The following is a 123,666-nucleotide window of genomic DNA, read 5'->3' as shown; positions in this document are numbered from 1 at the left end:
CTTTTAGCGGCCTCTAGTGGTGATGTTTCAGATTGCAACCAAATTTTACAAGAGCGCTCGTGCTCGAACTCATAGACAATACCGTCTATTACGCAAATATCTCGGCAAATACTAGACGGATTCGGCGAGCACCGAGCTCGTTGGGACCATCTAGTCGAGCTGAAAAGAACCATATAAGTTCCATAGTTTTTGGTGGTGTTTTCGCGGAGATATTAGCAGAAAACCATCGGGCGCGCTGCAAAATTGCGGACGCCGGTGACGTCACGATCTCAGAAGAAAATCGCTCGTATCTCTGGAACGCAAAGACCCAGAGAGCTCAAATTCGGGGGAGGAGGTCCCAGGGGAACCCTTGCCCGAACACTAGAGTGGCGGGCCTCGGGGATGCCCCCTACCGGATCGCCGTTCGCTGGGACCCCCGATTTTGAACGGCTATAACTCGGGGAGCCGGGCGAGTTGGACCTCAGGGGTGGGCTCGTTCGAAAGGCCCCGTCCAGCACTACGAACGATTAGAGTCTTGGGAATATTGATCAAAGATTGACTGAGATATAAGCCGAAAAACGTGCGCCTTTAACCGGACGTAACTCCCTGACCGTCTACTAGGGGTGGAGCCGAACCCGAATACGGTATTCGGAAAGGTACAAATAACGTGTTTTTTACGAATAGTTATTTCGAACAAATACTTAAAAAAATATTTGTATTCGGGAACAAGAAAAACTTTATATCAAAAAGCTGCGTTTCCTCACGAGACCGCAGTGCATGCACGGATGAGTGAGTTAGAGTGTGTGAGTGAGTGAGTGACGTTCAGGAAGAGGTGACTGACACACGCTGCTCCACACAGCAACAGAGAGGGCTCGGCTGAGCGAAAAAACACTTAACTGCATCACTATTTTTGTTGAATAGATTTTTGTACCTTAACTGGGTCCCGGAGGCAGGTTATAACTTTCGGGAAGCGGAGTTTGATCGGGAGATCAATTACGCTGCATTATTGACGTCTGCAGTCGGATGCTGTCATGTTCGCTCTGTTTACGTAGCTCTGTTAGCTCGGTAATTTAGACAGAGTAACGTTAACGTTCGGTTAAAAAATGCTTGTGTAGTTGTGTCGAATTGTATGCACTTGTGGGAGTTATATGGCACGCAGATCTTTATTGATAGCGGCTCCCTGAAATTATTTCAAATCTCCCGGAATCTAACGCACATGCGAGACAGAACATACTGTGCTCCAAACTGTTAGCGCGCGCACGGAAGAGAGCGAGAGACCTTGCGTGTGTGCGTTATGAAAGCTAGTCAACCCCCCCCGTCTCACCAATCCAGTCAACTCCAAACTAGATTTTTAGGCCTATTTTAAATTTTTTCTCGAATACGAATACTTTTCCCCCCTCAACAAATACAGATACAAATACCGGCTGCTTTGCACACCCCTACCGTCTACAATAGACTGTATATAAGGAGAGAGGCTCGGGAGCGCGCATGCACGTCACATCCGTTGGATTTCGCGGTAAATCCGACCCGGAGACTTCACATAGAAATAGGAATACTGGCCTTCAGAGGTAATAGCAAAACTCGACAAGTGGATCATTTTAATGTGTGATTACAACCCCTTCACACACAGGCAATAAAAAAAGGATTCATTTTAGTAGAAAAGTTACATAGAGCAACTTTAAAGCAGCACTAAGTAGGAATTCCGTTTTTGTCAAACAGCGACCCCTAGAGTCGCTGTGGAGTACTTGTACTGTCGTGAATAGCACTCACGCAGAGATGGCTCGCACTCACGGCCGGATCCCCTCCCCCTGTACACCGGTACCTGTTCAGTAGGATGGAAGCTGTAACGAGTGGAAATAAGGTATGGCCCCTTTAGGAGCTGCGCGCGCCCTGTTTAACTGTCGGCAGTCTGTATTGTATGTGTGCCTCGAACACCACATGTATACGGCGCCGGGTTATTTCTGTTTGATGCTCATTTTATCCGAATTTTATCAGATCTGTTTTTTGCCATAAAGCAATTCGTTACCTCGCGAGACCTGATATCACACGATACTTCCTAACACTGAGGCCGGCGGGCCGCCGGCTCAAAGTTGCAAGGGTGGTTTTGCGGCTCACAGGCACCAGGGGGGTGCGAGACGACCACCATTCAACACGAAATCAGTAATATAAACATTACAATGACTCCAAAGCTGTTCGGTTAAGGTAAAAAAGTTACTTAGTTCACCTTTAAATAGGCCTACATGTTGCTTATTATTAAAGGGTAGTTGCGTAACACTAATAAAAATGTTATCAAAATACTTGTCAATTTTACATTATACAAAACAAAAGTGAGTTTATATATATATAGGGTTGCCATAAAATGAAATGGTTAAATAAACCATTGCAAAATGTATATTTTATTAATGCTGTGAACCATCCTAGTTGCCTGTAAAATAAACTGTACAAGCACATGTAATATAGAGAGCATGCATGGCCTGTACATGCATCACACACATAAGAGGTGGTATTCTGTGAATTTGTTAGTTGCTTCCCTAATGGATTGTTGTGAAATGTTTGTATACTTGCACATCACTATGTTACCTATACAGGATGTACAGAACTAACTTTTTCTAAAACATCAAACAGCATTCACTGTGTTAATGTCAGTGAAAAACTGACAACACAGCAGGAACATATGTTGAAAATTCATGGCATTTTAAATAAACGTGAAAAAGACGCTACTATGTTTATGATGCACCATTGACTGGCTCCTGAGTTCTGAATGTAAAAAACAGGGTTTTGTCTCTATTTCCATTTCAATTCAGACTAGACAACTGTTATAAACAAGAACGCTTTTGACGGTTTTCGTCAAACAAACCCTCGCATCATGTCAAGACAGAACAGCATCAAGCATTAAAGGTATGTTTATAATTTAGAACTTGACAATGTTTCTTAAATACATAGACCTTTTAGACCTCCAGATATAGTTGAGATCTTAGTTTTCACATCTTCAAATGTTATTGCATTCAAACGCATGAAGGTACAACACAAATGCTTACAGAAACAGTCGAACGCCAATGCTTCGATACGCCTGTGATGATGCTCTTCATTCGTTTTGTTTTGCACTATTCACTTTATAATTGAATCGGTATCATTTCAAAACTGTGCGAGTTAAAGACAGATATACAGTATGTTAGTGTAAACCTGGATCCAGTTAATGCCACTAGACTAACAAATATTTTATTTTTATATTTTAAAGATATGCTAATGAACTAACGAGTCCAAGATGAATATGCATGTATGATCCGGAATGAAACTTCTGTTAGATTCAGTAAAATTACAGACTTTGGCATGTAATTTCTTAACTAAATAAAAAAAACACTTAAAGGTACAGTAAGCGATTTCTGAGAATTTGTTGGAAGTGGATCAGACTGAGCACCAAAACACTATTAGCCAATCAGCAGTAGGGGGCGTGTCCATTCATTAGGGGGGAGGTGCCTGTGTTGCATAGCATGTTGGTGAATTTGGGGGCGGAGCTATCAAGATGGGGTGTGTTTGTTTTGGTGATTTTTAAATATCAACAGCATTTCTCAGAAATCGCTTACTGCACCTTCAAATGCACTTTCATTGCAACCGAGTCTAAAATGACTTTCCACTTCAATCCACTTATCCAACATATATTCACATAAAATCTAGGTGTCATTCATTTTTCAAATAAAAATATTGTGGTCATGCATGAATCCTTAATGTAAAAGATTAGGATACTTCTACATTTGTCATGCATAATGTTGATTATCAATATTTGAGCATCATCGTTACTAAATTATAACACCGCCGTGTACCTCATAATGCATTTTTGCACTGTATTACAAGTGGTCAATAATTTTTAATGATATTTCATTCACTTTATTTTACAAAAAATGCAAAATGTCCACAGAAAATAGAAATTTGAAGTGTGCATATCATGGCACATTTAAAGTTCCTTTTACAGACAAAACGCAGATTAAATATGAACTTTTTGTTCATAACACTAACAAGTTGTGTAACCACATAAAAAAAACAAAAAAACAATTCAACTTGATTGTCGAACCCAAGTGAGATTGTAGTGCTACTTTATGGAAAAAGGAAGCTCTGAATACTCTTTCCATTGAGAAACTGAAGGCTACTAACAAAAATAAAACTAGGATCGTGTGGTGTTGCCGCCATCATCGTAATCGTCGTCGTCAGACTGCTGGTCTGGAGGTATGGCGCGGGTTTGGCTGGCTCGTACGCTGGTCAGGTGAGGGCAGGCGGAGATCAGGTTGGCAATGCCAACGAGAGTCACACCTGTGCCGTCCAGGTTCACTTGACTCAACTGCATACGACACAGGAACTTCAGACCTGAGATATTAAACACATGATGTTAGAGATGTTTCTTTATACTAGAACAGGATTTTGGAGGGGATACCAATATGCAACGTACCGTGATCAGTGATTCTGGTTCTGCTGAGGTTGAGTTTCAGCAGCTGCGGACAGTATACTAGACCTTGTCTGATCACTGTATCGCCAACCTGTGTACTGGCCAAACCCATCACCTACAAAAACAACATGGAAGTTGAATTTCTAAATACATAACAAAATATTATAAATGTTGATCATTTTCTTTACTGTCACTTTTGATAAAAAAGTAAAAAGGAAGATTTTTTTATATTTAAATCCTGTACCTGCAGATGTGGCAAGTGTGTGATCAAGGCTGAAACGCCCCTGCTAGTGACGGCAGTCCGGTCGAGACACAGTTCCTGGAGTTCTTTTAGACTGATCAGTCCTTGCAGCCCACTGTCACTCACTTGAGTGTTGCTAAGAGACAGCTTCTTCAGCCTATCAGGTAAAAAGGGGCGTGGTTTTCATTACCATCTTTGAAATAGCGACATTAGTTGCAAATAAAAGGTCTATTTATACCAACTGCGAAATTAAATGCACTAGTCATTGTTTTACTACAGGATACAATCTGTTGGACGATACAAATTTCACTTGCTTTAATGCAGAGGCATAGCAATATATTGTTGTATAATCACTTGTTTTTGCTCAGAATGCCGAAAAAAATTGTATTGGTCTGAGTTTTATCTTCAAACACAAAGGTAAAATATATATATATATTTGCTGTCAGACAAAAATGAATACATAGTGTGAATAGGTTCTTAAGAATGGATTGTTTGTAGTTGTAATTGTTTTGTGGGACATATTTGCTCTTGGTTTGAATAGATTGTTACACATAAATCAGGGTTTCCACAATTTCTGAACAAAGAATTTCCATGATTTTCCATGCCTTTTCCAGCTGTTTTTTAAAAAATGAACAAAGGATTTTTTAAAATTCTAGTAAATTCTAGCTGAAGAAAGAGCCAATCACATTTAGATTTGATTTATTTCCATGACTTTTCCATGCCTGGAAATAACACTTTTGAAATTTTCTAATATTTCCAGGACTTTCAGGACCCTTATGAAATGGACTACAACCAGGGCCTAAAACTAACTTTTTGCCACACCTACCGATGGCTGGTGACTTAGGGATAAGTTCACCCAAAAATGATTTACTCAACCTCAAGTTGTTCCAAACCTGTATGAGTTTGTTTTTTCTGTCGAACATAAAAGAAGATATTTTCAAGAATGTTAGTAATCAAACATTTGATGGTAGCTACTGACTTCCCCATAGTAGGATAAAAAATGCTTTGGAAGTCAATGGGGTCCAACAACTCTCTGGTTAGTTACCAACATTCTTCAAAATATATTTTGTGTTCAACAGAAGAAAGAAACTCATACAGGTTTGGAACAACATGTGGGTAAGTGATGACAGAATTACATTTTTTGGCTGAACCATTCCCTTTAAAGTCCCCGTGTGGTGAAAATCAAGATTTTAATGTTGTTTATATGTCTTTGTGGTGTTTTTAATATGCTTTAAGACAAACCAAGTACAAATTCAGAAGTCAACACCATTGCTGAGTATTTTCTCCTTAAGACTGCGGTGAACCAAAGACAGTCTCAAAAACGCGGTTTGAAATCGCTGGCGTTTCTGACGTCACAAACTACCTTGTAACCAATCACGTCAACGAGTGGCTCTCTGAGCTGGTGTGAGTGAGTGGAGGCGGGGCTAATTTGCACATTAATTTCAGCATTACCAGATTTGCAAGTTTGCATTACACCAAATTAAACCAGAACAAGGGCTGCTTTGGTCTTTTGATCTCCTACTTAGACATATTTAGACTCATGGCTTTGCTTAAAGCTCTACCTGTTCATGTTGGCAAGCTGCGTAATGCCGTGGTCGGTGAGCTGAGTGTAGTCGGTCAGGTCGAGCTCTAAGAGCAAAGTCTGTCTGGACAGAAATGACAATCCAGCGTCTGTCACACAGTGTCTGCCAGGAAGGGTGAGCTGGGTGAGCCTCAGGCCTGCACGGAGGAATCAAACAATGTAGACACTAAAGCCCCATACAGGACTAAACAACTTGCATTCTGGACTGAAATTAAAATTCCATGTGTCTGCACCTGAAATGATCTCCAGCGCGTGGTTTCCATCTGTGACGGGTATGCCAGCCAGGCTGAGAGCTGATAGGCTAGGGTGGGATGCTAGGCACTGGAGAGAATTTTCCCGTACACCTGTGCCGTCCAGGTGAAGCGTCTGCAGGTTTCGGAGCTCTGCGAGTGCAGACACATCACTCACCTGAAGGCAAAAAGAGACAAACGCTAAATATAGGGTAAACATATAGTGAGGTCCAAAATAAACCCTAAAAACAAACCCTGTAACAGCTTAATGACTTTGAGATTGTGCAAGCTGATTTAGGCTTGTTTGGAGAAACAAAAACAGTATATATATTTAGACTATAGGTCAAATGTTTAGGGTCAGTAAAAAAATATTTCCTTAAGAAATGTATACTTTTATTTAGTAAGCATGCATTAAATTGATCAAAAGTGAAAGTTTAACAGTTACAAAAAATCTCAAATAAATGCTGTTCTTTTAAACGTTCTATTCATCAAAGAACCCTAACAAATGTATTAAGGTTCCCACAAAAATATTAATCAGCTCAACTGTTTTCAACATTGATGATAATAATAAAACATGTTTCATGAGCAGCAAATCAGGATATTAGAATGATTTCTGAAGGATCATGTGACACTGAAGATGCTGAAAATTCACAGGAATAAATTACACTTTAACATATTTAAAGTTATTTTAAATTGTAGTATTATCTCACAATATTACTGTTTTTACTGTATTTTTGATCAAATAAATGTAGCCTTGGTGAGCATAAGAGACTTCTTTCCAAAAATTGTAAAAAAATCTTACCGACCCCAAACTTGTAAAGGTAGTGTGCATGTAAATAAAATATCCATTGACATCAAAAGTTTATTTATGTGAAAGGGATGGTATATATTTTAGCAGATTATTAACAGATCAGATAAATATGAAAAATAATCTATACTTTTGGATAGACAGAAATTCATAAATCCTAGTATATACACATTAGGTACTATTCTTTTCTTTTTTTGCATACTTTTCACAGAGACTGCGGCAGCATTATTTGGATTAAGTCTATTATTGTGAGATATAGTCTATTTTAGATATTCCCATCCATAAATGGCATGTAAAACAAACTCTGAGATTAAACCTGAGATTAAAAAAAAGATCTATAAACATGTTTATAAATTAAACAATCTGTGTAGATTACCTTGGTGTGTTTAATACTGAGCATTCGCAGTTGTGGCACGCACGAGGGCAGCGCTCTCAGTGTGCTCTCCGTGATGGCCGTCTGATTCAGGCTGAGCTGACACAGCGCAGAGGAACCTGACTGCAGATACATCAGCAGACCTGCATCGCTTACTTTGGTCTGGTCCAGAGCCAGGAACGTCAGACTGCGGAGTCCTGAGATCAGACAGAACGAGAGCACGCATTTCTACATGATAATCTCTTATAGATGCTACACTTCATGTGCACTTGCGGTCTTGTGGACTTACAATGGCCGCCGTATGCGTGTGTCTGATAAGTCCACAAGACAGTAGGGTGTCCCATTTGTCATTTTAGGTTTCAGGAGGGTGCTCAGTCAAAGCGGCATTACGTCACTAAAGCATGGAATAACGCGAGGGGTTTATGTGGTTCCCGACGCACCGTCTCACCTGTGATATGCTGCATGCAGCTGTCTGTTAGTTTGCTACAGGACGACAGGTTGAGATGCTGCAGTTTTGAGAGGTTGGACAAAACAGAAAGACCGGCATCTGGAAAATGAAAAAGGAAAAGAGGATCTCACAGCTTTACAAATAATTTTACAAGCAATTCAATACACTGAAATGTGTCATATAGAACTTTTCTAAGAAGGAAATGCCATATTTGGTCATATTTCACCCCTCAATTTTGTTTTTATTATGGTTCTGACAATTAAGCACATTAACCCCTAAATTCTCATTACCAAAATGCAAAAAAATCTCATGACTTTGTTACAGAAAGTCACCATATGTTTATAGTACTGAATATCATCTTGTTCAGACATTTCTTTACAACAAATATGATGACTGTAGTACAATTTAATATTAATTGTGCTTTATTCATATTACAAGTAAATAAAAATAATTATTATTTACCAATAACAACATGGTAAATTAGTAAAAATGTTTTATTAGAATAGTATATTTGTATTAGATTAGCATTAGAATTATTATTAGTATTATTATTAATAAATATTTATTCACATTAATGTCGTTTTTATTATTTTATAAAGATATTTTAATGATATATTTTGATAATCTATCTTTAAAAATTATATAAATATTTGTGTGTATATATACACACACACACAACCATTCAACATAATGTAACAATTCTTAATGAAATAAAAATAGCAAAACAATAATAATAAACATAATTTTTCTTTCAATAGATTTTTAGGGTCTGGCCATTTCTTTTTAGTGAGATTCTCACACACCTGTGATAAGTGGAGAGTTGACGAAGCTGAGATGCTTGAGACAGGAAAACGCCCTCAGTTGCCGCAGAAGCTCGTTGGTGGTGTACGGGTAGCAGTTTAGGACAAACCTTTGCAGCGGGCAGCCAAAGAACAGCTCCAGTGTACGTGGTCGGAGTGAACGCTCACGTGCCATGTGAGCCAACAAGAGCTCGGCCAGCTCTGGGGTCAGACACGCCAGGCTACTGCTGTACTGCATGCTGGGAGCTGAGAGAGCAAGATTAATGGCTTGTCTTAAGAACTCATGTGATTAGTAAACAACACTAGTTGGTGTCTTTCTGACCTGTCATGAGGGAAACGGTGGCCCTGGTGGCCATCGAGCAGAGAGAGGGCACACGGGGGGTCTTGAAGGCTTTTTTGGGGGGTGAGGGCTGCCCGTGTGGTGAATGCTGCTCGTCGTGATGGGCGGCTCTCTGTAAACGCTCTACCGCCGCTTGACCCGCAGCTCCACGCAACGCACGGGCTTCCTCAGGGTCTGCTGGGACTTCAGGCTCCGCCTCCCTTCAACACACAACCAATTACACTGAGTCACAACCTCATCTATTTTAAGGACAAAGCACACTGCTCAAGTTTTCCAAATGCTAAAGCAAATGTACAGTATATAACATTTTGGCTGAGAAACAAATCGAGCATAGCAACTGACAGTCGTAATGATGAAAGAGAGAGACATATTGACATGTAGAATTGCAAAAAGATTTTCTTTCTTATATTTTTTTTGCATACTGAATTGTGGTCTTTTTATGAAGCTCTTATTTATCACATGTCCTACCTGAGTCTGTTGCCCTGCTCCGGCCAGTGATGCCTCGGCTCCAGTCCTCCTCTTGCCCTGTTCTCCAGGAAGAAGGGCAACTGTGGCATTCCTGCCAGAGCGAGGAGAACATTTACAATTTGTATCAAGTATTTTGAGTTTTATACATTTATTTTGATTTAGCTTATGGTTAAAACCCCACAAAAGCTTTAAGTTTGAATAGCATTTTTTCCCTATTAGAACAAGAAAACAGGTTTCCCAAACCTTTTCCACGACTTCTTCAATCTTTCATGATTAATGGATAAGAATTTTGAAAATATTTTTTTTATAAAAGAGCAGTTTCTAGCATATATTTTTTAGATATAATATATCAGATATACAAATATTTTGGAGCTGAACATAACAGAATATCAAGTAGCAGTAAATACTTTTAAATTGTTAAAAAATATATATATCAAATTAATGCAGTTCTTTTGAACTTTCTATTCATCCAAAAGTACTGGATTTTTTTTTATCAGGGTTGCCACAAAAATATAAATTATAGAATAAGAAATTATAATAATAATAAATGCTTCTTGAGCATCAAATTCATTTCTGAAGGATCATGAAGATATACAGTACCTGTATACTATAATATATATAGTATAATACAAATGTTTGTTATATATGAACAAACATGTACATATCTTTTTAAGATTACATAAATGATATTTAAAAAAAGGATTGAATTCATTTCAATAACTATTCCAAGCCTGGAAATCACAATTAAAACAAACAAACAAACTATTAGTTCCATGTTTTTCATGACTATGTTGATGTATCTTTAAAAAACTATTTACAATTACTTACTTGTACGACCCAAGTACATCAAGTAAACAAATTAAATTCAAATTGCACCTTGTTACTACCAAATTAAGCAAGCTTTCAATTACACAGCCTCAATATCACAAGAGTTGCACTGGAAGGAACCGCATATTAAGCTAATTACCGTATATTAGCATGTTCACAGGCCGGCCCGCTAAACCAATCCAGCTGGAATTAATTCCTGTGTGTCTCTAGTGTACAAATTAACATATGATCTCCTGTCGACTTCACCGCATCTCAAAACGATGTCCAAAGCTGCTTTCTCTCCCAGCGTGTCTGAAATCCCCCACATTAAACTTCCAGTGAAAAGAGCGATATGTCAGAGAATAAGCAGTTCTAACACACGAGAACTGGCTTGCTTAATTGTTGCGTTTTTCATCATTTGAACGAGGTGAATGGGTTTTTACTTATAAATGGGTCTAAACTAGGACAAGGGCGGGCATTCACCTCTTACCCAATATGGACTTCCCAGTGTTTCTCACACTTTGGTCACTGACTAAAACCCCAACGCAGGGTTACTGAACAAAGATCTGAGATTCAGCAGTCCAAATGCAGCAATACTGTGATTGTTTCAGATCAATAATACACATTATATGATCTGTTACATCCCAGCAAACACAGAACACTCTCCTAACGTAAGAATTAATATTCAAGGAATGTTCTTTTTAGGTTTTGTATTTAAACAACCAAAAACTAACATTCTCGGAACGTTCTGGGAAGCAAAGCTGGACTGAGAGCGTATCTATATGATAAAAAAAAAACAGCTAAACTAGTATTTTTAGTCAGGCATCTACTTCCATTTATTTGATCAACTAAGCTTTTGCAGAATCATGAACGATGACCTTCAATGAGAGCTGATAAAGCCAGTTCTTTGGATGTTTTGGAGGAGTCCAATCATTACCATTCCTGTCCTCCTTCTGTTTCTGTTGAGAGATTATGGCCTTTTCTGATTCATTGGAGCCCAAAAAGCAGCGTACATGGCCGTTCACATCAACATCTTTGGTTTAGGGCCTCTAAAGGAATTCCCTTTGATTGAGGCTTAAAGTGCTTGTTTTATCTTTGATGGTTTGTGGAGTTTCATCCAAAGCAGAGTTGACTGTAATCAAGCCGATGCTAATTGTAATGACTCAATTATTTGGAAACGACTTTTCACATGTTTTATTAGCTACTCATAATGCAAGCGTCACTATTATTATTAATTCTCATACTTGAACAAACCCCAAACCATAAGTATTTAACTTCGGCACCTAACTCATCCTGCAACGTGCTACAAACATAAATAGAACCTCAAAATGACTTTTCCAAGCGATCAAACAATATATAAGTTGGAAACATCTCATAGATTTACAGGGAAACTCAAACCATATCTAAAGACCAGTATGTCATAGAGACCTGGGAGAAACCATCAAGAAACCACCCAGAACAACCATTATGTACCGTTGAGATGAAATGGAGGTACAACTTCTTCTTCTGGTTGCTGATCATTTTCTAAATGTTCCTCATCTGCTGCATCACCTTGCACCAGTTTCTGGCCTCGTCCTGTCGAATGAAAATGTCTAATTACAGAATATTTGTGTAGAGCAGGGTTATTATTATCAACTAAAACTATTCAAATGCAAAAAATAATTTTAGTAGGTTCGAGCTAATTAACTGGGAGAGAGCAGTGAGTGCTTTGCTTGGAAAACTAAAACTATTAAAAAGATTTTTGTTGATTTCTGTTAATAAATTATAAAAAATAAATTAAAAAATAATAATAAAAATGACAAAAACACATAAAATTACTAAATATTAAACTAAAATATTTCAATCAGAATTTTAATAGTATATAAATAACACTGCATGGTGCATTCACAAATGAGTTTGAGTAAAGTAAATCTTACCCCAGAAGTGAGAGGGTCCTGACAGTGGAGGTTCGACCCCAGGAATCCCAGCATACCCCACTGCTTCCTCCCACAGCTGATGGGGCAGTGGTGGGGGCACATCCAGTTCCTCTAGAGCTTCGGCCTCCACTTGGGGTGGCTCATTGAGCGGTGCCACCGGCTCTTCCTGTGGCTCCACCTCCGGCTGTCCTACAACAGCCAATACGGACACTGGACTGGGCGGGTCCTGAGGCGTCTCAGGTGGCGTGGTCTGTATGCAAAGTGCAGCGTTGGGGGTCAGTCCCAGAGACCGGAGGGAGCAGGTTAGCTCAGTTTCACCGAAGCGCTTGCGAGGGAACCCTTGCAGGAGGGAGAAGGCGGGTAGTGATGGGTGGCGACCGGTAATGAACTCGACGACGTGACTTAAGAGAGTGTCTGCAGGGAAACGCTCACGCATTGATTCCCCAGAAGGGAGACGGATCTATAACACAAAACAAGTACAAACATTTCAGACAAATTAAAAATAAATAAATCATACTAAATACTAAATTGTTAGAAAGCAGAGGGAAAACACAAGTAATCTCGCACCATGAGGATGCAGTGGTTGTCCACGCTCGTCTCCACACGTCCACCCAGTCTCTGTCCCTGTCCACTGGATGGAGAGGTCTCAGCTGTGGCTTCAGTTTGTGCCTTTTCCTGCTGACTGCGCCGGTCCTCTGCTATCCTCTTCAATACCAACTCACGCTCCTGAACAGGACAAACTGTTACTGCACTGGGAACCAAAAATGACCTTCCTATGGTGACCTCTTTATGGTATTATATCTATATTTGATATATTAAAACATATATATAATTATTTATATACATTTTTGGGTGAACTAACCCTTGTTTATGGAGCTTTATTGTAAAAATATGAAACCTTTCACTGATTCACCTGCTTCTTTTGTCTCTTCTCTAGCTGTGCCTCTTGAGCCACTCGTTGCCTCTGCTGCTCGTGGAAATTACTCTTATCCTGCTTGATCCGTGTTTCCAGGGGTGGATGCTCTTTTGCTCCGGGACTGTTTGCGGAAGGAGGTGCCAAGACTAAAGAAGGACCTAAAAGCAGAAAAAAAGCTGTTAATGCATTCCTCTGCATTGCATAACATATCAGAAACCTGCATTAACGTCTGCTAATGATCTGCAGTGCACTATGCACAAAATCACATGACCTGTGAGTCACAGATTATTTACACAGTAAATCAAATTTTCCTTCCCAGCAGAATGTTAACCCTCTTGTGAAAGAAGTCTGTTTGTCATATAAATGAGTAAATGAACAAACTGCTGTTTTTTTACCTGTTGCTTCAGACTGTGAGTTGTTGTTGTTGTAGCAAAGAGCATCTTTGGGAGCGTTGAACGCAGAAAACGCTGTTTCTAGAGGACCTGAAGGCTGCTTGACTAGTTTATGCCGTGGACTCCCACCTTGCAAAAGCCTTCAGAGCAAATGTGAGAATAAATGAGAGGGCTGGAGAAGCTTTTGCTTAATAACCAAACACAATGCTGTCTAATAACACTTTGAATATTCCTTAAAGCCACTGAATTTAACCAGACAGGTGAGTATTCAACCTATGACTACTATTACATATTAAAAGAAAGCTATTATATAACTAACACATTATTTTCTTGGGATACAATAACCAATTAAACCTATTTCACTATTCAGGAATATAAAATAACATCCTGAAAAACATTTACCATTCAGCCGCTTCTGGTACAGAGAAGAATCCTGCCTGCATCGCTGCCTGTATCTGGTCCTCACTGAAGCCCATCTCAGTGAGAGTGCTGATGAACCCCCCTATGGTCTAGATAACAAGAAAACATTATGAACTCCATTGCAAAGGTATTATTTATTAAGGTATAACTTCATATTCTCATAGCATTTATCATGCACACGGTACTAATGCTGTCACCACAGATATCACAGTGGACTTTCCCTCTTATAGTTTGATATCATGACACAGTTTGAGGCAACGTAAAATGCTATTTTTATACGATTGATTTATTAAGCTGTATTCTGAAAGCAAGAAGCTTTCTTCATAACTAAATATTATTACACTACGCAACGCTTAACAGAATAGTTATTGTGCATTCAAATAGTCGATTGTGTGTGTCGACTTAGTTTTAGCTAGGCCTACTTGAAGAACACTTAAAAATGAGAAGTGTTTATATTATTTGATTACATTTGTCATTAATCTAGCAGTATATATTTGAGAAGGCCATGCACAATGCCCGATATTGTTTTCAATAAAGGTCTCAAGAGGCTTTCCTCGCAGACCTAGGCCTACTTTTCATTTCCTTGTAATCTTATAGAGTTACAGTAACAATGACTGCATGACTGAAAGCTTAACGAGACTATAATAAAAGGTTGTACTTGATGCTGTTCTATTGAAACTAATGTACTTATCACAGTTTATCATGTTTTATACATGTCGGACAAGCTAATATACCAATGCAATAAGCTTTGCAAAAACATTGCCGATTCTCATTAACCATAGTTTCTGCTTACCGATGTGTCCATAATTGTATTCAATATGCTCAAAAATACTCGATATTGCGGTTTGTTGTCACTTTGCAGACGGTGTTTACTGATTGTCCGCACAGTAGAATGGTGACCGCTTACGTCACGGGGTTTTTTCCGTCCTGACTGTACGCTCGACGCTGATTGGATGACTGACATTCGGAAACGCCTCTTAAGGACCGCCCCCACTGTTAGTTGAACCTGTCAATCACAGCTCGTCTGAATGTGTTAAAGGAGCAGGCGCGTCTTTACCCAGAGTGGAGTTCACAAACATTTACCATTCACACGCTCAGTTAACGAAACACAGTTATCTTTTGTCTACTAAAGCAACTAATTTCCATTTTGTTACGAGGTTTATTTTATTTCTGACATGCAATAAGTATTAGTGTCCGGCAGATGTCATATTTGGTCAACAAGGCCATGTTGGGAACAAAATGATACAATTCTAAAATGATAAGTAAATAACAATATAACATAATATAATATAAAAAGTCATTTTATTTAATTTTTGAACAGATGGTCAGTCAAAGGATCGATGTGCTTTAAATTTAGAAAATGTTAACTGTCAAACTTGAGCCAGGGCCATTTTATTGTTCCATTCATTTCTATTGGGTTTGCAACAATTGTACTAAAATGTGGGTTACGCCAAAATACAATTTTGTATGATTCTGCACCAACATTTTATGTTGGTTTTAAGTTTTTGAAACACATTAATATTAAATTCCCATAAATTGAAGAAAAATGGTTGTTTGTTCAATTTATTTTACAATAGCTTGGGACATGCATTTATTTCACATGCAGTAATATTTAAGCATCATCCGTCTTATTAATTTTTGTCATTATCAATTTAGTAATTTACCAGATATAAGGTTGGTTGCATGAGTAAAAGGTAGGCTTTAGGAATTTCAAATAAATTGTGTATCTATCATTTGACGTGTGCAGGCATGCATAAAATATAAATAAAAGCCTGTTGGAGGTGTTTGGTTTTTTTTTTTTGTGAAAAGGGAAGGAGATCCCCAGTCGAAATATGTAACCTACGGCACGCAGGCGCGCGCGCGCATCAGATGAGATGTGGTTCATCCGTGAACGCTAAGGGGAGATCGGTTGAGGTAAGACACAATTCAGACATGTTTAGTGTTTTATACACTTATATATGAGCAGACTGTGAGTAACATTAGGGATTCCGCTCACATTTCCCACGTTTAAAGTGTCCGGGCGCATGAAAAGTGAGTTTCTGACCTGTTCGCGTGCATGCGAGTCGGTGCGGGTGAACAGTTAGCTTGCGCTAGCTCTCAATTGAAATAACTTTAAACCGGGAAATCTTAAATGAACATGGGCTGAGAAAACGGTGTCCTGTAATGACCAAACCGTCTGCTTCCGTATCGTGTGCTCGTTTCTGTGAGTCGTGGTCGCTGGACTGCTGTCAAACGCGAGTGAACAGACATACGCATGAAAACCGAAAACCCACACTGCCACGTGATATTCACGGGGAAAATATTCAGTTATTGAAACACCGCTGAAAAGGAAACTAGGGAAGTCGTCCAGTGACTTTACATTTAAATATAGTAGTTGAGTACAGACACAGTTTATATATAGTCTGGAAATGTATATTTATATCTAGCTATATTTCGCTGTAAAACAAAACAAGTTTGACTCTATCTATCTATCTATCTATCTATCTATCTATCTATCTATCTATCTATCTATCTATCTATCTATCTATCTATCTATCTATCTATCTATCTATCTATCTATCTGTCTGTCTGTCTGTCTGTCTGTCTGTCTGTCTGTCTGTCTGTCTGTCTGTCTGTCTGTCTGTCTGTCTGTCTGTCTAATCTATCTGTCTAGCTATCCATATCTCTCTGTCTCTATGAAATAATCTCATATTTTCAAAATATATAAAAAATATGACAAAGTTGAACCATAGACAGACAGATGGTTCAACTTTGTCATATTTTTTTTATATACAATACAGTATTATATTAGATATAGGCTACTGTTTTGATATGTGTTATATTCTGTTTTGACACTCGTATAAAATAAATTCATGAACAAATTAATTTAGGCAATAGGTAGAAAATTTGTAGTCAGAAGAATGGCACAATCATTTGTTTATAAACCTTGAAGCTTTAAGCTGCTGTGGTTGGTTTGTGCTTGTTACCGTGGGTCAGCTGGATTTATCTCAGATCAGTGTTGTAAAGCCATCAAGGAGTCAGATTTCTTAGAGGAACAAAGCAATGACTTGGTCGAACCAGTATTTGCAAGCTTTAAATGTGCAACTTTGCCTTTGTTTTTGCAGTGTGATTAAGGCATAATAATGCCAGATGCCAGTAAATCGGTGCAGATTACAGCAGCGTAGAGCGAAGAAAGAAATATCTTTATATAGGGGTGGCCCAAATTTTAATTCATGATATCGTGAAAATCTCCAACGATAGACATTTTACATCGTGGTGGAAACGACATTGTCCTACCGCCAAGCCCTATCTTTGTACTACTTTCTTTATCTGTGCTTACCAGACAATATTTCAAAATCCGTAGTGCAGTAAGGATGGAATGTCATCTGTACATTTTGAACCGCTTATTTGTTTGTTTGTTCATTTTCTTTTCTTTAAACAGGTAAACATTATGAGAGGAAGATGCAATTGTTTCTTTATTATTCTTTCTTTATTTTCATCTGAAATGCTGGTTGGTTTTACAAACTCTAGACTAGAAAAATACTAGTAATGATAAAATGAAATGAGCTTTATTCCTGCTAGCATTCCAGAGCAGATCAGCTGTAAACTAGTTTCTTTAGCCCTTCTGGATTACGTTTGAAAAAACACACTTCGTAGGCTGCTATTTCTCTGCAGGGTCAAGTTCTGCATTGCGTTTTTGTAATTGTGTGCCCAGCTGGCGACGCTAATCACCTGAAAAATATTTTTAAGACCGTTGTTCTCACGTATACCAAATCTGACATGGCTCTTTTGCGAATAGGCCCTCCTCAGGTAGCGTGACCTAACACTTGACCAGGAACTCCTATATGGTTTTTACAATACTGTGTTTCCCAGGATATGTGTTATTGTACTCACATTGTCGTGAGCTGGTTCGATATTTCATTGTGATTGTTGGTTTTGGTGTGACTGAAGGTATGAATGACAGTGTTCTTCTGGTCAGAACTTGCTTTGTTGGGTTTGTTCAGTGCTGTCATATTACAAAGATGTGATTGTTTGCTCCAAGTTAAACACAAAGAGTGTGAGAAACTCAGACGGAGCTTTTGTGTGTTGGTAACCCAAGTCTGTGAAACCCCTGCTGATGGTCTGCAGAGAAAACACCTTTACCATTTAAACAGTTGTCCCAGGGCTGTTTAGTCTTGAAGTGATAATTAAATGAGCTTAGCGCACTGCTGTTTGAATTTCACCTGTGCTCCTGTAGTTTCTGTCTTGCACATCAGGAATCATTCGTAAACACTTTTTTTTTTTGTAGCGCAGCACTTCCATCTGTTTTATGAAGCTGTAAAATCTTGTAGGGCTGAAAGTAAGGTCACACTTTAGTTTAGGGTCCAATTCTCACTATTAACTAACTATTTACTATGACTTTTGCTTCAATAAACTCTTTTATTTTACTTCAATAAAATAAGGTAGTTGTTAAGTTTAGGTATTGGGTAGGATTAAGTGATGTGGTCATACAGAATAAGGCATTAATATGGGCTTTAATAAACAGCCAATATCCTAGTAAAATGCATGGTAATAAGGAACTACTTAATAGTGAGAATTGGACCCTAAACTAAAGTGTTACCCAAAGTAATAATCGATTATTAACTCTTTAACTCTTGTTATATGAATATATGAATATCTGAACATATGATATATCAGAATAAAGAACAGAGCCTCTACTTTAAAAAAAATTTGAGCTTCATGCAGTCTTTTTTTTTCAATACTTGAATGTAGGTAAGTGTCATTAAAAAAAAAAAGCAACAATGATCATTTTTGATCATTTTCACAAAATTTTCATGGCCCCCAAAATATTTTGTTATATGATTATCTGAACATACGATATGATAAATCAAAATAAAGAACAGTCTTTTTTTTAAACTTGAATGTAGGTAAGTTTTATTTAAAAAAACAACAAAAAAACAACAGAGACTGTGTGTGGATCGGATTCAGAACGATAATCGAAACACAGATGGAGTAGATTGCGTCCCATCCATCAAAGCTTCACAGTCCTATAGCTCGTCATGGGTCGACATTTCAGACAGAGATGGTCTTATTGTTGGGAGATACGAGGATCCGTGGCTCATTGGGAAAAGCGTAATGGCTAACTTGGATCACATGTGCATTGATAACTAGATCATTTAATCTTGTTGAGTTGTGTGACAGTCAATCACTGTTTGCAGATGCCATAGAAATGAATGAGAAGTGCTGTAAACTTTCATATCTGTCACCCAATTGTCTGTGACTTCTATTTTTAAAAATTCTGTTTTATAAGAGATCAATCCAAAATGAATATTTAAGAGCAAACATGTTAGCTGATGTGCTGTCAATTCATTGAGTAAACTTTCCTCACAAAAGCAGTTTATTCAGTGTAGTGATAAGTCTCTCCTCCATTGACATCCATTAAAAAAACGGCATCTTGTCTCTTTTCCTGCGTACTGCAGCATTAGCGGGCGTTACGCTTTTTTCGGCTCAGGTTGCAGGCTTTCCTTCAAGTGGCTTTGGTTTAGATTTAGGGTGTGTTCACACTTGTAGGTCGGTTCGCTTGGTTTGTTTGGTCCGGAACAAAAAAAAGTCCGCTTAGCCTTCACAGTGGAATTTTAACACCGAACCTAAAGGCATAGGGATATGTTCACAACCTGATTGGTCGGCTTTTATTACGTACACTGTTAAAAATTACCTGTAAATTTTACAGTAAAATACTGGCAGCAGGGTTGCCAGCCAGTTACTGTATTTTTTACAGTAGCGTTTCTGTAATTTCATTTACAGAATTTTACTGTATTCTCTGATTACATTAAATAACAGTATTTTTAAATTGTTGTATTTTTTTACAGTAAGTTACATGAATCTTTGTATTTGCTATATCTAGAGGAAGTATGTAAAAGGCAGTATTTACAATATACACTCACCGGCCACTTTATTAGGTACCCCATGCTAGTAACGGGTTGGGCCCCCTTTTGCCTTCAGAACTGCCTCAATTCTTCGTGGCATAGATTCAACAAGGTGCTGGAAGCATTCCTCAGGGAGTTTGGTCCATATTGACATGATGGCATCACACAGTTGCCGCAGATTTGTCGGCTGCACATCCATGATGCGAATCTCCCGTTCCACCACATCCCAAAGATGCTCTATTGGGTTGAGATCTGGTGACTGTGGAGGCCATTTTAGTACAGTGAACTCATTGTCATGTTCAAGAAACCAATTTGAAATGATTAGAGCTTTGTGACATGGTGGAAGTAGCCATCAGAGGATGGGTACATGGTGGCCATAAAGGGATGGACATGGTCAGAAACAATGCTCAGGTAGGCCGTGGCATTTAAACGATGCCCAATTGGCACTAAGGGGCCTAAAGTGTGCCAGGAAAACATCCCCCACACCATTACACCACCACCACCAGCCTGCACAGTGGTAACAAGGCATGATGGTTCCATGTTCTCATTCTGTTTACGCCAAATTCTGACTTAACATCTGAATGTCTCAACAGAAATCGAGACTCATCAGACCAGGCAACATTTTTCCAGTCTTCAACTGTTCAATTTTGGTGAGCTCTTGCAAATTGTAGCCTCTTTTTCCTATTTGTAGTGGAGATGAGTGGTACCCGGTGGAGTCTTCTGCTGTTGTAGCCCATCCGCCTCAAGGTTGTGCGTGTTGTGGCTTCACAAATGCTTTGCTGCATACCTCGGTTGTAACGAGTGGTTATTTCAGTCACTGTTGCCCTTCTATCAGCTCGAACCAGTCTGGCCATTCTCCTCTGACCTCTGGCATCAACAAGGCATTTCCGCCCACAGAACTGCCGCTCACTGGATGTTTTTTCTTTTTCGGACCATTCTCTGTAAACCCTAGAGATGGTTGTGCGTGAAAATCCCAGTAGATTAGCAGTTTCTGAAATACTCAGACCAGCCCTTCTGGCACCAACAATCATGCCACGTTCAAAGTCACTCAAATCAACTTTCTTCCCCATACTGATGCTCGGTTTGAACTGCAGGAGATTGTCTTGACCATGTCTACATGCCCAAATGCATTGAGTTGCCGCCATGTGATTGGCTGCTTAGAAATTAAGTGTTAACGAGCAGTTGGACAGGTGTACCTAATAAAGTGGCCGGTGAGTGTATTTTCCTGCTTTCTGAATATTAATGACTGGCAGTATAACTGTGATGGGCAACATCGCGACTATGACGAGACAAATCAGGTATGCTTGAGCATTCTGTCCTTTTTAGGGTCGCGTCTTGTGACATCATGACCGCACCAGGGTTCAGATGGCAGCGTTCACACTTATTCAAATGAACCGCACTAACAGAGCAATCACACCTGGGTTCGTAAAACGAACCAAACTTGCCAAGTGTGAACACACCCTTATTTGCGGTTTAATGTCTGAGAAGATGCATAATAGCGCCTGTGAAAACATGGATTGCTGGAAATTTCCGTCAATGGCGGGGAAGCGTTGTGTCATAAATGGTGGAAAATTCCATCAATGGCGGGGAAAAAGTCTGTTGCCAAACTCTGAACTGTGCTAAAGGAATTGTTCACCTAAAAATACCTAAGTAAATTTTGTCATCCTTTACTCACCCTCATGTTTTTTTTCTTCCATGAAACACAAAAGAAGAACATGTGTTGACTGATTTCCATGCTGTTTTGTATTAAATTACAATGAATGGGCACTGACGCCTACAAGATTAAAAAATGAAATCAAAGCATCATGAAAATATAGCTTTTTTGGGATGAACAGGCAAAACATAAGTCATTTTCATTGATAGTCTTTTCTTCCGGCAAGGTGTTAGCCTCTTCAACTGGGTTGAGTTAGTAAGTTGAACCAGATCAGTCGGATTCATGAACAAATGATTCAGATTGTTTTTTTTTTTACTGGATCAACCAATCACTGATTTACTAATTCACTGATTTAGATAAGAGTAAAAAATTATTTGTTCATAAAGATGTCGCTTCAGACACTTCAGACTTCGCTACTTCTCTGTTGTGTTTTTGTCATTTGCAGGGCTCACACAATGTCCAAATCCCTGATAGCCCTTCAGGCATTCTTTAGATTTTGGTAGCCTCAAATGAATTTAACTAAAACACTATTTTTTAGAAAATTGGATAGGAGTTGAAAAACATTATCAAAACACAAATATCAACCATCGTATATAAAATAATCAAATTACAATCATCAATACAATATGCATTTGGTTCTAACTGAAATTTCTATGAACTTGTATGAACAATGGAACAAATTACTAGTTCTGTTCCAGTGACTAAAGCACTCATCGAGTGAGAAATTGTGGGGAATTGACGACACACCTAACAGAATATTGTCGTTTACCTCATCATGTTCCAGCCACGGAAATTCCTTTGTCCATGAAACCAATAAGCGGCACTTTATTTTCGCCTCATAGTCAGATTTTACTAACTCTTTCTCTTTGTGGCTGTCTGACATTTTTACACCCGCACACACACACACAAGTTTCAATGATTTTCTGCTATCTCTATCACTTAGCAGCAGTAAGTTAAGTGAGAAAGACACTCCTTTACAGGGGGGCACAGACTAGAAAACATACCGAACCTATTTGAATTCTGCACAGAATGCTATATTTGAAAGCGACACGAGATTAGGAGGAGAAACGGTTGGAGATTAGGAGGAAACTGCGGCTTTACCGAGCTCAACGGCTCTGGCCGAGCTGTGATAGAAACGAAACGATATTGGCTATTTTTAAAAAGGGGAGGAGCTGTTTGATATGTCCCGCCCCATCTTCCTGTTACAGTGGCAATTACGTCAACACATTGAATAAGGCTGCGTGTTTGTACTTTGGTGGGCCTTTAAACTAATGATAAGGCTAATTTTGAGGAATTACACAATTTAAATCTCATGTTCCATGCAATTGAAAACTGAACCCTCAGGAAACCGCTTGGGAAACGTAACTACTCACAGAACATCTTACCCAGATGTTTGTAAGGCTTTGATTATGGCTGGGTCACGATCCGCCACGCGCTGTAAAATCTGTTGAAAGTTTACAAAGTGTTTGTGCCAAAACAGTGGCTTCAAGTCGTTGTTTTTGCTATAGCTCATTGAGCGTGAATCTATTTGCTATCTCAAGTAACGAAACCCAGCTGAATTCATGCATTTTCCATAATCTCTTTGTTTGTTACATTTTTAATCCACTTTCCCAGTGTTAGTGGTTTGTCGGTTTGTGGCTATGGAGATGTTTCTCAAACATTCCCAATGTAGAACTTTACACTGTTGTGCCAAAGACAAGTCTAGCCAAGTACCAGGTCGCTGTGAAATCTGGTTACGGAGCACTGCGAACCGTGACTGGCATTGGACTGTAGTGTAGGAGGGAACTCACTTGATTTGTTTTAATATATTGTTTAATAACCACTATTGAGAAATGCAGTAATATTCTTCCGTTATCTGGAGTTTTGGATGTTGTCGTCACTCTTCGTACAATCGATATTCGAGAGTCATCTGCATTTTGATGTGATCATGTTTTGCCGCTGCAATCTTGCATTATGCATGCCGCTGCCTGGTTAGGCAATAGCTTCTCTTCATTTCCCAATGTTTTGAGACTCTCCTGCATTTGCTTTGCTTACTTACTTCCCTGTTTATCATGACCAGAGCAGTTGCTGACAATGAAAAGTTAATGTGACAGGAAAGCCATGAAGGATGTGCTGTTTTCAGCAGGTTTTTACTCACTTTTTCTTGCTGAATCGTGGGCTTGTTGTTAATACCAGAGCTTTAAATGTGTCGACTAAAGATTGATGTGTCAATGGTAGATTGTTGTTCGGAAATTATGTAACGTGCAGCCCAGACATGCAAGTCAAGACCAAACTTGAAAATCTAAAGAAGTCATAAAATGACCGTTTGGCATCATAGATGTCTATCCCAACCATGTTTTCTTAAAGTGTCTCAAGCAGAATTAGCCTAAGTATCCAATGCATGTGATGGAATTAGCATATTTAAATACTAAAGCCCTGAATATATCATATATAACACTTGCTTTCTTTTTATATTGTCCCATTCATCAGTATTTTTTACAGTAACCACAAACCTCACAAACTTTGGCACATCAGTGGCTAGTAATTGCTCGGAGGTGCTAATTGTAGCGGCCTGGGAACTTGTAAACAGACTCCCTGTGGACCGATAAAATCCTGGAAAGTACTTAGCAGCCATCCAATCAGATTGCCACTGCTGGTTTTTCAGTGGTCTGTCTGAGATTAGGCATGCCTTGCCTGATTGAAAATTGTTGATTTTATTTGAATTAAAATAAAGTAATTATTTTGACAAATATTTGGCATAGCCAGAATTTTTATATCAGTGTATCCCTAGTTTTTTTTTGTTCAAAAGTTAACGGCTACTTACTGGCTCATAATAATTAGGGCTGTAGCATCTAACATAAAAGTCAGTGTTTACATAATATGTGTGTGTGTGTGTGTGTGTGTGTGTGTGTATACACAGCATCTCACAAAAGTAAGTACACCCCTCACATTTCAGCAAACATTTTAGTGTATCTTCTCAAGGGACAATACTATAGAAATGAAACTTGGATATATTTAGAGTGGTCAATGTGCTGCTTGTATAGCAGTATATATTTACTGTCCTCTAAAAAAATAACCCAACATACAGCCATTATTGTCAAAATAGCTGGCAACAAAAGTGAGTACACCCTAAGTGAACATGTCAAAACTGTCCAAAGTGTCAATATTTAGTGTGAGCACCATTGTTATCTAGCTCTGCCTTAATCCTGCTAGGCATGGCGTTCACCAGAGCTGCACAGGTTGTTGCTGGGATCCTCCTCCACTCCTTCATAATGACATCACAGAGCTGCTGGATGTTAGACACATGGCGCTTCTCCAACTCAATTGTCTTCTTGACGGTGTGTTTGGGGTCGTTATCATGCCGTTCGGCCCAGTTTCTGAAGGGAGGGCATCATGTTCTGCTTCAGAATGTCACAGTACATGTTGGAATCCATGTTTCCCTCAATGAAGCGCAGCTCCCCAGTACCAGCGGCACTCATGCAGCCCCAGACCATGATGCTACCACCACCATGCTAGACTGTAGGCAAGACACAATTTTCTTGGTACTCCTCACCAGTGCGTCGCCACACAAGCTGGACACCATCTGAGCCAAACAAGTTTATCTTAGTCTCATCAGACCACAGGACATGCTTCCAGTAATTCATGCTCTTGGACAGGTTGCTTTCAGCAAACCGTTTGCGGGCTTTCTTGTGAGCCAGCTTCAGAAGAGGCTTCCTTCTGGGACGACGACGGCCATGCAAACCGACTTGTTGCAGTGTGCGGCGTATGTTCTGAGCACTGACAAGCTGACCTTCCACTTCTGCAATCTCTAAAGCAATGCTGGCACTCATGCATCTGTTTTTTGAAGACAGCTTCTGCACCTGACGCACAGCACAAGGTCTCAACTCCTTTGATTGACCCTTGCGAGGCCTGTTACGAGTGAAACTCATCTTGGAAAACCTCTTTATGACCCTGGCCTGTACTGTAAGTTTCAGGGTGTTACCAATCTTCTTATAGCCTAGGTCAACTTTGTGGAGAGCAACCATTCTAATTCTCAAATCCTTGGAGAGTTATTTGCCATGAGGTGCCATGTTGAACATCCAGTGGTCAGTATGAGAGAATTGTACTCAAAGCACAAATTTGAACTGCTCTAAGATACACACATTTGTATGGTCCTGTCAAGCAGACAAAAACATGAACATGATGAATAGGACATGTGGCTTTGCATGGTTAAACGACGTACAGCTATTATCATTTAGGGTGTACTCACTTTTGTTGCCAGCTATTTTGACAATAACGTTGAGTTATTTTCAGAGGACAGTAAATATATACTACTATACAAGCAGCACATTGACCACTCTAAAATATATCCAAGTTTCATTCCTATAGTATTGTCCCTTGAGAAGATATACTAAAATATATAATATATATTATATATATATATATATATATATACACTCACCGGCCACTTTATTAGGTACACCTGTCCAACTGCTCGTTAACACTTAATTTCTAAGCAGCCAATCACATGGCGGCAACTCAGTGCATTTAGGCATGTAGACATGGTCAAGACAATCTCCTGCAGTTCAAACCGAGCATCAGTATGGGGAAGAAAGTTGATTTGAGTGACTTTGAACGTGGCATGATTGTTGGTGCCAGAAGGGCTGGTCTGAGTATTTCAGAAACTGCTAATCTACTGGAATTTTCACGCACAACCATCTCTAGGGTTTACAGAGAATGGTCCGAAAAAGAAAAAACATCCAGTGAGCGGCAGTTCTGTGGGCGGAAATGCCTTGTTGATGCCAGAGGTCAGAGGAGAATGGCCAGACTGGTTCGAGCTGATAGAAGGGCAACAGTGACTGAAATAACCACTTGTTACAACCGAGGTATGCAGCAAAGCATTTGTGAAGCCACAACACGCACAACCTTGAGGCGGATGGGCTACAACAGCAGAAGACTCCACCGGGTACCACTCATCTCCACTACAAATAGGAAAAAGAGGCTACAATTTGCAAGAGCTCACCAAAATTGAACAGTTGAAGACTGGAAAAATGTTGCCTGGTCTGATGAGTCTCGATTTCTGTTGAGACATTCAGATGTTAGAGTCAGAATTTGGCGTAAACAGAATGAGAACATGGAACCATCATGCCTTGTTACCACTGTGCAGGCTGGTGGTGGTGGTGTAATGGTGTGGGGGATGTTTTCCTGGCACACTTTAGGCCCCTTAGTGCCAATTGGGCATCGTTTAAATGCCACGGCCTACCTGAGCATTGTTTCTGACCATGTCCATCCCTTTATGGCCACCATGTACCCATCCTCTGATGGCTACTTCCACCATGTCACAAAGCTCTAATCATTTCAAATTGGTTTCTTGAACATGACAATGAGTTCACTGTACTAAAATGGCCTCCACAGTCACCAGATCTCAACCCAATAGAGCATCTTTGGGATGTGGTGGAACGGGAGATTCGCATCATGGATGTGCAGCCGACAAATCTGCGGCAACTGTGTGATGCCATCATGTCAATATGGACCAAACTCCCTGAGGAATGCTTCCAGCACCTTGTTGAATCTATGCCACGAAGAATTGAGGCAGTTCTGAAGGCAAAAGGGGGTCCAACCCGTTACTAGCATGGGGTACCTAATAAAGTGGCCGGTGAGTGTATTTCTGTCTGTGTGTATATAACTGTATACACAAACTCTAATTTTATATATGTATATATATACGCACACATATTATAGAAACTTTTATGTTAGATGCGATTAATCGTGATAAATCGATTTTACAGCCATAATAATTTATAAATAAATAGATAAAAACAACAGTAACAATAATAAAAAACTATAATTGTTGTTATTTACATTATTATTATTATTATTATTATAAATAATAATATATAAATTTTTTTTGTAGTCTAATGATCATTTAGTTATTAATTTGTCAAAGTTTAAATAAAACAAAATCACTTCTGCATATCTGTTATCAGATTTGATTGTACAAATCATTACATTTTATAATTGTTTTTTAGATAATTAACTTTTTACTTTTTGATTAAGTGACCGTTAGATGATGGCAAAGATAAAGTGAATAAAAAACCCACTAATTAAATAACAATGTTAATCTAAATATCCATTTTTCATACTCTGCAATAGTGTTGTGATGCCTAAATTGAAATGATTGATTTTATTTTTTATTTATTTCAACAAAGCAGTGTAGAATTGAATGTGAGCCATTTATCGGTTAATGGCCACAGCATGGAAATAATTATTGGCTATCAGACATTTTAATATTGGCGCATCCCCAGGTTTTTAGTTGTATGTTCGTACCATTTAAAAGTCCCTGTAGAATGTCTAGTAGGGTTATACTACAGTAGTCAACATTTGAAGTGGATCAGAACCTTTCATCAAAGTTATACATACATTTTGAACAATACCCGTTCTTGTCTTAGGACAACTTTGATTAATTTTTTTGATCCACTTCAAATGTTGACTGTAGTAGAGATTAGTCAGATGGACTGTTGACCATTAGTTGTTAGATTCCTCTGTATCTAGCCTCACCCTATATCGTGGGAGTTACAGCGTGTTGTGAATGGAGACCCTTCTGTTTGTCATTCTTGTGACAAACCTATTATAAATGACCTAACCTTTATGATGACAGCGTTTTGAAACCCTTTGTTAGCAGACTATTTCAATTATGAGGGAGTCACATCCATCAGAATCAGTGAGGAATTCTCATCTTTGTATGGTCTTGTCTTGTGCGCACTTGTAAAATTGTCCGGACAGACATTGGCGTTTTGGATTTGAAACGTACACTCCATAAAGGTCACTTAGTAATCCAAGTTCTTCTATTCCTGAAGCTTTTTTGAGGATTGAGGAAAACCCAAGCTTTGAAGCAGACTAAAGTTTTAATTCTCAGTGGCCTTTGGGCTGATCCAAGACCATGTGACTCCCACTGACACATACTCATGCTGGTACACTCAGACACACACACACACACACACACTTGGCTGTTGGTTAAAACAAATACTTGCAGACATATATGGCAACTTCAGTGCTTGACTAAAGTTTTAGAGCAAGTTCAATGTTTTGTACACACGTGCCCATGAATCCACTGATAGCCTATTTAATTGTACAGTTGCACAGTTTATTAAAGGAGATGTAAAAACGGCTTTATAGGAGGGCCTGGGACACTTTTTTCTCCATTTATTTTTGGGTGATTCTTAGGTGGTTACTTACTGGCTCAATATTTATTTTTAATATTCTGGTGGTCCATAGATTTGGCTTTGAGTCTGTGGGATTTTTTAAAAACTTTAAATAAATTTTAAAATTTAAAATAAATGTAATTGTTTTTTATTCACAAAACAAATGTGCATAAATAACACTATTATTGTATTATTTATATTTATTTTTATATTAATAATTAAATGAACATATTGTTATTAATTATAATTTGTTATTTTTAATAATAATAAATCCGAATCATAATGTAAACATAATGCATATGTTTATAATCGTTATGTAATGACCATTAGTCATTATTGTGTTAAAAAGCAGAAACAAAACAGTTAAAAATCATAATTTTTTTGGTCATCATGCTTAAGAGTAAAAATAAATCCTTAATGCCTTATCGATAATAATGTCACTCAGGTTAAGATTCAATTAAATTGTATTCATGAATATCAAATAAAGGCACTTTTTTGATTCAACACCATCTTTTTGTGAAACCAACCAATTGGTAAATACTAAATAAATGATTTTTTTTGGTCATATTATAGTGTTGTTTAATTCCTAAGGCGATGAAAAGATAGAGTGGTGTCTAACAAGTGTCCTTGAACGTTTCCTTACATGAGAGATTTACTGTTGAAACGTCTTTATTAATCATTTAAAACACAGATAGGTATGAGGTGTGTGAGTGTGTGCTGTATATGTGAGGATATGGGTGGGTGTGTGTGTGTGTGTGTGTCACAGTTGACTCACTGTTGAGCAGTGGTCACATGGCCGGCTGTCAGAGGTTTAGGGGTGGAAACCTAATCCAGCAGAGGAAACGTTTGACCCATCAGTACTGGAGTTTGAGTGTGTGAAGGCAACGCTGCGTGCTTTATAAGCTCTCTCTCTCTCTCTCTCTCTCTCTCTAGTGTTCTGTACACAGTGGCTGTTGGCTTTACACTAAGATGTCAGCGGCGGCTTCTCTGCAGTAAGCACTTTGAGGTATGTTTGAGTTTCAGTGGGTTCGCATCATGCTTCTTTAAAGTCAGTACTGACTATTTTTGTGTAGTTAACTAAAGTTGCTATTTTAACAGTTGGTGATAATTCTATAATAATTGATCAAACAGAATTTTGTTTTAGATGTTTTTGCATGTGTTTTCTAAGAATATCTCAAAATGGATGTGGTTTGGTAAATACTAATTTACCTTCAAATTGTATTACTTTTTATCACTTTAAATGGTAAGTACATATACTTAATGTTTGAAGCCTTTTTATTTATTTATTTTTTATTAATAAAACTTTTCCAAATTAACTGTTTAGATTTAACATACCAGATGATTAATTTATAACTTTGCACCTAGAAGTGAAATTCAAAAGTCAGCATATCACGACGGATCACAAGACATTGCAAAGTCAACAGTGAAAAGTCCAGTTTTGCTGATATTGCCTTGTCATCATATAGTGTGTACTTTTATTTTTCCACTTAAGTAACTTTTGAATCTAATTGGTTAATGATCTAGAGAAGTGGTCTGTGTGCTTACAGCCCAGAGGCTGTGTGGCGTGAGTTTGATAAAGTCATTAAACATGACAGCAATGATCATCTCTAGTGTTCAGCACCATAGTGTGTTTAATACGTTTCGTTATACAAAATGAAAAAGAGCTTTTATGATTGTTGTCCAAAAGTATGGTTTTGTAGATGATAGTACTTAATTGATATTTGATCTGTATTATCAAGTTGCTTGTGTAAAATACTAATTGTAAATCATTGTGTTGGGTCACAAATGGTCGAATTGACTAGTCATCCAACAGTTGAATAGTTGTTATTAGAGCTGCACGATTAATCGTTAAAAGATCGCAATCTCAATTCAAACACCTACACGACCTCATTCCTAAATGACAATGATCTATTAAACCTTGGACAAAATCACAACGGACCATTCATATCTGTGTTGGCGCTGCCGTTGATCCAGAGAGAGCAGTTTGTCATGTATGAAGCAGCTTCACAAGCTTTTTTTCCACAATATCGTTTTTTTCCGTCTTACAAATATTCTAATTATATTCAAGTATTGAGATAAGTTTATAGTTTGGACACTGATGTCTATGGAAGTGTTCAAAATAGAGCAAATCACCTTTTGAAAGTAACTTGACCCTTCAAATAGCGATCAATTTCATCGTTACACCAGTAGGTGGCGACAAGTGACTGTTAAAAATGGATTAGCGAAAAATAAATTTATGAGAGAGTCATTGAATTACTCATTCAATCCGATTTTGTTTATTCAAATTAATTACACATTTTAAATAGACTGCAGCAATTAAAATGTTGTCAGAACCGCTAGTAAATTCTGTATTTTTGTTTAGTTTGTCTGTTCAGAATCGTGGGAGAATCGTGATTCTCGGTTTGAAAAATAAAAATCATGATTGTCAATTTATCCAGAATCATGCAGCTCTAGTTGTTATTGATGTTTACATTCAGATATTCAGATGAACGTCTTTGGCCAAATAACATTGCACCATGTCAGAATCTGCTGCGTCACGCTAAAAAATTGTTCAACTTTTAAAAACACTTCAGCATTTTTCCAATTGGCTGCGTTCCGTTTAGCTGTTTTTGAACGCAACAAATCGTCTTTATTAAACATCCCCTAAAAAATATGCCTCATAATGTAGTTTTGAACATGCCTTGTAAATTAATGAATGAAAAAGATTAAAAAATTGCAAATCAGTACACAATTCGAAACATCTGATTGGCTATTAATATAAACTTGTGACTTATGGAGTTAATCATTTATGCTTGTACTTTGGTAAAACAATTACAAATCCATAAAACAGTCCCATAGACTTGTATTATAAGTGCATCTTATTCACATTTTCTTTTGTTTGTTTTATTGTTGTGATACATTTTTTACAATTTTGGAAATTAGTTATAGGCTTGCTTGATTGATTATCCAATATTTTTCCCAGATGTGTTTTTTGATACTATTACAGGGACTTGTTTGGAGTAATTTGAGATTTAGTTTTGGGTAGCTCATGGGTCAAAGCTTTGAACCTGCAACCTTTCAGTTGCCAGCCCAGATCTTTAAGGCTGCACCATATAATTCTTGATCCAAACCAATTTTTCAACATTTTTCTGTATGAGGTTTAAATTCAACTCACAAACATGTCTTTCATGTGGACGAGCCGTTGGTCACTAGTAAACTAGAAATTCTATATTTGCTGAACTTCACAGTCATTGAGCATTTTATATTTGTACAGTGAGGTTTCCACATTGTGATTGAAAGTCTATTTGCAGAATGGCATCTTTATTGGCCGTCTTTGCTTTGTCTGAAATTATATTTTATGGACATGCTTGAAAATAATCCAGTAAGCCTGTTTGACTTTCACAAAAGCAAAAGGATTTTCCAAACTGGGAATGATGTATGATCCTACGGTCTCTGTTTAGAACCGTACAGGGATTCTAGTTGAAGTTAGTGGGATGACTTTAAGTTAGATTAGAAAACCTACAAGTTACTCGTACAGTGGATTGAATAAAATCCTGTTTTGGGTTCACATTCAAGGTACATGGTTAAAAGTGTAGTAGACGATAACATAATTTGGCGTCGCTAAGCAAAATATGCACACCAGTTAAAGTGGATAAGACATTTATGGTTATCTGCTTCTCAATTGTTGAAGTGGTTACAAAGTTGACCTTCGGAAGAAATTGAGTGGGAAATAGAATCAACAAACAACATGATTCCTTTACTCAGTCATTAACTAGTTTTTTAGTTGTAGAAAATATACATCCATGTAATTTTCAATGCAAACGTGGTATGTCCACACCATTTAATAAACTATGTGCAGATGCACACCTGGTTGAACCAACTTGAGTAGAATGGATAGAATGGATTCTCTTATCATCTTTCATTATGTAATCGTAGATACTTCCTGGTTTAAAAACATTTCCTTTTTGGAACAAAGAAACCTTAGTGCAATTTTCAAAATGTTAAAATACTTTGTTCAGGAAACCAGTTTGAAAACAGTCATTAATAGTGTCACTAGAAGCCAAAAAATCGACATACTTCACTGTTAACTTTTTTTTCTTCAGATTTATTTAGAATAAGATGAAGTTTCTGATCTCAAATGTGTAAACTCCATCTTTTAATATCAAATGTGCTTAAATGATTATTAGGCTGTTTGCTATTAGGATACTTAGAGACACTTGCAAGCTCGCATAATTTGTGACATTTTTGTCACTGTTATTGTTACAGTTTTCCTCACTATTATAAACCAGTTTACATTGCTGATTTAGCATTATCATTTTTTTTTACCTCTAGCTACTTGAAAATAGGCACTTTGTTCTAAAACAACACTGTAAAAAAAAAAAGTTGCTACATTTTAAGTACAATCAACTTGGATGTTTAAGTCATTTCAACTTAAATTACATTAATCTGACTTATCAAAATAAGTTAAGCAATTTTCAACTTTTTTTATACAAGATTCGACTCATTTTTTTAGTTAAAGCAATGTAAAAACATGTCATAACTTATCATATAATTTTTTTTTTTACAGTGCAGTGACCTTGCTTATGAATCAAAGGACAATCTTTTTTCAGTAAATCAGTTTTCTTTGTAAAATATAAATATCAAAGGCCCGGTTTCACAGACCGGGCTTAGATTAAGCCAAGATTAGGCCTTAGTTCAATTAGGGCCCTTAAGTAGCTTAGAAAAATAACATTACAGACAAAACAATGGCACTGATATATTTTAAGATATGTCAGTGGAAGTTTTTTTTTCCAGTTAAAACAGCTCAAACATGCATTTTAGTCTGAGACTATCTTAAGCCTTGTCTGTGAAACCGGGGGTAAGTTTCATAACTTTGCTCAGTTTGTATCACACATTTTGATTAATGTGCCAGTCACAGAACAGTTGAATCATGCAGTTTATATGAATTCGACTGGTCCGGAAAAGCTTTGCTGGAAATGTTGAACTTGCAACAAAGTTGATGTAACTGTATGAGGAACAGCCTATATCTAAATTTAGCATCTAATGAGACATTGCAACATTACAATATAGTGCTCTCTATATTTAGGTGACTCTTAAAGATATTACAGTCAAGTTTCTTAGAACTGTGTTGCAAGAAGAATATAAGATAATGCAGAGAACATATTTATATGCAAGAACGATTTTTTTATATATATATAAGGGTGCATTGAACTCGGTGTTTAAAGCTTGAGTAACTGGGCACGGCCCACAATTTAACACAAATGTGACTATTGTCAACTGCATTAACTTTACCATAGTTTTGGTCCTTCTCTAGGTCATGTGTCTCTTTAAACAAGGTCAAGTTATTTGAGGTTGCATTGCCTTATTCTCTGATTACTTTCTTAATCTTTTTCAATCTTTTTTTGATCAGATTATGTTTCTGAAATTTGAAAATTTTCTCATGATAAAAATGTGTATTTTTTTATTATTTTTTTGGAATATACATTGTCTTTTAAAACCATGTGGAAGGATTTCTTATGGTCTGATAAGATTGTCGGTGAACTTTTACATGTTTGATGCAAGACCACAACTTCAGCATCATGCTGTTAGGATGTTTCTTAACAGGAACTGAATCAGGACAGATAAAGGTTAAACTGCTCCACATATCAAGAAGTTTTGCCACAAAACCTCCTTTTGCCAGAGAGCATGGATTAAAAACACAATTATTGCTTTCAGTGAAAGGAGGTAATGAAACGTAAATGAATCAACAAAGGCAAGACTTGAAAAACGAGTGCTGACGACCTTGAAGTTCCAGTTAGTGGTCAAACCTCAACTCAATTGAACAATTGTATTTTTGCGCAGACTTCTGCATCAAACCAAAGGATACTTCCACACAGGACTAATTAAAAGGTGTCCACGTTAGCAATTAAAAAGAATGCTTTTAAAATTCTTTCTATTGAAAATCGATGATTAATTGGAAGTAGTAAAGGTAATATTTTTTTGTTGGTTACAATTTACAGGTCTTTAACATTAGTTAATACATTAGCTAACAGAGCGAAATACATTTCTTGTTAATTTTAGTAGACCATTGTTCATTAGTTGCTGTTAATAGAAACTGTGTTAAAGATAACTTCAAATGTCAAAAATATATTTGTAAATGTTGAAATTAAGATTAATAAATGCTGCTTTACAGTATTGTTCATGTTAACTACCAGTGCCGGTCCTCCCCATATGCAAAGTACATAAGTTGTGTAGGGCCCCTGAACCACCAGGAGGTCCCCTAGCTCTCAAAGATGATTTATTGACTATGAATGCGATTTTAATATAATTTTATTTTTGATTTTGGCTTCCAATGATTATGAAAACATGCCCCGTTCCTTTCCTTTAAAGTGGCGTGCTGTCACCCTTCCTACGTAACATCCAAATCAGTCAAATCATGTAACATGACTGTCATAATATACAGTCTCCTACCGGACGTGCTCGATATTAAAAAAAAAGAGTTAAAAGCGCATTGAGCTGTGAAAGAGGAGCGCTTCCCCGGCCGGCTTTCTGTGCTACTTTGTTTTAGTGAAAACTCGCCAAGACGGACATTTTTACATATGTTTGCGTGTATTTGCCCAAAGTTGCTTATGTCTTAAGTAAACATAAACAGTTGGGAAAGTAATCAAATTATTGTCAGTATATTAGATCTGTGCATTTGGTCTTAAAGTGACAGCAGCCTAATAAACCTGCTGCTGTCTGTCATTCAGTGTTAACTAAACAACAAAAGAAAACCAGAGAATAATTCACTGCTCTTCTCTGAATATCTTCAGTCACTTGAATAATAATCATTTTATATTTAATTCATACAGTAAAAACTATACTGATTTTTACATTTGATTATTCAATTTCTGTATTATTAGTAGGCTAAATTGACTATTAGAGAATTCCTATTCTTTGTAATTGTATCATATTATGGTATTACTGACCATTTCTACTCACTGTTGTTTGTTGACAGTAAACTCCTCTGAAAGAACAGATTAAGGGTTTGGTTTTATCAGTGTAATGTAGTTAGCTAAAGGTGACTTCATTGTAAAGTGTGTTTTTTTTTTTTTTTTTTTTTTTTTTTGGGGGGGATTTCAGCCTGAAGTGCTCCTTATTAGGTCAAGCTGTTGTAATCTTTGTATGGTGTTCAGTGAAATGAATGTAATAGTAGATGAAGATTTGTTCAACCATCAATCACATCCAATATTTTATGGTAATTTATTTCAAGCATGAGTCTCTTATCTGTGTGTCCTTACAGTAGCAATCTTTTTAATCTGGTTGTTATCAGTCCTTGGATATGAAGGGGACTGTTATGTTATGCCATAAAGGGAGGAGCATACTATTGTTTAAACACACTGCAAACTTTTCTACCAGTTTGATCATTGTAACATAAATATGATAATTTGCAACTAACAAGTTATTTAACATTTCAAACTGTTCACAGGTTATGCTGCCTATAAACTCCTGTTTGAGTCTCAGTGAGAAAGAGAAAGGCTAAAGCCTCTACAGATTTGAGTGTTGTCCAGCGTCTCCTGTGCTGCTCCACCCCAGTCTCCTGACGTCCACCATGAGTGACCCCGTGACTTCAGATGAACTCACCAAAGCTGTGGCGTCAGTCGTTCACAACGTAAGTCAAGTGCTTCATTGGTTCCAAGCCCGGTTTCACAGATAGGGCTTAGATTAAGCCGGGATTATGCTATAGTTAAATAAGGACATTTAAGTAGCTTTTGTAAACATAAATTAGAATAAAACATTGCTGGTGTGCATCTTGAGACAAAACAATGACAACAATGATTTTATTCTTTGTCTTTGAAACCGGGCAAAAGAGTTGTACAGGATTTTTGAAAGACCCTTTTTATGCTACAGTAAAAACAGGAATATTGTTAAATATTATCACAATTAAAAATAACTGTTTTCTATTTGAATATATTAAAATATATATGTATATTTATATTCCTGTGATCAAAGCTGAATTTTCAGCATCATTACTCCAGTCTTCAGTGTCACATGATCCTTCAGAAATCATTCTAATATGCAGATTTTCTGCTCAAGAAACACTTCTTATCATTATCAAAGTTGAAAACATAAGTTAAACAGTTGTGCTGCTTAATATGCTTGTGGACACCACAATACTACATGATCTATATTCTATTAGCAAAAGTAAAAAAAAAAAATTTATTGCAAACTTTTGACTGGTAGTGTATAAAAACATTTATATACAGTACATATATTGCATATATATATATATATATATATATATATATATATATATATATATACTGTATATACTTTTTTTTTTCATGCAACATATTGAATAATTACCATGGGATTTACATGATTCTCCCATAGTAACTGATCAAAAAGGCTTTTTTTAAAATGGCTGATAAGAGATTTACATATGATATAGGTTAATAATACAAATACTTATAGCAATTGATATATACACATGCTGAGATGTAACAATTTAAACTGTAAACTAAGCATTTTATTTGCACAATACTAAAGTATGAACATTTTAGGACTGCAGTAAGGATAAAGGAAGCTAATACTTTATAAACAGGTGCCAATAAATATTGAGAAATGCGTTGGTATTTAATGGTATAACCATAGTACCATGTCCAAAAAAATCTTGGTTCTCTTTTGTAAGGTATATGTACACATTTGTTAATACTATTTTCCTAGATTTCTGTAGTGGCCTCATTCATTCACTTACTTTTTGTGTTCATCTTTTACAAGAGAAAGATCTCATGTTTTTTATTCTTTGAAAGAGTGCAGCGTTTAAGATCCAGGCAGACTTCCTAAACAAACATCTGCACTGTAATTATCTGTGCGGTCTGTCTTTAATGGCTCAGTATCACTAACAGATACTATAAAACTCACTCAGGCAACTCAAAGACCTTCTCAACCGCAAAATTGACCTTTTTTTTTTCCTCCTGCAGCTGTTTGCAGTGATATGCAGCAACTTTGTGCGACTTGATTTGCATCCTCTCCAAACCCCCACACTCTGCTGAGTCAGCGTTCCCAGGGTTTTGCTGTTAAAGAGCCAGCTCCCTTCCGACACAAATCTAGTCTCCTCAGTCTAGTTCTGCTTCACTATGTTGGGCCTGCAGTTCAAATAGTTGTCGGTGTGCTTGATCCTTCCCATAACCATTTTTATTGACACATAAGCATAAATTTTATATCATTTATCTTCAAAACCAATTTGCAACCAAATATTGTTAAAAAACAGATATTTTAAAACTCAAGGGGCCAGATTTACTAAACTGGGCAAATCAGCATGAGAGCGCAATCCCATAAAAGCGCAGATGGAAATGAAAAGTTCTGCGCGTGATCTACTGACGACATACAAAGAACACAGACAAAGCCAGATAATTTCTAGCGCAATTTAGCATCTGGTTTAAGACATGCTTTTTTTTTGGCCGGTGAATGGTGCAAATATCAGTAAATTTACTAGCACAAACCTAAGTAAATCACCTTGCATAATTCATTTAAATACTCTCCTCCCATAAATGCTGCGTCTAAAAGGGAAACTCCTACAAATGCATATGCAATAAGGCCAGCTGCAAAAATAACCCTGTCCACACCTTTAGTGAATTCTGACAGTATTTTTTTTTTTTAACGCCAGAAGATGGTTTGCCTTGGCGCAAGCTGTTAGTAAATTTGGCGTAAGGTATGTTTTAGCTGTAGAAATGTGAAGTTTGTGGCTGTTATTATTAGGGCCGAAATAAAAATTGTAGGCCAAAACTGAAAACCGAAACCGAAAATGCTTTTTAGAAATATTTTAGTGAAATTAAATTATATTAATGATACTGATTTTAAAAAACACAAGTCAATAAAGTAAAATAACCACAATTTGATCGAAAGTAACACACTAAAATTGGACCGAAAAAATATTTTTATTAAACATCAATATGTTATTCTTTATTCAGTTCTTTGCAACAGAATCAGATTAACAGACTGATTTTTTTTTTTTTTGACCAATTATCTAAATAATGTATAGTCCTACAAAGCCATTATTATCAGAGCATGTGATCCGAGCGTAGCGGATCAGTGAACAGTAGATGATTTTCGGCGGCTGAAATTTCGGTGCATCCCTATATTTTATGTCCCAATTGGTATGAATTTCTCATTGCTAGTTAGTGTAATTCAATAGAAGTACAGAGCATAACTGGTTAACTGACATCGGCTGGCCTCTTGATGGCAGGCAACTGTTGACCCATAAGGTTAATGATCAACCCAACGACACGACTGCTGGTTTTGGGTGTGTGGATGTGGCGGTGTGTTTGGGGGAAGACTAAACTATCAGCGATTGGAGTTCGAACGAGACCTGGTATTGCGAAAGTGGGTTATTCCATATCCTCTTCCTGCTGCGGTCACGTGACGACAGGTTGCGGAGGAGCGTACAGCTTCTGTTTGCTCATCTTTTAGATTTGCTTTGAAAAATAGATTCTTTTTCTCGCTCTGTGGGACACCCTCGTGTTTACACTTGATAGATGACCAATGGACTTCCTGTACACGTTTACGGTCAGTCATTTATTGAGTTAAAGACTTCCTAAATTAGCTATAGTATTAAATGCATTACCTGTTGAGGATGACCATACATCCCCGTAGTGGTATGTTGCATAATAGTCTATGGCCCTCTGATATGAGCCGTTATTGATGTATTTTTTGCAATATTTCGCGGTCAGTTCTTGTAAATCAATACTTGGCAAACAAAGTTGAGAGAAGGGTAATTTTTGAAGGCTGGTGGATCTTGCCTCATCGTTTTGAGTACATATTAAAAGGAGGTTTTTCTACAAGTTATCAAGGCTCACGGATGTAATCAAAGAATAATATTGCTATCTTAAGTGTTTAGCTTATTTTATACAGTATTGCATTTTGTTAAAGGTCAGCATATAGGGCTTCATAATAGTACTCTTAACATTATTAAATGCATGTAAAAACAAGATGTGCAGCTCTGTAAGGACATCCACAGCTCTCCATAACGCTCCCTCCTGTGTTGCACGCGTGTCTTGCTGAGTCAGTGGGATTTCAGACACCTCACAGATCTGTGCGGCTAATCTCTCGCTGCTTTAGCCACTGGCTCTTTGTGTGAACTGACTCTAATGCTGCATGGGAGACGCTGTGCGCCACTGCTTGTCCTCAAAGAGTTCTGCTGGTTTGGAGTGGGCTTGTGGGACGGTAAATGGTTTACTTTGGGTTCAGCTCGCTGTCTTGTTGGCCTGAGCATTGTGGGTCTGTGAGCATTGAATCACGTCGTATTTGTGCGTCCATTACTGGGCGACGAGCCAAACCTCAGTGTGATTTCACTGGAGAGAAAATGTATTTCTTGTGGGTTGATATTGACCACAAGTCTTTTGTGGAAAACTTTGATTTGTCACTTTTCGTCTACTAACAAGTTTAGGAGTTCTAACAGTGGAGTTCTAACAGGATAATATGAGTTTTGTTTTAGTATCATTGAGACACTATTATAGTTTTGTTTTAGTATCATTGAGACACTATTATAGTTTTTATTAATATTTTATATTTGTTTTTATTTTATATTTTGTTTCCATTTTAATTGTATTTTTTTTTGTAATTTTGTTGTGTGTTTGTCTTTTTTATAATGTCTAAATAATTATTAATTTTATTTTAGAAAAATGATTTAGTTTTTAGTATCATTGAGACTGTGATTTTATTTTATATTTAATTTAGTAAAATGTTTAGTGCTTTTGTTCTGTGTTTGTCATTTTATTAGTTTTTTCTTTTAAATCTCTATATACCGGTAATTATTAATTATATTTTAGTGCTGTATATCAAGTTAAACTAAATGAAAATGATAAATGTTATCTTGGCAACTAGCTGAGATAAAATAAATTAAGGTTGTTTAGATTTTATTTTATTTCAAATAACAAATGTTTTATTTTTAGGATTCTTATTGCATAATCAGCATTGAGAGTACAGGCAGTCCAGAGTTAGTGGTACATAAACATGTAAAAAAAAAAAAAAAACCAATCATAATAATGTAAATACAGTAGTATTTAAGGATACATAGTAAACATGTAAGCGATGTTATTTTAAGGGATTTACCCACAATATTTGAAATGAGTCAGATTTGTTTTTTTGTGGTTTAAGTTAACTATAGTACCGGTAACCCTGCTTCATAAGTTGAGCCAAAGACTATTAATGGGACTTTGTGTATAATCTTTGTCCTGATGTTACGCCTTGGTGCAATCGGGGAAAGTCATATAACTGTATAAAACCAAATGTAACTGGTTTTACTCAGAAGATTGGGTTGAGACTGGTCAACCTGTTGTTCCCACATGCCAATAACAGCATTTAAGGCGCCCGCGTAAAGTCTCAGAACGAATTAAAGCAGATTTGAAGCAGCAGCGCAAGGTAACCATAAGATGACGGATGTTTTCTGGAGAGTGTCGATGTTTGCCTGTGGAAAATGTTGAAGTGTGGCTGAGGAGATTATATTGTTCTGAACAATCGAAACCATGCGCCTTTCTTCCAAATCGTGTTTGTTTTGAATCACCCTGCGGAGAAAGACTGCCAGCCCTCCGATGACAGCGAGAACACAATGAGTTTTCTCTCTCTGTGTTGTTCTTGAGGACACACGGGAAGAGTTCTGCACAGCTTTGTGAGCACTGACTGATTCTTTCGCCAGCTTTAGCAACCATGGTAAGCTTTACACCGGTGGACTCTAGTTAGCATGTGCAGACTCTTATGTTCTCTTTTGTTTTGTTTAATTGAAAAAAAAAAATTTATTTGGGTCATTGCTGTTATCCAGCACCATTTGATCAACCACTTGTCAGACCAGCACTGCAGTATTTATTAAACTAATACCAAAGTCACATGACTTAGTTTATTTATTTTATTAGATTATAATGTAATTTGTATTTAATTAAATGTTATTCTATTTTTTTATTCTACTCTACTCTACTCTACTCTACTCTACTCTACTCTACTCTACTCTACTCTACTCTCTTAAGGGCCCCCAGTGGTTAAATATAACATTATTCCCATCATTAAATATTAGTATTGTTAATTTACAGTTGCAATGTAAAATATTTTTTTTTTTAAATATTTTTCTTAAATACTTTTTTTAAATTTACAGTAAAATAGTAATATTGTATGATCCATTAAAGTATAATTATGATTATTATTATTAGTAGTAGTAGTAGTAGCAGTAGTAGTATTGGTAGTATTATTTTTTTATATATATTTTAGTATTTATATATATATACTAGTTGATATATATATATATATATATATATATATATATATATATATATATATATATATATATATATATATATATATATATATATATATATATATATATATATATATATATATATATATATATTCAAGTTGATATATAATCCCAAAATATTGGCCAAATTGTGCAGCCCTACAAACAAGCACAGCAAACTTGTAAGTACAATTAGGAATTTTCTGAAGATGACTTGAATAGTTAAATTTGGAGGAAATTTTGATGGTGGAATGCATCTGCACAGAAAATTAAAAAAAAAACAAAAAAAAAAAACATCTCTTTCCAGCTCATGATACTGTTTCAGCATCTCACTCATGATACTGTTTCAGCATCTCCCTCTCACTCAGCACATATATTTATTAAATCGCTGCTTATGCGTTTTGGCTATCGTTTTACGCCATATATCGTGATATTGATTTTTATTTCTATATAACATGCCGCCCTACACCAGACCCAGATGATGTCCTACAGAAAATTGATGCTGGCACGGTAATTTAGTCCAGAACAACTGATGACAAGTTACTTTAGTCACTGAAGGATATACACCACAAACAAAACAGTCTTTGTGCACTGTGGAATGCATGCATACGTCACATAAATGCATTATCTAGCACGACTGAATGGGAGAAATTCTCCTTGTGTAATGTACCGTGTGAGCGGGCACATGAGCAGGAAGAGGACGCGTTGTGGACGTGCAAGAATGGGATTAGATGAGATGATAGTCAAATTTGTTTTGATTTTGCAAGGAATTTTGAATGGAAAAGGTTTGTTGTGTCAGATATTTTTGGTCATTTTATTGCATGTAGGAAACCGATTTTGTGGATTTGCAAAATGAAAGATATTGCAGGTAATGATTTACAGTGAATGGATTTTATTCCCGTCTCTTTCCATGTGTTTGTTTGGGTGATTATTGAGCAAATGAGAACGCTCCATTGAGGTGTAGCTAATAAGATAGTTTGTTTTTGACTTGAGGATATTTGCTCATGTTATTGCAATAAGCGCACCAATGAGCTGTAAAGCCTCTAGTGTTTGCATTTGTTTTACATAATATCATGATTCCCATTTAATTTAGAAAGAGATTTACCACTGAATCTGGATCACTAGGAACTCTGACAGGGTTCATTTAACTCGGCGTGGTGTTCTGTGACGGTTAATGCTTTGACCATGACTCCCTCTAGTGATCGCTGTTAGCAGTGCAGTGATTTATCACTTCTTAATAGCAGGATTCATACTGTTACTGCACCAGCGGGAACAGTTGGCCATCAGAAAAACATACTATAAATATACTTTTATTTTATTTTACTTTGCTTTTTTATTTTTTTACTTGTTTTGAATTGATTTTTCCTGACTGACCTTATCCTGTGTGGTCCTCCAGCCCGAGTCTTCGACCTCATCTGTCCGAGTGCCACAGAGGGAAGAAGAGGAGGATGGTGACCTGAACAAGGCATTAGGTGTTCAGCGCTTCCAGCAGATTCTGAGCCCCACTCCCAGAGTTCCCGGCGAGCAGCACCGCACCTACAATGAGAAAGATTTTGAGTGTAAGTTCACCCTTTCGCATCCTTATTTTATTTTATTTTATTTGAAAAATATGCTTTATTTTTTCGATCTTTTTGAGTGTTGCTCTATCTATCTATCTATCTATCTATCTATCTATCTATCTATCTATCTATCTATCTATCTATCTTATCTATCTTATCTATCTTATCTATCTTATCTATCTTATCTATCTATCTATCTATCTATCTATCTATCTATCTATCTATCTATCTATCTATCTATCTATCTATCTATCTATCTATCTATCTATCTATCTATCTATCTATCTATCTATCTATCTATCTATCTATCTATCTATCTATCTATCTATCTATCTATCTATCTATCTATCTATCTATCTATCTATCTATCTATCTATCTATCTATCTATCTATCTATCTATCTATCTATCTATCTATCTAGGCTCCACCATAAATGTATTTATTTAATAATAAATAAAAAAAAACATGTGTATAATTTTTTTTTTATTACATATATACATTTATACATATCATTTTTTTTTTATGGTGGAGCCAGCAAAAAGGAAGCCATTAAAAAAAGTGAAAATGCAGAAGTGAAACTCGGCTGTAATCATTCTCAGATCACCGTCACTCCTCCCATCACATCCACCATCCTCTGTCCAAACTCCCGGGAGATGGCAGGAGGAAGAAGAGTGGGAGGAAGAGGAGGAGGAGCAGCAGTAAAGAGCACAGAGCGTGTTCAAGCCCCAGCGGTGCTTTGGCCATCGAGGAGGGTGAAGATGAGGAGGAGGAGGAAGAGGAAGAATCTACAGAAGGCCAGAGCGCCACCCCAACTCCCACAACAGACGCTGAGAGGAAAGACAGTGTTCAGGTAACCAGATTTATATCCTATATTTATGATTTAATTGAATGTCTTATTAATTTAGTGAAAATCTAATGAACTTTATCAAGACAATAAATAATAATGTAACCAACATACTGAAACACTGGCAAAAAAGTAAGGCAGCGCCTATTTGCACCAAGTGCAAATAATGACAGATTCTATTTACACTATGTAAAAATAGCAGTATTTTCTTTCCAATAAGTGCGAGTAGTCGCCTAGTTAGATACTATTTGCACCTCATTGTTTTAGTACATTATAAAACAGCATGCAGTAATAGCATAAATGAATAATAACATACGTGTAAATGAAATAAATGCTGTCCTTCCTAAACCTAACCCTACCCGATAAACACTTTAAATATCCTTTAGGCACTTTAATTCCCCTTTTCACATATTTTCTGGCCCAACCAGACAGATGTGGGCGGAGTTAGTGTAAATAGCCTCTGCCAACAAGACGGGCTATTTGCACTTAGTGTAAATAGATACTCTGAAAACATAAAGGGATTATTCACTCAAAAATGAAAATCATTTACTCGCCTTCATGTCGTTCCAAACCCATTAGACTTTCTTTCATTTTCAGATCACAAACTCATATTCAGGATAATTACTCAATATAATAGATTTATCATTATTCCTATAATTTTTATCTCTTGTCCAGTTCTTCGTGTCCGATGATGACCCTCATGTGTCCACCCCTGAGACTTCAGATCCTCTCCCTGCCCGAGGAATCCTGATCGTCCCCTCGTCTGCGGTGTGTTCGGAGCCCCAGGACAGCACATCCACTGAGTGAGTCCGCCTGCTTTAGCTTTACATATAAAAACGTTTAGTGAAAACATGCTGATAAATTCGGTCATCATTTAAACTAAACCTGAACACAAACAAAGCTATTTTAAAGAATATGGGTAACCAAACAGTTGATGGACCCCATTGACTTCAATAGTATTTTTTTTCCCCATACTATACAAGTCAATAGGGAACATCAACTGTTTGGTTTCCAACATTTTTCAAAATATCTTTGTTTGTGTTCAGCAGAAGAAAGAAATTCATACAGGTTTGGAACAATGGGTCTCATTCATGAAACATTCGTAAATATACGAGTGATTTGCGCGTAAAGAGACCTTCCCGAAAACTCTTCTCCTGATTCACAAATACTTCGTAAACGTCAGATGTGATAGTGAAATGTGTGTGTGTGTTAATGAATTCCAATCAGTCGTAAATGGGATGCGTGTGCACGTTCATTCTCAATTACCATAAATCCCGCCCATTAAATCCGACTGACAACTATATATGGGCATCATATTATGACATGAATGCGAAAAAAAAAATTCTCAGATGCAGAAATTGAAGTTTTGTTATCAGAAGTTCATTCAAAACGCCACATTTATTTTCAAGCGTACATAGTGGCGTATCGGGTCCTTAAAAAAAAGGAAGCTTGGCAGCATATTACAGATGCAGTTAATGGAGTTTCATCTGTTAATCGAACATTCCCAGAAGTGAGAAGAAAATGGTTCGACATTAAGCTTGAGAGCAAAAAACGAATTAGTTCACTTCGGAAAAATAGTATTCAAACTGGAGAAGGACCACCATCGCAGATGCTATTACTGGCTCTCATAATAAGAAAAACCGTATGTAATTACTATATATAATATTTTTTCAAAATGCTGTGCAAATATGTACCCGATTAAGGTGAATTAAAATGCAGCCTAATTAATGACCAAAACGTTCGGGTGTTAAGCGCACTATTTACGCGTGGCTGGGAGCAGGTGTAGATTTCTTGTGTACCAACTAACATTTGGAAAATACGAACATTTTAATGAATCCGAAAATTTACGCCAGAACCACTTTACACACGATTTACACAAAAATTCGTTCTGCTCGTGTTTCATGAATGAGACCCAATGTGCGTAAATGACAGAATTTTCATCTTTGGGTGAGCATGAAAATAATGAGAAAATAATGCAATTTTGTTTCATTCACTCTGTTGTGAAATGTGATCTGGAAACGTTTTTGTGTAATTGTGGGATTTTGGTGGAAAGTATGTCACCATTTTTTGAAGGGAAGTTGTCAGTGTCTTGAGTTTTGTTATTTGCTCAGCTGAAGTGGTGGACATTGCAGGTTGCGTAGCACAAGCTATAAAGCGTGCACTTTCAGCTTGTGTCCGCCTCTCTGTTCTTGGTTTACTGTAAATTGAATCATTAGATGCCAGTGCACAGCACACCCTGTTCGTTACCTAGGACGAGATATTTCAGAGACCAGCAGGGTATCAGTCTCTCTCCAGACCTCCATCACCGCTGTCTACATCATTCACCCGTTGCTACTAGCAACCGCACTTTGCTTTTATAAAGCGCTCTCCACCTTTCCTTTCTGCTTTCTCGTCTTTTAAACGCAGGAGTGTCTTTACACACAACAGGATTCATTGTCAATGTCATTTCAGCAGGTTGTTTTCTTCTGTTCTTTAATCTTTAGTAACATTAACAATGACAGGGATTTTGTCCGTGATGTTTTTGGTCTAATAAGCTTTTAAAAACGATTCATTTTAAACGAAAGGTAAGTGCTTAAGAAGATTTTGTATATGTTGCAAAATTGAGTGCAAGATACTTATCAATTAATCTGTAGAGATTTTATGTCATAAGAAAATGTGTGCATACTCTAGTCTATAGTGAGCTACTGAAGTTATGATTGAGTATTCATGGCTAAGTTATATTGTGTTTCTTCAAGAAATTTAGTGACCTGCATCTTATTTTTGTTGTGGACAGACAAAATTCAATATTTTGTCTGCATGTTATTGAGTTAATTAAGTAATAAAAAGCTACCAAAAGATATTTATCATAGTAAAACACTAGCACTTTTTTACCAATTGTGAGCACAAAGCCGTTTTTTACTCCTTTTGTGGACTTTTCAAAACGATTTGCATGTTTATAATCAGGGTTATTATCGTTAACTAAAACTATTAAAACATTTATGTTAATGGAAACAAAGCTCAAATAAAATATAAATATTAGCTGGAAAACTTAAACTAAACAAAAATTGTAATTAAAACTAAAATTGAAGTTGAAGCTGAAGCACTAAAATAATTCATTATTTAAACTAAAAACAGATAACTTTTTATGTGTTTTGGCCATTCATTTACAAGACAATGGCATTTTGGAAATGCAAACTTACAAAACAAAACGGGTTTCAAAGTGGTAGTTTTTTAAAACGATACTATTATCGTCTCATTGTAAACCACAAAAACGTGAATTTGTGAGAACTGTGATGTCATGTGCATGGGTATCATAGCATGCGTATTACGTGGGACTGAACAATAAGCACGTAGTGTTTCTTTACAAAGTGACATTGCCAACTAGTGGCCTGGCCACTAGTCAAAAAACTAAACTTTTCCATTTTTAGTACATCATTTTTGTATAAAAGTACCTCAAAAGTGAAATAAAAAATTGCACCTAAATAGCAATATTTAAAAAGTAAAATAAAACGTGAAAAACAATGAAGTGACTGAAAATTTTACTAAAATTAACTAAAAATATAAAAATAAAAGCCAATTTAAAATATTAATAAAACAAAAAAAAACTGTCTGTGTTAATGGTTTGATGAAAACAGTCTCATTTTGTCTCTTGTAGAACGCCTGAACCTGGTCCTCCGACCCCTAGCGCCACTGAGCCCAGCTCTCTGCCCCGTGTGTCGAGTCGCAGCTACGACCTTCAGGAGAGACGTCGCACGGGCAACATGACGGGGACCGAGCAGGCCAAATACCAGCGGATCCCCACTGATGAGTTTGAGGCTCGGACCCTGGCCTCGGCTGACCTGGATGGCATTAAAAGTGAGTTTTTAATACACATCTCCACCTTGTTTTGCAGGTTTGGTGAATAACTGCTCAGTTGTATTAGGAAATCTTGAGGTAATGTACAAGCCCAAACTAACAATAAATGCATAAAGAATGATTTCTATTTCACTTTAAAGGTAGGGTAGGCAATTTTCAGAGAGGCTAGCAATAGCTCGCTAGCTTTTTTTTAAGATCCCACCCTCACTTCAGAGCGTCTCCAAAGCCACGCCTCCTCCAAAACACACGAACACACAGAGCAGGGAGCAAACACAAGTGTCACAAGGGTCGACATTAAACTACCTCATGTCTCAAAGCACATATTATTACAATAATAATGAACATAAACAACTTAAAGAGCCCTGACCTGTACCACCTGACTGCTGCAGATTCATTTAGCTGTTGATAGTGTTGCCATTGAAACGCATTAATTTGAGTCACAAACCGTTCATCACGGGTTTCCATCTCTTCCAGATTACAGTAGTTATGGCGTGAATGTAGCATAAGCTCGTTGTTTTAGTTCAGGAGAGACTGTAAAAGGCGGCTGCTGTTTCGGTTGTGGTGCTCGGTGACTGATGGAACGGAACAAGGGCAATGATTGGACGGACATTTTATGGTCCTACACCTTCCACAGACGATATATTATATACATATAAATACATGTAGACCACTTAACTTATTGATTGCTATCAGGATGTAAAGAGACTTTAAACCAGCATAACAAAAAATGCTTCTGCAACAAATCACCTACTCTGCCTTTAATAGATTCCAAACATGCTAGTTTCCTGAAACGAATCAGAGGGAAATAATGCTGTTATCCCTTTGGCTTCTTTATCCTGTTCTAACTTTCCATGAAGACCTGGCCACCAGCTAATGGGATTTCATGTGAAGAATCTGGGTCTGAAATCTCTGAAACTCAATGCATTTTAAAATGAAGCTGTCTAAGCTGCCATCTTTCAATACTATTGTTCACCAGTAATATAAACAATGACTTTGCATTCATGCATTTTGTGGATGATTGACTTTTAAAATCCTTTTGACATTCCTTTGCATAAAAAGCTAATGCTAAATATAATGCTGGAATATAGAGTACAGTTCTGTTTAAAAGATTGGGGTCAGTAAGAATTTTTATTTAAAATAAATTAATACTTTTATTCAGCAAGGATGCATTCAATTGGTCAAAAGTGGCAGTAAAGACACTTATAAACTAAAATCCATGATCTGGTCTTCTGTGAGATAGTTTTCACTGGTTTCATGGTCTCTCAAATGATTTGTACCATGCATCCTGCTATGCTTCACGGCAAGAGTCTTTTGTGCCCCAGAGAGACAAACTTTTCTCAGACGTCAGTTGTATATCAGCGGTTCTTGTAATATACTCCATCAGCTCTCTCCGTCTTCCTATGCAGGCCACTAATTTGTCTGGGAAAAGGCCCATCTGCTGCATATGCTCAACGACAGGACTTACACGGTTGCTTTCTACCATTTAGTTTACCCTGTTCAATTTTGGCACATCAGTTCATAGGCAAATACATGTCTGACATAGCCTGGGTTTCCCCATACTGCCTTTGCACTGATTTTATTCACACTGCTAGCCAGTCTGGATACCATGGACCAAATTTTTGCCTCAGCGAGGGGACCAATCACAGAACGGGGAGGGAGCAGGAAGACGATGACGACGTCTATGCGACACACCGAAGCAGTTTGTTTATACCTATGGATCAAACATGGCAGCAGACGCGAAGTTACCTTTCCATGCAGCCTTAGATATTGTTCTAAATAGTTTAGAACGCAAATAAATCTCTGACCCATCGTCTTCTTCCTCGTCTAATTTCTTTCGCTCTACATACGTCATCTGGTATAATTGAAACGGTTGGCTATGTGCTACGTACAGGCGCATTTGATAGACATTCGTAGCACCCAATAGACGGCTCTGGGCATTCGTAAACCACGCCTCAAATACGAAAAAATGAACATGTGGTTCCCAGACCACGTCTCAATCTCAATGAGACGTGGTCTGACATTATCCAGGCTATGTCTGACAGCAGTTAACAGACAATAATATGTTAAACTCTGCTTGACTTTGTTGCATCATCAGCGGTTTTAGTCGCTGTCAGCTCTCATCTGTTGTTGCAAATCACTGTCGGTGTGAACGCTTTTGTAGACGTTTTCTTAATGTTAGTGAATTTCAACTTGCGGCTCAAAGTAGCTGTGTGGGAAAAGGCTTTGGCCTCTTTTCTTGATTGGAGTTTGTTCCCACAATCACCCAATTAGTCAAATCCCCTTCAGGTCCCGCCATGACCTTTTTACCGTGAATGTCTTTGGCGACTGGCCCATCCTGTAATTTCACCCTGATGAGCTTGTTAGGAACAAAGACGATGACCTGCTTCTCAACTCTGTCAAGAAGATTTTACCTAGTGAGAGTGGTCATTTGACAGATTTGAGGAATACATGCACTTTGGGGAAGTCTTAAACCATGGAAATTTGATCAAATATTTGATAGTATAGTCATAGCGCACGTTTAGTATACATGAATGTGACATATAATAAATTGCAGGTTAATCACCATATCTGATAATTCTTTCTACCATTCAAAAGTTTGGGATCGGTGAAGGTTTTTTTGAATACATATTTCTGTTAAAAAAAAAATATTTCAAATAAATGCTGTTCTTTTTAAACTTTCTATTTATCAAAGAATCTTGAGTAAAAATGTATCATCGTTTCCACAAAAGTATTAAGCAGCACAACTGATTTCAACATTGATAATAATAATAAATGTTTCTTGAGCAGCAAATCAGCATATTAGAGTGATTTCTGAAGGATCATGTGACACTGAAGACTGGAGTAATGATGCTGAAAATTCAGCTTTGATCACAGGAATAAATGACATTTTAAACTGTAAAATTATTTAAAATTTAAAAATGTAATATTTCATGTTTTTGATTAAATAAATGAAGCATTGGTGAGCATAAGAGACTTCTTTCATAAACATTAAGAAAAAAAAATCTTACCAGCCCTAAACTTTAGATTGGTAGTAACATGCTCCTCAATTATTTGAGAAACACTTCACAATAAGGTTTTATTTGTTAACATTAGTTAGCTAAAGTAGTATCTGACCATTTACTAATACATTTTTAAGATCAAAATTTGTATCTGTTAACAACATTAGTTAACGCACTGTGAACTAACATGAACATGGACATTTGTATTACCTAACATTAACAAAGGTTAATAAATGCTGTAAGAATATATTTTTCATTGTTAGTTCATGCATTAACCAATGTTAACAAATAATATGTTTTTGTTTAATTCTTCCAGGCCATCGTTTTGAAGATGTTCCTGGAGTGCGTCGACACCTGGTCAGGAAAAGCACAAAGGGTCAAGTGGTGCACATCAGCAAAGATCACAAAGAACCCAGCACACGCACTCGCAAACTGGACCGAACGCCACATGAGGTGAGACTTGTGCTACATTCTGAGTTTGACTAGCTGATGTGAGAAGTTGGGTTCAGACTAGGTTAATACACTAGCTTCAACCAAAGGCTCTCATGGTCATGGAAATTAAATTGATTAAGTCTATTAATACAAATTTGGAAAGTCATGGAAATTTCTATAGTTAACGTCCATCTTTCTGCTTCTGCTTTGCAAAATTATAAAATATGTTTGTGTTAAAGTAAAAGAAAGGAATTTCTTGAAATTATTGAAATAAATTATTTATTTAATTATTTATTTTTATATAATAACAATAGGGATGCATCGATATGAAAATTTGGGCCGATAATTCTTTATATTTGGTAACCGATAAATCTAAATTCCAATTTTTATATAATTTTTGAGAGCCTGATTACAAAAACAAAAGTCTCACCATGAAATGCCATGTCCCAAGCACACAATTATAATGTTCTCATTATAGTTTTATGTAGCCTATATGACAGACTTGTGCTGCACATGTTGCACTTGACCATATTTTCCTTTTTTGAAGTGAGTCCAATCATATTTCAAGCAATTCCAAACCATCATGGCGAACAGTGTGCATCTGAAGTGTCTCAGCTTGAAGGAAATAATCCATTATTTATCAGCTTTACTATATTAGCCATTATTATTATTAGTAGTAGTATATAAAAAAAAATGTCCCTAATTAATTAAATCAATCCTTATCCAGTAATCATGAACAACCAGAAGGATCATTGAAAAGTCATGGTTATTGATTTATCAAACACTGTGGGATCCTGGTCACTATTGAAATGTGGTCTCTATTTAGTCAACATAAACGCTTGTTTAAGCTTAAGCTAAAAGTTCTGTGGAAATCTTTCAACACCATTCCCTCTGGCTGCGATTTTAGGACAAAGTTGTTGTAATGCGCAAGACTAGCTAGGTTTCGGATGTCTCTACAGATGCCTTCACAAAGTCCTGATGAGTTCTTTCAGCGCATTTAGCCCTTTTTCCCAGATTGAGACTGCATTTCCAATTATTTCTGACAAGCCTGCCGTCCTTCACAACAAATAAAAGGAGGATTTTGGGGGTCAGAACCTGATTAAAAATGAATGAACTTCTTCCCTTTCACACACCTAAGAATAAAGAAAAGATCAGCTCGGGTAACTGGACACCGCAAGCCTTCAGAGTCAGTCATGTTTTATTAACGCCCTCAGATTCCCCTCTAGACAGGTAAACCAGCTACGTATTTGGGTAAATGAGTGTACTTATGGACCCTCTCACTTCTAAACAACACCAGTGTTCACACCGCTGCCTGACGTCTCGTTGCCCAGTCGTGCTCTGACGCTGTTCTGTCTGGACGAACAGCATGGTCCTTTTAGACTTTTCCAGGCGGCTTGCTCAACACCAGAAGGTCAGGGAATGGTGTGTTGGTGTACATGCTGGATGCATCGATTGGTGTGTGTGTTATCACATTTTGGGCTGATCAAACCAATGTTAGTTTGAGTTGAAGTACAAGCTTCTTGGGTTGAGATGCATAGCTGGTAGCGTTTTAATGATATGTTGCTTTAACTACTTAAATTCCTCTAAAAAAAAAGCCCTTAATGAATTTGTGTTTTAGGAGTTTTCATCAGATTCAGAAGGGGGTTTATTTGCATGATCTTCACTCATGTATTGCATGTCCTTCTGGCCTCAGGTGTTTGTGGAGCTGAATGAGCTGATCATCGATAAAAACCAGGAGATGCAGTGGAGAGAAACAGCCCGCTGGATCAAGTTTGAAGAGGACGTGGAGGAGGAGACGGACCGCTGGGGGAAACCACACGTCGCCTCGCTGTCGTTCCGCAGTCTGCTGGAGCTGAGGAAAACCATCTCTCATGGTGAGAACCTGCTCAAACCTCCAGAAAACTCTGTTTAGCAAATGTTACAGCTAACCTGACATTTGCTATTGTAACATCAAAATTGATTACATAACCTATCTTACAGTGTGATTTGCTACAGTATACTATGGTTTTAAACTACTTTTTTTAATATAATTACTTTACTAAATGAGACTCCAAGTAATATTTCTGTTAAAAATTAAATGTACTTCAGAAAAGTGAGCAATAATGTGGATAATGGATAAAATATAATTTAGTCCCAAAATCCAAAATCTACACATCGCTTATACATTATTATATATACAAATGTAATAAAAAAAAAAAAAAACCATTCATATTATGCATCTACTACCTAAGTACAATGTTAATTGTTATATGTATTTTAATGTATTATGAACAAAAAAAGTTAGCTGTATATTCATAAACATGAATGTAGATTAATAATTGCTCATGTATGTGTGTATACTAAAATATTATTATATATTATACTATATATTATAGTAAAAACATTTTTAACACACACACAGTGTATATATATATAATATATATGTAATATTTAAATTTATGTTTGTGTGTGAGAAAGTAAATACTGTATATGTATACATTGATACACTGGTATATACAGTGTATGTATATGATTTATGTGAGTATTATGTTTTTATATATAAATGTGTATATAAATAAATTTAAATCTATACACACACACACACATATATATATATATATATATATGTATATATATATGTATATATTGATTGCATTGATTTTGTCATGAAAATGAAATGGCCTTATTTTTGATTCCTCCCATTAGGAGCTGTGCTTTTGGACTTGGACCAGAAGACACTACCTGGTATCTCCCATCAGGTGGTGGAACAGATGATCATCTCAGACCAGATCAAAGCTGAGGACAGAGCCAATGTCCTCCGCGCTCTCTTACTCAAGCACAGGTAGATCTCAGATGTTCGTACAATAAGCAATATCTAACACCATGTCTACTCCAGGCGTGACAAAGCGATCATTGCAAATCTATTTGTTCTTCGCATCAGAAGTTGTGCCAGCTCTATGTCAGAAATAGAACGGGACATCAGTTAACTGTGGGGATTTAGGTCATCTCGCGCCACATCCAGTGTAGACAGCATCACTGATTATAATTGGATTTACTTGCTTTTGTCAAATTGCCACACTCGCATCTGGTGTAGACATGGTGTAAGAAATGACAGAAGGGTGTTGGTTTCCATTTGAATTTCTTTTTTCCCACATATGATTTTTTTAAATTCTCATATAATCTAATGGTTTCTGTTCGCCATAACATCACCCATCCATATATAGATCCACACATGACCCTTCGCAGTCTCTTCTAGTGTCTCTTACCCGCTGGCTCCCTTGCTCTCCCTCCCTTAGTCACCCGAGCGATGAGAAAGAGCACAGCTCCCCGTTCCCCAGGAACATCTCGGCTGCCAGCCTGGGCTCCCTGATCACTCATCACCAGAGCAGCAATAACCACCTGTCCGTCCCCGAACCCTCCGTCACAGAGCCACTCATGGGCTCCTCAAGGGCCAGTCAAGACAGCACTCTTCATATTGACATAGAGAAGAACGAGGTAATTGGATTGAAGTGTCTCAATTAGTTGAAGAGGAGGGCAGCCTGTATCTATTTACAGATAATAGCCCACAATTTTTTTATCTTAAAGTTCCTAAGCCTCGTTTTCATTCATCGTTCATTCATTCATTCGGTCATTCATTTAAGGGTTAAAAATGACATTTCTTCACCAGTCATGTTTTTGCTTTTTGTCTAACGATTGAATGTGTTTTTGTGACGTTGGTAGCACTTTATTTTACAGTCCTGTTCCCCATGTACATGTACTTATTATAGTAAATACAATAACTGGGTAATAACTATGTACTAACCTGAACCTACCCCTAAACTTAATCCATGTAGTACCCTTATATTAACCAGGTAAGTACACGCAACTTCTGTAAAATAAAGTGGCGTGACCTCAAATGTGAAATTTTCTTTCGGATTTTTCAGTCGCTGCTCAACATAAAATATATTTTGGGTCTTCAAGATTAGTTTCTTTCTGATTCGTCATATGTTTCATTATTTGCAGAAAGATTCAGCTCCACCTATAGGCATGCACAAATCCAAGTCCAAACATGAACTTAAGCTTCTGGAGAAAATTCCTGAAAATGCTGAAGCCACCGTCGTACTCGTTGGTAAGCAAATTGTTCTCTTGTTAAAGAATCCCATTGGAATTCCGTCGGATTTCTACATTGGAACCAGTTCTAAATCATTTTAGAATCTAGATTATATGGAATTTGGAAAAACATTCATTTCAGTTTATCCCATTTGAACCAGCTGCTAATAAGGATGAATTCTGAATTAACGAAATGCATCAGGAACTATCATAGAGTTAACACAATCAGCCAATTATTTCACAAAACAGCGGGAAATGAAATGTATTGCTCCCTTGTTAGGCAGTGTGGACTTCCTGGAGCAGCCCACCATGGCATTTGTTCGACTGCAGGAGGCTGTAGAACTGGCCTCAGTGTTGGAAGTATCCGTTCCTGTTCGGTTTCTCTTTGTGCTGCTTGGTCCTCCCAGCACCAACATGGACTACCACCAGATCGGACGTTCCATTTCCACACTCATGTCTGACAAAGTGAGGAAGACCGCTCTCGGTCTAGCATACAATTGACTACAAATAATAAAATGGCAGCTCACCAACCCACAAGATCATAAACATGCATTGTTGCAAACAATTCTGGCTATAATGCCTGTTTCCAGTGTTAACTTGATGTGACGTCTCTCCAGCAATTTCATGAAGCTGCATATCTGGCAGACGATCGGCAGGACCTGCTCAACGCCATCAACGGCTTCCTGGACTGCAGCATCGTGCTCCCTCCATCAGAGCTGGGCGGAGAAGAGCTCCTGCGCTCCGTCGCTCACTTCCAACGAGAGATGCTCCGCAAGAGAGAGGAGCAGGGGGGGGCCATGCTGTCCAAAGAGCCCAAGAGCCTCGAAGACAAAGGTCTGCTTCTGCCTGGGTAGATTCAGTCTGGGCTGACTAGTTCCAGTTAAGCTTTGGTTTATTTTGTCTTTTTATTCTTTTGATCTGTGTTTTTTTTTTTATGTGTTATAGTTTTTTTGTGCTCATTTTATTAATTTTTTTATATCGTTTTTTTATTTGTTTGATTTTTATTAGTGTGTTTGTTTTTATTTTGTCTTTTATTATTTTGTCTTTTCATTTTATGTAGACACTTTGTTTTCAGTGTTTTTTTTTTTTTTTTACCTTACTGCTTTTTAGTTTTTGTGTGTGTGTGTGCTTGTTTTGTTTTATGTGCTTTCATTTAGGTTTTTTATTTTATGCAGAGCTTTTTTTTGTTTTTCTTTGTCTCTTTTGTGCTTGTTTGAATTTTTTTGTATTTTTGTTTGTATTTGTTTTCTTTTTTTTTTGATTATTTAGACTTTTAGTGCGTTTGGTTTTATTTAGCCTTTTTTTATTTTGTCTTTTACTTTTTATTTTATTTTTTCATTTTATGAAGATGTTTTTTAGTGTGTTTTTTTTTTTACCTTATTGCTTTTCTGTTTTTTTGTGCTTGTTTTGTTTTATTTTTTTGTTTTGTGCATTCAGTGTTTAGTCTTAAAATTTTATTTAGAGCTTTTGTTTTGCGTTTTTTTCTTTGTGCTCGTTTAGGTTTTTTATTTATTAATAATGAATATCTATTAATAATATCACAAATTCTCTCTTTATTTGTAAATCAGAGGCCTTGCTGGCGCCCTTTAAACCAGAAGACGACCCTTTAAGACGCACAGGCCGTTTATTTGGTGGACTGATCCGTGACGCCCAGCGCCGTTACCCAAAGTACATCAGTGACTTCAAGGATGCGCTGAACCCCCAGTGCATGGCTGCTGTCATCTTTATCTATTTTGCTGCTCTTTCTCCTGCCATCACGTTTGGAGGCCTTCTGGGTCAGTTATGATGTTGTTCTTTTGCTGAGAGAAACGAAATGATTTAAGATCTTAAATGCATCAAAAATACTCATTTTAAATGGATGTGATCAGTCACTGTTGGGCTGGATTTTTAAGAAGAGAAGTTTCAGACATTGTTTGAAAAAATCAAAACATTTCATCCAGAACTGACTTAAATTAGTCACCATGAAGATGTAAGTAACCAGTAAGTGACCAGTTATTTAACAAAAGGTTCATCATGATAAACACTATTAGTGGCTCTGATTCCGATAAGCATTTTAAATGAGATGCCCTGAACTCCAGACGGCATATGTGTCTGACATCGATGTTCAATAATTCACAACTCATGTTTTGTGTGTACAGGTGAGAAGACTGAAGGGCTCATTGGCGTGTCGGAGCTGATAGTGGCCACATGTATTCAGGGTGTGTTGTTCTGTCTGCTCGGAGCCCAGCCTCTTCTGGTGGTGGGCTTCTCTGGACCAATCCTGGTGTTTGAAGAAGCCTTCTTCTCTGTGAGTTTATAATGCTGTTCCTTAAACAAGATACACAACCCCTGCTGTTAAAGGTCAAGTTTAAATTTGTTTTTTTAAGACACATACTCAAAGATAACAATGAATAGTAATCAGTTAGCAAATGATTTCAAACCAAGTCAAGCTAGCATTAGTATTACTGTCATTCATATTTGAGGTTAGGGACCATAAATAATGAAATTTGATGCATAAACCAGCACTATTTGAGTGAATGTTACAAAGTCCATTAGTTATGAAGCAAAATCAATTCAACTGTAAAGCAGCTCTACAGAATATAATAGTTATTATTCAGCTCAAGTTAATTCAGTTTAAGTTCACCCAAAACGAATCACTCTGTCCTCTTCTTCTCCAGTTCTGTAAGGGCAATAATATGGAGTACCTGACAGGTCGCGTTTGGATCGGTTTTTGGCTCATCATCATCGTGGTGTTGATGGTGGCATTTGAAGGCAGCTTCCTGGTTCGATTTGTCTCGCGTTTCACCCAGGAGATCTTCTCATTCCTCATCTCTCTCATCTTCATCTACGAGACCTTCTCGAAACTGATCAAGGTAGTTTGAATCGTCTCTTGATTGTGTTTTGTCTGCATATATAATCGTGAAGTCCTCTTGACTGCTGATGTATCCCACAGATATTCCAGGAACATCCTCTGAGACGCTGCTCTGCTATGGTGGTTGATGTGAATGATTCAATGTACAACTCGAGCACTTTAAGTCCATTAGTGGCGAACAGCAGTACGCCGGAGACGCTGAAGGTGGTCGGTGAACCTAATACTGCTCTGCTGTCCTTTGTGCTCATGTCTGGGACCTTCTTCATCGCCTTCTACCTGCGCAAGTTCAAAAACAGTGCCTTCTTCCCTGGCAGGGTAAGGTGCCGTCTGATCAACTGACCCAGTGCTGAGTGATTAACACATTGCAAAGAAAAATGTGGTTGAAATTTGTCATCTTCTGTCTAAGAGAAGTCTAATTTTTCACAGTTGAGAAGAGTTATTGGAGATTTTGGAGTTCCTATTGCCATCCTCATCATGGTTCTGGTAGACTACAGCATTCAAGACACGTACTCACAGGTGACGATGGACAGTTAGCAATTAGCAGATGATTTGAAGTTATTAATAGTGCTTGCTAAGTCAAGCAACACTATTACTATTGCTCATTTCAGGCTAGAGACCCTAAATATTAAGCTTTGTTGCATAAACTTGCACTATTTGTGCTACTGAAGAAGAAAAGAAGAAATAAAGTAAAACCAAAAAATACAATAAATACAAATACACACACATATATATATATATATATATATATATATACGTTATTTGATCTATTCTTTTAAATTTTTCATTTTATTTTATTTTTATTATTAAAGCTCCAGTCCGTAACTTTTTTAGGTTAAAAATAATCCAAAATAATTATATTAAAAAAAACTTATTCTGCCAGTGGTCAAAACTATCTGCTTGCCATAGCTAGATTCAAAACGGGATAGCTTGTAATAATGATTTTAATTCCAGTGGTACTGGTGGGTTTCCGCGGGAAATTCGAGCATGTCTTTGCGTCATTACGTCACACCCGTACACATAAAGAAGGAGTTTCGGCTAGCCGGCTATACTGCGCGTGACGAGATGTTTAGATGTATAGGCTTTTCTCGCAGCACTTTACATAATTAAACTTATGGCATCCAGAAAGATCCAAACAACAATCATCAGTGTCAACTGGAGATTCAGCAGTTATAAAACCCAAAAGACTTCGTACTTCGGATTTAAGGTGGCTAGAGAAAGAGAAAGAAACCGTCTCATGCGAACACAAGGCTTTTGAAAAGTGCGTGAACTCCGTGTTTTGAAGGGGTTCAAAACGGAAGAAGAGACGGCTTTTTTCTGCTGAACAAGTAAGACATTTCAATAGTTCAATCGTGTACAGTACGTTTTCTTAATCCACACAGTTATGGAGTTTCCTTTGTTGTGCCTTTCTCGTTTTGCTATTATGGAGAATATGAATTCTGAACTACACAGATAACCATAAAACACATTAAATTTAACATTAGTCACGCAATGCTGATGTTGTTAACATGAACAATTTGAGAACAAAGTAGGCTATAATTTGCACGGTTGCTGTAAATCGCGTTGATTAAATCTAACGAAGCTTATCATGTCGAATGCTTTTTCCCCCTTAGTTGGTCAGAACAAAAATGGATTTTACTTACTTGTTCAGAAGACATTTTCTTATGAAAATTCTTATGTTGGTCAAACTTTCAAAAAGTGAATCTGTGATTCTGTATGACAGTATCCACACAGCGCGGTGACTGACAGCAGCACTCGCCTCAAAGCACTGTGTTCATCCGCGCTGTTTCATGCCGATTTACAACCCACTTAAAGATAATAATTCCGCGAATCACTGCAGTTACAGATTTCAAACAGAGAGATGGCGACAAAGAGGAAAAGATACGGACTGCAGCTTTAATTTATATATGCATTTTGAATGCTCCACCCATATTTTTTATCTTCATTGTCTATTATTATTATTATTGTTTACTTTTACTAATACTTTTTTCATTATTATTCTTTTCATTATTCTTTTATTTAATTTTTTTACATGTTATAAATAACAAATTACTACAGAACCCCTAAAGTGGTTTCCATGGTGGTGGAAGAAAAATATGAGATGGGTGGAAAGTCGATGCTTTTGCGTTCGCTCTCAAAAGGTTCTGTGACCGAACACCAAGGTTCTCGGGGGAACGCAAAACATTTGGAAGAGAACGCGAAAGCTTTGACACATAATTTTTTCTCCATCTAATTTTTTTTTTCCATCACATTGTTCCTTTAGGGGCTCTGTAAATTATAAATAATTAATAATAATGTATTTTATTGTTATTAATTTATTTATAACCTTATGAATGCTCCACCCTACAGAAACTTAGTGTCCCGCGAGGTTTTTCAGTGACGAGTCCTGATAAGCGTGGTTGGATAGTCAATCCTCTGGGCAGTGATGGTCAGTTCCCCATCTGGATGATGTTTGCCAGTATCCTTCCCGCTCTGCTCGTCTTCATCCTCATCTTTATGGAGACGCAAATCACCACGTGAGTCCATTGCCATGCTTTGTGTCATTATAATTACGTTTATATAGCTCAAAAAATATTTTTAGCAATGTATTTTTTGTGCTAGAAAAAATATTTGTTATTTATTTATAGCTTTTTCATTTGTAATAAAGCTGCAGCTGTAATGTAACTGCAATGCTGCTGTTTTTTTTCCACGTTTAAATCATGGCAGCATTAAAGACGCTCTCTTCTTCTAGGTTGATAGTCAGTAAGAAAGAGCGCATGCTGGTCAAGGGTTCTGGTTTCCATCTGGACCTGTTGATCATCGTGACTCTGGGCGGCACCAGCGCTCTGTTCGGCCTGCCGTGGATGGCCGCGGCCACCGTGCGCTCCGTAACCCATGCCAACGCCCTCACCGTGATGAGCAAAGCCGTCGCCCCAGGAGACAAACCTCGAATCCAGGAGGTCAAGGAGCAGAGGGTGACCGGGTTACTGGTGGCGATACTTGTAGGTGTGTTTCAACAATGACAATTCCAAACATTATCCATCTGATTAACACAAACTACTGATAGTGATAAGATCAATAAATCTCATTAACGATTTATACAATCTTGATGAATAGTGAATTGTCAGATAAAGTGGTAAGTGGGTTACACTGGGCTTACACTTTATTTCGTACTCTAATACTCTAATGACTGCAGGTTGACATGTAGTTGCAAAGTTACTTATAATAGTAGAATGTCTAAAGTGGACCATTGAAATAAAGTGCTACCGATATGGAGAGTTTGAATGTTTATTTATTTAAAATGGATTTTTCTCATCATCAAACAGGTAAATGTAATTATATATTGGAAATTTGTGTATTTTATCATATTGCTGTTGCCACCGTTTTAGAATTACAGTGCATTACAGTGATTTTTAACACAATTTAAATGGGTATAAACACCCTTTACCCATGGTACAATTAAGGTAACGCACAGTATCTTGTTGTTTTGAGATGCATAATATTTTATTACATGCACAATAAACCCGTGTAAATGACTATTGTATGTATTAACATGAGTCCGATAAATGTAGTCATTCTGCAAATTGTGTTGGCTGTAGGTCTCTCAATAGTAATCGGTGATCTGCTCCGTCAAATCCCAATCGCTGTGCTGTTTGGCATCTTCCTGTACATGGGTGTGATGTCACTGAATGGCATCCAGCTGACAGAACGGATCCTGCTCCTGCTGATGCCCCCAAAATACCACCCCGACCACACTTATGTGCGCAAGGTCAGGACCCCAAGCTGCTTTTTGTTATTAATAAAGAGGATTTTGGTTCATTGTTCCCTTAAAAAGGGACTGGCTGTAACATGGTATCAGATATTGTAAAGAAATCTTTTGTACTGTATATCTTGACTAAATCTCTGTTCCTCAGGTGCGGACCCTGCGTATGCATCTGTACACATTGATACAGGTGGTGTGTCTCGCTATCCTCTGGGCGGTCATGTCCACCGTGGCGTCGCTGGCTTTCCCATTCGTTCTCATCATGACCGTCCCTGTAAAGATGTTTCTTCTGTCACGGATCTTTAGCCCTCGGGAAATGCAGTGTGTAAGGATCTTTGCACACACTAAGACATTTTTGCTTGCTTCTTAGGGATACACTATCGTTCAAAGTTTGTGGTCAGTAAGATTTGTTTTAAAAAAAAACAAAAAAAACTTTTATTGTGACAGTAAAGACATTTATTTGTGTTCCTAAAGATTTCTGTTCCATTATAAATACTGGTCTTTTTTGACATTTCTATTCATCAAAGATTCCTGAGAAACATTTTCCACAAAAATATTAACTATTTTCAACATTAATTTATAAATGATGTTTCTTGAGCAGCAAATCAGCATATTAGAATGATTTCTGAAGGATCATGTGACACTGAAGACTGGAGTAATAATGCTGAAAATACAGCTTTGCATCACAGGAATAAATTACATTTTATAATCACTATAGATTATAAGTTATTTTAAATTGTTTTAATATTTTGTGGTTTTTACTGTATTTTTCATCAAATGAATGCAGCCTTGGTGAGCAGAAGAGACTTCTTTCAAAAACATTTAAAAAATCGTACTGACCTCAAACTTTTGAATGGTAATGTGTGTACTACTTCTAGGGAACGAACAAAATTAAATATAGTTAGGAAACATACAATGTCTTTTAAAGTCCGTTTGAAATGGTGTTCACAACCCATTTTAAAGGTATAATATGCAGGATTTTTCGCCACCAGGGGTCGCTAACCTCTTACAATAACAAAGGCGTATATTAATGACATATATTCCGCATTAAGCTGAATTATGGATCTTGTCGTCAAGCTCATGGATCTTTTATGAATGAGTGAATACATTGATGTTTTTAACATGACTGTGGTATAAAGCAGGGCGCGATTGCTAGACGTATACCAGCGCCACAGAGATTGTCCTCACTGCAGAACATGAAATCCACGGGGAGGAGTCGGATCCAGATCCAACTCCTCCCACCTTACATATACCTAAACCTACCCATCTCCGCCCCCTGATCCCTAAACCAATCCCTAACCCCACCCCTAATCCTACCCATCTCCACCCCTTGGATCTTGATCCGACTCCTCCCCGTGGATCTCATGTACTGCATTGAGGTGCTACTGGCGCCACTCGCAACGCGAGTCCCGCGGATATAAAGGAATAAGGACATTTCATTCTACCGAACTACACGCAAGTGCTGAATTTATACTCACACAGGTCAGTTTATTAGAGGAATTAAACTTGAGGTAACGCAGCGCTGTTTCACTTGCTCTAACAGTTACACTATCACACTAAACGGCATTTGAGTGTGTTGAATGTTGTTAGTTAGGTTGTGTGTTGGCTGTATGAGACTAACAGTAAGCTAGATTAACATTAGAGAATAACATACAGATCATATTCTAACTTTTCATCATGTTGAACTACATAATATTGATTAGTTTTATGTACATTTGCTCACCTGTCTAATGAAGTAACATGCAACACTCGCGCCTCTGTCAAGTCGAAGTTAGTCGCGGACGTGGAGCTCTCGGCATCTCGAAAGATGTTGATCTTCGTTTTAGTCCTCTTTTTGTCTCAAAGTGTGCTTGCCATGGTCCATAATGTTTGAACAAAACTACAACAGCGTGAGCGTCCTTCTAGGCATAACGGGCATAACCGGCATAACCCAGTTGTCAACGTCTGTCGCCATGGTTACTATTGCAGTACGAGGTCAAACCTGGCGGAAACCGAGGGTAACGCGGATATGACGCCATTGACTGGCGACTCCTCACCCCTGCTCACACGCCCCGTTTCCTTGGTTAAAATCGCAATTTTCTCACGATTTACAAATAGTTGGAAACATTTGGGATATTGTAAGTAATCAACTAAACAAAATATATAACATTGGCCTAGTGGTTTTTGGATATTTTACTGCAAAAATCCTACATATTGTACCTTTAATTCCTACATTTTTTATTTTATTTTATTTTAAGAGGACGTTATTTTTACCCTTTTGAATAATGTAAACGGATGAATCATGCACAAAAAGCCATAAAGAAAGTAGGTCATTTTCAAATTCATGTTAACACAATTTTTTTTCTCCCTTCTCTCCAGTTGGACGCTGATGATGCAGAGCCCACTTTTGACGAGAAGGATGGACACGATGAATACACAGAGATGCACATGCCAGTCTGAGCCACGACCTCACCTGTCTTCCTGTCAGTCAGGCTATTGGCCAAAAGGACAGTTGCTTTTTAAACTTTGACAAACCAAATCGCACAGTGAGTCTCGACATGCTGTATAGGAGAGAATATTATGTGAAATCTGGCAACAATTTCACTTGTATTAGAGGGTTTGAGCTGCTATCACACCATTTAGCCTGTCCCAAGCGCATTTGTCGCCTATGAGGAAAACGAATGTATCGTATGGGGTTAACTGGACATTCCCAGCACCATTCAGGGCCCATGCAATATTTTATGTAGTTTTTGGTATAAATGATCAAGGAAGATTGCCAAGGCCCATTTCATCTTATATAATATGTATGTCTGTGCTTTTAATAGTTTTACTGACTTCTTTTTTTTATTGTTGTGATTTATGACCCAACACAATCACAACCGACAGTATTTTTTTCCATTGTTGCTGTCCATTCACACTTTTTTTTCTATTTCTAAACAATTGTGTTCTCTTTTATAATGCATGAAAGTCACACTCTCACACAAACTCTATATGTGCAGTTGTAGTATATTTTATATTGACCGTAACATGGAGCAAATGCGATCAGAGCGAGTGAACTCTGAATTTGGTGTCAATTTTGGTGATCTTCAGATTAGTTTTAGTGAATCCCAGATGCATTCACTAGTGACCTAGTTTGGGGTCCTAAAACCCATTTTAAGAAAAAGAACAGGAGCGTCCCTACAGATGATCCCAAAATTGTAGCATTCAGTTTATAATGGTTCGTTTGTAAGAACTAAACATGTTGACCTGATAAGCCATTTATAGTCGCAAGTTCCATCGTTACCAACACGTTTCAACTGAACTTGTGTCCATATTTGGCTAACAATGCTTTGGGGAAATGCACACCCGATGAATTGTAATTTTCTACCACATTTTTAAAGTCTTTCCACATACAACGTTGAATTAACACTAAAACAGAAGCCTGTTCTTTTCAACACCAGTTCTCAGCTGATACACAGTGTAGATTTTGATTACTTACTAATTATTTATGCGTTTAACAGGGGAACCGTATTATTTATGTCAGTTCATGAGGGATTTTGCCACCGAATTCCTGAATAATATCACTAATTTCCCCCCATCATTCACTAATATCCCACTGCTTCACTATTTGGATCCCTACACAGTCAGTTAGATGGTGAATCTGCACTAATAAGATTCAACTACTGCACGTACACTTACTTTCACAATATTTTGTGCGCACATACCATCAGGAATGAAATTAACAAATTTAATGATTTGGTTACGGTTAAATAATTCAGTTACGCATGTGTTATGTTTGTTTTTTCTTTAATCCCCGGATTTGATCACACCATTGTGTTTTAAACATGCTGCAAAACAAGTGCTTTAGCTCATTTGAGCGCTATTTACATTCCAGAATCGGATGTATGTTAGGATCTTTTAATTATAGGAACTGATTATGTACGTTTTATATTGCATTAGCTTATGTATGCGCTTAACTAATGACTGAAATGAAACTCTAAGTGAAATTGTGTAGAGGTTATTTTTATCCGACTAGGAATTGGTTAGCGTACATGCGATTGATTTGAGAATATTTTTATAAAATGTTGTCTGTGTCATCGTTTAGTGAATCAGGACCTTCAGCACGTTGTACTTTGTCACCGCTGTTGATCTTCGACATTCCCTCTGCCCGTGTTCAGCGACCGGTTCCAGGTTTAGACGTCTAGACACGTTTAGGCCTGCAGAACTCTGGGAAATCAGATGGTAGAGCAGCACTTTGAGGTTCTGTGTGAATGCAGGTTTTGTTCTGCTACTGGATCTGTACTGTGTGGATTCTCTGCAGCACTTGTTTGTAGATGGTATTTATTATGGATGCTTTACGGGGTTCATGAAGACTGTTATGAAGGTTAATGCTGGAACATTGTGGTCATTTTAAAGTCTGGTGATATTTGTTACAAAAGTATGGCAAAGGGAAGTGAGGGTCATTTACCATCTGTGGACATCTTTTTTTAATGCATTTCGTTTTTATTTGTTGAATATTTGATTTTTAAACGTTCCACTGTACATAATGCAATATTTACAGTAAATTCCAAATATTGCAAATAAAGTTGATTTTTCTATTTAAATTGGCTATTCATATTTTTTTGTGTGTTTTTGTATTTATATTTCAGTTTTTAAAATTGATTTGCTTTACTTTTTTTTTTTTTTTTTTCACTGGAACTTGCAAGTGACCAAACAAACAATACTGCAAAAAAATATATTTATTTTTTTAAATATATTTAAAACGTCAAAAAAATATATTTATTTTTTTACTAAAGTATGTGGTCAGTAAGATTTGTTCTTGAAAGAAATTAATATTTCATTCCGCAAGGATGCATTAGAATTGATCAGAAGTGAATCAGTAAATACATTTCTAATGTTAAAAAATATTTTTATTTCCAATAAATGCTGTTCTTTTCAACTAAATTCATCAGAGAATCCTGAAAAACATTTTTTTTATCACAGTTTCCACAAAATATAAAGTAATAATAAATGTTTTCGAGCAGCAAATCAGCATATTAGAATGATTTCTGAAGGATCATGTGACACTAAAGACTGATAATGCTGAAATTTCATAAATTACATTTTAAAACATTTAATTATGTTTATAGAAATGTCATCTGAGCAACAAAAAAGCTAATAACTCAATAATAGCTATATATATATATATATATATATATATATATATATATATATATATATATACACAGCTATAATTAGCCATTTGGCAGATACGAGTCAATGAACTTTTCTGCCATGGCCCAAAATGACTAGTTGAGCAATGTGCAAATTGAATTGAACTAATTAGACTTATATTCTGGTTCTAGTGTGTGCGGTAACGACAAACAAATCCTCATTACTACAGCTGAATTTCAAAGCAATTAATAATTGTGCCAATGTTCTTCTCATCATTTAGTCCCTGACTTCTAGGCATCATGCCAGGGCTCCACATGAACAGTGGCTGGTTTAGAGAATGTTTAACCTGGGTTTTTTTTGGGCAAGCAGACATTTGCAGGAGGAGTTGAAGTTCAGACTGTGTTAAAGATGGCTCTGCTTCTGTTGGTCGTGCTGCTCACTGCTGGAGTCTCACCGAATGACGCACAACAGCTCCCAGATATCTACAAGAAAGGAGTGGAGCTGGCTTTACATCAGATCAATGCCCGTCACGCCACCAAGCACCATTTTCTCTTCTTTAAAGCTATTCATCAGGCAGAAATTGAGGTAACTGCATTCTTCTTTTCTGCTTTTTATCCTCTTCAGGGAAAAGATGTTCTGAAACTACCTGCATGATTTGGTAGTAGTTTAAGCTATATTCTAACCCAAACTAAATGGCATGTACGTCACACATCCTGAGGAGTAGGTCAGATATTCTAAACACTCTTGATGCCAAGTCATTTTTAGGTCAGAAATCGAATATCAAAAATCTCCGGAGACCCCCCCCCCAAAAAAAGAGGACAGAATTGAGTTGCTAAATTTAGAGTTGGTGGAAATGCCTGTCTGTTCATTTCCTGTGGATGAATAAATCCTCTCTCTGTAGGCAGGGTTTGGTGTCACCTACATCTACCATAACTTTTATCTGAAAGCCACAACATGCCGGAAAGGAACTGAGAACGCGGATACAACCACGTGTGAGTTCAGGAATGATCGGGTAAGTGTGACTTGTCTCGTGTTCATTTAAAGCACATACGCATTTTAGAAACCCATAGATGGTCATTTTATGAAGATCAGCTGTTTTTCATTTGTATGTCAGAGTAAATGACATTTTCCAAACACTTATTCAATCTAAATAAGGGCTGCTTTAAAGAACCATCTGTATTTTGTTGCATTTTGCAATCTCCAGTTTATAATAGTTACATACACTACCATTCACAAGTTTGGGATCAGTAAGATGTTTTTGAAAAGTCTCTTTTGCTCACTAAGGCTGATTTATTAGATCCAAAAAGGAGTAAAAACACCAATATTGTGAACAATTACAGGTTAAAATAATTGTTCTATCTTAATATATTTTAAAACATAATTTATTCCTGTTATGGCTGCAATGATTCATTGCAAAGAATGAGCAGCACAACTGTTTTCAATATTGATAATAAGAAATGTTACTTGAGCAGCATATTAGAATGATTTGCTGCTCAAGAAACATTTCTTATTATTATCAATGTTGAAAACAGTTGTGCTGCTTAATATTTTTGTGGATTTTTTTTAATAAGGATTCTTTGAATATAAAGTTCAAAAGAACAGCATTTATTTGAACTAATAGAAATCTTTTGTAAAATTATAAATGTCTTTACTGTCTCTTTTGATCAATTTAATGCGTCATTGCAGCATAAAAGTATTAATTTTCTTAAAAAATAAAATAAAATAAAAGATTAGTGAACCCAAACTTTTCAGCAATATTGTAGCTGAAATAAATATGGCTGAAAGTCTGGCTTTATTTTTTGCTATTGATACAATATACACTATAATGCAGTGTTACCAGGTTTAATACAGACAGTATACTTACATACTTGCTTGTATACAGTATATATTTAGTTACACCACAGCACTCAAAATGAAATGCAGATGAATTTTTTTAAACTTACCGACTCAATTTCCATATTCCTCCAGCCTCTCATTGACTGTGTGATCTGCTACAAGATCTCTGCAGGAGAAATTGGTGGCAAACCTTATTTAAACTGTATGTATCGACAAGTGCTCTCAAAGGTATTCCCTCTTCGTGTTCTTCATTTTTAAATGATTCATTTAATTAGCTGGAACTACACTTGATTTGATCATTAATGCTAAAATAATGTCCATCTTTGCAAATGTTTTTCCCAACATATTTAATGCAATAGAACCCCAGGATGTACCAAACTTGTGTGTAGAAGTGACCCTTTGTCTGATTGTTTGAACACAAGGAAAGCAAGAGAGAGCGAGAGATTGGCTGTTACCAGGCGGGTTTTGGCAGTTTGACCCCGACTCCTGTGGCATACACTGGATCCTAGAGAAGCTTCATCTACATCTGATGTGAAGGAATCTGAAACACAGCATGTTTTAGCACATCTGCTCTGTTCCAAATCAATTCTTGCATCACGGTTCGTCTGATTGTCAAGCACTAAAGAGAGCATTGCACTGTTTGTCACATTTTCTACAGTAAATCAATACGGGATGTTTGTTGCATAAGAACATTCCATGTTTGTTCAGCACCTGAAGAATTTTTTGCGCATAACAAAGCAGAGTTTCCTAAAACTCCTTTAACCTCTTTCAAATATTAATGAATGTCATTATAAATAAATCAATAATATTAGTGCAGATTACACTATCCAATAAAGTGATTTAGTTTGTCAGTGCAATAAAATACTTTACAAAATAATACGTTTCAGTATTTCTGTGATTATTTGCGATTAAACGTCATAGTGCATATTGTGTCTGTTTTTTTTTAATGCACTAATGACTCTAATGATGTTTAGTAGGCTATATCAGGACCTTTGTGTTTCAATTGCAGCACTTTTTTGTATTTTTTTCTCAGAATTACCAGTTTATATCTCACAATTCTAACTTTTTAACTCGCAATTATCTTTAAAAATGGTTTTATTCCATGGCGGAAACAAGCTTCCATATAGGCCTATGTCCCTGTGAAACTGCTTCTCGAACAAGAAAAAATGTAGGGCGAGACTTGCTTTTATCCATGGGGAATTGATTGGATTGCTGTGGTTTGCTTTGATTTGTCGATCAAATTGACAGATAAATAATTTATTAAATACTGCAATATTCCATAAAAAAAAACAATTGTCAAATTTCGATTTTATGGTGACTTTAAATCAGAGTAAATAGTAAATTTGATCATAAAGCAGCACTTTTCAGTGTGAATTCAGACCCTTTTATTTCGGGTTTTGAACATGCGACAAAAATATAATATTTTCAGCATTTACAACACTGTACGCAGACTTTAAGTTTGTTTATGCATGTTTGTTTGTATTATTAATTGTCCTTTTATACCAGAAACTAAACCTCGTTGGCAAATAAAAGCAACTGAACAGGCCATGCCAACTCGTGATTTACCTCACAACAGCCATTTTACACCGTGTTACCCAACAACGGCACAAAAACAAGGCAGACTTCCTGGAACGAGTGTGTTTTTCAGCGAGTGCAGCAGGAGGTGTTGCTCAGACTGGTTGAAGATGCCTCTGCCGCCGTTTGCTCTGCTGTTTCTCGCTGGAGTCTTCCTGACCTCCGCTGAGGCGCAAAGCTCCTTCAGCAAACTCCCAGACTCCTACAAGAAAGGTGTGGAGCTCGCTCTGCAAAATGTCAATGCTCACGGAGGCGTCCAGCAGCATTTTCTCTTCTTTAAAAGCATTCAGCAGTCGCAAATTGAGGTACTGTAAGACTTTCTCTCTTTGTTTCTTTCAATGACTGCCTTTTCCAAGATGTAACTCGGCATGACGTCATACTAATTGTTTTTCAAGTCAAAAAGCTAAAATTGATTAAAAAGCTAAAATTGAATTTTGTAGTATGTAAAGTGCAAGTAATGTGCTTCCAGAAGAGCACATAAAGTGGGAAATGCCTAATATATAGTTTGAATGTACAATATATATATAATAACCGTGATAGTGCTGGGAAATGGACGTGTGGGGTTGAATGCCAAAAACACCCCAATTTATCAGATATTGTAAGTTTACTTAAGCATTTTCTTTAAAAAAAAATGTGTTTATGTATTTTTTATTTTAAATAAATATTTTTGGAATATTCACAACATTTGTAAATATTAATATATTTAAATATAATAATTATATTTTTAAATTTGTAATATTTGCAACAATTTTTAAATACAATATATTAAATTAACATTTCTTTATTGTATTAACGTATTCATATTTTTTTTACAAAATACTTTGTAGTTTGTACATATTTAAAATATATAATTTACAATTTCTAAAATATTTATTAATCAACATGTATAAAATAGTATGTAGACAAAGCTTTAATAAATCTTTTTCATCAATTTATTTCACAGTCTGTCAGTGTTATTTTAGTATCATCAATATACTATTATAATTTGTTTATTTTGAATCAGATTTTGTTTTTATATTTGCTTTTAATTTTATTACTATATTTCTGTTAATTTTTCATTTTAAACTTTTTGTAAATTTGCTGTGTTTTTGCATTTTTAAATATTGCTAGTTCTTAATTTTAGTTATTTTAGTGAACTTGAACTAAACAAAAATGAGAAATTGTTATATTTTATTTCAGTGGATGTTTGTTTCAAGCAATGGAAATGTTTTTATTATTTTTATTCCTACATGGTTTTAGTTTTAGTTAACGACCCTGATGTGTGTTCTGCTAATTGGATGAATATCTCTGTAGGCAGGGTTTGATGTCACCTACATCTACCATCACTTTTATCTGAAAGCCACCAAGTGCCAAAGAGGAACTGAGAACGCTGATACAACCACGTGTGCGTTCAGGAATGATCGGGTAAGTGAGGTTTACATCGTGTAAAATAACAGAAAATGCTTTGCTCCACCTCGGCACATACCTGCATAATTCGTGAACAGAGCTTGAGGCTTTAACATTACACAAACAACTGCGGTTATATTTAAATAACATACACGCGATTCAATAAGAGCATGTTATTGTACCCTATGATGGAAATCATGTCTCAATGTGGAATACAATTAAACTAGTGTTTATTAATCCCTACAGCCTCTGATTGACTGTGGCATCTGCTACAAGACCTACGCTGGAGCGATTGAGACAGAACCCAAACCATATGTGAACTGTGTGCATAAACCTGCTCTCACCGAGGTGTGTCACAAGGCCAATTCACACCACACAGACAAACACCAACAAACAAGTCGGCCGTTTGGATTTAGAATTTTATGAAAAATAACTCATGTTCACACTGCCCCAACAGACACAGACAAACACAGATTGAACATGTTCAGTCAGGTGCAAACTAACGCCGACAGGGGTAACACACTGATCCGACAAAACCCAACAAACGTGTTTGTCTGTGCAGAATTGGCCGATATGCTTCATATTCTGTACATCATCTGCTCAAGTAATACAGGCCTGACCACTGATATTAACATTGCACATACTCACTCTTAGAAGAACAGATTCAACATAGTTCTGTCAGGCCTTTCATATGTATTACCCGGCTTTTACACACTTCAAAATAAAGGTTCTTTATTGGCATTGATTCCAGGAAGAACATTTAACATCCATGGAATCTTTCCATTCCACAAAAGGTTCTTTAGGTTATTAAAATGTTCTTCACACTGAGGAAAATGGTTCTTTTAAGAACTTTTGACTGAAAGGTTCTCTGGGGAACCAAAGAAATATGGTTCTTCCATGGAATTGCTTGGTTTGGAACCATTTGAAACCTTTATTTTTAAGAGTGCAGGGGTACCTGTTGTGGGATCATTTTATGGATTTTGTTTTAATTTATTACATTTGTTTCAATTCATTTTTACAGGTGAAACTCGAAAAAATTTAAAATCGTGCAAAAGTTCATTTATTTCAGTAATTTAACTTAAAAGGTGAAACTAATATATTATATAGACTCATTACATGCAAAGTGAGATATTTCAAGCCTTTATTTGTTATAATTGTGATGATTATGGCTTACAGCTTATGAAAACCCCAAAGTCAAAGTTAGAATATTGTGAAAAGGTTTTCATAGCTGTAAGTCATAATCATCAAAATTATAACCAATAAAGGCTTGAAATATCTCACTTTGCATGTAATGAGTCTATATAATATATTAGTTTTACTTTTTAAGTTAAATTACTGAAATAAATGAACTTTTGCACGATATTCTAATTTTTCAAGTTTCACCTGTAGAACCTTTTTGGCATAACAAATTGAGGCAAGAACCCTAAAGTTCTTTAAACCCCATCAAAACTTTTTTCTAAGAGTTATTGGCCGTGATATTTCATATAAAGAGACGTATATTTTCATATTATATTTGACTTGTATTGCATATTCAACAGTAAGATTGTAATTTTGCTTTTATTCTAAATATAAGTACGCCAGAGCAGATAATGAAATGATCTTTGCTGTGTTTTGCATGATCTACGTTCATCGTGAACTAACACTATTTAATTGTTTTGAACCCAAGGACATGGAGAAAGAGAGAATGGATCACTGTAATAAGATGGGTTACAGTAGCGGATCCCCCACCCTGCTGGCAGTCAAAACTTCATGAACCGCTGGAGACACTCGGATGTTCAGGGTTTGGAGAACACAGTGTCAATGATCTTAACTGTTTTTCGACTGGTCCTTAGTGCCAAATCAGCTCTTTCTTCATGCATATTTGCTTCACAAGAACTGAAGTGAGAGTAAATGTAACATTCTACCACTTTAATTATCACAAGCAACCATCAATGTGACCCTAACTTTTCTTAACTTTAGGTTTTCACGGTTATACACGAACACATTTTAAACTACATACCTATAAATGGATACATCTTGCATTATAACACATGATCATATAGTCTTTAAAGATGCAAACATAGGTAAAGTTACAAGTAAAGAACATACACATTACTATAAAGTGAATAAGGCATTACAAATGCATTTCGATATATTCCTTTATATGCATTATACATACCAGCTTTTTTACATTATTCAATATTTTAATAGGGTCATATTAAAAAAGGTAACACTAACAAAACCTTATTGTGAAACGAACTACATTAGTTAAAGGTACACTATATACTGGTACGCCGAATAGAGGAGAGTCTGCTGGCAAAAAGAAAACGTGACAGAGTTCATAATGAAACCAGAATCAACATTGGCTCGGCTTTTTGGAGATGGTGAGAACTGATGGATTTGAAATATTGTGAAAGTGACGCGAAGATTGCGTTTTTAATACTCAACTGGTGAGTTAAGTATTTTATTGAACCGATAAATTGCCACATGTAGCTCTCATGCAAAGCCAAAGCACAACCAAAACAATGTTCTTCTACAAAATGCATGACGTTTTGTTTTTCAACAGCTAGAGGGCCAAAAGTTACATAGTGTACCTTTAACATGAACTAATGATAAACAATACTTTAACTTTAATTTCTACTTACTAATATATTACGAGTTGTATCTGTTAACATGCACTGTGAGTTAACATGAACAAACAATGAACATGAAATTATATTTTTATTTACTAACATCAACAAAGGTTAATGAATGTTATACGTTTATATTGCTCATAGTTAACTAATGCATTATTGACACCTTGTAATGCATTACCATTGAAAATGACTATTTTCTAAAATAATAAAAAAATATACACCTACAAATGACCTGAAGCTAAAGAATGTTCACTGGATTTCTTTTGTCTTTTAACTGCATAGATGAATTGACACAAATAAATATAATGAACAAACATATCAAGTGAAATCTCTTCTGTGAAGACCATTGTTTCCCCTTTTGTTCATCATTAAACTGGATCATATCCGGCTCTGTTTACAGTTCACTGACTTGTATTTAGATTAGAATTGGCCTGAAACTCACAATGATAGCAGTTTGTTTAAAACAAAAAGAAAAAAAGGTGACCTACATATAGTATTCTCCAAAACTCTCCAAAATCCTAGTTTTTAGTGTCTGTTCTCCACTGGATGGCAGTCCGCTCGCTCAGACTGCATGATTTCACATTCATTCCCTCTGTATGTGAAAGCAAAAACACACACAAAGGACAGAAAGGAAGAGGACTCACCCCACAAAAACATCCCATCATTGCACAATCTCTCCCTCTCACCTCACACTACCCTCGTGCACTGGGATTAGACAACACATCTCTCAGTGTTTACATTCTTCTGAATTTCTGCGGTACATAACTCTGTATAACCTAAAGATAAGCCCATCTGAGGGGTTTTCAGGATTGTGTAAAGATGGCTGTGTTTCTGCTCCTCGTCCTGGTCAGCGCTGGAGTGTTTCTGGACACGTCGGAGGCGCAGGAGGATCTCAACAAACTTCCAGATAATTACAGGAAAGGCGTTGAACTGGCTGTGGAACAAATCAACTCACACCAGACAATCAGGAACGTTTTTCTTTTCTTCAAGAGTTTGGACAAATCTGACATTGATGTAAGTATCTTCACTTGAAAAGAAAATACAAATGACTATTAAGTGAATTATAAGGTATTACACATGCATTTCAATCAATATACCTTTAAATGCCTCATACATCAGCTTCAAGCTTTAATAGTGTCATTAAAAGGTAACACTTTACAATGTGAAGCTTTCAATAACTTACCTTCTTTGCAGATCTTTAAATAATTTATTTTTACATTACTTATAAAAGTTGTTTAGCTATTCAAATGGCTATTTTTTTTTACATTATTAAGGTAATTGCATTACTTGGAGATGTTGAAGTCTGAGTCACAGAAACATTTCAACAGCAAGGGATTAACAGCACTGTGATTTTTATTTATTTATTTATTTTTTAAACAAATGCTGAGTTTTAATGTACACTGAAGTTATGATATTCAATAACCCTATTTTATTCTAGGGTGGGTTTGGAGTGAGTTATATCTACCATCACTTCTACCTCAAAGCCACCAAATGCCCTAAAGGAACTGCAAAACCGACTAAATGTGCTTTCAGAAATGACAGAGTAAGTTTTTTCATAACTTGAAATGCACTTCACATGATTATATTGGTTTATATTGTTCCTTTAAAAATTCACGATGTCAAGCTAAACCCCAGCTAACAAATTTATGTTCTAAAAACATTGCGTGAACAGTGATTTACAATGTTTCTAAAACTTTAAAATGTCCAGGTTATTTATGATAATCCTTCTGATAACAGCAAATATCAATAACATCATAAGGACATTCTGAGAACATTCATCCAGTACAAATAACATAAGGATGTTCCAAAATTGATTGTTCTAAGAATATTTTCTCTCAACATCATCTATAAATGTTATTTAACCTTACCGGTACTGTACATAATACATAGGTACATAATAATATAACTTTTGGCACTAGCGGAGCGGTTAAAAACAACAACAAAAAAAGTCATGCATTTTGCGGAAGAACATTGTTTGGTTGTGCTTCGCCTCTGCGTGACTGTGCGGATGAATAGCCAAAAGCCAAGCAGTGTTGATTCTTGATTTATTACGAGCTCTGTCGCGGTTTCTTTTTGCCAGAAGGCTCTCCTCTGTTCGGCGTTTGTTTAAAACATTGTTGTTGTTCTCCGGAGGTTGCAGATTTATCGTGCTCTATGTCAATCTTTCTCGCTCATTGTGACAACAAACCTCTGTCACTCACGCGTCACAGGAGCCGGAGCACCTTTTCTCTATTTACGGATATGACGAGACACGCACCGGCGAGTGACATTATGCACGCGATTTCCCACGAAAACCATCCCGACAGGTCTAAAATGAACACTATTGTAATAGGCTTACCAGACAATCATCAGGGTGAGACAAAAAAAAAGAAAAAACGTTTTGGAAAAAGCATTGATGTATTGACTCATTATTTACATTGTGATATTAAACAAAATAAAGTTAGCATCCCTTAAAGAATGTTTTATCTTGTACATAACCTATTACAAAACGTTAGTGAAAGTTGTGGGAATGTTCCCTGTTAGCTGGGAATACACATGTGAAATTATTTCTACTCAAGTTGTTTCTAATTTTAACCCATCTCAACAGTCTTAAATTAAGCTTTTAATGTGTTAGCATGAATATGATTGATCATAATGTTTCTCATTTGTCTGCTGTAGCCTCTGATTGACTGTGGGATCTGCTATAAGACCTTCGGTGGAGAGATCCAGAGTGAACCGAAGCCTTACGTGCACTGTGTTCACAAACCGCAGCTCACACAGGTCATTCATCCCACAAACATGTCACCACCTACTGCCATTTATTCCTAAATCAACACTGTAAACAGGCTGTGAACTGTTGGGCTTGATGCCAATCATGTTGTGGTGTTTCACAGTGAACTTTTGAACAAGAGCTTTTCTATCTCAAACAAAATTCATTGATATACAAGAAATAAGACAAGCTGTTTTGATTTTTCTTGATTTTTTTATGATTTCAGGAAAGTTTTGTTATATTACAATGAAAGCAAAGAATAGAAACTGAAATCAGGCACATTTGATGAAACAGAAAGATCCCATTTTCAAATAAACTGCATTATGCAACGCAGGGTTATTTAGTTAACCAAAACCATTAAAAAAGTTATATATAAAAAACCCTTAAAGTTATTTAATTTCTGCTAGTTGCTAAAGCAACATTTCTCATTTTCATTTAGTAATTACATACAGCACCTTTAAGTGAAAGAAAAAAACTAATCCAAAATATATATTTAAAAAAATCTCAATGTAATAAATAAATGTTGGTATCTCTGATACTAAAATAACCTTGTAATGCAATTTTCAGGAAATCAGCTCCCTCATCCCACACCTTTTTTCACTGAAAATAAAATCAGATTCACTATCTATCATTTAAAAAAAAAAAAAAAAAAAAAATTACTGTTTATTGTGCCCTGATTTCACTCTGTTTTCTGTGCTTTCATACAGTATTAAAAATAAAACTACTGAAATGATTAAAACTAAATTGTGTGATGATGTGTGTATTATATTCTTTTTTAATTACTATTCAAACTCTTGAAATCATTGAAAATGAATTGTTATTCTCATTTCAGGAATTGTTGAATACGAGAGTTGAACACTGCACAAAAGAGAGCTACTCTAATGGATCTCCATCTCTCCTGGCAGCGAGGAAGCCTTAGAGGAGGAAACATATCACACATCTTTAATATCACTTTTTGTTATTAATTTTACAAATTCAGTAATCGCCATCAGTCACACTACAGAGCAACTTTGCACTTTTTATTATAATGAGAAATAGACAACATTCTTCACTTCTCTGTGTCAGTGGAAATGATGAATGATGCTGTTTGTTTCATTTAATCATAAAAAAACATAAAATTATTAAATAGTATACATTTTGAATATGATTTTATTACAGGATTACTTAAGACTGTGTTTGGTATTCATTTAATATTCATAGTGACCACAAGCTAATTTGGTTTGGTAGTTGGGTAAAAATTGTGTTTTTTATGCTCTATTTCAAATAAATAAATATTTTTGAGTCGTAAATTGTTAATCATTGTTTTTTTTTTGTAGGAGGCAACATATTTCAAAGTAAAATGTTTTGGATTTTTCTGAAAATGGATCTTCCACTCTTGTGGCATTAATGTTGTCTGTTGAGGACTAAACATACTAGCCTATCACACTTTAATATCACTTTCTGTTAATAATGTTTATGTGTTCAGTAATAGATATCGGGCATAACTTTGCTCTTATTTGTAATGAGAAATAGACAACATTCTTCACTTCTCTGTGCATCTAAAATTAGTGCGGTGGATATTGTACACTTGTCGTCAATCATATGAATGATGCCATTTGTTTAGTACTTTTATTCATTAAACACCATCAGAATTCTTAAAGTGCTCCTAATATTTTTTTTTTTTTTGGAGATCTGCTTCAATAGGTTTACATCCATCCTAGGTCAAAATATTATTTCATTTTCTCATAATATATATTGCACCATCACCTTTTTTTCTCACAGTGTCTGATATGGTTCAGTTGCTCTAAACCCCTCCTTTCAGAGAGTCTACTCTGCTCTGATTGGTCAGATGGCCCACTCTGTTGTGATTGGTCAACTGCTTACAGTGTGTGTTGGAAACGAAACGACCATTAGCATATCTGAATTTCAGCTCTGGATCTTCCTCAGCACTTGATACACAGTGATACGGACAGTAAAGATGACGTCTGTTTTACCCTATCTATTCAAGCCTGAGTCCTTATCCTTTGGAAGTGCAGCAAAGTGGATTTGCTTTCGCAACGCAGAAAACAGAGTCTTCTCGACATGTGGAAAATACAAACTAAATTCTTTAGTCTCAGCTACAACTAGTGTTTGAGGGTCAAAGTAGCCAATAACATGAGCAATGTTTTCTTAAAAAAAGCGGGAAAACATTGTTTTTGAATGCACTCACTGTGCAACCACATAAGCCAGCATCAAATTATGGCTTTATTCAGACACAAACCATGTCTTCCAGAACTCCAGTAATGTTAACGAGAGGAGACTGACCCTAAAGCACTTTGGCAATTCAGATCATCATTTATGAAATGTAACAATAACAAGTGCAATTTTTAGTAAGGCATTTGCTTAGCCCTTGGCTGAACTGTTGCTCTTTTGTAACCATGTTCTGGCATCATTGTAAGGATTCAGGGCGGATCTAATCCGTGGGGAATTTGCATAAATTAATTAATAATTGGTAATTAATAATTATTCATACATGTTTGGATTAGATCAATCTTACATTGAATTTACTCTCCCTCTAAGGGAGGATCTATCACTTTACCTGCATGCATACGTGTATCCTTGCATTTTAACTACAAGTTGATTGCATAGATCACGTTTTACAGACAGGTAAAATTTAATTAGCTCAATTGTCAGATTAATATTGGGGGAATCCCACATATCATCTTACTTCATAGGATTTCAGGAAACGCAATTCTCTGGCCAGAAGAACTGGGTTTTCTGCCCTATAAACACATACTCTTTAAAAAGTATTTTTAATTTATAAAGCCGTAGCTGTAGCTTGATCTATTCATTTCAGAGACCTGGAGTATGAGCAGACACAGTAACATCAATCAAAATGAATATAATGGATTTAATAAAGGCATGACTACTTATGTATTTACTACGGTTACATGGGATATATGTATTTACAAACACATAGACAACAATGAACAATACAATAAGACATCAATGAACGAGAAATGCATAAAGTTTGGACAATGGATAACGTACACGCGTGAGCGAGTAAGAGAGAGAGGAAAGGGGATGGGGAGAGAGAGAACAGAGAAATTGGGAGAATTTCATTGGCAGGAAGACATTCACCTCTCCGATTACAACACGGAACATCATCTTAAAACTTCTTAGAAGCTCTATAAAGAGATTTATACTTGCAATCAACGTATGTTATGGTTTCTCTCTGACTGTGCCGAAACATTCCTGTACGGCCCTGTCTGGCCGCGTGAGCTGAGTCCTTTGGGTGTGAGGAAGCGTCACGTGGGCTGCGTGGCGCGCGTGTTGAACGGAGGTTTACAGTCTTTGTTGTAACATTTCCAAAGGGAAATAGTTCGGCTAAGTTCGTTTCACTTCGTGGAAGTGAACTGAGTCGGCTACGGAAAACAAAACTTTGACTAACAAAAAGGGAATAAAGATCTCTACGGGGAAATCACGCGGAGTTAACGTTGCATGTTTCCATGGCTTTTGAAGAAGCGTGTGTGTCTCTCGGTCCGGCGCGTCACGTGGTCACGTGCGCGTGTTTCTCCTTCAAAGAGAGCGCGCGCTCGTTTAAAGGTCCCTGGTAGATGGATTTGCTGAAGAGATATGTCACGGTCACGGGGTTTCCTTTTCAATCGTCGATTGGAATTAAACACAGAGACTTATCTACAAATGAAAAACACAACTAAACTAGAAACAAATAAAAGAAAGGCGAAGAGCTCGCCCGGAGGCGAGACGTTACATCATGACACGGGAGGAAGAGAGCGAGCGCAGGGGAGGAGCGTCATTTATCACACTATGAGAAATCCAGCCTCTTCCTGTTGGCTTGGCCAATTAGAGGGTTGGAAGTTTACAGGCGGGACTTTGGGTTTTATTTCTCTTTGTCTTGTCAGACTGCTTGTCTAATTAAATTATGACCTGTGTTAGGAAGGGTCATTTCTACTGCAGAGATGTGTTATGCACATAATCATACCTTTTACGGTGTGTTCATACATATATCTGGCTGAGTCAAGTCAAGGGCATTTTTACGATATCAAACACGACTGTTATAGGTAAACATTTACATTAAAAATACACCTAGGGTATTTATAATTCACTTTTAAGTTACGGACAAATTATAGTCATTACAATGTGACATGGGCAAATGGACACACATAAAAACACATCGAATATATCGGGTTAAATGTCTTTTAAAGAAAAGAAGTTTCTTTCTCTTTGAACATCAAATTCCAAGTCAGTCATACAAGTGTCTCGTTACAGGAAACCACGCTCTGTCCTGAGTGTGGGTGTCAGCTGTGGGGGAGGTGTGTGTGTGTGTGTGTGTGGTGTGTGTGTTTGTGTGTGTTTTTTCAAGTTCCAGGCCTTTTGGGGCTAAAGGCTTTGGGATTTTAGCACGATGGTATTTAGTTATTCAGATTCACCCTGGCCCAGTCCTTACAGTCCCCCTTTTTGTCTGATGAAGTCCCTGTGTGGACTTAATCGGACAACAATCATCACAATGGACGGATGGCAGGTGAATCATGACTCATGCAGCAGGTGGTTATTAGGGCTGAGGATTCAGCTCTATGAGGTTCGAAGCTGCCTCTGGCCTGGTCTCTGACTTGGCACCCCCTTTTTGCGGGTTTCGTCCGAAACCTTTCGTGAGCTTGGCTGAAAATGTTTGTATCTCGTTGAGTCTCCTGTATAGGATGAAGGTCAAGCCCAGTGTCAGGGTGTGTCTGACTACCATAGAGGTACACCGTGCAGTGTCGTCTGCGGTCCAGGCTTGGACAACAGGTGAGGTAGTCAGAATGGGTAGTAGAGACACAGCTTGGAGAGCTGTGTCGATAGGAGCAATGTCAATTAGCTGGGATCACCCCCCCTTTCGCAAACCACAACTCCCGTTCTGGAGTTAGGGTGAAAGTGTGGTACCTGGAGAAGGATGGGATTTCCAGTTTTAATTTGTACTCTTTGCATGGAAGATGGTATCATGCCAGGTCGTCAAGGTGAAGGATGGCACTTTCCGGTGCTTGGATTCACAGGCTCTAGTGGAGCGAGGTGACACAGGTGTCAGTGTCATTCTGGTCGTAAGTGAGTGCAGCTGTGCGCACAGGAGTGTTAGCGAGCCGCCTGTCACTTACACTCTCTGCTTGGGTCTTGATGCCTTGAGTGCGTAGCTTGGCTTCGGCAGGGCAGCGGGTGTCGCTGATCTGCAGCCCGCAGATTCCGTCAGTGTTGTCTCTGAGGAAAGGCTTGTTAGGGCAGAGATAGTGAATTTCTTTGGTCAATGTGCACACGTACGGGTTCGGAGCTTAGGACGGCTTTGTGTTGCTGTCGTTGCAGTCAACCCCGTCCGGCGTGTGGATCTTGATGTGAATGTTATTTTTCAAAATCTGACCTTGACAATGTTCTTGAGCCGGTAGATTCGGCTTGACTCTATGATGGGCAAGTTCGAGAGAAAGCCCCCCCCCCCCTTCTCTGCTTGTAGTCGACGCAGAGAGGGATGGCACTACCCAGAGAGTAGGAAAGGTGTATTTGTAAAGAGTCAGTTGGCGTGGTGATGGCGGACGCCAGCACGGTTTTCACGAGGCTTAAGGGTATCAGGTGCGGTGGAATTCTACCCCTGGCGAGGCTGTCGATGGAGGAGTTCACCCCCTGCAGCAGGTTTGTCATCAGGGCTGTTATCAGCTGAGTTTGGGCAAAGTCATTCTGGAAGACAGTAAACAGCTGTTTCATGGAGTGAGTGTTGGAGTGCATGGGGTTCAACGCTGTGAGTGTTTAAAGTTACCACAGTTCCCTTTAGTGTCTTGTCGATGGTCTGCAGGGATGCACTCTGTTGTGAGTGCTCGTGACAGTCATTTTCTCAAGTTGCTTGAGCATGTGTTCAACCACGGTCTCAGCGTGAGTGCGGGAGTCCTTTGTCCATCGGCACCTACCCAGCTGTATTGTGTTGTTACGCTGGGGTAGTGTGTTCTGTAGGCGTTGTAAGGATCAGGTGGCACATTCACTTTCTGAGTGCGGGTCCGGCAGAAAAGGAGTCCTGGTGCCAGACCTGGTGAGATGTCCGAGTGCGGTTGCCCTCTGGTTGGCTGGAGGCACAGCAGCATCCTGGTAAAAGTGAAAGGGAGAGAGAAAGAGAGAAAGGGAGGAAAAAGTGTCTCTGGTGCTGCGGCGTGCAGCGGCATACATTGGCATTACCCCCCTTTTGCACTGTGGCATCACAAGCTGTGGCGCGGTGATGGCATCAGGTGCAGAACGCTGAATGTTGTTTAGTGCACGCAGCATGTGCTTGTCGACGCAGGTTGGCTGAAGGCACCGGTTGTCGGTGGGTGCAGACGGCGGTCGTGGGTGGTTGGAGGGGTAGAGAGGTGGTTGTCTCAAAGTTCATTTGGTTAGTCACAGTCTTTGGTGAGCTGAAAGGTGCAGGGTAGCAAGTTCACATCTCCATTTGGTGCTGAGGCTGTGCCTTTATGGCTGGCTGAGGGAGTTCTTGTGACCTCTGTGACCTGCCAGTTAGGTTCTCTTGACCTGTGTGACTGGAGGGGGAGGGGTTTTTGAACTTTAGCTCAGACATTCAGTTGTTTAGGGTCTATTAAAGGCTCAAAGCGATTTAACAGAACTTGGCCAATCGGAAGTGGGTACGTGATCGGTACACTGGGTGAACGGAAGCTACCTGTTTTGAGCCAAATGTTGTTTTGGCTGTAGGATTGCACGTTCAGCTCACATGTTTGGGACTTGAGAGTTCGTTTTGATGCTCAGCTGTAGCACTGAGTCTTTCAGAGAGTTGGGCTGACATTAGCGTGGTGTTCGAGCTAGTGTCTAGCAGGCCTTCAAGGCTCAAATCAATGTCTCTGGTGGTGGTTAGGTAGAGTTTTCGTGCCACCCCCTTTTTGATTAGGCTTTACAGAAGTCTTGGCGTCTGGGCTGGTGTCGTGACTGATGAGCGGTTAGGCAGGGGCTCTGTGGCATTCTGGCACACTTGTTGTGAGTGATTAATGCGTGGCCCTAAAAGTTCAGAACTACTGCTTAATAGGTTCGTTAAGCATTTAGCATAAAGCTAAGTGTCTCTTGTGTCCTTATCTTAGCTGTGACTGTTAGGCTAAGTGTTGTGTGGTTCCGATGGTGCTTTCTTATTTAAATTCTGCTTATTGTCAATCCTCAGGACTCTAGTAGTGGTGTTGAAGGGTCACAAAACGAGTGCACTGGTTGAAATTAAGCCAAAATAACAAATAAGAGGGTCTGTTTCCTTTCTGGGCCCTATAGGAGATGGAACCACACTCGGACAAGAGAGGCCAAAAAAAAAAAAATTAAATCATATAGATGACCTAATAGACCAGGGAATAGCTGCTTGCTATTATTATCAAGGTCAAAGGAATGAAATAATTAATGAGGAAAATAAAATAAAAATTAAAGCAAAATGGAATAAAATGATCAAACACAGGAATGATCTGAAGTCGAGAATAATCAGTGGCATTAGTGACTAAACTTTGGATTTGCTTTGATCAACACTTTATAGTGGGTTGTAGCGGTTGCATGTTCAAAACCACATCGTGTGTGTCCCTCCAAAGGTTTAGTCAACATGCAGATGAAACTTCCTATGGTTATACAAATTCTTCTGTAGTTAGTTACGCAGTTTACATGTAGTTAAACTTAAGTTTAATTAACAGGGGATCTGCGAAGTTAGTCTTCAACGGTTAGCAAGGAGTATTCCTAAACCAGTGAAGGTGAACTTTAGCTAATAAGAATTGCAAACACGGAAAGTGGATAATTAGAAACCCTAACTGGTGTTGAGGAAAGTATTCTAGAATACTTTGCCCTGTGGAACACAGGCGGTGATTAAGGGTTCAAGTAAATGATGCTAGCTGCTAACTGTGGAAGTTATTTAGCTTAGTCTATGCTGTACGGGAGCTAGGTTAAGTTAGCTGGATGCTAGGCTAGATTTAGCTTAGCCACCCAGGCTGGTTTGTTTACAAAAGTGACATTACGAGTTAACACTTCCTGTGGCAAGTTGTTGTCATGGGAACCAGAGCATGTCAGAACAATTCAACAGTACTTGAAGAATGTCTGTACATTTTACATGAATCACACACGTTTTAACGGGTTAACAGGAGGCGCCTATACTTTGTTTTTCAAGAACTTGATGTTCCATTTAGTAAACTGCAGATGTGTTTTGGCATTTGCTAATTGTACTAATGGAACTTTGCTCTTTACTTTACATGACTTATTCTATTTGTTTACAAAGTAAGGAAATAGAATTGCTGCAAGTCAACGCTTGTCTAAGCGTATGTAGTTACGTTTCTTCTCGTGCATAAATGCTGATTTTTCAGCACGTGACTTGGTTTGATCGCTTAGTAGCTTTCTGCTTGTAGATGCAGCCAAAATTTAGGTGAATTACATCAATCTAGCAACAAATTTTTTTTTTTTTTTTTTTTTTTGAGGGCCTTTACATCGTAGAAAGGGGAGCATCACCCGGGTCTACATAGATAACACTGTTCTGAGTTTTCTTTGTCAGAAACAGGTTTTAGTCATACCGCGATTTGGATTTCCTTTTAACCAAAGCGGAATGGATATCGGTACAGATTACAAGCTGCTGAGATGATACCTTTTTCACACAGACTTACGCTTTAATGCTGAAGTTACTGATACCAGTTGAGAATCTAAGGCTCTTTTACTTGAAGTAGAGATGTCAATTCCAGCTATTGTTTTATCGGCATTTAGACAAGCCAGCGATCGAAACACGTATTGCACGTTTTGTTTTAGTTGGATCGCGATGATCAAGTGCACGCCCGTGGGTTAACGGTAGTTTAGAACTCAGGTGATTTTACTACACTCTGGCGTCAAGGTAACGTATACCCTATTTGGAGCTGGTGTTCTATGTAACTCTTCACTGTCACGGAACCTAATGTTTAGCGGTGCCGATTTACTCAACATCTAGAAACCGTTTGTTTCAAAAGAGTCGTGCATAGTCTGTCGGCCGTTGAGGCTTCCATGTCCGTCTAAGATTCCTTTAAATCAGTAAAATTCTAATTTTACAGACGCAGAGTCTTGCAACTCTTTGAGCACACTTTCATCTACTTTTAAAAGTTTTATGTCCGATGTTGATCAAGGACCTTTTAGCTGAGTCTTGCACGGTGTTCGTGCAATGTGTCTTCTGGTTTTGCAGTTCAGGAATTTGGGGTTTTAGGAATTCTTACTGAGGGGACCTTCACGCATCGTTGAGTGGGCATTGCGTGGGGGCAGAAGAACTATGGTGGCTGACGGGTTTTGGAGGGAAAGTTTCTTGAAACTTGTGTCCTCAGTCACAGGTTCGTTGTAAGTTCCACAGCAAATTCGTTCGGAGCCGGTGGTGGTAGCACAGGTTCTTCTAGGTCTGTGCTGCTGGGTGTCTGTGACGTGTGTTCACCGGTTGGAGACTGCAGGTGAAAAATCAATGTCCTGTAGATTGTCAGAGATGTGTGGAAGGCGGGCTTTTTCACCCCCCTTTTCAGCTCTTGTGCGTTGGCTGAAATGTGCGGACCGGTCAGGGGAAACTTGTGGTGTGTGTTTCCCCTTTTCAGGTCATGCTGCAGTCTAACAGAGTGTGGCGACTCTGTGTGATCGGTGCCAAGTTCGTGTTCGAGATCTTGTCTCTGTTGAACGGGCTTGTGGATGGTCGCACGGGCCTCTTTTGGGTTTTTCGCAGGCCGTGCGCTTTCGAGTCTCTTTCAGTTCGGTCTCTGCTCTTTGCAAGAGGCTTCACTTTGTCGGAGTTTCTCGTCGAGTTCCTCTCTGGTTCTTTTCTCTGACTATTCACTTCGGTCTGTGTCGATAAAGGTTAGCCAGGGCGGTTTGAAGTCTTTCCACTTCCTTCTTGTAGCTAGGGGTCGTTGTCATCCTCGGCTTGCATCCTTAGCGTTGCAACTTTGTGCTCCAGGGCGATGCGGCTCCTTTCGTGGAGACGTTCTGTGTGATGAGCTGGCAAGTGAGGTTGACGTGTCTGACCGGTCTTTGTCGTGGGAGCTTTGGCTTGGTTTGTGCGCCGTCAGCTTGTCCACGTCTGCGATGCTCTTGGCTCGAGGCTCTGAGTCACTAGCGTCCTCGGGCAGGAAGTTAGCCGTCATGGCCGTCAGCCATGTGTCGAGGTTGTCCCAGCGGGTTGTGGGACCGGAACAAACTGGCTTCACTGTGGGCGAGAGGAACACAACACACGCAGAGAGACCAGTGCAATTTCGTTCTACGTTTAACGAGCTATAATACGGGCTATGCCGTGTATGAAAATTTTGGTTAACTGATGCAGACAGTTAAATCATTCGGTGGGACAATTAAGGTAGTTCAGTATGGGCCTGAATAAAATTTAACAGGGCGGTAGCTTAGTGGTCACCTGTTGATGCTAACGGCTTGGTTTGTCAAACTATTATTCAGCGTTCCTTGTTGTCTCAGATAGGCTCTGTCTTCTAGGTGAACTGAAAGGAACAGAGCACAACAGAAAAGAGCAGTGGCAAGATAGCAAAGTTTGAAGTAACATGCAACCATTAAAGATGGAAAGTTCTGTAATGAAATGGCGTCAATAGTACACAGGAAGTGTTACAAGGGAAGAGGAGGCCTAAGCCTGCGGTTTGTGGCTCGGAGAGGAGAAGGGAGCCACACGCTTCAATGACCGGGGGAATTCATAGATTCTCCGGCCAATACTAAGTGGATGGGTTTAATACCTTTTTCTAGTTTGCCTGGGGTGAAATGAGGTCATTCCGCTCGAAGTCAGCATCGTGGTTGGTCCTTCTGTCGCCCCAAACACTTGGCAGCAGTGTCCCGGGCCTTTCGGTGCATCTGTACCTAGGTGCGCCCTTTCAAGCAACTTGACCTGGAACACAACCGGCGGTGCCGAATTGGTAATGTCGTGTTGCGGGCCGCCGAAAGATACAGGAAAGTCCGAGACCCGTGCTCAGTCAGTGCTGGTGACGCAGATCAGACGAACCACCCGCCGGACCTCGAGCAGAGCTGACTGTCAAATTGCCACAGCCCGAGAGAGCTTTCTACTTACAAACACAAAACAGGATGAAGAACAATTGAACCTTAACGTGAATTAAAGCTCTTTTATCTAAATCAAATTGAGTGTCTTTTTTTTTTTAGAAAAATCAAAGGCAACGGCTTTACTAAAATTATGGTAAAAACAAAGGGAATTATGACAATGTTAATTATCAGAATAACCTAGTCTCCCTTCGGAGGAGAGTTTTAGAGCCGCAGGAAGAGCACAGGAGGAAGCAGGCTGTAGTGGCGCGTTTGGGCCACAAAGGGGTTTTGGGCCACTTCCTCTTAGTGGTCAAGCTGGCTGACAGAGAACTTGATTTAAATTGCATTCAAACTGGTTTAAATACGATTCAAATCAAGCGTATTCATAGATGTTAAGTAACTTCTAGAACAGCAAGGAGACAGTTGTAATAAAATCAAATCAAAATTATTAAAAATAATTTGAAAAGGGAAATATAGAAAAAGCCATAAAACAATTCCCAACGGGCAATGAGACTTAATTCAAATTAACCTTGAAATCGGTTTGTTTCAAACCAAATTTGAATAAGTGTAGGAAATTAAGGGTTGGCCTTATATTTGATGATCACGACCACAGTGAGGTGTCAGTGGTAGTAACCAACACAAGATCAATTGGGAGAAAGCCATTTCAAAACAGAGCGGTCATCAGAAACTGCTAAGACATAATTTTGAATTTTTTTAAGTTCAAATGCGGTTTGAACCAAAATCCAAAACAAGTGCACACAGTCAAGGCAGGGAAAATCATGTTAGTAAACGAGGCTGTAAATTGCCATGCATTGAAAGTTAGAAACACGAGTTCAAAATCTCACTGGTAAACTTTGAAGTTGTGGGAAGAGAAAATTGAAGAAAAGACGCTTTACCGCTAGTGTCCACACGATGGCGCTATTGCGCTCATGGAGGGTAAAGTCAGGACGTGGAGGCCGTCTGATACTGGGAAACTCAAGGGCGCGCCCTAGCGTTTGGCAGTAGCATTGCAACCCGCCTGCTTTCACAAGTGACTGTCTCAGAGGATGTGCAAAGAATTACACGCCTCAATTGCTGCATCAATCCGAAATAGTGCGGAATTTAAATATCGACGGATTTCTTTCCGGTTCTATATTTCACAAAACGGCGTGGCAGGATTTTTCCTACACACACACACATAGGGACAACAGGAATTACACGTCTGTCGTTCGGATACACATACATTTATCAAATAGCATTTTATGATTGAAAAATGTTTTCAGTGTTGGATTTTTTTTTTCTCGGTGCTATGTTTTACAAGCACATCTAGCAGGATTCGTCGCTGCGTTGTGCGAGAGAAAACAGGAATTATTCATCTGTTTTCGACTCCAAGCATATATCAAATAGCACTTGTGATAATATGCTTTTCGGTTTTTTACAATTGAGTAGCTAAGTCAATGTTTTAACCAGGAGTTTTTATCATTAATCTAACGATTATAAAATAAGGCCTTTTTAAGAATAGTGAAAGAGCATCGATTCACTAAATCTTGTCTTCACCCTGACAGAAGAACATCGTTCGGACAGGGGAGTTTAACATTAAAAATGTCGTCGTTCAAAAGAGGTTTCGTCTTTTGTGGGACAAATTTAATACTATGAACTGCAGTTTACTTTTAGTTATTAACAATGGCAAACGGAATGTCAGACATTATTTTGCAGCGGTGAGTTCGCATTGCGTTCGCTCACTCGAGGCGCACGTACAATATTAAATCACAATATAGACATAGATTGAAAACTGATTTTGCTCATAAAACAAGTTTAAAATGTGCCTAGCATTTTCTCCACCATTTGTAAGGATTCAGGGCGGATCTAATCCGTGGGGAATTTGCATAAATTAATTAATAATTGGTAATTAATAATTATTCATACATGTTTGGATTAGATCAATCTTACATTGAATTTACTCTCCCTCTAAGGGAGGATCTATCACTTTACCTGCATGCATACGTGTATCCTTGCATTTTAACTACAAGTTGATTGCATAGATCACGTTTTACAGACAGGTAAAATTTAATTAGCTCAATTGTCAGATTAATATTGGGGGAATCCCACATATCATCTTACTTCATAGGATTTCAGGAAACGCAATTCTCTGGCCAGAAGAACTGGGTTTTCTGCCCTATAAACACATACTCTTTAAAAAGTATTTTTAATTTATAAAGCCGTAGCTGTAGCTTGATCTATTCATTTCAGAGACCTGGAGTATGAGCAGACACAGTAACATCAATCAAAATGAATATAATGGATTTAATAAAGGCATGACTACTTATGTATTTACTACGGTTACATGGGATATATGTATTTACAAACACATAGACAACAATGAACAATACAATAAGACATCAATGAACGAGAAATGCATAAAGTTTGGACAATGGATAACGTACACGCGTGAGCGAGTAAGAGAGAGAGGAAAGGGGATGGGGAGAGAGAGAACAGAGAAATTGGGAGAATTTCATTGGCAGGAAGACATTCACCTCTCCGATTACAACACGGAACATCATCTTAAAACTTCTTAGAAGCTCTATAAAGAGATTTATACTTGCAATCAACGTATGTTATGGTTTCTCTCTGACTGTGCCGAAACATTCCTGTACGGCCCTGTCTGGCCGCGTGAGCTGAGTCCTTTGGGTGTGAGGAAGCGTCACGTGGGCTGCGTGGCGCGCGTGTTGAACGGAGGTTTACAGTCTTTGTTGTAACATTTCCAAAGGGAAATAGTTCGGCTAAGTTCGTTTCACTTCGTGGAAGTGAACTGAGTCGGCTACGGAAAACAAAACTTTGACTAACAAAAAGGGAATAAAGATCTCTACGGGGAAATCACGCGGAGTTAACGTTGCATGTTTCCATGGCTTTTGAAGAAGCGTGTGTGTCTCTCGGTCCGGCGCGTCACGTGGTCACGTGCGCGTGTTTCTCCTTCAAAGAGAGCGCGCGCTCGTTTAAAGGTCCCTGGTAGATGGATTTGCTGAAGAGATATGTCACGGTCACGGGGTTTCCTTTTCAATCGTCGATTGGAATTAAACACAGAGACTTATCTACAAATGAAAAACACAACTAAACTAGAAACAAATAAAAGAAAGGCGAAGAGCTCGCCCGGAGGCGAGACGTTACATCATGACACGGGAGGAAGAGAGCGAGCGCAGGGGAGGAGCGTCATTTATCACACTATGAGAAATCCAGCCTCTTCCTGTTGGCTTGGCCAATTAGAGGGTTGGAAGTTTACAGGCGGGACTTTGGGTTTTATTTCTCTTTGTCTTGTCAGACTGCTTGTCTAATTAAATTATGACCTGTGTTAGGAAGGGTCATTTCTACTGCAGAGATGTGTTATGCACATAATCATACCTTTTACGGTGTGTTCATACATATATCTGGCTGAGTCAAGTCAAGGGCATTTTTACGATATCAAACACGACTGTTATAGGTAAACATTTACATTAAAAATACACCTAGGGTATTTATAATTCACTTTTAAGTTACGGACAAATTATAGTCATTACAATGTGACATGGGCAAATGGACACACATAAAAACACATCGAATATATCGGGTTAAATGTCTTTTAAAGAAAAGAAGTTTCTTTCTCTTTGAACATCAAATTCCAAGTCAGTCATACAAGTGTCTCGTTACAGGAAACCACGCTCTGTCCTGAGTGTGGGTGTCAGCTGTGGGGGAGGTGTGTGTGTGTGTGTGTGTGGTGTGTGTGTTTGTGTGTGTTTTTTCAAGTTCCAGGCCTTTTGGGGCTAAAGGCTTTGGGATTTTAGCACGATGGTATTTAGTTATTCAGATTCACCCTGGCCCAGTCCTTACATCATGCAGGGTTTGTCTCTCTTTGGGGTCATTCTATGCTCTAGATTCCTGTTTAGAAACTAGGTTTGATTATATAAGTGCATCTTGTGCACATTTTGGAAATTTGGTGTTTCCATTGATTTATATAAGGAAATGTAACATAACAACGAATTAAACAGCCAAAGTAATCAGAAATAACATTCAGCGGTTGATCAGAACCCTGGACAGCACCTTTCTGCAAACCTGTGACATTATTAATGAGTTTATATAGGCTTGTTATAGATGGTGAAAGTGACTTCAGCAGATGTAGCTGCTTATGCTGAGATACTTGTTATTTTTCATCCTCAAACAGGCTTTTTCGCAATGTTTTTATAGAGTTAATGGAGTCAGACATCAAAGATATGCTTGAAAATTCTTAACATTTTCAATAGACAAACAATGATGTTAGATGTTGAAGATGCTGAGGAAGGATTAAAGGTAGGGTAGGCAATTTTCAGAGAGGCTAGCAGTAGCGAGCTAGCTTTGAAAGCATAAGATCTCACCCTATTTGGGGTTAAAAAAAAATTTATTTGAGTATTGAAGGCAATATCACGAATATGCATTTTATTAATATTTAAAATGAGCTGAAGTCAAATTTGTGTGCAGAATTGTCCAATATTTGTGTTTGTTATTAACAAATCTAGCCTTTTCACATTAAGCATGAAATGCAGCCATTTTTGAGTTTAGCCTACTATACTGTGCCATTTCCATAAATGTGAGGGAGACTCAACTGACAGAGAGTAATATACTATACAATAATAGTATGTATTATTTTACTATATAAAAAAAAAAAAAAAAATATATATATATATATATATATATATATATATATATATATATATATTATGATGTCTGTTTATTTTGATGTGGACATATGGTCGTGTTGTCTCCAGTCATTACGGTAATCTGTGAGCCAACAGTTGCGCTCGGTGTGAGTGTGTGCGCGTGTGTCGTGTTTTAAAGCGGTAACTGTCTGCTAAAAGAGAGGACGTCTTATTGTTAACTCTTATTTAACTCTTATTTTGAATATGGAAACCAGCTTGTAATTTCTTTTGCATTTCATTGAATATTAAAATGAACGCGGCACGCAGGAAACTATCGACACAGACATCAGTTGTTCCTGACTGAAAATAATGTCAATAGACGGAGGCGTATTAACAAGCGTCGAGTCATCTCGTGTGGACGTCCACAAAGCAGCGCGTCATTTCAACGCTGTTTCCTTCGCAACGCTGCGTTTGTGTGCCTGTCATTCATTCGGTGACATATAATGACCATGTCGGTCCCGGAGAGAAACTCTGGATCTGAGGAGAAGGAAGACGAGAGCGAGGATGAGAGTGAGATCGTGGAGGAGAGTCCGTGTGGCCGCTGGCAGAAGAGAAAAGAGCAGGTACTGCTGCAGACACGCGGGTCACTCGCCAACCGTGTCTCTAAACCCTCACAACTGCCTAAATAATCAACTCGTAAATCATAAATGTGCTTGTTTTCAACGTGATGCCCAGAAATGTTGCTAAGGTAACGGTTGGCAGCTCATGATGCTGAAGTAGACCCGGCGCTATGGGCTGAGCATCACAATGATGCCATGCTGTCTGGGTTGGCAGCACACAATGATCCCCAAAACGCGGTTTATGTAGTTCTTCTTCTTATTGTTCCTTACGTCTTCTTCTTCTTCTTCTTCTTCTTCTTCTTTTGGTTTTAAACCCTCTGGTGCTGGTCGGTTAGGTCAATTTTACGGAAAATGTAACGGTTTTTTTCTCGTTTTTTTTTTTTTTTTAACTTAATCGGAATGGTATAAAACTTGGTAAAGGTTTTTGCACTTGTTGTTTGAAGAAGAAAAAATCATGGACATGATTCGAAAAGGTTAAAGGTTCAATGTAAGAATTTTGTATCAAACTATCCAAAAACCACCTGCACAGTGTTATATTTCTTTCAATTGTGTACTTACATTATCCTAAATGTTTCCAAGAATTTGTAAATTCAGAGAAATACACAATTTTAAATAGTGCTCCGTCCCTTGTCACTTGTCGCCTGTCAATGAAGTAAAATCCGCGTTCGCTTGTACTGCCATAGTAACCATGGCAACAGATGTGGACAACAATGTTTTGCGGCACGCTGTTGTTGTTTCGTTTAAACATTATGGATCATGGCAAGCAGACTTTGGGACAAAGGGAAAACTAAAATGAGGATCAATATCAGCGTGGCTTGATCTAGCTTACTGATAGTCTCATATAGCCAACAAACTAACACTAACACATAACGCTGTTTAGTATGATACTGTAACGTTAGACCAAGTGAAACAGCGCTGCGTTACCACACAAGTTTAATTCGTCAAATAAACTGACCTGTGCGAGTAGTAATTCAGCACTTGCGGGTAGTTCAGAAGAATGAAATGTCCTCATTCCTTTATTTCGCGTGTGGCGCTGATATCTGTCTTTTATTAGCAATCGCGCCCTGCTTCATACCACAGTCATGTTAAAAACATCAATGTATTCACTCATCCATAAACATTATTAGATCCAATATCATGACTGCAAGTTCCATGATTCCGCTTATTCCACTGCGTCATCAATCTACGCCTTTGTTATTGTAAGAGGTTAGTGACCCCTAGCGGCGAAATTTTTTACATATTGTAGCTTTAAATTGGAAATGAATGGGAGACGAATTTTATCTTTTGGAAACGGTTAGTAGTACTGCACACCAAAAAAATCTTACTGAAAGCTCATTTGTTGAGATATCAACCTCAAATGTGGGACACATCTTGTTTAGATCTATGGCTTTGATTTTCTCACAGTTTTAGAGTAAAATGTGTTTGTGAAAATATATATTTTTATATACAAATTTTAAATAGTATTTTTGCGCAATTTTCATAACAAGAAATGTACAACTTTTTTCAAGTTCATTTTTTAAAAACACTTTTTCAACTTCAGCAATAATCTGCCAGGTGTCGTATTTAAAAAGAGACCAAACTTAAGTCTTTTCTCCAAAGCATTCAAGATTTATGACCGCTTAAGTAAGAAATTTCATTTTCAGGTCTATGCTCAAAAAGTGAATAAATGGAGTATAACTACTGCTTAAATATAATTTAGTACCATAAAATCCACTAAAATGAAATAAAAAAATATTAGCATATAGTACAATCATTTCATTGAAATAATAACAAAGAAAATTCAGTCATTTTTGACCGGCACGCAGACAGTACCAGAGGGTTACTCTGTTAAGTTGGTTAAACCAACTTAAAGGTGCATTACCACCACGTCTAGGAAGCTCACGATGCTGCTCAAAAATGCAGTTTTTTGTGTGGGCAACTAGATGCCCTAGTAAACCGCATGTTATGACAGCCGTGCATGTTGTGTAGGTATAGGCAGATCACAATGTAGGCCTAATTATACTTGAATATTAACTATTGAATGTCTTTTTTTATTTTTACTTTAATAATTATATATATATATATATATATATATATATATATATATATATATATATATGTACTGTATATACTGTATATGAAATATATGAGATAAATATGAGTACAAATATATCTGAATTAATATTTATTTAATTTATATATTGCATGAAGACTTCAATGTAGGTTGTAATGTAGGTTAAAATAAACAGAATAACGGTAAAACTTTACAATAAGGTTTTATTTATTAACATTAGTTAATGTATTAACTAACATGAACTAACCATGGGCAATCCATTTGTTACTGTATTTTTAAATCTTTAATTAATAAAATACCGCTTCAAAAAATACAACATCAACTAATGTTAACAAATACAACTTTTGATTATAATAATGTATAAGTAAATGTTGAAATTAACATTAACTAAGAATAATACATGCTGTAGAAGTGCAGTTCATTATTGCTTCATGGTAACTAATGTTAACTAGTAAAACCTTATTGTAAAGTGTTACCAGAATAACAAACTCAAACAAGAATATTGAATGTCTCATTAGAATGTCAGAATAATTCAGTCTAATTTGTCTTCTCAGACATTAAAAGTTTAGTGCAGATAACAAGATAAAGAGTTGCTGAAGGTTATCACAAGCTTACACGCTTTCTCATCATTTATATTGCTGAGTCGAGTGCATTAGTTTGACTCCCGTAATGCTGCTTTTCCATTCATGGGTAAAGTGGTGCTGTGAACAGCCAGGTTTATTAAACCATGCTTCCGATTGTACTGTAGGTGAATGACTACTTTGAAAAGTATGCATTTTGGTGGAAATGCTAGTCTGGGTTTCTCTTCACAGATACATCAACTCTTATTACAGTACTTATTTTAAAGCCTGGATATTTGCCCTTGAAACACAGAAACGCAGACATTTCCTCTTTCTGAAATAGAACCAGAAAAAGCCTCCGTGTTCTCTTGGAAAGAGTTCAGCACACTAGATTAACTGATTTTTGTTTTGTTGCGTCAAGAGAAAGGCATGAATGATGACATACAACTTGTTTAATTATTAAATGATCAACCGACCATGAATAAGGTGGTCTGCACACACAGAAATGCACATTTTCCACCCTGAAGATATTTGTAAGTTCTTAAATCAGTGATCTAAAGAACATCTGCTGTCATCCACAATTATCAAAGTATCAAATTCCTGCACAGATAGACACTTTAGACCCAGTTCGACTAGTTTGAAGCAAGAGGATTGTGTCAGCTCCGCTACGTTAGAAACTCACTAGCACACTAATGCAGAAGCACTTAGATGTTCTGATACCACATTATCCTTCTGCTTAAGTGATGCTTTCCCATTACGTTACTTGGAGAAGTTATCAGCCATGACTGGAGACTTAGCATTAGAGTGTCTGACTCTATTAGTATTGATAGATCTTTCATGGCATTACAGATGTGACATACCATATATGATATGATATAGCCTAGATGAGTGTGTATTACTTGGTGTACAATCTCAAAAATGTGTAAAGAATTTTTTTTTAATCTAAAGAATCTTTTTCCTTCAAAAAGAATCTTTTGTGGTATGGAATGGTTCAATGAATGATGAATGATTCTGTTCTTCATGGAACCATAAGGTGCTTTCGCATCAGGTAATAACTCAGTTATAGGAACTAGCCACCAGTGCAGTCCCCCGAGAACTACATTTTCCCCCGAAGGCTAGTTTCCCGGTTTCATTCACACCGGTACGAACTCTGAAGTGACGTTAGCCGGCCGACAGCGAAGTCATTCAAGCGTAGCATTCAACAACATCAACAACTGGAGGTGTTTTGATGTGTTTCGTGGGTTTCGTGATAATGGATATGGAATGTAGACGTATAAGTTATGCGATTGAAAGAGCAAAAAGGAAGGCTAAGAGACGAAATCTACAACAACTTGCAGTGCTACGTATCATCAAGGCTGAGAAAAGAACACAACTCTGCAGACAAAGGGACTGGTAAATGCTATCTATCACCGCTTTCTTTGTTCGTACATCTTTTTTTTAATAAATACTGTATGTCGGTTGCCACTGTTTTGAATGGCATGCATTCGGCCTTTCAATGTACACTTACGTCACTGGTAGTTTCTATTGTGCTGGGTATTACCATTTGAAAACTTATTTTAAAGTTTTAAATGTTTAAACCTTCTTTAAAAGCTTTATTTTTTAGGTTTAAATAAAAAATATATCCAATGTACTATTTGGAGCCCACACTGTAAGAAAGGATTTTTCGAAGTTGCAATTAAAACATTACCTTTAAGCATTTTGCAGACACTTTTATCCAAAGCGACTTACAAAACAGGAACAAAGCACTCATCAAAGAGCCAAGAATCGTTGTAGTACACAATGGCAGGTTTATTAGACAACTAGATTTTTACCATTTACCAATTTTTACCATTTACCATTTAGAGAGGACAAGAAATGCAGAGTAGATTATTATTATTATTTTTTTAATAATTTGTGTGTGCGTGCATTGGTTTAAGAGTGTGGGTTGTTAAGTGCTTGTGGAAGAGGTGTGTCTTCAGCTGCTTCTTGACAGATGTGATGTCCTCAGTAGTTCGGAAAGTTTTGGAGAGTGACTTTTTGCCTCATTGTGAGGGAACAAGGCGTCGCTCATTCAGTGACCTGAGCTGGCGAGAGGGAGGGAGCATACATTTGTAGTAGTGGGTTGAGGTAGGGACGGCTCCAGTAGTAGTCCTGAAAACCAGCGTTAAAACTTTCAACTTGATTCTGGCCACAACTGGGAGCCAGTGGAGTGAGATCAGGAGGTGGGTTGCTGCGGCTGCCGCGTTATGGATCGCCTGCAAAGGTAGAGCATCCAGTCTTGAAATTACAAGCACTTGGTCAACTAGCTGTGCCGTGTTATCTGACAGGAAGGGTCTGATTTCCCTGATGTTGTAGAGTGCAAACCTGCATGACTGGGCCGTTGTTGAGAACTTGAGATGTGGGTGGAGAAGCTCAGCTAGTCGCCAAACACCAACCCCAGGTTCCTTGCTGTCCTGGTTGGTGTTAGTGTTGTGGATCCCAGTTGCACAATGACACTGTGGTCAACTGATGGGTTTGGAGGGATTACAAGGAGCTTTGTCTTTGCAAGGTTGAGCTGCAGATGACGCTCCTTCATCCAACTGAAAGGCAGGCAGATATACAAGCTGAAACTGTGTGGTCATCAGGTTTAAAGCAACACTAAGTAAGATTTTTTACCTTAAAATAATGTTTCCAAAATCGTTTCAGTGGTTCATTAAGTCGTAACAGGGTGAAAGGCACTTCTGGATTCGCTTTGCGGTCCTGTATCTGCTATAACCACGCTATGTAAGATTGCCGGATCGGGTCGAGTTTCTGTAGTTCTAATGAGACATATTAAGAAAACTACAAATTTGACTTGCTTTACGTCAAGCGTTACAATAGTCATTATTTTGTTTTTCTTCGTTTCTGATGTCGCAATACATCATACTTTCATGAAATCATGCAACATACTCTACCTTGTCTGTGGACATCGTTCATTCCAAAGCCGGTGCTGGATAAACAACGAGTGTGCGTGTGACAGTAGGCTGCGGTAGGCTAAATTATTTACGACAGCGGTAATGGACAATTCCGCTTCCAACCTGTAGGGCGACCGGAGAGGAAAAGTTACTTGGTGTTGCTTTAAATGAAAGATGTGCTGTGTAGCATCTTCATAGGAATGGTTGGAGAAGCCATGTGCTTTTATGATCGTGCCAAGTGAGGTTGTGTAAATGGAGAAAAGAAAAGGAGCGAGCACTGAACCTTGAGGCACCCCAGCTGATGTGACTCAGACTCTTTCTGTGACTCTTTCTGAAGTCTCCATTAATATAAACTTGAAAGATCAGCAACGGTCAGTAGGGCGTTCTCCACTTTTCAAGCCAGACTGGTTTTCATCAATGCACAGTATATTAAATGTTAAATCCATAGTGAAAGTTTCATTGTCTTGCATTAAAATGGGAATGGAGTTACACATGAATGTTGTGGGGTCAAGATCAGTCAGACAGGTGCACAAGAGTAGATACTGTCGCCAACACACACCATGAGCTTCAATCCCTCTGGAGCTGTCAGCTGAACAAGCAGCGCACTCGACTTGTGTTAATTAAAGGAACAGCTCACTATTTCACATTCCCCACTAATGGTATTGAAGATAGCCATTCAAATGTCTCTCATCAGCTTTACCAATACTAAATTCAACTCAGGAAGTTGCAGATTTATAACTTCTAAAATCCATACCACGATTACAAAAACATCACAGTTTGCATTCGAAATCATCAGGAAGGTAATTTTATTATTGTATGCTTTGACATGTAACCCTCAATAACTATTTCACTGAGAAATGATTTGAAAGTATATTTTCAGAAATTCTTTCTGAAGTCTTGGGTTTTTCACTCTTCCGAAGACGTGAATAATGCATACAGAACAAACGTACATCAATACTAAGAATAAATATTTACAGGAACAGATAGTTCTGTATTATGAAAGCAGATTGTCAGTGTTTTCCTTCACAAATGGATGTTGAGGACATGATGTTTGGATTTTTGTGGCCGCAGCAGGAAATTGACACTTGTTTTTCATTGCCTGAGTTTTTCCAGGAAAGTGCAGGAAATGTTATGTCAGAAACACATACAGTTTCTTTATTTATCTCCTACTCTAATACTAAAGCATGAACAAATATTGTTTATTTCAGTTGTACTTTTCATGACCTTTATCATTTCCTACTGGTATTTACGTGTGGACAAATTATTCTCTTGGAACCTCCTAAACTCATATGGAAATCTAATGCCTGGAGGGGTAGTTGAACTTTCTATTCAAAAAGATTTTCACCTCCAAAAAAGCGTCAGTTTATCCAAATAACAGCTTGTTTTCTCTTTTTCACAGCTTTGGTTAGGTAATGCACTGGGTTGTAATTAGTGCCTCTTTATAGAGCTTTTTTATATTAAAGGTCTGTTTTGCAAGAACATATTAATGCTTCGTTCTTTCAGAACCGCATGCCATTAATGACTGTTGGAAGGGATTCACGTCATTATAATGATTGATTCTTGGTTTTTGGCTTCAACATGCTCTCAGCTGGCTGGGATTGTATTTACCTGGCATGTATTTACCTTTTAAATTCAGCTTTTCAGTTTTATCTCGTTTTCTTAGAATGTGTTGAATGTGTCAGGAAATTCTACAGAAAATTCTCAGGAAATGGGGCAAGAATTTACTTTGAAGGGTTTCACATTCATTGACCTTTTTTTTAGATAGTTCTACTGATATTTAAGAAATCAGTACAACAATGAATAAATTGATAAATCAACTTAATTAATCAATCATGATTATTGATAAATTGATAAAGGAGTCTACAATTTGATAATCAAAAATAATTAATAGCAACCGGTATACATTGAAAATACAATATTCAATCTAGCAATTAATAACAAAATGATAACATTCGAAAGTTATTTTTTAACAAATTATTCAAATTAAAATTTAATTTTCATTTTATCTATTGATTTTTCTATCCAATTTCAATATATACCTGGCATATACATCTGGTATATTTTCTGCAGGTTTTTGTTTGCAGTCTTTTGACAATCTAAATGCATTTTATTTGTTTCTTTGTAGTATTTAATCCATTAATTCTGCAGTAGTGTTTCAGTATTTCCCTAATGAGTGGTTAAAGGAGATTAGTAAATATTTGACCAAATGTGAGTTGGGTTAGTGGCCTGCAGTGCTTTGCACACAGACACATCGACCTTTGAGTCCTACATAACTTCTCCAATGAAATCTATTCAGCGAGTGTAGTTTGTTTTACACTCTTGCTAGACTGTGATATTGACTATTTTAAAAATAGTTTATGTGTGAATATAGTACTTTTAATGTCCTGCTTTACATACATTTATGTCATTTATTTAATGTCTAATGTTTGCTATTAATTACAGCTCACACAAGTACATTTCACTCTTGTGCAGTTCACCAGAGACTCATTATTAGAAGCTTTTTGATGTACTGTACCTGTGCATGTTTGAGGTACAATCACATTGTACACAATGTACTTTCAACATCTGTCCAATCGATAAAGCAAAAGCATGCCTCAGAGTTTGCAAGCGCAAAACTATTTCTGCAACTGTTGGCTCCTGGAACAATATGCAGTTTTTTCTTATTTCAGAACAATACTTCCATTGTTTCAACCTCTTTTTATTAAGTGTTTGGTCTGCAAAGCCTGGTATTACCTGGTAAATTAGCAATAATCTAGCAAATCCCTAGCAACCATCCAGAACAACACGTCCTTGCATTGTGCTATTGAGTTATGTAAGGGCCAGCACATTCTGTAATTTTACTCTCTCTAACCTTTTTCAATTATGGCATATATCATATAAAGGAAACGGTGCACTTATGATTGATTTTTTTTTTTTTTTTCTGTGTGATGGCAATCTGGTTTCTGATTAGGTTAAAAATCCAGCCACACATGATCCAGATTTAACCCAGACTAACCTCTTGAGTCCAGGGATGAGCCCAGGGCTGTGTTCTTGCTGAAAGCGGGACAGATTTGACAGCAGTGTTTGGATTTAGAGGTCAGCATGAGGACACTGTCCCTTATCCAAAAAAGCTTTTTCACCTTTCACCATACACACGTACACCAGACGTGACACTGGCAGAAAGTGGCCCTCATAACAGTAGCTGCATGTGAGATTACACTGAGCTATTTTAAACCTCATCCATCTGTGATTTTAAAGCAAAAACTGAAAGGTAGTGCAGGTTTGCAACAGCGACGGAAAAGGTTGATAAAGAAACATTCTTACCTTGATCACACATCGCAGTGCAATTTGAAATTATGTAAGGGGTAATGCACAGTCAGCGAAAATAAACCCAGACAGAACGATTCTGACCCTGATGCAAAGCAGAATAAAACCTCTGAAGGAGGATAAATGACAATACATGATCCTTTTTACATGGCTATTTACCAAATAAGTAAATAAATGTACATTCAATATTTTAGTTTAAGTTCTGTTGTTTTAGAAGACGCACACAGTTATACGAGAAATATGAAACTTGTACATATATGCAGGATTACGGTTTATTAGGTCAAATACAATATATTTGAACTCAGAGTTTCGTGCTTGACCAATCAGAATGAAGTATACTAGAAAGCTGTGCCTGTGATAATTACGTATGGATTTATCAAACAAGCGATTCTAACAATCAGACCAAAAGCAGCAATGTTTGATTGTGATATTTCTTTTATACAACAGTTAAATACTTTTCATAATGAATAACTTGCATTTTATACAATAAAGTTAGTCAATTTATGCATCCCCAATGAAAATAGTTCCTAAAGAAGCCAAACGGAATGTACGATTAAAAGATGAGTGAATGATTCAACCATAGATATCCATAATAAAGGCTAGATGTCTTACGGCGGAGTCTCTATCGTCATCACCGGCGGCCATCTTGTCACAGGCTAGCTTTCTGGCGGGCTCTGTGGTACTGATGTATGGTGAGAACACAAATACTCGTATCTTGCTGAAATCTTGACGGATTTTCAAACGGTTTGGTTTCTTACAAACATTATTAACGTGGCTAGATAATTCTGGTTGATTATTTATTTATACACTTATTTTTCATAAGTGTGCAGTGTCATAACTACATCTCTGACGTTTATAACAAACCAAACCGTTTGAAAATCGGTAGAAAATTGAGCAAGTTATGGTTATTTAAAAAGTACATGCACCATTAACACAATGTTACGAGCTGCCTGTGACAAGATGGCCGCCAGGTGCTGACGTCGACCTCCATTGGCCAGCAGCGCGGACGAGACATCTAGCCTTTATTATGGATCTATGGATTCAAGACTAACTCATAATGACAGGCACTTGATTAAATGAATCAGTGGTTTTGAACGAGTCAGTTGAATGAATGAATTAAACGACTCGCTCTGAAAGACATGTTGCTTGTCACCACCTACAGGCGTAATGATGTAACTACAGAAAGAGTAATTGAAAATCCTTACCACTAATACATAAACTGACAATCTATCTGGAACGAGCATACACACAGACAAATTGAGTGAAAAATCTGTGGAAACAGTGAAAAGTCCCAGTATCAGCTCTCTTGTATCGCCGCTCAGCCAATCATATTCCAGGATTGGAACTAATTGCGGTATGAAAAAAGAAAAAAATATAGCGCATTAAATAACAGCAGTTTCATACATAATTCTGCTTTTTACAAATGCATAATGAATGCGCATCTTTGATGTAAGGCCTATTTTTGCTTTTCTAGGTTCCTTATCAATCAGTATCAACTACCATAAATAATGTTAGTGCAGCAAAAACGTCTCTGGTTACTGGTGTAACCTATGTTCTCTGAATAGGGAACGAGACGCTGCGTAGCTTAGGACGCAGTGGGAACGCCCTCTGGGTGTGCCGATTGTCTGAAGCCCTTATAGAATCACGCCAATACATTGGCTGATGGCGCGGGCGCCGCCCCGACGCTCTTGCGTCGTCACATTATATTAGTGCGCGCGCGCCATCTGCTCCTCAGATTTCTCTGCCGAAAAAGGAGCTTGTCGGCAGCGCAAGGAGCTTGGCAGCGAACGCAGCGTCTCGTTCCCTATTCAGAGAACATAGGTTACACCAGTAACCAGAGACGTTCTCTTTCATAGGTTCACTCAACGCTGCGTAGCTTAGGACGCAGTGGGAACGAAATACCAAACTCGCCAAGCTAAGCGCTGCCGTAACTAGTACAAAGACCAGATAACTCACACGACTGGTTCAAGCAGATGAAACTTGGGAACCTGGAGTCATGTCAAGATCCAAACTATAGAATCTGACAAAAGTGTGCGGAGAGGACCAGCCTGCCGCTACACAAATGTCTTCCAGGAGGGCACCTCTAAAAAGTGCTTGAGAGGAAGCCACGCCTCTGGTGGAATGTGCCCTGATGCTAAGAGGTGAAGGCAGACCGCGCACCTCAAATGCCAGTGAAATAGCCTCTGTAACCCAGTGGGAAATTCTCTGCTTTGATGCGGCAAGCCCGCGGCGGCCAGCACCAAAACATACCAAGAGCTGGTTGGATTTTCTCCAACCGCCAGAGCGATCCACGTATAACTTCAATGCTCGGACAGGGCAGAGCAAATTAAGCTTCTTGTCCTCCTCAGAGACAAAAGGAGGAGGATGGAAAGAGTGAAGGTTAATAACCTGAGACCGGAATGCTGTTGACAATACTTTGGGCACATATCCCGGTTTCGGTCTCAAAGTCACCCTGACAAGACCAGGAGCGAAGTCTATACAAGTCTTGCTAACAGAAAGAGCTTGTAAATCCCCCACCCGCTTCAAAGAAGCCAAGGCTAACAAAAGAGTAACCTTGAGAGTCAGAATCCGCTCTGGAGCTGACTCTAAGGGCTCAAAGGGAGCTTCCGTTAAGCCCTCCAGGACGACCGTCAGGTCCCAAGAGGGAATTCCAGGGGAGCGTACTGGTTTCAGGCGCCTAACCCCACGCATAAATGCTGAGACTAACCTCAATTTACCTAGGGGGATCTCATCCGACTCCCTATGAGCGGCAATAGCAGCAACATATACTCTCAGAGTAGTAGCGGCCGCTCCAGAAGCAAACTTCTCCTGTAGGAATTCCAGCACTGAACCGACTGGGCAGCTGACTGGGTCCGTAGCGTGTGTCGAACACCACGACTCAAAAACCCTCCACTTGGAGGAATATAACCTTCTCGTGGAAGGGGCTCTTGCACTCGCAATGGTCTCCTGGACGTCAGCGGGAAGACCAAAGCTCAAAGCTAGCGGCCTCTGATGGGCCATACGCATAACTTCCAAATTTCGGGGCGAGAATGCCATATCCTGCCCTGAAGCTGGGACAGCAGATCCTCCCTGACCGGAATCTCCCAAGGGGGAAGTTCCAGAAGAGGAACCAGCTCCGAGAACCACGGCTGGGAGGGCCAGAATGGGGCTATAAGTAGGAGACGGTCTCCGCTCTCCCTCACTCTGGACAGAACTGCCTGGATCAACTTGACAGGCGGGAATGCATAAAGTTTCTGCATTGGCCACGGGTGGGCGAATGCATCTGTCCCCAATGGTGCTGGGGGGCTCAGGGAGAACCAAAGTGGGCATTGGGACGACTCCTGTGATGCAAAGAGGTCCACCTCTGCTTTTCCGAACACTTCCCAAATCAGGGCAACTGTTCGGCGGTTCAACATCCATTCCCCCGACCTGAGCTTCTGCCTCGACAGAAAATCTGCTGCGAGGTTCAGGATCCCAGGAACATGGACTGCCCTCAGTGAAAGGAACTTGCCCTGAGACCACAGGAGAAGGTGGCGCGCATGCCTGTCCAGGGTGTGCGACCGTGAACCCCCCTGTCGGTTTACATGAGACACTACCGCCATATTGTCTGTTCTGACAATGACATGGTGTCCTTCGAGAAAGGGGAGAAAGTGAAGAAGGGCCAGGGAAACAGCTCTCAGCTCCAAGCTGTTTATGTGCCAAGAGAGAGTCTCTCCAGTCCAGACCCCACATGCTGGCCTGCCGTCGAAAACCGCACCCCAGCCGGTCAGAGAGGCGTCCGTCGTAACCATTTGGCGACGGAAAACTGCACCCATGTCGACCCCTTTCCGAAGGAAGAGAGGGTCCCGCCAAATTGAAAGGGCGCGGAAGCAACTGCGCGACACCTTCAACAGGCAAAGAGCCGGTCCTGTGGACCGGGCACCTGAGAGTTTCATCCACCACAGAAACGGTCTCATGTGGAGCAACCCTAGGGGAAGCACAGGGGATGCTGCGGCCATGAGACCCAGAAGCCTGCGGCAAGTGCCCACAGAAACACGATGGCTGAGCGTGAAGCGAGCCAAACATGTCAAAAGACTGGAAATCCGGGCAGGAGCCAAACGGGCCTGCATCAGAACGGAATCCAGGCGCACCCCTAAGAAAACTGTGCTTTGAGTTGGGGTAAGAACACTCTTCTCCGTGTTCAACCTCAAGCCGAGAGACTGAATGTGACGGAGGACAATGTCCCTGTGGTGAGTCACTAATTCCCTGGATTGGGCTAAAAGGAGCCAATCGTCCAGGTAGTTGAGTATACGGATGCCCTGGAGCCGCAACGGGGCCAGAGCAGCATCCATACACTTTGTGAACGTTCTCGGCGCTAGAGCGAGACCAAAGGGAAGGACCCTATGCTGGTACGCCCTCTCTCCAAAGGCAAACCTGAGGAACCTCCTGTGTCGCCGTACGACCTGAATATGAAAATATGCATCCTTCAAGTCTACTGTCACGAACCAGTCCCCTGCTCGAATTTGAGATATGATAGCTTTCAGCGTCAACATCTTGAATTTCCCTTTGTAAAGGGCGAAATTTAGCCGGCGCAGGTCCAGTATTGGTCGCAGACCTCCGCCCTTTTTCGGGACCAAGAAGTAACGGCTGAAGAAGCCTTGCTCGACTTCCTTCGGAGGAACCTCTTAGTACAGAAGCCTCTGAGGCGCTGTTGACTACAGTTGGAAAGACTCCGTTGAAGCAAGGGGGCGGGCGACAGAACTGAAGTGTGTAGCCGAGCCGAACCGTGCGGAGGATCCAAGGTGATACCCCTGGCAGACGCCTCCATTCTTGAAAGAAATGAGAGAGAGGAAGAGGAGTGTTGCAATGTGGCGGACATACCTGAGTTAGGGTGACGCGCTGACTCCTGTGGGGTGGCGTGGTCCAACGTGAAGGAGGGCACTTGACGTCCTGACACGTAGCGGGAGGTACCACTGCCTGTTTGATCAAGATCATAGGGTCTGCCTGCTCCTGAGGAAAACCGAAAGTGTCTCCGAGGATGCGAGCAGCAGGTATCAAACGCGTCGGAGGCAAGGGGAGAAAGCTGAACGCGTCTCCGTCCTCCTGCGCCGGACGGTTTGAACGAGGTCAAGTAGTAACTGCACTTCGAAACACGCCGGGTGGCGAAAGTGACAGGTTTAGAGAAGGAGAGCGAGTTAGAGGTGGGCAGAAACGCTTTCGCGGTCTGTTCCAACCTCGTAAATCGGGGGAAGCTCTCCTCTTTCTGACCTGCGGGTCAGGAACGATTCGAGGAGGCTGGAGCGAAGGGTTTGTTAGACCGCTTCAGTTCCAGACGCTTATGAGCTCGCTGGCGGGGGAACGGGCGACCGCGGGCTCCCCAAACCGTAGCAGGTGGGGGATGAACCGAGTCACTTCTCCTAGCAGCAAAATCCGGCCTATGAGACGAACGTTCTCTGGGTTGAGCCGGGGAGGGGTTAGAGGATTCCCTAGCCCTCCTGGGCATAAACTGCCTGAGGGCAGCTGACTGGGATTTTGCGGCCCGAAACTTGTCAACCACAGTGTTGACCGCCTCCCCAAACAGTCCAGATTGAGAAACTGGGGCGTCCAAGAGGAAAACCTTCTCTTTGTCACGGATCTCCGTGAGATTAAGCCATAGGTGGCGCTCTGCAGCAATCGCCCCTGCCATAGAACGACCTATAGCGCGTGCGGTGTGTTTGGTGGCTCTTAAGGCCAGATCCGTGGCCTTACGAAGCTCTTTGACAGCTTCTGGCGTAATTCCTGTTCCCTCGTCCAGCTCCTTCAAGACATCCGCCTGGTAGGCTTGGAGGATGGCCATAGTATGTAGGGCCATGCCTGCCTGACCAGCTGCCATGTAGGACTTTCCGATAAGGTCGGAAGTAGTCCTGCACGGTTTAGAGGGAAGGAGGGGGCGAGATTTCCACGACGGAGCAGACGACGGAGAAAGGTGAGTAGCCAACGTGTCCTCAACCGCTGAAATGGCGGAATAGCCCTGCTCCACAGAACCAACGAGGTTGGTGAAGTCAGCGGCTGCCGCGTTTGTTAGACGCGCGGAAAAAGGCTGCTTCCAGGATCTGGAGATCTCGTGATGCAGATCACTGAAGAAGGGCAGCTTTCTCCGCTCAGGCCTAGAATTATGGCCACTTAAAAATCTCTCGTCGAGTTTAGACGATTGTGACTCGCGGGGCTCGTCGGGCCAGTCGATAGAGAGCTTCTCCGTAGCGCGCGAAAGCACGTCGAGAAGCTCCGTGTAGGCCGCAGTAGGCCGCGCCTTCTGGCCGCTAGGCGGGAGACCGTCAGTAGCTAAAACAGGCCCGAAATCCTCAGAGTCGGACGCTGTAGTGTAAATAATATCTTCCAGCCCGAAAGAAACCGTCTCGCGCGCTCTCGGGCTGGGGCATAAATAATTATGCGAAAACTCGACTGGCCGAACACCGCGTGCGTGCTCGGGAGAGGGAGGGAGAGAAAGGGCCTGGCCCATCTGCTCGTACTCTATATCCTCGAGCTCTACATCCGAACCCCAGGTCGCGGATTTCAACGAGGCCTCGGCAGCCTCGGGAGCGCGACGGGGGGGAACGAATAACTCCTTCCCAAAAACCGCGAGCCGAGAGCGGAGGGTTTTGAGAAGCAGGTTGTCACAAAACTTGCATTTAGACAAGCCTAAAACAGCCTCGCGCGCATGCGAAAAACCCATACATTTAACACACTTACTGTGAGGGTCGTCGTTCGCAATAAAGCGAACGCATGGCGGCGGGCAACGACGAAACTCCATGGCACTTCACCGCAAGGAGAACTGAGTTCCACTATTCGCAGTCGCTGAAGTGCAGATGAAGAATGCTGATGATAAATCCGAATTATTTGGGCCAGAAAAACCGAGACCGAAGGGCTAAGATGGCCGCTTCGTAAAGGCAGAGAAATCTGAGGAGCAGATGGCGCACGCTCACTAATATAATGTGACGACGCAAGAGCGTCGGGGCGGCGCCCGCGCCATCAGCAGAGGCGGACAGAGTACAGAGCTTTGTTACTTGAGTAAAAGTACAGATACCCCTTGCTAAATTTTACTCAAGTACAAGTAAAAGTACTACATTCAGATGTCTACTTAAGTAAAAGTACTAAAGTACTTGTTTTTAAAAGTACTTGAGTATCAAGAGTACAAGAGTAGATTTTCTAAATATTGCATTACAAATCTACTGCCACAGTGCTTACATTTATGCACAGAAACGTCCTACATGGAGTTATGAAAAATGTTAATGTTAATACCTTGGAGAATGTAAAAGGAATTGAAAGTAAAATCAAGTCATTTTCATCTTTTTACCATGTTGCTTTATTTAATTAAATTAAATTTTTTGGGGGTCCCATCTTTAAATGCGGGGACAACACACACACACACACACACACACACACACACACACACACACACACACACACACACACACACACACACACACACACACACACACACACACACACACACACACACACACACACACACGTAAGGGTGGCGCTGCCAATAAAGCACCTAAAAGCTGTCACATAGAACCGGCAAAAGGAATGATTATGAATATGTAAAATATAGCAAGGAGATATTTTAATTGTTTATTAATAAACACTTGTTAATAAACAAGTGTTTTCTTTGTCAGTGTCGGCTAGATGAAGTTGACGATGCTGACTCGCGATCTTCAGTAGTGAACACGCCAGAGAGAAATGCACATTTCATACGGATTACATAAGCAGAGAGCAGTCTGTAGTCTGTTTTCTTTTGTTTTGATTTTTTCTGTTTAAAAGTAGACATGTCTGTGAGAGGCAAGTAGGCTACCTTATACACTGAGTTTCGGTTCATTTATGAGACGAGATCCAGTTCACAGGCCGGCGCCTCCGTTTCTTATCTATCGTCTGCTATTTACTTCTAATTTATTAAACCCAGCCAATTGGTTGATGAAACATTGATTAAAATTAAGATACAATTAATGCAAAACGAAATTCAGGTTAAAGAAAGGTTTTGTGTTTTCTGTTTGAGGTCTCTGTGAAAGTTTTAAAGCATTTTTTATGCCGCTTTCAGAGCGCTCACGTCCGTAATGGAGAACACGTCCATAACATTGTTTTTTCCTCATAAATACAAACCGGAAAAATAAAATAAAACAAAATGAATATTTTATCGTAATGTGGAGACTGAGCGCCAACCCTTCTTCATTCGCTGGGTAGTAGCCTACTTTGGTTTGCGCAGTGTAATTCACATAATCAGTAAAAATATAATTTGCCTCCTAAAGTTTTTTTTTTTAAGAAATCAGAAATCCCTCGTGGCTACGCCACTGCCACATTTGAACCTGACTGTGTTAAACACACCACATACTCAAGAACATCAAACCAAATGCTTGGCTTACATTAATGTGGAATATAAAATCTGACCATGGAGTTGACTTTGGCGGAAAGCTGAAAGTGATTGCTGATAGGCTGTCCCAATCAGTGGCGCCTGCACAATCCAATCACGTTTGAGAGGGAAACAACAAATTGAGGGTTTCCGAGAATTTTTTTTTTTTTTTACTCGGGTACTCACGGTTATGGATAGAAATGTATTGGAGTAAAGAGTACAATATTTGCCTCTCAAATGTACTTGAGTAAAGTCATGAGTACTCCCCAAAAATGATACTCGAGTAAAGTACAGATCCCTCAAAATTGTACTTAAGTACTGTACTCAAGTAAATGTACTCCGTTACTGTCCGGCTCTGGCCATCAGCCAATGAATTGGCGTGATTCTATAAGGGCTTCAGACAATCGGCACACCCAGAGGGCGTTCCCACTGCGTCCTAAGCTACGCAGCGTTGAGTGAACCTATGAAAGAGAACAGCGAGAATATAGAGACTTAATGCTTTTATAACTCTGAGAATAGATTTGTGTGGGTTAATGTGTTAAAGAAGACAGGTGTAATTACAGCTAGAATTATACTGTTATTGAAGAACAGCACAATAGGGAACTTTACTCATGCATGCCAACAATTATCTTTATGCCTTTTTGTGCATGATGTCTATTTTAGTAATGGCTGCTTGTGGGAAAAAGTATTTTTCTACGTGGTATTATTCAGCTGTACAAAATATGCTTTGTTTATTGTTTGTTAGCCTTTAAGAGAATTATAAAGAGTTTACCATGTGGACTAGTTTCATCGAAGTTTCCATAAATCCTCTATTATGACTGTTGCATTCCAACATGTATTAAACCCCTCAGCCCCAGTAACCTCTTGACCGCAGGTGAAACCCTGTTGCTGGCAACATGCCATACAAGACCAAAGGATTGTGGGTAATCCATTTAAATCAGGGCTCAGACTGGCGGTTAGTACTGCACTTCTTTCATGGTGTTTTAGGATCAGCCCACTGGTACCCAGAGAGCCTTTAAGATTCAAAAGAAATGACACTTTTAACTTTAAAAGTAAATATGTCCTAATAATTTAGATTTTATTATATTATATAATTTTACTAAAATAGTTTTGCATATAATACATATATTTTATGTAGTTAAAAAAATGTATATAGAATTTTATTTTTTAATCATACAAATCAAATTAAATAATGTAACCAGTAAATTAGTCTTTTGACTTTTTTTTTTTTTTTTTATATACATATTTTGATATCAATATATATAGGCTATATATAACTTATATTTTGATTTATTGTTATTATTATTATTTATTATTCATATTTATTAATTATCAGAACCGATTTTTTTCTGAGATGCACAAAAATAGTAGATATCTCATAAGCCTGATCTTTTTATTTGTTTAGATTTTATTTTTGCTCAAAAGATGGTCTGGTTGTAGATTGAATGAAGAACATAAAAAGAGAAATGGCTTTTTTTCTTCTGTATAGCAGTATATGTTTTCAGCAGTATATTCTTGATAGACTCAAGTTTACATAGAATCTGGCATTCTCCATAACATAATATATCAAGAAAATATTCCTCTAGGACTTCAGTACGGGTTCCAAAGGGTTAAAGCCACAACCTCTTGGTTACCACCACCAGAAAGCTACAGGAAAAGCACGTCTGCATCCGTCTTTATTTTGAGAGGCTGATACATCGCAGTCTTTTGAGTGCTTGGCTTGATTCCCAGCTGATGACTCAAAGGCTCACAGTTCCTCCACAACTATAATCACATTATTAACCACAACAAGTGTATGATGATACTGAGAAGTGATCATTTTAGCATGGTTTGAATGATCACCAGTGTCCTAGAATACAGATATGAGTCATCCTACATATAATAAACCTAATGTCTTGAATAAATAAAATTAGCCTGAATTTATTCATGGTGTGTTAAGATACCCAGCGATTCTGCCATTCGCCTGTGATAAACACTTTTGATCCAGTCATATCTCTAGAAACAGCTTGGCTCCGAGTGCCAGCCAGAAAGAGGTGTACCGTAAAACATCTAATATAGGTGACTGTTTTTTGGCCTCGAGCAAACAACTCGGATTGCAACATGCATGCATGTGATGTGGTTCTGCCTAGTCTTGATCTTGAATTTAATTTAACCACTCATATCATTCTTGAGGGAAGTATTACACAATTTCTGCATTCTTATCTATACTACCATTTAAAAGTTTTGGGTCAGTCTCTTCTGCTCACCAAGGCTGCATTTGTTTAATCAAAATACAGTAAAAACAGTAATGCTGTGAATTTTAAAGAACTATTTTTTCTATTTAATATATTTTAAAATGTAATTTATTGATTTCAAAGCTGGATACATTACCGACAATGTAAAGCTAGCACCCACAGTGTGTTTTTTTACGTGACGTGGCTGACACATGAGAGGAGTGCATTGACATGCATTAGAAGCGGAAGGCTGGAGATGTTCAGCAAAAGTGTTAAAAGCTGAGCGGTGTCTGTCTGACAGCTGTGAGATACACAAAGCAGACAAACACACTTATTAGTCATACAAGTGCAGATGGACGCTTTGCTCTCTTCGTCTCATCTCTTCAGTCATTATCCCTCTCTCAGCATGATCCTCCTCTGTATGTCTCTCTGGCATCATGTCTAATCTCTCTCTCTCTCTCTCTCTCTCTCTCTCTCTCTCTCTCTGGCTCCAATCCAAATCCCAATTCAACACGCTCTCTCTGAAAATCACAAAAGATGCCTTTCAATTCAGTCTGACAAATTATACTTTCAAATTTTGATTTGAAAAGGTTTTTTTTTACAAAAGAAATGGATGTCCAAACATATAGTGGCCAACGAATATGGGTTTTTAATGGTTGATGCTGATTTATGTGATATTTAATTTAATATGTGTAAACATAATTGACAGCAAATGAGATGTAAAAATAGTAAAAAAAAATCAATATAAAAATACAAATTAAACCAATATTTAATTTAAGTTCTAATTTAATTGACATTGACTTGCACACAAAATTGTGTGTGTGTGTGTGTGTGTGTGTGTACTGTATCGGTTACATCAGATTAAAAATCAACAGTTCATAATTTCCCCACAGTAAACATTTCATTCTAGTACTCATATGAGGATATTGTGAATTTGTAGGTTACTTGAGAAGATGAAAAATGTAATGGTACATTGGTTAAAAGGTGTAAAGTGTGTGTGTGTTAAAAGTGTTTATTTGTCTCCCCCTGCAGGTGAGTCAGGGGAATGTTCCCGGAGTGGAGAGCGCCTCTCTGGCCATGGACACTGAAGAGGGTGTTGAGGTGGTCTGGAACGAAGTTCTCTTCCATGACAAGAAGGTCTTTAAGACAGTGGAGGTGAGTGCTCAAGCAAACCATTTCTGAATATATTTCAGTTTATACTGCCGTTCAAAATGTTGGTGTTGGTAAAATGTTTGACATTTTTGACATAAGGCTCTTATGCTCACCAAGGCTGTGTTTATTTGATCAAAAATACAGTAAAATCTGTAATATTATTATAATTTAAAATAACTGTTTTTCTATTTGAATATATTTTAAAATGTAATTTATTCCTGTGATGCAAAGCTGAATTTTCAGCGTCATTACTCCAGTCTTCAGTCTCACATGATCTTTCAGAAATCATTTTAATATGCTGATTTGCTGCTCAAGAATAGCTATGTAATGTCTAAAATTATTAACATGCTCAAATGTTTTTCATTTTGTGTAGGACAAAATGAAGGAGATGTTTGAGAACCTGATGCAGGTGGATCATCCCAACATCGTCAAATTTCACAAATACTGGCTGGACATTGGGGACAATCATGCTCGGGTAACACACACACACACACACACACACACACACACACTGCTAGTATCACTATTCTTTTCATTATAATAGTTTCATGTTATTGTGACGGTGTAAAATAACTACATCAAAGTATCTCTTAATGGGAAAGTGCATTTTTAATGCATTTTGATAAACTTATTGGTAAACAATCCATATTTTTGCAGTTTGGTGCAGTGGCACAGGAAATACATACTTCACTTTTATCGATAGTAAAGCTAGTATTTAACCTTAAAGACCATATTAAGCAAATAAAATCCACTATGTTTTCTGTTGTGACAAGAAGATTTAAATCATGTACATGCAGTGACAGCAGCAACAAATGTGCATATGCCTCCTTTTCCCATTTTTATGATCTGTTGCTTGTGATGAACATGTTCAGATTTGGATTTCATTCACATGAACAATATAATCAATATAATCATTGCTGAAAAGTCCAAGGCTGCGTCTGCAATACTCATACTCTCTTGAGTAGATACTTATTTTGAATACATAATTACTTTACAGCAGATAGTATAGTAGGGAAGTATGCGATTTTAGACGCAGCCTAGAATGATTTTTTCTAAAAGAACTGTTCTTATTTTGATATACACCATTATATATTTTAAAGTGGCCACTATATCAAAATAGCTTTCTTTTTATATCCCTTACAGGTTGTGTTCATCACAGAGTACATGTCGTCTGGCAGCTTAAAACAGTTCCTTAAAAAGACCAAGAAAAACCACAAGACCATGAATGTCAAGGTCAGACTTTCATAAGAATTTTTAGCCCGAGACTGATGTTTAAATATACGATGTAAATGATTATTATTATGATTTTTGTGTTTACATTTCTGTATTTCAGGCCTGGAAACGCTGGTGTACACAGATTCTCTCTGCCCTCAGGTGACACACTTTTTCAGTTTGTGTTGAAGGTTGTGTGAGTTCAAAACATGGGAATTTGTACATTAACAAGCATGCAACTTCTTCCACTCATCAGTTACCTGCACTCCTGTGACCCTCCCATCATTCACGGCAACCTCACATGCGACACCATCTTCATTCAGCACAACGGCCTCATTAAAATTGGATCGGGTAAAATATCCTCTTTTTAGTCTAATGTTTTACTGAAAAAGTTGTTTACATTATAGTTTTCAAAAAATATTTATGAAAAAAATATTGATTTTATTAAAAAGTGAATCAATATTTACTGAGCACTATTTCTAATAAAATCTGTGTAATCATCCTCCATTGTCTTCTTTCTAATCTTTTTCCGCCCCTCTGTAGTTTGGCACAGACTCTTTGTGAATGGTGAGTCATTTTAACATTTCATGTAATATGTATGAATTTACCATGTAACCTACACTGAGAAAAACTTTATATACCATTGTATATTCATTTTGTTTTAAAAAAAACAACAACCTTTTTTATTAGCCCTGGAAAAGCCTGGAAACAGCTTATTGAACCTTTAGGCAAAATTTATATTAAAAAGTTTCGTATTTGATACATAAGGCTTTTAAGGCTTATTTAGTATGATATAAGAGAATATGGCGCTCATACTTGAGAAAGAAAATAACACTTCCGTTTTATTCAGTGCTCACTCTAGTCTATATCTCCCCAAAATATGTCATCATAAGATGATATTTAAATGCTTAGTTTTACGATCAAAGCTCTGTAGATTTTATAGTGTGGGAAAAAACATATTGCAATGCAATGATGGTGATTAAGAGATGAACAAATAAATGTCCCTCAAAAGCCTGATGTATCATATCCTTTAAAACTCATATTTTTATGATTTTTCTAAAACATTAGGTATGGGTAATCAACCTAAGCTGCTTCATTCCAGTAATCAAGTATCTAGAAATATTACTAACGATATAAAAGTTATTCTTATGTTTACTTGATAAAATTTCTCAGCAAAAAGACACATGTATCCTGGTACTGTACCTGCTAAAAAAGTATAAATTATTATCAGATGACAGAAAGCATGTTGTAGATCATGTTGGTAACTTAGAAGCGAATCAAACATGATGCCTTAATAGGGTAAAAGTTAATAAAGTTATTTTTATGAGAGTTTGACCCACTGTTATCATCTGTTCTTACCCAGTGTTCCCAGTCCGTGGTAAAATACTCCAAAATCGAGATGATAAGAAGAACCTGCACTTCTTCAGTCCAGAGTACGGCTGTGAGTGTGACCACATCTTCACTTTGTTTTCTACTGGATGTTTGTGTAGACTTTTCGGTTTATATATTTCCTTCTCTATTCTTAGCATGTGAAGATGACTACGCCATTGACATCTTTTCCTTTGGGATTTGCGCTTTGGAGGTGAGATGCCAACAAAGCATGACCTGGCAATGTTATATATTACTTACAGCTCTTTATTGCACTGAAGCAAGTCCCTCATGCAATAATATTTGAGTGTATTCCTCCAGATGGCCGTGTTGGAGATCCAGGCCAATGGGGACTCTGTCGTGTCGAAGGAGGCCATAACCAATGCGGGCCAATCGTTAGAAGACGCTCTAATGAAGGTATGTGTGCAGACATGATGTTGTTTAATGTGCATGATAGATGCTTTTCTAACTAATCAGACTTATTATTTTCATTTGGCAGATGATAAGCAGGTAAAAACACCACGACAGGCATATATTTTATGAGGGACTCGTATTAGATCTAGTGATGACTACCCTGCTAACAGGGAATGTTCTCAGAACTTTGGCTAATGTTGTGGCAAAGTTCTTTCAAAGTTATGAGCAAACATTTTCCCAGGAATGTTAATGGAACATTCATTCAAAGTTATGTGGTCTTTAATAATTTTCTCAAAACGTTTGCAAAAAAAAACATTATTTATACATCGGTCATGGTACGTTTTTTTTCTGAGATGTTTTATTTGGACGTTCGTCTAGCATTTTTTAAATGTTACTACTTGGTTTAGAACGTTGAGACAACATTCGAAAGTAACTTTTCCATAATGTTTAGAACATAAAATGGAATGTTCGCATAAAAAAAAAAAAAAGGTTTTTGAAAAAATTTACGAGAACATTCCAAAATAACGTTTTGTCATCTTAATGGGAGCGTTAGCAAAACATTCTTAGAACATATTTTTGTTAGCTGGGTAGAATATCATAGAATAACACTTGAATACTTCCCTACTATATAGTAGTATTTGAAAACGTACGCCAAAAGAGTAGTATGTCCGAATACATAGTATTTGAAAAACAGTAGGCAAAAAGTCCCTGGATTGCCTATTTCTTCTGGTGAGATTCTGAAGTTTGCAAATGATGGACACTTTACTATCCCATGAGGCCACGGGAGAGGATTTATGAATGGAAGTGAAGCGACGCAACTGACTCTGGTAGGTGACACATAATAATGACAACATGATGGATGTAGTACGTCCGAATTTCATTCATACTGCCATATTCATATTATATGGAGCGTATTTTTAACGGTCATGAAGTAAATTCAAATTCAGTTGTAGTACCTACTCTGCATTGCGTGATTTCGGACGCAGCGATGTAAGCAACCTCCTAGCAACCACCCAAGGCACCCTAGCAACTGCATAGCAAGGCACTGGTAACCCACAACACCCACAGCATCGTGGTGATGACTTTTTCACTCCAAACACCACTCAGATTTTCTTTAGAAAATGTAAAAATGTAGTTTTTCATAATAAACCTGAATTTTTCTGTTATTAAATCGGCAGCATTATCATCGTTAACTAAAACTAAAACCATAAAAAAAAATTTCATTACTTGAAATAAAATAAACATTAACTGAAATAAAATAAAACATTAATTTAGTTTTAGTTGAAGTACTAAAATATCGTCAGTTGTGTCGCTTCACTGCCATTCTTAAATCCTCTCCCGTGGCCTCATGGGATAGTAAAGTGTCCCTCATATGCACACTTCAGAAGAATCTCGCCAGAGGTAGTAGGTCATCTGAGTACTTTTTATGAGTACTGTGAATTCAGACATATACTTCTTTTGTCACAAACAGTTTTCGCCTACTATATAGTAGGGAAGTATGCGATTTCGGATGCAGTCATGCTCTTTTTCTTGCTTCACAGGAGTTCACTCAGTCGTGTGTGCGTCACAACCCCAGACTCCGCCCAACGGCACATGACCTGCTGTTTCACCGCGTGCTGTTTGAAGTGCACTCACTGAAGCTGCTCGCAGCACACTGTCTCATCAATAACCAGTGTAAGTGTGCTGGAAAATAGATCCAAAATGGGAATGTATTGATTGTAACTGCACAGAAAAAAATTATATTGTTTTTCAAACCACTCCAAAAAATGCCACCTTTTTCTATTATTTATTCTCTCTCACTTGTAGTGACAATTTTAATAATTTCACAAATAGACAATGTATTTATAGTCTAGATGATTAACTGACTATATATTACTGAACAGAATTATTTATTGGAGTTTAAATTATTTTATTGGCTCGCAGGAAATCGGTTGTCTACAGTTTTGTGGTCATTATAAACAATAATATTTGTATATTGTAATTGACCAATCATCATCACAGTATTAGAGCCATATAATATAGAATAATATTTTGTTGTGAAGGATTATCTAAATTACATAAATTTAAGATTCATTGGATTGCAGGTAAAATACAAAATGGATTATTATTATTATTATTGAAATAAAACTTTCAAAATAGTGCTTTCACATTTGATCTGGGTTCAAAGACATGCTTCCAGAGAACTGTGTGGAGGATAAGACCAAATCATTCGACCCAAATGGAGTCATGGCAGAGATTATTCACAAAGACGATCGTCCCCCCGTTCAGCTCAAGTAAGTCTCACCTTATACTACACCTCAAAAGCTTGGACTTTTTAAAAAAGAAATTAATACTTTTATTCAGCAAGGACACATTAAATTCATCAAAAGTGACAGTAAAGACATTTATAAAGTTATATTCTATTTCCAATAAATGATTTTGAACTTTATATTTATCAAAGAATCCAGAAAAAATGTATCAAGGTTTCCACAAAAATAGGAAGCAGCACAACTGTTTTCAACATTGATAAGAAATGTTTATTAAACAGCAAGTCAGCATATTAGAATGATTTCTGAGGGATCATGTGACACTGAAGACTGGAGTAATGATGCTGAAAATTCAGCTTTGATCACAGGAATAAATTATGTTTAAAAATATATTCAAACAGAAAAACTGTTATTTTAAAAATATTTTAAAATATTACTGTATTTTTCTACATCAAACAAAATGCAGCCTTGGTGAGCATAAGAGACTATCCTACTGGCCTCAACCTTTTGAACGAGACTGCAAAAGCACTATGATACTTTGATATATGATACGATATATAGTATGACACTATATTATACAATGATATTTGCTTGATCAATTATTTTGATTGATTTCTCCTGTCCTGCAGGTATTCTCATGTTTCTCCTCTCGAGCTAGACAAGTTTCTAGAGGATGTGAAGTAAGTGTTGCCACAGTTAAAAAGTAGCTTGTGGCTTTTGTGGTTCGTAATGAATAAATATGTATTTTACTGTCCAGGAATGGCATTTACCCGCTGATGAACTTTGCATCCGCTCGACCCCATCCTGTGCCTCGCGCCCTCTCCATGTCCCAAGAACAGGTGGAGACAGTGAAGACCCCCACGCCTGAGCCTCAAGAGGCAGAAACCAGGAAGGTGTGTGTTCTTGTCAAAACACACTTATGATAGTTCAGTTCACTCAGTTTTTCTTTATTTAATCTTAAGTTGTCATTTTTCTAGGTGGTACAGATGCATTGTAACCTGGAGTCCAATGAAGACACTACTAAAACCCATGTGAGTTTGTCACATTTTAGTGTTCATGTATTTAGGACACAGTATTTATCTAAAGCAGAAATATTCTAGTTCAAGTGAACCTCGTAATGCATTAAAAAAACGTATACAATACACCTGGTATGTTTGGATCCTGTGGAACATAAGCTTATAAAACATTAGTATTACGCTGAACTGTTTTCAAACTATATTCATTTTATCTGCATAAACTTTTACTTAAAAAAAAAAAAAGTTGCTAAACAGCCTGAATCTCCTTTTCATGTTGCAATGTATTATCAATAGGTGACAGAAAAGTAAAAAGTGAAAAGTAGAGTTCTTGTTCAAACACTATTTCCTTCAAATTTAGACTATATGGCCTATGAACTTTTAATCTACAAACTGACAGTCATTTAAGCTGTCATTTTATTGTAATTTCAGAATTATTTTGAACAAAAAAAGTTACATAGTGTACCTTTAAAGGGTTATATCGCTTACATTTTTTATTAAAAAATCAGAAAGAAATCAGTGATGTGTATTTTGACAGTCTTAATACATAAATTAATCTTCATTAATTTTCGTACTAAAAACTATGGATATTGAAAAAAAATGATGTACCTCTTCTTGGTCAAAACGGACCTGAATGCATTAGGAGGGTTTAAATGTCTTGATCAGTGACGATGCTATTGGGATTTTCTGTTTAGTATCTTTCTTGTGTCTCTGGTGATTCATCTGCCTTTGTCTTGATAGTTATTAATGATAATGCAAACTATTATACTCATGTTAAAGAATACTTATGGCAACATCTGTTGTGTCTGTGGCAAATGGAACTGATTTCTGCTGTTTTCACAGCTCACTCTTTTCTTGAAGCTGGATGATAAACTCCATCGACAGCTCAGCTGTGATATTATGCCAAGTGAGTGAAACCTTAAAGACCTTAATAAACCTTTGATTTTTTTTTTCAAAATAAACTCACATTATCATCTCTTCACCATATAAGTGCAGTAGAGGGTAAAAGTTAATGACCCACAACAATGAAGTAGCGACATAATATTTCAATGCACACAGTATGTACAAAATATATATAAATATACACACACATATATATATATATATATACAGCAACACAACAGTATAATACAGACAAGATATTTATATTTTTTTTATTCAAACTAAGTAGGCCTTAGTGTATTTCGACTGATAGAACTGGGTTTGAAACAGTGTTGTTATTGTTAACTAAAGTTTTTTTTTCCCAGTAATTTTTCATCAATTGTTATAAAGCTGAAAAAAAAAATACAATATAAATATTAGATGAAAAACTTAATTAGAAATGTTGCCTTGGCAACTAACTAAACTAGTTAAATATTAAACTAAAACTATGACAGAAATAAAAAATAAATTCAAGATAAATGTATTTATCTTAAAAGTATTTTACAAAAAAATAATAATACCAAAAGGACATAACAAAAATGTAAATTAAAATGTAAATATCAAATAAAAGCTAATTTAAAATATGAATACATACTAGAATAGTATAAATAATATTGGTTTGAAAAAATACAATACTTTTCATTTCTTTAATTTCCTTGTTATTTTGTGTAGTAGGTTTGAAATGAGTATTAAAGGGATACTCCACTTTTTTTCTTAGTGCAGGTCTTAGTGCACGATGTAACTACAGAAGAGTCAAGTTTTAAATAGGAAAAATATCGAAACTCTTTGGTCATTTTTTTTTTTTTTAGAAATGCTAATGGTCTTGTCCACTTCAATGATGTATGCTAAGCTATGCTAAAAGTGGTACCGTCAGAACCGGAGATCGGCTGAATGGATTCAAAAACGGTAAAACTCAACAGTTTAACTCTGGGGGAGTTGTAAAATGAGCCTATTTCCAAAAAAAGTGGAGTATCCCTTTAAAAATATTTAAACACTAATCAATCAATTATCATTATGAATCAAACATATGGACTATAATTATTATAGTTATGGTGTTCAGAGATTGGTTCAGATTTAAAAATAGTGTGTGTGTGTTTGTGGTCATTTCAGGTGACAGTTCCAGAGATTTGGTCAATGAGCTTATCCATCATTCCTTCATCAGTGAGGTGAGACTAAAAACCTCATACTGCATATGTCTGCAAGCTTCCTCAATATGTTCATCAATCTCAAAGCATATCAGTATCCTTTCTTACATGTAACATGAAATGAAAACTCACAGAAGCAGCCGCTACAGCTACATGTTCACTTCTTGTTCATCTTGTCCTAAGCCCACATCTTTGCCATCAATTTCCACAGGAGGATGGTGACAAGATAGTGGCGTTCTTGGAGGACGCTTTGAACCGACATCGTGGATCTGCTAGTGCCACAACAACAATATGAATGACAATGCTCTGTTGCCATGGTGACGGGCATTTACATGCCAGTGGAACCTGAGAGGGAGGCCCGCCAATAGATTGGAGAAGGACAATGGAAACGAATGATCCAGTTTGTCAGTTAGTATGGATAGTTGAAATTGAGACTGTGGTCGATGGCAGAGCATGGCATACTGGTTTCTATGACAGGTTAGGGGGCCATGATGATTGAGCTTACCTCCCTGAGTCTCCGTCCAGCACTTCCAGGTGTCACTGTAGTAACCGTCCTTCCCACAATCCCATGCGGGGGGGGGGGGGGCTTAAGGGCAATTCTGCCTCTCTTGAAGAAGAGAATAGCGTGTGGTGTAGGAGGTGTCTGCTGTGGAGAGCTCAATAGATGATATATTCAAAAACAATCCGATTAGAAAAATGTTCAAAATTGCCAATCTACTTCATTTTGCAGCTTAAACACAATTCTACGGGGAAAAACAGAGGCCAAAAACATACTCTACGCAAGTACGCCAACGCGGATGCCAACAGAAGTGAACAGTCCGGGTCAACATGATGTCATGAGAAAGCGCTGGCGATTTCATACGATGTGATTAGTACTGAAACGTACATTTTTTAGATAAAGAAAGCCAGAATTTCCACCCCTAACCTAACCGTT

At 38.0% G+C, this 123,666-nt stretch overlaps 4 protein-coding genes across 5 annotated transcripts; 3 read left to right on the top strand and 1 right to left on the bottom strand.

Moving 5' to 3' along the window:
- Positions 1–3,834: 3,834 nt before the first annotated feature.
- On the bottom strand, positions 3,835–15,092 carry si:ch73-173p19.1 (uncharacterized). The gene is made up of 17 exons (XM_056249281.1): positions 14,952–15,092; positions 14,141–14,247; positions 13,742–13,878; positions 13,344–13,504; positions 12,998–13,156; positions 12,431–12,890; positions 11,988–12,089; positions 9,708–9,798; positions 9,222–9,439; positions 8,903–9,145; positions 8,100–8,198; positions 7,655–7,848; positions 6,474–6,648; positions 6,221–6,377; positions 4,662–4,815; positions 4,421–4,532; positions 3,835–4,338 (listed from the first exon to the last, which is right to left on the bottom strand). The coding sequence occupies exons 1-17, from the start codon at positions 14,961–14,963 to the stop codon at positions 4,139–4,141; spliced, it is 2,781 nt and encodes a 926-aa protein (XP_056105256.1). The 5' UTR covers positions 14,964–15,092; the 3' UTR covers positions 3,835–4,138.
- Positions 15,093–16,023: 931 nt separating this feature from the next.
- Positions 16,024–64,871, top strand: slc4a2b (solute carrier family 4 member 2b). 2 transcript variants are annotated; one of them, XM_056249279.1, is made up of 24 exons: positions 16,024–16,072; positions 29,805–29,863; positions 36,284–36,466; positions 43,476–43,638; positions 44,238–44,488; positions 45,158–45,285; positions 48,117–48,316; positions 51,632–51,768; positions 53,441–53,621; positions 54,433–54,568; positions 55,023–55,221; positions 55,729–55,834; positions 56,096–56,280; positions 56,433–56,649; positions 57,384–57,590; positions 57,954–58,102; positions 58,473–58,667; positions 58,748–58,981; positions 59,093–59,182; positions 61,013–61,179; positions 61,395–61,648; positions 62,242–62,411; positions 62,557–62,730; positions 64,764–64,871. In XM_056249279.1, exons 3-24 carry the CDS (start codon positions 36,407–36,409, stop codon positions 64,842–64,844), a joined length of 3,684 nt encoding a protein of 1,227 aa, XP_056105254.1. In that variant the 5' UTR covers positions 16,024–16,072; positions 29,805–29,863; positions 36,284–36,406; the 3' UTR covers positions 64,845–64,871. The 2 variants fall into 2 exon arrangements, with proteins under 2 accessions (XP_056105254.1, XP_056105255.1); XM_056249280.1 differs by lacking the exons at positions 16,024–16,072; positions 29,805–29,863; positions 36,284–36,466 and adding an exon at positions 39,207–39,363 and having other exon boundaries at positions 64,764–64,865.
- A 10,702-nt stretch (positions 64,872–75,573) lies between these two features.
- On the top strand, positions 75,574–78,804 carry zgc:195173 (uncharacterized protein LOC792613 homolog). Its single transcript, XM_056249278.1, has 4 exons — positions 75,574–75,943; positions 76,368–76,472; positions 77,588–77,689; positions 78,511–78,804. The coding sequence occupies exons 1-4, from the start codon at positions 75,749–75,751 to the stop codon at positions 78,595–78,597; spliced, it is 489 nt and encodes a 162-aa protein (XP_056105253.1). The 5' UTR covers positions 75,574–75,748; the 3' UTR covers positions 78,598–78,804.
- Positions 78,805–93,430: 14,626 nt separating this feature from the next.
- On the top strand, positions 93,431–123,405 carry nrbp2b (nuclear receptor binding protein 2b). The gene is made up of 18 exons (XM_056249277.1): positions 93,431–93,876; positions 114,294–114,416; positions 114,787–114,888; positions 115,557–115,646; positions 115,747–115,787; positions 115,882–115,976; positions 116,169–116,192; positions 116,989–117,066; positions 117,152–117,207; positions 117,315–117,410; positions 118,949–119,081; positions 119,575–119,680; positions 120,283–120,333; positions 120,411–120,546; positions 120,631–120,684; positions 121,510–121,573; positions 122,698–122,753; positions 122,944–123,405. Exons 1-18 carry the CDS (start codon positions 93,757–93,759, stop codon positions 123,025–123,027), a joined length of 1,509 nt encoding a protein of 502 aa, XP_056105252.1. The 5' UTR covers positions 93,431–93,756; the 3' UTR covers positions 123,028–123,405.
- The last annotated feature ends 261 nt before the right edge of the window (positions 123,406–123,666 follow it).

The sequence above is a fragment of the Rhinichthys klamathensis genome, unplaced genomic scaffold, assembly GCF_029890125.1.
Source record: "Rhinichthys klamathensis goyatoka isolate OS25496 unplaced genomic scaffold, OSU_Roscu_1.1 h1tg000059l_1, whole genome shotgun sequence".
NCBI lineage: Eukaryota > Metazoa > Chordata > Actinopteri > Cypriniformes > Leuciscidae > Rhinichthys > Rhinichthys klamathensis.
The sequence above is the reverse complement of the archived record's forward strand: the minus strand, read 5'-3'. Positions and strand labels throughout refer to the sequence as shown.

Coding starts and splice junctions, on each gene's coding strand:
- si:ch73-173p19.1 (XM_056249281.1), bottom strand. Junction 13,505..13,741: donor CTCACAGTCTGAAGCAACAG/GTAAAAAAACAG, acceptor TTCTGCTTTTAG/GTCCTTCTTTAGTCTTGGCA. Junction 13,157..13,343: donor AGAAGAGACAAAAGAAGCAG/GTGAATCAGTGA, acceptor TGTCCTGTTCAG/GAGCGTGAGTTGGTATTGAA.
- slc4a2b (XM_056249279.1), top strand. CDS start 36,407: ATGAGTGACCCCGTGACTTCAGATGAACTCACCAAAGCTGTGGCGTCA. Junction 55,222..55,728: donor TTGACATAGAGAAGAACGAG/GTAATTGGATTG, acceptor CATTATTTGCAG/AAAGATTCAGCTCCACCTAT. Junction 57,591..57,953: donor CACGTTTGGAGGCCTTCTGG/GTCAGTTATGAT, acceptor TTGTGTGTACAG/GTGAGAAGACTGAAGGGCTC.
- zgc:195173 (XM_056249278.1), top strand. CDS start 75,749: ATGGCTGTGTTTCTGCTCCTCGTCCTGGTCAGCGCTGGAGTGTTTCTG. Junction 76,473..77,587: donor GTGCTTTCAGAAATGACAGA/GTAAGTTTTTTC, acceptor TGTCTGCTGTAG/CCTCTGATTGACTGTGGGAT. Junction 77,690..78,510: donor ACAAACCGCAGCTCACACAG/GTCATTCATCCC, acceptor TTCTCATTTCAG/GAATTGTTGAATACGAGAGT.
- nrbp2b (XM_056249277.1), top strand. CDS start 93,757: ATGACCATGTCGGTCCCGGAGAGAAACTCTGGATCTGAGGAGAAGGAA. Junction 120,334..120,410: donor AAGTTTCTAGAGGATGTGAA/GTAAGTGTTGCC, acceptor TTTACTGTCCAG/GAATGGCATTTACCCGCTGA. Junction 120,685..121,509: donor AAGACACTACTAAAACCCAT/GTGAGTTTGTCA, acceptor CTGTTTTCACAG/CTCACTCTTTTCTTGAAGCT.